Below are 140,008 nucleotides of genomic sequence, written 5' to 3'. Positions count from 1 at the left end.
GAACACATCTGGGAAGAAGAATCGGGTCGCCACTGTTTTGTCTCCTAAACAGGCCCTGGACGGCGGCAGATTTTCACAATGCAGATTCCCGGCCCCAATGAAATTGATCCTTTCGGTGCAGTGAGAGAGAGAGAGAGATCAGTCCATTAGGGGCAGCATTCCCCCCTCCCCCCAACTGCACTGCATTTGTATCCTCCCAAGGCGCAAAGCAGCAGTGAGTGGGGCTCTCTGGCTTTCTGCCAGTGCTTGCCATCTAGACTGGGATTTCTGAAAACATACCTTACCTCAAGTCTTTCTTGGGATAAATTATTTATCCCAGTTCCACGAATACAGAGGAGGGAAGAAATAAGTTTTTGTCTCTAGGATATTTCATCTTGGAACATCCTACTTTTTGTTTCTTTGTTTAATGATGTTATGCCATAAGGGCAGGGATGGGGAACTTTTGGCCCTCTGGGAGTTGCTGGACTACAGCTTCCATCAGCCACTGCCAGGAGGGCCACTGGTCAGGGATTGTGGGAGTTGTAGTTTAACAATGTTCTTGTTCTCCAGCTCCCATAAACCCCCAGCCAACATGGCCAATGATCAGGTATGATGAGGGCTGAAGTGCAGTGACATCTGGAGAGCCACAGATTCCCCTTCCTTGTTCAGTGGAATTTTCTTTTTTCTGCCACCTTCACTAGCATTCATCAGACCTTTTATAAAATGCAGTTGTGCTTGAAATGGCCTCATACGTGGGGCAAAGAATTGCATCCAGGTGATCTCTCCAAACTTGTGATTCCCAGTTGCTGGTATTCAGAGGTGCACTGGTTCCAATACTGGAGGTAGTACATAGCTGACATGCCTGGTAGCCACTGATCCTCCATGGGTTAGTCAAAAGTAAGGACTTAGGGCACTTACCCCCAGTAGTTTATTGTGGAGTCAGTGCTTTTTACAGCATCATTTACTGAGGGGGGGGGGGGGATTATAAGATTTTGCATAGAAAAAGAAACTAGAGATTTAGTAAGAAAGTAATATGGGGCAGCATTTTGATGATAACATCATATGGATGTATTTTGCTTGTGGGGAACAAATCATGGAATGTTAGCACTGGAAAGGAGAAATGTAACCTAGGACTCGGCTAGATTGGTAAAGAAAAAGCAATTTACATGTGTTGTATATGCGATACAACATTGTGCCACCAGATGGTGATGTGGTCTCCCATTTTTCTCTACCTGTTTTCCCTGTTTAAATTTACAACACATTTAACTGAAACACTTCTTTGATGTGTCTAGATGCAGCCCTAGAGTGGTGGAAATGCTACCTTACTCACAGCGTTCCAAGAGACTGTCTTGCTGGATCAGACCAAAGCGTCAGTTAGTCTGGTTCCCCACAGTGACCTACCCCAGCCACTGGTATTTGGAGGCAAACTACCTTTGAACATGGAGACTTGATTTTGTTATCATGGCAAATGGTGATTGAAAAATCTCTCTTCCATAACTTTGTCTGATCCCCATAAGGATTCTGTATAACATCCAACATGAGAGGCAGCCTGCCATTGAAAACTAGTTGCTGGGGAGGGGGCTCCTGCCTTCATGCCCTCCTTCCCATAGACTGGAATAGATGGATCTTTGGTCTGATCCAGCACAGGCTCTTCTTACATTCCTAAAGCCACACAGAATAGTGGTTATCAGCACACATTTCTCCAACAAACCCCCTTAGTTGTTGTCTGAAGAAATAATCTTCTCTGAGGCCTATTAAAAACACTTTAAAACTAGTTTCAATCATAAAAATAAGGTGGGTCCTGAAAATATACACTTCATGTCAAAAGCCAGGGTAAAGAGATGTGTCTTCAGTATTCTCTGGAATATTGAAGGTGCCAGACTCACCTCTGTGTGGAGGGAGTTCCACAATTTAGGGGCTACCACAGAGTATGTTCTTTCCCATTTTTCCACATGGCGCATCATTTCATTAGCCCATTAGTTGTCTTTTTGCTAAACTAAAAAGCCCAAAACATTGTTTGTAACCTTTCCTTCTAGGGTAGTTGCTCCAGCGCACTGATCATTTTGGTTACTCTTTTCTGTCCCTTCTCCGATTCTTCAATGTCATCTTTAAGGACTTTGTGGTGGCCAGAACTGTACATTGCACACATCCTCAGTGTCTTTCAGAACTGGGCCTACCACTAACTCGTATATCCTTTGTTTCTTTTCTGTCTTTAAAGGTTGCAAAATCAAAGCTCTGAGGGCAAAGACTAACACCTACATCAAGACTCCAGTACGTGGGGAAGAGCCTGTCTTTATGGTGACTGGGCGGAGGGAAGACGTCGCCATGGCAAGGAGGGAAATTATTTCTGCAGCCGAGCACTTCTCCATGATCCGCGCTTCTCGTAACAAGGCTGGCACCACCTTCGGCAGTGCTCCAACCTTGCCGGGGCAAGTCACCATCCGAGTCCGGGTCCCATACCGCGTGGTAGGCTTAGTGGTGGGGCCTAAAGGAGCTACCATCAAGCGGATCCAGCAGCAGACCAACACCTACATCATCACACCCAGCCGGGACCGGGACCCTGTCTTCGAAATCACGGGAGCCCCAGGCAATGTGGAGCGGGCCCGAGAGGAGATTGAAACTCATATAGCCGTCCGGACAGGCAAGATCCTAGAATACAACAACGAGAATGACTTCCTGTCTAGCAGTCCTGACTCGGGCATGGAGAACCGATACTCAGAGGCCTGGCGGGTTCACACTCCAGCCCCTGGATGCAAGCCTCTCTCCACCTTCCGTCAGAACAGCCTTGGGTGCATTGGCGACTGCTCTGTGGACCCTGCCTATGAGACACCCCGGCTGAATGACCAAAACGATTTCAATTACAGTTACCTCTTCCCCAACTATGGTGTCAACAAACAAGATCTGTATTACGGCGTGCCAGAGTCTGGTGCTCCTTTGTGGGCTGGGCAGGAGAACACCAACCCTGTCTCGGTCCTCTTCTCCAAGCAGCAGCGATCTAGCAATACAGGCACCATCCATCCCAACTCGCACCGCTCCCCATCCTCATCTATACAAGAGCCTACCCTCTCTGGGCTTCCTAGAAGGTCTCAGGGGGAGCCTTTGCAAGGGTTTTCCAAACTGGGTGCTTCTGCTGCCACCCGGACGTCCATCTCCAGCAGCCGGGAGTGCATGGTGTGCTTTGAGAGTGAGGTGACGGCAGCTCTGGTCCCCTGCGGCCACAACCTCTTCTGCATGGAGTGTGCCGTGCGGATCTGTGAGCGGACTGACCCAGAATGCCCCGTGTGCCATGCAGCAGCCACTCAGGCCATTAGAATATTTTCTTAAGAGAGAGAGAGAGAGAGAGAGAGATTGAGAGAGGGGGGAAAAGACAACATAGGGGGAACTGAAGTGGGTGACAGGACGGGAGGGAGGGGACAGCAGAGAGCGAGAGAAAAATACAGATATGAAATAATTTGAAGAATGAACGAATTAGGGGGAAAAACAAAATGAAATTAATTTAAAGGAGAAGAAAGAAATTATTTTAGGAGCAATGTAGGGTTATTTTTAAAGAAAATAATAAAGATGATGATAAAATTAAAATGGAGAAGCCAGGAATATTTGGGAAGGTAATCACTACACTATAAAGCCTGTAGTGTCATTTTTAAATCGAGAAACTCTTTAACACACACGCAAGTGATTCTCAAGCAACGTGGGAGGTACGATGTGGTGGCATTTTGGGGCAGGGCCTGTGGTTTCTGCCAGCAACAGAGAGAAGTCATTACTGGACAGGTCAGGGGTCGTCTTCTCATCCCGCAAACCCAGCCTTGGCCTTGGTCTGAACGTGGTCTGAAGTTGCTGGGCCCTTCAACCTGCCTGGTGGATGAAAAGCTCAGAAAGAAGTAAATCAGGAAGGGAAACAAGAAAGAATAATGAGAGAAACCATCAGCCTCTGGGAACCTGATCAAACGAGGGCACAACTGTATTACCTCAAAACACTTAAAAAGAAAAAGAAGCAGCTAAAGATCTTTATATTCTTTTTCCTCTATTTTTTTCCTAAGAAAAAAAATTAAAATGAAAAATAATATTAGAGCCAGTGAAATGGGGAAATGGGGGTGTTAGAAGAGCCCCGAGATAAAATCCTCCTGGCCACCGTTTTATTTTTCCATTTTGAATCTTCTGAGCCACCACAAAACTCTTTTGAACTTTGATTTTTCTTTTTCCTATTCGAGCAGGGATTCATCTAATAAGAATCAGGAGTCACTAACAGGGTATTTTCCAAAAACAAACCCCCCACACCACAAATCAACGCTTCCATATTCCCACTCAAGGGGGATTTGGTGAGGGTTGACATCCAGGTTTCTGCATTTCGCTCCCCGCACTTGCCAAGCGATGCAATTTCAAACATTCATGCAAAAAGACAAACCTTGTTTTTTCCTTCCTTTGTTTCTCTTCATTTCAACAACGACAATTTCGCACCAAAACCTAAGAAAGATGATCATGCAATACTGGCAGCGAAGCCCACTTAAAACAAACCCACAACCCAACAGAAAGCAAAAAATATATATATACGAATTAACATGTTTATATATAATTTTGTCGTCTTTTTAAAATGGACCAAAACTTTTGTTACACAAAATCAAATAAAGAGATAAAATAAGAGTATATCCTTATGGACCAAAACCTCTTTTTGCTGTCCTCATCTGGATCTTCCTGAGGTTGCCCTAGTTTTATATATTATATTTTTTTCACAATGAAGCAAACAGACACATGCTCAAAAAAAAAGAAAAGAAAGAAAAATAATATTGAATTGCCTTGTTAAACATCCTTAATCATTTCAAGACATTTGACTCCTGCTTTTGTTACATAGGATACTTTATCAAACTGTTGGGAATTGGAGAGACAAGCGCTCAAACTCGCTTCCCTGCCAATTTCAACGCCCCCAGCAACGTAGTCAGGTTTTTTCAAGTTGCTACATGGATGCCAAATTGCCAAGATTCAGAGGGGTGGATTAAAAATAACAGAGATATATGCATTAAGTGTGTGTATGTGTGTATGTACACACACATACACACACGGTATATGCTCTCCTTCCCATTCCCGTTTTTACATATGCTTACACTTCTTGGACCCTTATTTAGAAGGAAACGTTGGAAACAAGAAACTTTGCAGCTTCTTATAGATGGTTCTAGAAGATGAGAGCTTCTCAATTTTTATCCTTGTATGATACGTTGCAGGAAACATGACTTTCGTCATCACATAACATGCTTCCTGATGGAAGCCATCCCCTCTTTTTCTTCCCCCCAAATACTGTCCTATTGATTTGTCCTACATGGCCCTCAAGTCATCCACTGACAGGGCTGGGTGTGCTCTTGTGCTAAACAGAATCCCTTCAGATTCCACCCCAGATTTTGCAAAAATGATTTGACATAGCTGTTAGCCTTGGGGATCACAGGGCTATCTATGCGCAACACCAAAGCTTCATCCCTTGGCCCGAGGAGGTTGGGCTGTGGCTACCTATACTCCCTCCCATGTCCCATTGGGAAGCCTCCTTGGATCCTGATTTCTCATGATGCCAAATTCCACCCCTTATACTTTATCCCTACTTTCAGAGAGTACACACAGCCCTGCAGCTCTACCATATTTTTATTTCGGCAAAAACCCAAACTGCATTCTGCTGAATGTAACAAGTGACTATGATCCATGTCTGAAGGGAGGGAGCTGGGGGTGAAGGTGTTGCTTTAAATGATGACAAAACGTGTATTGTCCTGGAATTGGAAGAAGAAGGGGTTAAGATGAAGGGCGATCACCTCCTAGGTTCTTAACATTCAAAAGACAATGCTCTGCTAAAGGGGACACTGTCAGTTTTACTTGGGACTTCCCACCTACCTTTGAAGCTGAAGTGGCTTCATTCTGCATTGCAGTTTTGTGCAGGCATCTGGGTGTTTTTCAAAAAACAAAAACCACCCCTAATCAAAATTATTTGCATTTTTTTTTTTTTACATTCAGGTGAGCTTGGCAACATGAATTGCCTGCTCTCCTTTTCCAATACATAACTGCCTCTAAATGGTGCTGGATTGATGGCAGTTCCACAACTTGAACTGGATTGGATCAACCACCGTGGAAAATTAGAACTTAAGCATGCCAAATCTGTTCATGACAAACCCAGGTGAATCTTTCTCTATGAAAGCATATGTGGATGGTTGCAAGTGGACGAAATGGAGCTGATTCAGGTGGCCTTCAGCCTCTCAGTTTCCAAATCTGGCAAAAGTGTCCTTGTCAGCCTTGGCCAACCCAGTACCTCCAGATGGCAAAGGCTGGCCTTGCCATCAAGATTCATCTGGAGTTGCCTTCAAAGCAGCTTGATCTCCACACCACGTGGGAAGTGAAGTGTGCGGCTTGCCCTCTTCCGTCCTTGGCACATCCCTTGGCATGCCAGCAAAACAACTTTCTATGCATTCCTTTTGAAAGCCTGCAAAGGCTTTTGAAATACTTGGTAACTGGCCTCACCAGCTTTCCAGCCCCCTTCTTAAAAACAAGTCCCTTCATGGACACCACAAATTCTGACAGTTTCCCCTTTTCTTTAAAAAATAATAATGAAAAGTTCTGGTGCCTGTTTTGTCAAATAGGACTGTATGACTCCTGGTATGAGAAATGGGGAAAGGAAATGGGGGCTGGGGGGGAGGAGGGTGGGGAGAGAAAAATACATTTTTCTTTTTTTGGAGAAAGAAAGAAAGAAAGAAAGAATGCAAAAGGAAACGAACGGATACTGACGTGATTCCATTTGTTCCTGGTGTGGGAGGGGGCTGCCTGGCCTTCTCCCACTCATGTAGATAAAAGGGGATAGGGGGAGGAGGAGGAGGAGGATGAGCAAGAGGGTGTCCCAGACTTTGTGGCAAAGGAATAAAGGGTGGGGTCAGAAAGATGCCCCCCCCCCCGTCTGATGGTGCTCCCTCTGACAACGTTGCGCCCCATTTGGGGCTGGATATATTCTTTGGATTTAGTTGTTCTTGGCGGAGTGAAGTCTGTTTCGTAGTTAATGTGAGAAAGTTTTCGGTCAATGTTTTTTTTTATTCTTTTAATGCCAGGCAATGGAGAAAGGATAACTGAGGAAGAGGAGAGGTCTCCCTACGTGGGGAAATACTTATTGGGAGGTTGGGGCAGATTTTAGCTCTGGCCCTATGGGGTGAGTAGTAAAAGGGTGGAAGAATGGCGACCGGGAGCAGGGGAGGTGCATGTGGATCTGTTCCTACCCTCTTTCCCCCCCATTGTCTTTCTTATTAAAACAAACATTTGAAACACTCTTCCCCACCCCCACCAACACACATGCACGCATGGTGAAAATCAATGGATATTCCCCCTTAAAAAAATAAGATGAAAATAAGAGTATAAAACCCAAACCAACATCCACACTTGCTAATTAGAAATGGAAGGGGTATGCATCCTGTCTTAGAACAAATGTTCTTCATGAACCAGGCAGGTCTTGCCTCTTTTCAGTTAATTTTTTTAAAAGAGAAAAAAAAGACCCTTTTTCTTAGTTCCAATAACCTTTTATCTATCTATCTAATCTATATATACATATACATATATATTAAAAGAAAGCCTGATGTAGCAACTCTAGTTTAATAGCAGTATTTTAACTCCCATCTTTTAAAAAAATATATATAAATATAAATATATATATATATATTTCCGCCCACTTGCCCTCCCTGTTATTTTTTAATGTAGCCAGAAAAAGAGAGAGAGAGAGAGCGTGCGAAGAGAACCCCAAATTGCAGAACCTCAGTTGCAAACCCAATGGCTACCTCTGGTCTGAGAGGGGGGCTGCATACTGTTGTTGGGGGAGGGGAGGACCCTGTATGGGGCCTCACACATTGAAATTCCCAGGACCCCTTACAGGAATTGGGTGGGAATACATTTGTGTGATTCCTTTTTCTTTTTTTAAATATATGTATATATATAAATCAAAAAAGAAAAATGCCCATGACCTTAATTTTTTCCTCTGACATGAATCTTCCTTGATAGGTATGTAGGGATGGCTTGTTGGTCTGATTCACCAGCAATAGACAAAAACTTACAATAGCTTTTAAAAAAAATTATTTTTTTTAAAGTCAACTCTTCCAGTATGATCAGATGAGCTCTTGGATCATTTGGGAGCTTTTAAATTCCAGTCTGTGCCAATCCCCAAATCTGCACTGATATTGTCAAGAAAACACCCCCCCCCCCAAAAGTAAAGATGTCTGCAGGGGCCAGAACTAAGTGCTGAAGGGTGTGCTTTCTACACAGAAGGTCCCCAATTCAATCCCTGGAATCTTTGCCTGAGCCCCTGGAGTGTTGCTGCCAATCAGTACAGTACTAGGCTAGATGGACCAATGGTCAGTAGAAGGCATCCCAGTATACGATGGGGCTGCACTGAGGAAGAATTAAGCTCCACCACTCATAATGACCACTACCTTGTAGCATGGGGGGGGGGGGCACCTGTGTCTTGAAAATTCACACCAGCCACAGGTTAGGCTGCTCATTAGATGGGGATCTCTGCCTTCCCACTTTTTTTCTTGCCAAATGCATAAATGCAACAGAGTCAGCTCTGTTTTCACCTTTCTTTCTTTTTTAGCTTAGAGAACAAAAACTGGGCATTTGGGAATTAAGACATTTGTGCCTGCAGTGTACCAGAACTGGAGTCAGGCCTGGATAGCAGCACCCCAGTTTCTACGATTCTGGGAGGGTGCGGCTGTGATATAAAGCCAGTATAAGAGAATGGTATTGACATACCTTGAGAGTAAAGAGGTGGATCAAGAGATGGATAGTGCGGGCATACCATTTAAAAATGCCCTTTGTTGGAAAAGGCACCCACAGCACCTATCCCAGCCCAAATTTGATTTTGCTCAGCTTAGCTAGCTACAATCCCAAACTAGTGACATGCCATTTGGACCCCATCAGGGTGGTAATTGGGTGATGTGATTTATCTGCAAAGGCACCTCTCCTACTTGTCTTTGTAAAAGTTTTCAGATGAGAATAGAAGATTGTCACCATTTTAATATTCAGGGTCCCAATGGAAGATTCTGAGATTTTGAGAAGAAACTTCCTTGATTTCTTGGCAAAATTAAAATTTCCAAGCATTTCCATGTCATGCCATTAGTCAGGTAGGTGGCGGTGGGGGGGAGGTATTTGAGCTTCTGGAACCAATCGTAATCTTGAGAAAATTCAAAAAGTGGATTTTGGAACATCAGATTTTTCAGAACTTCTTTGAAATGCACCGGTTTACTGGCAACAAAAGGCAGCATTTTGAAGGTATCCGCTTTGCTCCAAAATCTTAAGTTGCAAAGATATTACAACTAAAACAAATAAAAAAGCACAGTCACCGGATTAAGGAAATTTTGGTTGATTAATCATATGTGTTTCAATCTGCATAGATTTGAAACTTTAAAAAAACTACTTTTAGAGAACAAAAAATGGTTTCTGTGTTTTTACTTATACGCACATACATGTCATGGCAGTAGAAGAGGCAGTCCCTGTTCTCTTTCACACAAGAGGGAATAGCTCTTAGGAACATAGGCAGTGGCCTTATAATGAGCTAGATCTTATACTAGCTAACTATCTTCACAGCTTGACAACAGCTCTCTTGGGGTTTCAAAGAGGGAGTCTTTCCAGCCCATTTCAGCATTGCTGGGGATTGAACCTGGGACCCCTTGCATGCCAAAGCAAGCGCTTCACCACTGTGATATTATCCTTCCCCTCAAAATGAATTAATGTTCTAGCTAGCCCCAATGGTTCTGAATAAAGGGCTGGTTTAAATACAAAGCTGCCTTATACTGTGTCAAACCATTGGTTTATCTAGCTAAGTATTGGCAGCGACACTCCAGGGTTTCAGGTGGGGCGTCTTTTCTAGCTGGACTTGGAGATGCCAGGAATGGAACTCAGGACCCTTCGCATGCAGAGCAGATGCTCTCCCACTGGACCACAACAGCCCTTCCTCTTCTTAGATGGTGCTTGCCAGTTTTCAGAGGTTACTAGTATTAAAGGTAACGCTAAAGTAATTTAACTAGATAATCAGGGCACCTTTTTAGTTGATTTTTTAAACCCAATTAATCAACCTAAAGGATGCTGCCCTAAAATTGCTGACATGTTTGAAACTTTGTCAGCACCAGAATTTGCTGTATTTGACATGGAATTTTGATCTTTTCCTTTTGGATTTCAATCTTTAGCGAAAATATAAAAATAAATAAATTCCGGGAAGTTCAAATTTGAATGCCATCTCTCAGCAGTGTGAGACATAGTAGCAGATTGTTCCTTTCAGCTCTCCCCAAATGGGGTTAATCGCCAACATCTGTGGTCAGATTCGAAGCCATTGTTTGAGGTATCTGTGTGTTTGTATAAAAGGGTGGTAGGAAATGTAATTGGGGTTGGGGTGGGGATTTCCAAGTATCATACTCTGATAACAGCTTCATGGATATAAATTATACAGAGAATAGTATTACTATAATGCATTTAAAATGATGAAATGAATTTGGATTTATATTTAAATGAGGAGACATTATCGAAGTGGCTCTCCTAGCCAGACTAGTTGCAGAAGTATTTTTAGCTGGTGGGAAGTTGATTTCTCCCCGCCCCCTTCCCCACTCCCTCACTCACACACACATGCCCTCTCTCACACACTCACTCACTCTCTCACACACTTTTTAAAAATCTCCAACAATGCAAAGGCTATGACTGTTAAATCTCAAAACCCTCCTGAATCAAGTCAACAGCAACGAACATTTCAATCTTTTAATCCTTTCATTTGTTTTTGCCTTGATGATAATGATGCATTTACATGCCTGGTTGTTTGAGGTTTTTGGTTGTTGTTGTTTTTTTTTAATGGAGAGGGGGGAAGACAAAAAAAAATTAGAACATTTCTTTATAATTTAATATTTCTATTTTAATAAATGCATTTATTACATGTAAATGTAGTAAGGAACTGGGCTAAATAAAATACTTTTTATTAGGTAATTTATTATAAGGAACAAAGGATATTTTATTTTATGATAAAGTGATCCTTAAAAAGATTAGAATGTTTAGAATATATGTAGGTTGAAAATACATTTGTATCCAGAGTATTGCTTAAAAAGTGTTTTTAATATATGTTTCTTTCTTTCCCCCTTCCTCTTTTTCGTGCGTGCGTGTGTGTATGTATCAGTGGGTAGTTACAGTAAGAATAGCCCTTCCCAGAAAAAAATAGTTATCACAAAGTTGTATTTAAAAATGATTAAAAGTGATGAACATTACAAATCGGACAAAAGAAATGCCACTTTTAAAACTGTAAATGTTTGCCTTTGGTTTAAAATCATCCTCAGCTCACCAACAATTATGCAATTTTCATTATTATTGGATGTTTAAAAAATAAGCACACACTTAAGAATTTAACTGCATAGAACAAATTTGGGTGAAGCTGGGTTGGCATACTTAGTGGATCTGCTTAGTTGAGCCTATGCCATCCTAGTGTCCTTCAAATGTTCCTGGACTACAAATTCCATAGGAATTACAGTCCCTGGAGGACTCCAGGTTGGCAAGGGCTGGTGTGGACTCATAGAGTCCATGTTTGCAGAGTTAGAATCAAGGGCTTTGTGGGCAAATTGTCAGACCAACACTAAGCAGGTCCTTGTCTCTGAGCTCTCTTCAGGCCCATTTGGGTACCAGAAATCCTCCCTCAAGACATCCTCTTTGATGAGCAGGCAGGTGTGGGATTCGAGATGGTCTAGCTTGCATGAATACTCAGGACATCCTTTTGGGTCCGGTCCTGGCTTAGCAGAGCAGGACCATATGTTTTTAAGCTAGTTTAGGATCCTGTCACCACTCTCCTCAGCTGCTGCCTCTTCCTATGCAGTCTTTATCAGGACAGTTTTGGACCAGGGACCGCAACCCTTTCCCTTTAAACATGGAGATAGATGCAGGGTGAGTACGACCACAGAAGCTGGGAAGTGGTAAACAGAATATGACTCTGGGCAAATAGACATAAAAATGGCAGCCAGCCACTGTCTCTGTTGCTGGTCACCTGGCGATCTGTTGTGCCATGTCAAGCAGCAAGGAGAATTTCCCCATAATTTCCTATTAGAAATCCAAGGGATCCGGGAAATGAAACAATTCTACCAGTCCCTTAGCTGTCTAATAACACCCACACTATGGTAAATTACTACTTTGTAAATGGTTGTCTATATCTATCCTCCATCTTTACTGGTGGGCTAACGTATTTTGGGTCATCCAAAGAGGACCTTCTCTGCCCCTGTGGAGAGTGTTAGAAAGACAATAAGCAATTTGCTTCTCTAGAGTTATTCATTTCCTATCACAAAATTCTTAAGCTTGTGCATTGATTTTTTATTTTTAAATATACATTTTTACAATCTTAAAAGCATAGGGGTAATGATCCAGGTAACAGTTTATTCCCACATGTTGCTGGACAGTTGCCTTGTTTTGCTAGAGATTCAAAGTACTTTGTTGGTGATTGAGCACCCAGCACTGTGCAGGATAGAACCCTCCAAGTGTATCTCTACACAACAGACTTAAGTGGAATTAGCCTTCATTCACTCTTCCCGGGAGACTGTACATTATTTGTGTCAGGGAGCTAGGAGTTGTATTTACAGGATTGTAAGAAACCCTCACCACGCTGCAATCCCCATAATTCTCTGGGGCAGGAGCCATGACAGACTAACTAGTATGAAACTGACATTTGTTTTAGATGCATGCCTCCTGGTGGCAGCCAACATAATGCCCTCCAGATGTTGTTGGACCACAACTCCCATCATCCTGACCATTGGCCATGCTGAATAGGCCTAATGGGAGCTGGAGTCCAACAACTGAATGGCACCATCTTGGCAACCCCTTAGAGCTCGCAAACTTTTCTTTGTTTTTATAAAAAGCCATGAGTATCCAGAATCTACTTTTCTTAGAGGACAGGGACATTTATGAGTCTTCTGCCTTTCAACAAAATATCCTTAAGGTAAGAAAGCTACACACACCCCAGCTCTGTTGGCCTTTGCTCACAGAATCATTTTGTAATTTTTAACCAAAAAGAGAGAGAGGGAGAAAGGGAGGGAAGAGGAATCATTAAGTATATTAAAAAAAAAATCTTTCTAAAAGTATAAAACTTTCTAATGTATTTCTTATAATCCTATAGAAAATAATAAAAATAAATAGTAGATGATATCAATATAAAATATAAGAAAACTGACGATCCCAGACTGAGCAGAATGTAAAATAAACTCTTAACCAAGGTCAGATTTGTTTTCGTTTTATTAATTTTCCTGCTAATGCTATGTCCCCCCACCCACCCAGTACTACATTCCTTAGCTGAAATTTGAACCACAGTTTAGTAACTTTGTGTCAATCTAAGCTGCAATGTTATTTTTTTATAGGGGGGAAATTGTGGGATCTAATAATATGTATTTTTTAAAAAAAGAATTAAGTTTTGGTGGTTTTTTATGTTGATCTTTTAAAGAATATCCATCCAATACATTAGAAAGGAAACAAAGATTAGACTTATCCTTTTTAATTCTGACTTCCAGCACTGTGCTAGGAAGGGTTTGAGTTTTGAACAGAAATTGGAACATTGAGGTTTTGTTTTTCTTTAAAGGAAAAGCTGGTGTTTTCCTTCAGAGAAAAAAAAAAATTCTCAAAAATATCAAAAGAGTTTTGGAAGGCCTTTGCAACACCCTGGTTGAAATAGCTATTATATTCTACATCTAAATTAGGTGATGAACATGGTTGATATCAGAGCACTGGGGCTCAGTGATCAATGTGGATGAAATCTTTAGCTGATATTCCTTACCTGTTTGGCCCTGTCCATTTCCACTCTTGATGAATATATAGCAGCAGCAGCAGCATCAACAACAAATTCCTTCCCTGGAATTTTAAGGGCAACCCTGGATTAAAATGGGCTTGCCCACTGTTTATCTGCGTAGAAGGTAGAACCATGTGGGAAAACAGCTTTGTTAAGTAAACTTCAGGAGGCGGGACTCCAGTGCCTCTTTCCAGAAGCTGTGGGGTTTAATTTGGGTAATTGGCTCAATTAAGGGCATATCCACACTTACCGTTCCTCCATGCTTCGGCCCATGCTTTAAAACTATGTCCAAGTGCCCTTTTGTTTTGCTCCAGAGCTTTCACTGTGAAAACCCACTCTTTAAAGCTCAGTCAGAGCAAGTGCCAATCCATGGAAAACCCGAATTGTCATTTGCTCCGATTCAGCTTTAAAGAGTGGATTTTTGCGGGGAGAGCTCCAGAGCAAACGGGGGAGGGGGGAGTATGCTCAAACATGGAGCTTTAATACACAGGCCTATGCCTGGAAATAGTGGGGCAAAAGGTTAGTGTGGATAAGCCCTAAAACACCTACATCTTCCAATCAGCTAAGGTTTATTTGAACAGATGACAGTCCTGTTAAGCTGACAGCCATTCTGCCCCTGCCTCTCCTTCCCCAGTTGCCTCTCTGTATAGCATTTGTATAAAAGAAAATCTGGGGTGTTCGTGTATAAGAGTTTGACCTCCCCACTCCCAAGCCCTGATCCCTCCAGTTTTGTGCTCCCCAACAAAACCCAGTGCTTTTGACAAGCCACACCCATAGTTGTAGGAAAAATTATGCCCAGCAGACAGAGAATGGGCAAATGTGGAATTTGGATATTTTTAGGAGTGAGATGAGTATACCACTTAAAACAGACTGAGCAATACTCAGTGAAGGTCCCAAATGTGTACATTGAATTCTTCGTGTCTGTGAAGATATCAAAGGGCTTAAGAGCCCCCAGTTCACCTATGCCCCTGCCAAGTGGTCAGCGGCCAGCCTCTTCCTTCCCTTCTAGACATTCTGAGCCTTCTTACCTGAAGAACATATTGCGCCGAGTATCGTCTCCCGGGGTAGCTGGGATCAGCAGCTTTGGCTGCTCCAAAATATTTCAATATTATATGACATTATTATAATAAATAATAACATAGTTTTAAAGTATATAGGTACTATTATTAGAGTGGTTTTGAACTAAGTCTCTGAGAAGTTTAGGAGTGGCTTCTTTTAGGTCGAGTCATTTTCTTGCTCTGCAATAAGGGAAGTCAGATATTGAGGGATGCACCTGCAGAGTCTCAAGGTGGGTGGTGCCTTTGGTTTGGCAAGCCTCAAGAGCTGCTGTGCTCCATGATGTTGATACTTCTGGAGCAAGACTGGACTCATTTTTCACAGAGCATACAAGTGTTGTGTCGCTATTTGGGCCAGGGATTAACCAACACAGGTTGGGCAGCTCTGGAGTGTCTTGCCCATTCTCAAATCTTTCCTCCTTGTGCAGGTTCAGACCTCATTCTTATCAGATTGCCTTCTTTTGCTTTCCCCCCTTAGAAACCCAAGATCTGTGCACCAGGTCCCAGGTACAAAAGATGCATAGATACCCTTTGCCCACCCCTGGTCTCAATTAGCATGTTTGTTACGCCGTCTTCTCTCATTTCCAAGTAGGCCAGTATGAACCTTGAGCAATTCCTCCATATCAAATTGACTTATAAACTGGTACAGATAATGGCATCATGTTCTACAAACCTCTTTCTGAATAGGCTAGTCCTGCTTAAGTTGGTTGGGGTTCTTGCAGTGCTTTCTCTTACCTGAGGGTACGCCTGATCTCTTTTAACAATTACTTGCGAGGTAACAGTTTGACAAACCCCTGCTGTATCCCCTGGAACCTTTAATTTGTGAATCCAATCTTCGAAACCATTTCCTGTTATCAGAATCCAGTTTGGAACAGGATTAGGTTACTGAATCTCCTTTGATTTGTTTGGGCAGCTGGCATTTGTACTAGCAGACCAAGAAAAGAGACAGGCCAGCTCCTTGTTTTTATTTCATTCTTTTGTTTACTTGCTCTTTTATTTTACCTCAATTTGTTCTTTTGGTTTGATACTTGAATGGTGATACAGATAATGCCCTGGACTGAAACTCAGATGCACTTTATAGATCACACCACTCTTCGCCAACCTGGTGCCCTCCAGAGGTTTTGGACTGCAACTCCTCAGTTGCCATCACAAACCTCTGGAGGGCACTAAGTTGGCAAGGACTGCATTACATCTATACAGCAAATTTAAACCGGTTGCAAACCAGCTTAATTGCTGGAAATTTTCAAAGAACCTCAAGAATTGCAATTTTTGCAAAGGTGCTGAGAACTCTCTTAAAGGCCTTTCCCCCAGGATTTCATGTGGGACAAAGCCATGATGATAATCCGGTTTAAATTTGTAGAGTAGATAGTTTCTAATATTTGTATACTAGTCAGCAGATGCCATCCTTGCTTCAGTCAAACAAACGGCCAACGTATTTCTTTGTTGGTTTCCGTGACTTGGAGGAGTTGATCTAGTGGATGCTAACATTTCACAGTTCTTGGGAACAATTTGTGCTCTGATTTTTACTATTCCTTTTTCTTTATTCTTTTTAGTCATAACTAAAAGCCAGGGTCCACTTTTGTTAGTACTTGTATACACTGTTAAGACATCTCATTAGCATTGGTGAAACTTATGGCGTGTAAGATCCGATTTTTTTCCAGTTTTTTCCAGCATTTGGAACTAGAATTTCACCTTGTGAGTCACGTGAGAGAATTCAGATTTGTTGTCTGTTCAGTGTAAACTGAATCTGATTTAGGGTATAATATAGGTGCCACTGACATCAGGGGAGCGGGGGAATCAGTTATTGATGAACTGGATATGGCAGCCATTATTTCACTCGTGTCATTAAGGAATTGGTCCAGAGTAATTTCAATTTAGGAGGAACTGCTTTTGCCTTTTAAATTAGTGTGGAATTCATGTACTGGGTTTGATGAAACCTATAATATTTCCCCTTGTTACCAAGTGAGAGAATTCCAATGGAAAAACAGTAGAGAAAACTGGAGTTCCACCATAATCACCAAGGAGTTGTATTCTACTAAGCTCTACTCAAGAGTAACCCTTTGAAATTAAAGGACCTAAGTTAATCATATCTATTAATTTCAGTGGGTTTATTCTGAGTCGGGCTAGCATTGGATACAATCCAAGAGTCCAATCTAGTAATGTTGACACAAATGGGAAAATATCCATTGGGGCATATTCTGGAACTGTTGCAATGGGAACAGATTTATCCTTGCAAGTAAAAAAATCAATCTTTCTAAAGTTCTTCCACAATCTTCCACATTTCTAAACAATTCCAGAACACAACCAACTAAGAAGGATTTGCTGAGAGCCTCACTGGGTGAGAAGGTATTCTCTTCAGGAGGGCATCCGAGTTTAGATTGGGGGAGTTAATCTTTTGGCCCCATACCAAGTCTGTGATGCAAACAACCCCCTTCCCAAAGCTGCATTGAGTTGTGCATTTCATCAGTGGCTAATAGCAGCTTTGGGAGGGAGGGTTCGAATTTGTCTCAAGGAATCTTCGCAGGGAGCAAAGGGTTAAATCCCCCCTGCACCACAGGCCTGGTCCAAATCGGAGCTGCTTTTACCTCCAGCCATGGGATTTTTGCATCCCAAACTGTTTTGGCCTTTCATTTGACAAGTCTGCAGCTGTCTGGGCTTAAAGAGAAATGTGAGGTTGTTTGCTTTCTGTCAAAATGGATCTGCACTTCTTTGGGGGGAAACATTCATTTTAACTGTTTCGGTGCTTATATAATGACCTTTTCTGCATGGAGTTGCAAATGAATTTTTCCTTCCCCATCTGAACTCTGCTATTCCTTTCCACCCCATCCTGAACCTTGGTTCCATTTCAGCACCACTTCAAGGGTCAAACAGCTCTCTGCTGCTGAGCAGCTTTTGCCAACCTGGTGCCCTCCCACTGTTTTGGACTATGACTCCCAGAACAGCAGGAGGGCAAAAGGTTGGCAAAGATGGCTACAGACTTTAAAATAACCATTTTTAATGCAGTTCCCAGATTCCCTAGGGAGAAGGTGCTTGTCGTGCCCTTTTCCTAGGGAATAATGGGGCTATTCTACAAGTAGGAACTCTCTCAGCACCTTCACAATACTGCAGAATAAAACTGGGGGTGGGAGAACGGTTATGGCAGTTAAATTGGCATAAGTTTGCAGTGAAGGTGCCTCCTCCAGATGTGCAATGGAGAATGCAAACTCTTTAGCATTAGCTGAATCCAGCAATTTATTCCATCATATATTCGGGCACGTATTGGAGGGCTGTTGTGGACTTCGATTTTCTTTTTCAACATGGTGCAGGATATATATTCTCCACCTGTAAACAGTTCTGTCTTACCTTGGACCATTCTTGTCTCAGTTTCTGGTGTTGCTTTTTTTGTCATAGGAAATCAGTCCTTGGAAGCAGGTCATGCATTCCATCCAGGGTTTGGGTTTTATTTTATCAGTTGTTACCTGGTTTCCCCCAACCCCTTTCTTTCTTCCTCTCTCTCTCGCTCTGTAAAAACCCGAGAGAGGAAGAGAGAGAAGCTAAGAAATGTTAACCCATCCATAAAGAGAAGAAGATGATTACTAGTTAGACTCAGTGTCTTGAGTTCGGAGGCATATAGTAAAGAGAAGATTTTTTAAAAGTTAAAAAAAGAAAAGAAAAGAATGATGTTGCACAACTTGTAGGAAAACAAAGAAGGGAAAGGGTTATTGTATTAAATGTGCTAAATTACATTAAGAACTTAATTTTATTAAAGTATTATTACTTAAGAAATGCAGGGTCTTGGTCTTCATTGCTTCAGTTTTTCCATTCTCTTTTTGCTCCCCCTGCCCCGCTTTGCAATGCAGTGATGGTGTAACAGCTGTTACCCCTGCACAGATATCGCTGGGCTACAACTCCCATCAGCCAACATGGCTTGTGTGACACAGAGGCTGTTGGGTGCTGTAGTCAAAGCACCAGGTTGGCAGAGGTTGTCCTAACCAGTTATTTTGATACTCAGGTGAAGTCCCCAGTGCTAAGCACACATTGTAAACTTGCACTTGGTGGCTTGGGAATTGTGTGCAGACATTTGGGAAATGGAGGATGCTGTCTTATACTGAGTTAGGTCACTGGTCCATCTAAGCCAGGCATAAGCAAACTTGGCCCTCCAGGTGTTTTGTGACTACAACTCCCATCATCCCTGACCACTGGTCCTGTCAGCTAGGGATGATGGGAGTTGTAGTTACAAAACATCTGGAGGGCCGAGTTTGCCTATGCCTGATCTAAGCCAATGTTCTTCAACTTTGGGTAGGTGGGGGCATCACCACCTGATGATGATGGAGGACAACTGCCATCAGCCCCAGTCAGTTTAGCCAATGTTCAGGGGTGGTGGACATTGTATGGGGGACCCAAGCAGTGGTGGCTGATGCCCACAAGAGCAGATGGAGCCAGAGCCAATGACATGCAAAGCCAAGCAACCAATTATAGCTTTGTCCTCCGAGTTCCACAAAGAGAACACTTGAGACTAAGACCACATCCACGCCATACATTTAAAGCACTATGATACCACTTTAAACAGTATGGCTTCCCCCAGAGGATCCTGGGAAGTGTAGTTTGTTAAGGGTGCTGAGAGTTGCTAGGAGACCCCTATTCCCCTTCCAGCAGTTTCCAGAGTTCCCTGTGCAGAAGGATCAATTGTAAAACCACTCTGAAAATTGTAGCTCTGGGAGGGGAGTGAGTGTGTGTGTGTCCTCAAAACTCTCAGGACCCTCCCAGAATTCTTTGGGAAAGGTCATGACTATTAAAAGTGGTATCCTAGTGCTTTAAATGCCTGGTGTAAATGTGGCCTAAGGAGGAGGAAGCCAACAGCCTGGGCCGCCCACTGCTGTTCTGTCAAAGGGCAGAGGTTCTCCTAGGATCTGGAATAATAAACACACAAATGGGGTGAAGACTGGGTATTTTATTAAATAGCCCAAAGAAAGCTACATGGTATTGTCATAACCTTATGTCTCCGTTCTCTGCTTGCTGGGATCTCCTGTTAGCAGTGGATATGGTTCCTGCAGCGGTGACCAGCCCACAGCACTTTCCAAACCTAGCCTGCATCAAGTTCTGAAGCTCTGAAGATCTGACCAAGAGAGATGGCCTTGGACTTCTACACTGGTTGGGATTATTACACAAGCCACACCTGGTGTTTGGGTTGTACATCAGGCTCCCACCAAAATGAAAGAACATTGCCTAGGCCAGCCTTTCTCAGCCTTAGGTATCCAGATGTTGTCGGACTACAGCTCCCATCATTCCTAGCTAGCAGGACCAGTGGTCAGGGGTGATGGGAGTTGTAGTCCAACAACATCTGGGGACTCCAGGCTGGTTTAGGCTAACAGATACTCCTTTCTATCTTAACATCTAAAATTCTTACATTTTGCCAACCAGGTGCCAGCGGTGAGAGGCCTCACAACATATAACTGACTGTGAGAAACTATTTTTGAAATAAACAAGATCAACAACCACTTAAAGGCCCGGGTCCACAGGATTTCTGGGCATGTAAGGAGCACTGTTCCATGCCACCAAATAGCAATGGTCTTCCACAATATGGAAATAAACCTGCACTTGTTGTAAATAGGAAAGTGGAGGCTGGCTGAGGGCAGATTGCAGCTGGTGAGCCAGTGCCCCATTTACCCCAATGGACCAGCCTCTGCTGGACCAAAGATTAAAGAACAAGGTTTCAGAAAAGCTGCTTCCTCCAGCCCTGCCACAAGATGCCAGTAATTGACCCTTCTGCTCACAATGCATGTGTTCTACCACTGTGCAACATCCTTTGCCCATCCCTTCCCAACAGCTCCGATTGTTGAGATCCCGAGCTCTCACTCTTGAGGTAGACTGCTCCTGCTTAAGAAGCTCTTTCCTCACTTTCCAATCTCAAGTGTTTTTGAGCTTCTTCCACAGCTGCCAATGGAACCCTTGGGGAGCAGGCACCACTTTGTCCTTCACCTCAGGCCACAAAATGTCTTGAGCTAGCCTGGCTGGAGGGGGCCAGGCAAAGCTAGAGGGCGAAGGCCAGGCAACCAGACCTGCTCTGCTCTTTTGGGAAAACAACTTCCAGTTACTCCAAGCAGGAACTTCTACATTGCCCAAGGTTAAAGGTGGGGGAAAGGGGCTGGGCCCAGCCCAGCTGCCCCTTCTTCTCCACAGGAATAGGTGATGACATATTTTGAAGATTTTTAGAATATGAGTTCATCCCTCCCTGTCCTCCCCCATCCTTCCTGTGGAGAGTTTGTTGGGTGTGTTGAAATCACCGCTTGGCTCGAGGCACAGCTAGGGCAGATGGTGGGCATGGCACGGGTGCCTGGCTGCTTCCGGACAGCATCATGCCAGGGGGACCAGGGCTGTCCGATTGAAGCTGCTTGGCAGAAGGACCCTAGGGCTGCTTCTCTTCACAGTGGGGGCCTGGCTTGTGTGGCTACGGTGGGGAGAAGCACTTTCCGTTCTGCTGAGGCTCGGACCCTGGTGGGGCCTGGAGTGTTACTGTCAGGGCTGCCTCAAGTCTCAGCTCACAAAAGACCAACGCCAATCTCTTCTTATATACAAAAGTGTTTATTGCAGTTCATTGTTTGCTTCACATCCGAGGCGCGCAGCCCTACGTCTGTTACGCTTAGACCGCTGAAGTCCCCTCTGAGTCAGTCCCTCCCCTGCACCAATTTAAGAAGCTTGCGCTGCTCCACCTCTTCCTCTCTTTCCTTTTCCGCAGGGTCTTCCTGCCCCCTGGGGTTTCGCCCCTCCTGGATTCCCCCTGACGCGGAATCCCCAGACTGCTCTTCCCCCCTCCTGCGGGCTTTGGGACCTGGCTCTTCTTCCGGGCTCCCTGTACTTCCGCGCGCCTCTACATTTGAACTTGGCGCGCGCGCCCAACCTCTAACCTTCCTTTTGACAGTTACACTACTCCCTTCACTACTCCCCTCCCCTTCCGGGAGGGTGGCTTGCTTCGACCTCCCTCCTTTCTCTGCTGCCGGAGCTGCTTCCCCTGATACACTGGAACCTCCACCCCCTTCGCTGCACTCTGGCGGGGAGGCTGGTCCTGACGCCCAGCTGCCACTTTGGGATCCCCTGCTGGCCCCCTGTTCCTGACACGTCCCCCCTGGGGCTCCCCTGGCCCTGACCACCGGCGCCCCCTTCTGGGAATCCTCTGATTCGCTGGAAAGACTCATGGAATCTCTTGAGTCATTGTCATCCTCTTCCTCGCTGTCCTGGGATTCATCCCCATCGCTCTCCATCTCCTGCCTACCCTGTGCCTCTGTCCCTGAACCCCTGACATCCATCCCCCCCTCGAAGCCCCCCCTTCCCCCCTCCCGCTGCTCGGGCGCAGGTTCCGGGAGCTCCGTTGTAGCGGGGGTAGATACTGGATACAGTCTGTCGACGTCGATCTCCTCTGCTTCCAGTTCAGTGTATGAGTGCTCGAAACCAGGGTCCTCCCCCAACATATCCAAGTCCTCCCCTCCCCCTGTTACTTCAGGCGATGCTGCTTGCCAAGGCTCCCGTCGCCACCCCACTTCTGGTTGATCGGCCCACCAATAAGAGCGGTCCGTGTCCACCCCCGAGCACGATCCCCTTGGAGGGCTCGATTCTGGCGTGGTCTCCTCTGCGGAGGAGAACCCCCGGAAGGTGCTGTCTGAAAGCGTGGGTGTAAAAAGCCAGTCGTCAAAATACTCCGCTGGCATGGGCCTGTGTGGGAAGAGTGCATGGAACTCGTCTTTAAGAAGAGGTTCCTCCAGAGCATAATCTGGCACCCAACTGTTGGCGCTGGCCGGGGTACCTTCCCTGGCGAGGAGGTATTCTACTCCCTCCTCCCCCCATCTCGAGTCCAGAATTTCCGTGACCTCGTTGAGTGGCGGGGTCCTCGGTGACTTCCCCCCCCCTTGTGACTTTCTACGTGGGTCTGGTGCCGTCCCTGGCTCCTGAAATCTGTGTGGGGCCTTGTAGGGTGTAAGCACCGACCTATGAAAGACCGGGTGCATTCTGGAACCTTCTGGGAGGGTCAACCGAAAAGCTACGGGATTGATCCTGCCCTCAACTTGGTATGGCCCTAGCTGTTTGTGTCCTAGCTTCTTCTTAGCTAACGACTTGGCCGGCACCGCCTGGGCTGCTAACCATACCCAGTCCCCCACCTGGATGTCTTCTCCTGCCCTCCTGTGCCTGTCTGCCTGCACTTTGTAGGCGTGTTTAGCTAGTTCCAAGTGCCGTCGTAGCTCCTCGTGGACCTCCTGCAATTCTGCTGCTAAATGCTCAGCTCCCTGCGACTCCCCCTGCGTCGTTGTCTCCAACGCCGGGAAGGTTCTGGGATGTCGCCCATTGTTGGCGAAGAACGGTGTCACCCCCGTTGACGCGTGCTTCGTGTTGTTGTAGGCAAACTCGGCCATCGGTAAGTAGTCCACCCAAGTTGCAGGCTTTTGATTGGCGTAACATCGCAGGTACTGCTGCATGATGGCGTTGACCCTCTCCGCTTGGCCGTTGGTTTGCGGGTGTCTCGCCGACGCTAAATTGATCTTGACATTCAGGATGCCCAGGAGCTTCTGCCAGAAACTGGAAATGAATTGGCGACCCCGGTCGGACAGGATGGACCGTGGTAAGCCGTGCACCCGGAACACGTGGTCTATGAACAGCTTGGCGGTCTGTTCCGCTGTTGCCACCTTCACGCAAGGAATGAAGTGCGCCATCTTGGTGAACAAGTCTACAACCACAAGCACCGCCGTCTTGCCTCGCGAACTGGGCAGATCAGTAACAAAGTCCAGCGCCACCCTTTCCCACGGCTGTAATGGCGTCTCCAGCGGTTCCAGCAATCCCGCTGGCTTCTTGTGCACTGGCTTGGACCTCTGACAAGTGTCACACCTGGCGACGTAATCCGCGACCTCTCCTCGCATCTGGGGCCACCAAAAGTCCCTGGCTACTAAGTCCGCCGTCTTTTCTTTGCCGAAGTGACCCGCGCTGGGTGCGTCGTGTAACTGCTGTAAAACCTTCGCGCGGAGATCGTCTCCCAGCACGTAGAGAGCACCCTTGCGGGTTAGCAGGCCGTCGCGTATCTGGAATTCGTCGTCCTTTGCTGTCCCTCTGCGCACCTCCTCCATCTTGGATTGTGCGAACGGATCCGTCTGTAGCGCGCAGCGTACCGCGTCCAGGTCCACGGCGGCGGAAGCGCATGCCCACGCCTGCGGTGCGAAAATGTGCCTGGCTGCCACTGGTGCCGCTTCCTCGAGATACTGCGGTTTCCTGGAGAGGGCATCCGCTATGACGTTGTTGTCTCCCGGGATATACTCTATCCTGAAGTCGAAATCCGCAAAGAACTCCGCCCATCTCATGTGCCTCTGGCTCTGGAGCTTCGCCGTGCGCCAATACTCTAGGTTCTTGTGGTCCGTGCGGACTTGCACGGTGTGCTTGGCTCCGATGAGGAAGTGCCGCCACGCCTTGAAAGCCGCGTGGATGGCCAACAACTCCCTGTCCCAGATGGTGTAGTTCTGTTCCGACTTGCTGAGCTTCCGGGAATAGAAAGTGCAGGGCCTCCAGTTCCCTTTGCGGATCTTCCTGCAAGAGGACGGCCCCCACTGCTCTGTCAGATGCGTCAGTTTCAACCCGCATGGGCCTGCCGGGATTCACGTGTAGCAGCTGTTCTTCGGACGCGAAAAGGCTCTTAAGTCTCCTGAAGGACTGCTCCGCCTGGTCCGTCCATGTGAACTTTTTCTTCTTGGAACTGAGGGTGTCCGTGATAGCTGCCGTCTCTTTCGCGAAACCCCTGATGAACTTGCGGTAAAAGTTGGCGAAGCCGACGAACCTCTGGACTTCCTTCCGATTGCGCGGGCTATTCCAGTCCAACACCGCGCGGACCTTGGCGCTGTCCATGGCTAGTCCCTTGTCGGACAGCCGGTAGCCCAGGAAATCCACCTCCGTCACGTCGAACTGGCACTTCTCCAGTTTGGCGTAGAGTCTGTGCTCCCGCAGCCTCTGCAGGACCTCCTTTACGTCTCTCTCGTGAGTCTCCCGCGATTCTGAGAAGATCAGAATGTCGTCGAGGAAGCATACGCACTTCTTGTAGAGGAGTCCCGCTAGCATGTGGTGCATGAAGGCTTGGAAACAGTGGGAGCCATTTTGGAGACCAAACGGCATAACTCTGTATTCATAGGTGCCCAGCGGTGTGAACATGGCCGTCTTCCACTCGTCACCTTCCCTCATGCGTATTAGATTGTATGCTCCGCGTAAATCCAACTTGGTGAAGATCCTCCCCTTCCGTACCGTCGCGAGCAGGTCGTCAATTTTGGGCATGGGGAAGGCCTTGGGCTTTGTCATCGAGTTTATGGCCCTATAGTCCACAATGAGCCTCTTTTGGGGCGTGTCCTTCTTCTTCACGAAAAACACAGGACTGCCCCCCACTGCCTTGGATTCTCGGATGAATCCCCGCTTCAAATTGTGATCTATGAACTCCCTGAGTTCCTGCATCTCATCTTCAGACATGGAATACAGCTTCGCAGTCGGTAGCGTCGCCCCTGGTAAGAGGTCAATTGCACAGTCGTAGGGCCGGTGGGGTGGTAATTGGTCAGCTTCTTTTTCGCAGAAGACCTCCAAAAACCCCTTGTACTTGTGGGGCACTGCCTGCACCATGCCTAGATGCAACTGTTGCCCTTCCTCCTGGCCCTCCTCCTCCTGGCCGGTCTGGATGCAATGTTGTGCGCAGTAGGACGAGCCAAAGGTGAGCTGCCGCTGGTACCACGCTAATGATGGGCTGTGTCTATCCAGCCAACTCATGCCTAACACTATAGGCGTGTCTGACAGTCGAGTGACATTGAAACTGATGACCTCGCGATGATTCCCAATTTTCAGCAGCATGGGTGGCGTCTGTTGTACCACTTGCCCACCCAGCAACTTCCTGCCATCTACCGTGACGACGTTCAGAGGCAGCGTGGCTGGTAGTAGCGCTATGCGATGCTGCTTGATGAACTGCATCCCCACGAAGTCTGCGTTGCTCCCTGAGTCAATCGTAATGGGGACTTCCAGGGTGAGTCCATTAGGTAGCTGGAGAGTAGCAGTGAGCTGCACCACTGGCTTGGGTGGTAAGGGGTCTGTAGGCTGCAAAAGCGCTGGGGACTGCTTCACTGACTTGCCTGGCTGAGCCCCAGCATGTCTGCTTCCAGCCAGGCATTGTCGTTTCCCTGAAACTGTTCTCCTTGGAGCGCTTCCCCTGTTACTGTTGCTAAGGCTGCAGTGTGCTTCTGGAGCCTCTGGGGACACTCTTTGGCCATGTGCTGCGCACTGTCACAGACGTAACACTTCCTGGTCCCTCTAGGAGGCTTCGCCTTGACTGCTCCGGACGCTGAGGCTCCGGCAGCTGTCTGAGCCTTTGCACCACCCAGTTCCATTGGTTCCTCCCCCTCCCTCAGCCTAGGCGATGGATGCGTACGTCCCAGGTCGCTGGGAAGAAAAGGAGGCGCTCTAGCTGGTGCGCGGACTTGGCGCCCCTCCTCACTGTGCCAAGGGCGTTCTTCGTGGCGCACTCCTATCGTGAGTGCCCTCTGCACGACGTCTGCTAGGGTTTGAGGTCTGTCCCCCCTGGCCAACTCATCTTTTACGGAGCCATGAAGCCCCTCCCAGAACAAGTCTCTCACTGCCAATGAGTCCTTTTCCCAGCCCAGCACATTCAGCAAAGCAAAAAAGCGAGAATGGTACTGACGCACTGTAGCCTTGCCCTGCCGCAATCCATGCATCTCCCGGCGCGCCACATCAACATCAACTGTAGATTGGAAGCAAGCGTCCATGGCTTTGATAAATTCATCAGAGTTCCTGCGGGCAGGACCATCTTCGCGCCACAAATTGCGTAACCAGGCTCTAGCTTCCCCATGCAAGTGGGACACAATAAAGCCTACCTTCTCCTCCTCATCTTTGAAGTCTTTCCGAAGCAAATGCAGCGCGTATACGACGTCTGCTCTGAAACTGGGATAATGCTTCAGGTTTCCATCGAAGTGGGCTACTAAATTGCCCCCCCTCCGCCCGAGTCCGATTCCCTCTGATCTGGACCCCGGGAACCCCTCTTTGCACGCATGATCCCACCTGGCTTGCAGATCCTGGCATCGCGCTTCTGCTTCGGCAACTGTCTTCTGAGAGACCCGTACTGCAGCGGAGAGTTCAGCGACTGCGTTTTGCAGGGTCGTTATCTGCTCCTCAGTAGTCATGTCTGCCAAACTTCGTGAGCTTTGCAAAAAAATTTTTGCGGTTTCTTTGTGAGGGGACTTACTGTCAGGGCTGCCTCAAGTCTCAGCTCACAAAAGACCAACGCCAATCTCTTCTTATATACAAAAGTGTTTATTGCAGTTCATTGTTTGCTTCACATCCGAGGCGCGCAGCCCTACGTCTGTTACGCTTAGACCGCTGAAGTCCCCTCTGAGTCAGTCCCTCCCCTGTACCAGTTTAAGAAGCTTGCGCTGCTCCACCTCTTCCTCTCTTTCCTTTTCCGCAGGGTCTTCCTGCCCCCTGGGGTTTCGCCCCTCCTGGATTCCCCCTGACGCGGAATCCCCAGACTGCTCTTCCCCCCTCCTGCGGGCTTTGGGACCTGGCTCTTCTTCCGGGCTCCCTGTACTTCCGCGCGCCTCTACATTTGAACTTGGCGCACGCGCCCAACCTCTAACCTTCCTTTTGACAGTTACACTACTCCCTTCACTACTCCCCTCCCCTTCCGGGAGGGTGGCTTGCTTCGACCTCCCTCCTTTCTCTGCTGCCGGAGCTGCTTCCCCTGATACACTGGAACCTCCACCCCCTTCGCTGCACTCTGGCGGGGAGGCTGGTCCTGACGCCCAGCTGCCACTTTGGGATCCCCTGCTGGCCCCCTGTTCCTGACACGTCCCCCCTGGGGCTCCCCTGGCCCTGACCACCGGCGCCCCCTTCTGGGAATCCTCTGATTCGCTGGAAAGACTCATGGAATCTCTTGAGTCATTGTCATCCTCTTCCTCGCTGTCCTGGGATTCATCCCCATCACTCTCCATCTCCTGCCTACCCTGTGCCTCTGTCCCTGAACCCCTGACAGTTACTATCGTCACCATCGTTATTAATTCATTACCTCCCTTCACCCTAAAATACCAGGGTGGTTTACAACAATTAAAACACAATACTGGTATTAAAACCTGTCCAAAACAACTGCCTTGTGGGCAGAGTGGCGAGCTGCTGCTAGTGGCTTGACAGTCACTGTTATTACTACTTATCCACCCCAAGGTCTCAGGGCAGCTAACAACATTAAGACTCAACATTAAAAACAATTTAAAACAACTTGCAATCACAGAAATAAGATGGGTCCTAAAATGTTGTGTCTCAGACCAGGGTGAAGCAGTGCACCTCTGCTGAATTTGCTGAAACCTGTCTAGTGAAGAAGGCAGACACACCTCTGTGGGGAGTTTTACAACTTAGGGGTTGTCACAGAGGATGCCCTCTCCCAAGCTGCCAACCCCCTGAGCTTCTGTGGGTCATGGAACGACCAAGAGGGCCCCCTCTGAGGACCTAAGCACCCAAGTGGGTCTATAGTGAAGGAGGTGGTCTTTTGGGTATTTGGAGCCTGAGTCATGTAGGGCTTTGAATTGGGTAGGATGAGCACTGAGTACACCTCAAAGCTATTTAAACTACATTGGGTTTGTACAGTTTACGCAAGCCTCAAGAATCTCCAGACATTGCTAGATGCAAGGCATACATATAGTGGACTTCTAGGGGAAGCATCAGGGACGCGGGTGGCGCTGTGGGTTAAACCACAGAGCCTAGGACTTGCCGATCGGAAGGTCGCGGTTTGAATCCCCGCGACGGGGTGAGCTCCTGTTGCTCGGTCCCTGCTCCTGCCAACCTAGCAGTTTGAGAGCACGTCAAAGTGCAAGTAGATAAATAGGTACCACTCCGGCGGGAAGGTAAATGGTGTTTCCGTGCGCTGCTCTGGTTCACCAGAAGCGGCTTAGTCATGCTGGCCACATGATCCGGAAGCTGTACGCCGGCTCCCTCGGCCAGTAAAGCAAGATGAGCGCCGCAACCCCAGAGTCGGCCACAACTGGACCTAATGGTCAGGGGTCCCTTTACCTTTACCTTTAGGGGAAGCATCACAAGGTCAAAGCTTCATAGCCAACCTCCCATCTATCAAGTCTTCATCACCTCCCCACTTCCACACGGCCACAACTTATGGAAATGCCAAATTCACTCTCAGACACACACACCTAATCTCTCTCTCTCTCTCTCTCTCTCTCTCTCTCTCTCTCTCTCTCTCCCTGGTCCTTCTCTGACCTCACCTTGTAAATATAAATGGGTGATGATAGTAACAGAACCCAGTCGGGCTGACGAAACACTGACTCAAAGCAGGGAGAGTTCCAGGAATGTGAAAAGGGTAAGGGCTTGCTAAACAAAAACTCAAAGTCATCATCTGAGCCGGAGGGGATGGCTTACCCAGAAAGGCAGCATAATAATAATAAAAACAAATACAGTAAATAAAGGGAGGAAGAACAAAGGACAGTGAGCATGGTGCAAAAAGAGAGAGGTAAATTGATCTCTTTTACGAGGCCAGCAACAATAGCTAGTGTTAGAAGGGCTTAATTTACAGAAACCCATAAATGCATTGCTTGGAAGTCCTGGCCACAACCCTTCACACGTGGGACTTTCTGAGTCCTCTTGGTGCAAAGGAGCAAGATGAAGCTTTGGTAGCTGCTTCTCCTAATTTGATGCTTACTTCTCAGTTCTTGGGCAGCCTAAGGATGTGGGCTGCTCAAGAACTGGCAGGTGTAGGGCCATTCTCAGGGAAGCAAGACCACCAATTTGTTTGCTTGACCCTTGCCCATCCTGACTGATGAAGGCAGCCTGGGCGGGTGTTGAATAGCCTTCCCCAACCTCTTGCTCCCATATGTTTTGGACTACAACTCCCATCAGCCCCAGTCAGCACACCCATACTCCCACCAGCCATGGCATCAGATGGCTTGCTGGCTGGCTGGAGCTGATGGGATTGTAGTCCAAAAACTGGCGCTTCCCCACCTTGTCAAATGCTGTCTCTCAGCTGAGGAGGCAACCAATGTAAAAGCTGACAATCGAAAGAGCCCCATAGGGCACTGCTGAAGCAAGTTCTCATTGACCAATTGTGCAATTAACCCGCCGAACTCATTGCCCCAAGAGGTCATGGCCAAGAGGTTAGATCGCTTTACATGGGGTTTAGATACTTTCCTGGAGGAGGAAGATGTCACAGTGGCTATATGAAGCCTCCAGGCTCTAAGGCGATCTACTTCTGGACACCTGTTGCTGGGTTCATAGCTTGCTTTTCTCCAAGGCACCAGGCTGGCCAATGCTGGGTTTCTTGGCAAATCCAGCAGGGGCTCTTATCTTAGGGCTTCTTGCCCAGGGGCTCACAAAGCTAGCACAATGCCTCCCTTTCAAATCATAATTGGGGCTCAGGAAGGGAGACATACACCACGGTCCAATGTTTGCAGCAGTTCATGTTGTTGGCCCAGTGCTGTACCGTGGGATACCCTGCCACTAGAGATTCAGCAGGCACCTTCTGTTTCAACTGCGGGAAACTTTTCTGTTTTGCCAGGCTTATGCAGGCAGTTAAGAATACATATTTCCATAATAGCTGCTGGCTGATTTCAGATTTTAACGATTCTATATGGGTTTTATTGTATGGTATTGTGTACAATTGTTGCAATCTGCTCTGATATATATATATATATATATATATATATATATATATATAATGAATAGTGGTATATAAATATTTTTTATCAATCAATTTGTCCCAGACAAGGGTTAGTACATGGGTATGCAACCTAAGGCCCGGGGGCCAGATCCAGCCCAATCGCCTTCTAAATCCGGCCCGCGGACGGTCCGGGAATCAGAGTGTTTTTACATGAGTAGAATGTGTGCTTTTATTTAAAATGCATCTCTGGGTTATTTGTGGGGCATAGAAATTCATTCACCCCCCCCCCGCCCAAAATATAGTCCAGCCCCCCACAAGGCCTGAGGGACCGTGGACCGGCCCCCTGATGAAAAAGTTTTCTGACCCCTGGGTTAGTAGTTCAGTAACATATGGAAGGTGACATTAGCCACGGGTGCCCCAAGGTCTCCTTCCCTTTGTCTCTTTTTAAAAAGCTACAAAATGGCTCCACCTAATGGACACAGCGTTATATCACAACCTGGTTTTCCAGGCTGGATCCGTTCAGACCAGACAACAAATGATCCAGTCCCCGCCCCCGCATGTGCATCTCTGACATATTAGCTTTCTACGGATAATTGTTGCTATTTGTCCACTTGCTGCTTGCAGCAGTGCACACACACACTGAGAGAGAACGTCAGGCTGTGTATTAACACCATTGCTTTTAAAGCACACCCCACCCCTCAAAGAATCCTGGGAATTGTAGCCCGTTTAGGGTGCTGGGAGTTTTAGCGGAGTGAGGATTAAACTACAGTTCCCAGGATTCTTTGCGGGGGGGGGGAATCTGCTTTACTTAATTGCATTTATATCTCAACTTTTTTCCTCTCAAGGTAGTGTTCATTTAATCCCCCAAACAATCCTAGGTGGTAGATTAGTCTGAGAGCCAATGAATGGCCAAAAGTCACCCATTGAGCTTCATAGTCATGGGGGGATTTGAACCCTGGTCTCCCAGATCCTAGTCTGACATTCCAACCATTACATTATGCTATTATGCTTTGAATGCACTTTAAGGGTATGGTGTGCAAACATCCTTCATCTATCCTGGTGGTTGGTTGGGGTTTTGTGTGCTGCCGCCTTAGTCACTCCTTCTCCACCTTCCCCAACCCTTTTCCGATTTCTGCCATGTGCACAGCTTTTTCTGCGCCTGGGTGCACACACCTTTTAAAGTAAATAAGTAAATGATCCCAGGAAGTGCACAATAGCAAACACAACCAGTGTTTTCTAGCCAGTTATCATGTTTTACAATAGACAAAATCATTGCTTGTACTTGGGGGCTGGGGAGTATCCTTCAATTTGACATTTATTGTTTATTATTATTATTATTATTATTATTATTATTATTATTATTATTTTGTGCAAGTTCTCTGTGTTTCTGTGTTTAAAATAGACAAGCCAAAGTACGTCCTGCAATTCAGGTCTATGCTATGTGGCGATATTGAGAGAACAGCTCCTCCAAATCGTGTTTCTGAAATCCAAATGCACCTCCAATGTGTGACAATTACTGGGAAAAGGCACACTTGTATCATCTGGGCAACTGGGAACAAAAAGGCTAAGCTATGCCCAGGTAAGGAGCAGACAGAAGCAGCGGATGTGGCACTAGAGAACAGCCACCGAAACACCACCACACATGTAACAAAACACCCACCAAAAAGGATCTACACTAATGAGCTTCTACACTAACAGTGACTGCAGATGTGTAACAGGCTGTTTTGAGTTATCTGATTTTCCAAGGTAAGGTGTAGTGCAAATCAAATGATTTCTCCTGTCATATATTGTCTTAAGGGTGTTATCACACTGCAGTTTGCTTGCGCACAGACAGGTGGCGCTGTGAACTACAGCATGGCAAATAGCTCTCCCCACCAAGAAAAGGATCCGCAATGGCAAAGCGTGAGGAAGCATAATTCCATATGAGCTATGGAGGAACACTCGGGACAGAGCAGCTTCTCAGCAACTGCTCTCCATTCTTGCTTTGCTACCACTCTCAGCTGCTGTGGATTGTGGGGCAAGTTGTACAGTAGCAGCCGATGAGGTAGCAGGGGTGGATCTCCATTGGTCTCTTGCAGTTGCTTACTGAGAAGGGGTGGTTGGTTGACAAGATGTAACCTGGGGAGGCAGGGCAGGATGTTTGCGAGGTCTAAGGGATGTAGTGATAAGCAAGGTTGGCAAGCAATGTGAGCAGGGGTGCAGCCCCAATTTTTCAAAAGTGTCATTTGTTTAAATGATGCTTATGCCTATTGTACACCACCCTGGTTTAGAAGTGCTTTAGGTCCATCCAGTTTTCCATGCCTCACTGTGTGTGTGCTATAATAACGCCAGGAAACTGTTTTGAGCGCAAGTGCTGCAGGTTCAAATACCACTCATACTGCCAAAATGTATTATTAGAGCCACTATAATGTCACACTTCAGAGTGCAATACTAGGGCCTGGGAGTTCAATACCCAAATCGGCCAGGAATCTCAGCATATCTGAGCCTAGCCCACCTCACAGGGTTGTTGTGAGGGTAAAATGGATGGGTAGAGAGAGAGAACCTCAATCACCTTGGAGAGAAAAAGGTAGGATAAAAGTGTACTAAATAATCACAATACAATAAAACAAATAGCTTTTATTTAAACACGTAGCACACACAGATGTCAAGACCCCACAAAACAACAACACAAGTTTCAAAGCAAATGAAAGGAAGGCAATTTCACACATTAAAATACCCCCCTCCCAATAGCCTACTATTTACACAAAAGTTGCAGTTGGGAGCAAAACCAAGAGAAAGCCACGAGAATCTAACCATCAGCATACTCTCATCTTTACCGGTTGATCACTCCAGAAAAGGTAGCAAAGTCAAAATAGGGAGGGGAGGGGAAAAACAACTCTGACCAACTTCTTCCTTCTCCATCCTGAGGGTCAGCCATTTTCTCCAAGGCTGAGAAAGGATGCAAACTCCAGCTCCATTCATGGTCCCCAAAAGGCTACTTGTTGCTGCTTTGGGCTTCCCATTTCCCAAACTTGCTTTGCGAGGCCTTGTGAGACATGAAGCTAATGGGAACCTGGGTCTTTAAAACAACACAAGGGGCAGCAGGGAAATATACCAATTTGCTGGATTAAAATCTGCAGGAAGCTGTCACCCAATGCGATGAGCCAACATAGGGTGTGATCAAACCAGGCCGGGAGGCTTTTCTGCTGCTATGGTGAAGGTGGAGGTGACAGACGCCCTCACAAATGCAACCTGACTGGCGAGTTGTGCTTTAAAGCCATCTGGCATGCCCAGAACAGTCACCACTCAGAAGCAACTCCTATTTGCTTGTTGATACAAAGCCATTTTGCTGCCAAGCCACAGGACGGCTAAAGTTCACTGTCTTCTAAGCGAGGCAGGCCTCGGGCCTTGCCTCAATTCCTGGGCTTCTTTACACAGGCTGAGGCTTACTCAACAGCCCAACTTTTGTACCTCAACGGAGCCCCTCAAATTTTTTGGGTGGGGAGGGCATGTCTGTATGACAGAACCAACTTGGGGGGGGGGAACCAGGCTTAATTCACCATGGCTTCCCTCAAAGAGTTGTAATCAGGAGGGAGCAAAGGAGTTGTTGTTGTTTTTATTTAACATTCAGCAACTTAAAAATCCCCTGAAAACCATGGTCCATGAAGCCATGATAGTGAGTCCACTCTACCTTTGGTTTAGAAGTGGGCTGCCCAACCAGCTCAATCCCTTTTCATTCCAGACATATAGTGTTGAATGCCATGACCCCCTATGTTAGCAAAAGGCTCTACTTAAACCATGTAATATATGCTAGTCAGGAAAATAGTTTCAAAGGGCCATTGGTGTGGGAAGCGCCATCCCTGCGACCCACCAACTTCCTCATGCCAGAAGCCACCTCTCAGGGAAGAAAGCTGTGGAATTGGGATGGGGTGTCTCTCAGGTGGTCCGAAAAGCACCCATTGACACCAACGTTTCCCCACATCTAAAGACGAACACGATCCGTTATGTGTTTCTGACCTACATGAAGCAGAGTAGCATGGTGGACGTTGGGTACCAGAAGAAGAAAAAGAGGAGTTTGCCTGGAGCATCACTTTCCCCCTTGGAGGTTACCAGAGACTATTTGGCCTTCCTTGTTCCCCTTTCACTTCCTTGTTGCAGTCTTTGCAGGCTAGATGTTCTGGCAGCAAGGGGCTTGCCGGCCCTCCTGGTGGGTAGGCAGGACCTTGATCGGCTCGATGGTGCTGCTGGCGCTGAACTCCGTCTCCGGCTGCCCACCAGCAATCTGCCTCTGGGACACGATCCGGTAGATTTCTGGAGAGCAAAAAGCGGAGAAGATGAAGTCATGCAGACAGATGATGCTAGTGCAGTGATGGGGGATGGTGTGTTTTGGAGAGCAGAAGAACAGCTTATTTCTTAGGTAAGAAGCAATAGGTCGCTGTTGTAGGTCCATTTAAAAAAAACCAAAAACCTGCAAATATTCCCAGTTGGTGTAATACCTTTGCTGGGACCAGCCCATATGTCACAGAAGTATTTGAAGTTTTCAAGTGCTCCAGAATTCTCCACCAGGCAAGCAGTTGCACAAGCCAGTTTATCTGCGAGTTCACCCTACCCCACATAACGGCTTACCTGTTAGGATGTTGTGAAAGGCAGTCTCAACGTTGGTGGAATCCAGAGCTGACGTCTCTATGAATGACAAGCCATTCTTTTCTGTGGGAACATAAGAACATGAGAAAGGCGTGCTGGATTGTTGGGGTTGGCCAACTAGGATGGAAATGCATTCTGCACATCCCAACAATAGACATTTTGAGGCTTCACATTAGCAAGCAGATTCAGGGCTCAGCTCCCCAGAATATCCAGATGTATGAAGACAGAGGGATTGTAACTATAGCAGCTGCCTCTTGAGGAAATCAAGACTGTTGCTCTGTTGACAACGCGTAACCGCAACAACCCATATCTACCCTTCATTTCTTTATAATGAGGGCTACTTGGGTTCCACAATGCCACACGGGCACAGCAAAAGTTTGAAATTTAGAATCTGGTTCAGAAGTGGCATCCCAAGAAAGCCAGCCTTATTTTGTTTTTCTTAAGAAAAATTAAATTCAAGGTTCTAGTCCCTGCAGCTGTAACACAGTGAGCGGGGAACATGTAGCTCTCCAAATATTTTTTGGAAACAATTCTGGGGCTGGTGGGAGCTTGAGTCCAACGAACCCTGGAGGGCACCAGGTTGGTGAAAGCCATTATGTACAAAACAGAAACGAATAAAAACACAGATATACACAGTGCCTTGTGCAGAGTCTAGGGAGGTGGCCCTGGAGACCCTCCATCACCAGGGCAAGTAAAAGGAGGAGGCGGAAGGAATGGGGCAGAGGGGTACCTGCAAAGCTCTTGGCCTCATCGGTGGGCACTGCCCGCAGATGCCGCAAGTCGCTCTTGTTGCCCACCAGCATGATGACGATGTTGGCGTCAGCGTGGTCCTGCAGCTCCTTGAGCCAGCGCTCTGCGTTCTCATAGGTCAGGTACTTGGCGATGTCGTAAACAAGAAGTGCCCCAACTGCCCCCCGGTAGTAACTGCAGTGGGATCAGAAGGTGGAAGGGGAAGGGGGAGGTAAAAACTAAGCTTGCTGCACAACACTGAATGCCACCCCCCCACCCGTCGTAAAAAATAACCATCCATTACCAATTTCACTTTCCAAAAAACTGCATAGCCCATTAAATTCATTTTATTTATTTCTTTCGTAACATTAATATATTGCTTGACTGTAGGAAAGAAAACCTCCAAGCGGTTTACAAAAAGAACAGGACAGCAAAAATATCAATACGAACAGTTAAAATCAACTATTCAAAGAACAATTAAAACCAGTGACATACTGAAAACAGATTAAAACGCACGTGGATAGGCCGGCCTAAACAAAAATGTTTTTAGCAGGCACAGAAAAGAGAACAGCAAAGGTGGTTGCAGTGAGTTTCAAAGTGAGATTTCTTACAAATGTGGAATGAGTTTTATGTTTTGGACTACAACTCACATCAGCTCCAGCCAGCCAAGTCATGATGGGAGTTGTTCTCAAACATCCAGAGAAAACCACATAGGCAAAGGCTGTTCTTGAACCTTTTCACCAAGCCCAAGACTTTCAGTGCTTGATTTCATGTCCACTAGCAGCTGGCACCAGAAACTGTGCAGCTGACAGTTGTTTTAAGCTTGGAAGCTTTTGCCTACTTGTAATAAAACACCTTCCTTAAGTAAATGAGGATTGCCTTTTTGTCCCTGCAAAACCTCTGCCCTTCTCACAGTCACAGAAGCCAAAGAGAAATCTTTTCAGAGCAAGGAAGGCGATTTTGAAAAACCCATTCCAAACTTAGAATTGTCTTGGCAAGTGACAATCTCGTGATGGTGGGGAAACACTCTGCTCTGCTCCTGGGATATCATGGGTTGGCAATGAATAAAGTTCATCCATGCTGTCTAATACCCACATGAAACCACTGGGAGGAGTCACAGGACTGAGAATACACTAAGAAAATCTAGCTCTGACTTTCCTTTCTATCAGACCCTGATGGTGGCTTTGGATTCCTTGGAACAGGCGTCTGAAGTTTAAAAAGGGCTAATAAATTGAAGCTTTGTCCAGACAAAATTAAGGAGCATTTGCCAAATTGTTGATCAATTGCGGGGTGGGGAGTCTTGCATCCAACCTTTACTGCATGTGGTTGGAATCTTTTTTAACCTACTTTTTATCTACCTTAAGAACTAAGTTCACAGCACCTTCAGGGACCTCACACAGTGTGCACAAGGATCCCACACCCCTCTGTGGAAGTTCATCCTTGATCACATGCCATGTCCACAACACAAGACCCCATTTCCCACTCCCATTCCAATTGGACAACAGTATGGTCTGCACACAGCCCCCACCCCACAATTCCTTTCTGATTGGATGCCAGCTGACTGCCCTTGAAAACAACCAAGAAATTGCAAGTAGTTCCAAACCTGGTGGTGACCAGATTGCCAACTAGAACTGGCCTCCTCAGACATGGGGCACCTAAGTAAATTTAGCCCCTACATGGATAGATATAGATATAGATATAGATATAGATGATGTAGATGCTATAGATATAGATATAGATGATGTAGATGATATAGATATAGATATAGATGATATAGATATAGATGATATAGATATAGATGATATAGATATAGATATAGATGATACAAATACAGATACAGATACAGATACAGATACAGATACAGATACAGATACAGATACAGATATAGATATAGATATAGATATAGATATAATCTGGGTGGCCCTTTGGGAATGTTTTCTGGACAGAGACAACTTAGCCACTGTACTCCATGCTCTGGTAACTTTCAGGTTAGATTGTTACAAAGAGGTCTATGTGGGACTGCCCTTGAAGACAGATTGTGGTCCAAAATGCAGCAGCCAGATTAGCGGCTGGGGTTCCATTTAGATCACAGCTGCTTTAAAACAGCTGCGCTGGTTGCCAGTTCATTTCCAGGCCCAATACAAGATGTTCAGGCCCCAAATAACTGAGATAGTCTCCATCCCTCCAGACCCTCCAGGGTGTTAAGACCAGTAGACGAGGTCTTATTGTAGTTCCACTGTAGTTCTACCAAAGAAGCTTGGGATGGTGGAGGCTCAGGACAGGGTCTTCTCTGTGGCAGCTCTTAAACTGTGGAACTCCCTCCACACAGGAGAATGGGCCTGGCACCTTCAGCATTTGCCGGAAGCTATGCGGTGAAGATGCAACTCTTCACCCTGGGCTTTGGCACCTGAGATGTGCATTTTAAGGACCGTTCCTATTTCTGTGATTCTAAGTTGTTAAATTTAGACTGTTTCCAATGTTGTAATTGTCATAACCTGCCCTGGGACCTGAGGGTTAAGGGCGGGTAAACAACAATAGCAGCAGCAACAACAACCTCCTTAGCTGTCTCGCTGCTAGTATATTAAGAGCCACACTAACCTACATCTAAGGGCCAGTTTGAGGTCTTTGCCTGGCTGCAGAGGTAACAAAAGGACCCATTTCTCCCACATGAACCTGCCTGCTTATTAGGGGATGCTCTGGGTGCCACCCACAGTTTATCAGGGGTCTACTGTCGGGTGGGGGGGAGAGTATTTTTTGGAGAGGGAGCTGCACTCCGTGAACTCCTTCCTGCTCACCAGGCATGCTCACTGCTGTCTTTTAGGCTCCTGGTGAAATCCACCTTGTTCTTTAATGGCACAATTCATTGCTTTTATGACTTCTGATTTCCCTTGCCGAATTAGTTATTTAATCTTCCAAGCCATTTTTAGTTGGGGGGGGGGGTTTAAAAGAGAAATTGGGTTTTTCCATTTAGCCATCTTGAGGTGCCAGCATTAAAGCAGGACAGAAATTTAGACATCAATAAAGTAAGTATAATTTAGCTTTTCCTGGCCTACTTTCCGCTGCCCATTATCAGAATTCCCCTAGTCCACAACTGTATTTACAAAGCAAAGAACAGCAGCATTGGAAGCTCTTTAACAGTGGTCTGAATAGGACCCCAAAGTTGTAATGTCTGCATTGGTCCAAACTGCATTTTTATTGAATAGCCTGAAAAGCGTGGCTATGGGATTTCGCCAAGAAGACTGCACTTTGGGGTTTCCCACTGCAACATGAGAAGGCAAGGCAGTACTTACGCAGAAGTAATGGCACGGTAACGCTCCTGCCCGGCGGTATCCCAGATCTGGGCCTTCACTGTCTTGTTATCCACTTGGATGCTTCGTGTGGCAAATTCCACCCCAATGGTGCTTTTGCTCTCCAGGTTGAACTCATTTCGGGTGAACCGAGAAAGGAGGTTGCTTTTCCCTACTCCCGAGTCTCCGATGAGGACAACTGCAAAGAAGCAACAAGGTAACAAATAGGGAGAAGACAATTAAGCATCAGAATGCGAATGGCAGAGGGAAGGGAAATGGCAAAATGTTGTTCCAAAGGTTCAAGGCTAGAAACAGAAGGATAAGGCAAAAGGTTTGACACTCGGTTCTGCAGAATGTGTAGAAGTCTTTCCTGGACTGTACTATTTTGGGTTACTGGGGAGGGGGTGTGTTACACGTTTGGATGCTCCCACATCTAACATACTGCTTTGAACATTTGTGGGGTGGGGGAAGCAACCAGCATATTTTGCAGAACTCTTTCTCTCAAACATGCAGAACTGTTATTATCAATTTACGATGGGGTGGAAGGTTCACAGGCTATGAAGGACTTGCTCATAATTTATTGACAGCTGCACAAATTATGATAGCTAGGAAGTGGAAGGGGCAAGCAGAATATAAAATGGACGCATGGTATAAAGAGGTGTGAGATATAGCTATTAATGATAAACTAACATGTGCCATTAAAGTAAGACGGGGAATATGCAGGAGTAATGATTTTGATGAGATATGGAGGGTGTTCGTAGAATTTGTGCTGTTAAAACAGAAAGGGGTCAAACCATCGCAAGAGGTGTTAAAATTTTGGGAGGTTGGATAGCTAGAACAGTGGGTAGGGTGCACATTTTTATTCTTATTTATTTATGATTATTACTTTGTCAACAAACAAACAAACAAACATGCAAAACAGAATCACAAAGTGTAACTTAAAGCCTCTTTAAAGTCCAACCCACAGGAACCCCAGGATTGTCAGTCAACAGGAAATGGTAGCACACAACCCCAAATCTCCTAACCACAGACTTCTTCCTAATCACCAACATAATTAGGCAGTGATGCACTGGAAAGAGTTTCTGATTAAGGCTTCCTGTCCTCAAAGTTGGCAGCACCTAGGCTTGCTATACGTCAGGAAAATTCCTGACATGCCCTATTTTTAAAAAATGGTGTAAAAATTGTGTCGGGGATTTTGCCAAATCGGCAAAATGTCAGGAAAAACCTGAATGTATGGCAACGCAATGGAAAAAGCAGTGGAAACAGCTCCAAAAGCTTAAAATCACTATCAACAACTTTGTGGGTGTCAGGATTTTTACCTTTTGAAATATGGCAACCCTAGCAGCACTACAACACCAGGAAGAAGATGGACTCAAGAGGGTCCTAGTCCTCAGTGAGGTTGCAAACCCAACGGTGGCCACATCCACACCATACATTTGAAGCACTGTGATACCACTTTAAACACTCACGGCTTTCCCCCAAAGAATTATGGAAGCTGTAGTTTGTTAGGCTGCTGAGGGTTGTTAGGAAACCCCTATCCCTCTCACGGAGCTACAGTTTCCAGAATGATTGTAACAATAATTCCCTCTTCCCACGGAACGTCCACACATCCCCCAGTTTATTTGTTGTTCTGTGATGCTTCCTGAATGATACCGCATTATTGTTGTCTGGAGAGGCACTTTGGTGCTGTAGTGCACAACAGAAGTAGGACCAAAAAACCCCCAACACATTTGTGCTTAGAAAAGTTATGACTCCCTTCTGAAGAAAAGCTGCAAAATTTGGGACTTCTTGGTTTAGGGAAAAGGTGAGTTAAGAGGTGGCCTAACAGAATTGTAAACAATTCCTCATTGAATGGAGAAAGTGGATGAAGTTTTCCTCCTTCTCTCATATACAGTGGTACCTCGGGTTAAGAACTTAATTTGTTCCGGAGGTCCTGAAACTGTTCTTAATCTGAAGCACCTTAACTTAACCTGAAACTGTTCTTAATCTGAAGCACCACTTTAGCTAATGGGGCCTCCTGCTGCCACCGCGCCGCCAAAGCACGATTTCTGTTCTCATCCTGAAGCAAAGTTCTTAACCTGAGGTATTATTTCTGGGTTAGCGGAGTCTGTAACCTGAAGCGTATGTAACCTGAAGCGTATGTAACCTGAAGCGTATGTAACCGTACCACTGTACATGAAGCTGTATGTTGGAAGATTCAGGGCGGATAAAAGAAAGCTCTTTATGCACTGGTGGAGGAAGGCGGGTGCGGGGGGTGTGGTGCACACTGGGTGTCAGCCATGAGGGCAGGTGACATTGCCGCGCCACCTCCCCCTTGCTGTGCGGGCGGTGCCCCGGACACTAGCTGCACGGGCGGCGGACCGCTAGGGATGATGTTGCCACGGGCGGCTAGTGGCGCCTCTCAACACTTGTTGCGTGGCTAGCAGCGCCCCTCCCAACGCTTGCTGTGTGGGCGGAAAGCGGCCCCCCCACTTGCAGTGCGGGCGGCTAGCCCCGCCCCCGCACCACTCCAGGTGCCGGGGCAGGTAGCTCCGCGCCTGTTTTTATGTAGCATGTTGTTAAACTATGGAATTCCCTCCCACTGGAGGGAGTGGTGGCCACCAACCTGAGATGGCTTTAAAAGAGGATTGAGCAAATTCATGGAAGAGAGAGCTCTTGGCAGCCACTAGCCATGATGGCTGTGCTGAGTGTCTCCACAGCTGGAGGCAATGATGCTTCTGAATACCAGTTGCTGGGAAGGACAGGAGGGGAGAGGGCTCTTGTGCTTGGGTCTTGCTTGCTGGATTCCCACAGGCATCTAGTTGGCCACTGTGAGAACAGGGTGTGGGACTAGATGGGCCATTGGCCTGATCCAGCAGGCTCGTCTTATGATTTCAGCAGGACATGTAGCGACTGGAAATAAAACAGTTCGTGTCTGCCTCAAAACGTTTGCAAGTGCAAACCGTGTTAGTAGTGGGATGGCCTATATAACAACCCTAATGAGCACAAGCAGGATAAAATGGACATCATTCTGGACGGGTTCTTTAGGCCCAGAGAACCAAGGCCTACCTTGGCGGAGAATGAAGCACACCTGCTTTCCCCTGAGCTGAAATGCTGCTTCACAAGCCCATCCAGGTAAAAATGCTACGAAACAGGAATGACTGGATTCCTGTCCCCCCCACCCCACCCGCCCTCCACGCAAAGTGAGCCAACCCAGGGAGAAACCAGGCAGTCAATGCCTCCCCTTCACATGCCTGATTTGGAAGCCCTTCCTGTCCCACTGCCAACCACCAGCTACCTATCCCTGTTCCTCAGAATACAAAAGGACTGTTTGTGAACCCTTCTCTGGGTGTGGAACATGAGCAAGTGAAGGTGAAAGGGTTTTTTAAATTATTATTAAAAAAAGAGGTGTGTAGCAACACAAGCCGTCATTCCGGCTTTTTCAAAGAAAAGGAAGCAGAGTCATCAGAAGCGAAATCCAGTGACTTCAGTCCATGAGCAATCGTTGACTCATTTGGATGAAATTCCTCTTCCCACAAGAGCTTCAAGGCTAGCAGCAAGATGTAAGCAGGGAGTGCCTCAGCTGCTCAGCCTATAAGTGGTCTTGGGTCTGGCTTCACCCACAGAGACCCTCCAGAACTGGGATACCCTGCTCCCCCTGGGTTTTTACATTCTGCAACATGTCACTGATGCAATAATAGAGTGCTGGTGGTCTATTTATCCTGGATCATCCACACATCATTGTGAACTATTCTGGAAATTGTAGCTCTGGGAGGGGGCAGTGTTAGATATATTAGCTAATTACCAAATGGCACCTTAAACCTATGTTACGGTCACCACCCCCCATGTTTCATTTTTTTTTTTCCATTTCATTTTATTTCTATATTGCTTTATATTTCAGAGAAAAAAATCTCAAAGCGGTTTACAACACATTAAAACATCAAATAAAACAATCCAGAATAAAATAGTGACAAGATCAGCCGGCTGGTGCACAGCAGCGTCTTTTGATGCTGGGGCGCGCAGGGGTGCGTGCAACAGCAGAAAACATTGCTGCAGAGCAGCCAGATGCTGGAGATGTCAGTCACCAAACCTGGTGGCATTGCATCTTCACTTGGTCGCAGTGGAACCCGCGCAGGCTGCAAAACGCGCTAGGCACCTGGGGAATTTCAATCATTGGGAGGAGAATCAGGGGTCCCCTAACAACTCTCAGCACCCTTAACAAATTATACCTCCTAGAATTATAGTGCTTTAAATGTATTGTACAGATGGGGCCTTAGTCTGCTCCAAAACAGTATTAGAAGCAAGGACTGCATATGAATGCACAATAAAATGGGTATCTGGATGGATATCTGGATGGGCTATCAGTATTTGGATCTAAAAGCATCCTAACAGAATAACATTGGCTAAGATAGCCTTACTCATCAACCCCCAACTAACACCATTTTGAATACATCATCCACCAGCCCCAGGTCTAATGTGAGTCTTGTAGTCCAAAACATTTGGCTGGCAAAGGCTGGTTTTAGAGCACTGCATTTGAGGTGAACATAATCAAGCGACGCAGGAATTTCTCCTGTAAACTTGATGGCTCAGAGTGATATACTGATGTTTTCAAAGAACAAACCGATTTACACACGCAAGTCAGAGTGCCAGCCTGTCTGTGGCTAGCCTGCAAAGCTCACTGGCTGACCTTGGGTCAGTCATGCCTTTCAGCTTAACCAACCTCAAAGGGTTGTTGTGAGGATGACAAAGAGAGGTGAACAGCAATATCCTGCTTGAGAGAAAGGCAGGATATTAAAAGTGGGAAACTAAGTAAAACCAATGGCAGCCGCTTTAGACTGCAACCATTTGAACCAACTTTAATTAAAAAAAACAAAAAAGTAGGGCTGGTTAAGGGTCCAGGCAACCTCCTTCCCCCATATTCCTTGTGCAGCTCCATTCAGGGCTGGCCCTACCATTAGACAGGGTGGGGAAATTGCCTCAGGTGGTGGATCCAGGAGAGGCAGTGATAGCAAAAACAAAACCCATGCCATTTTTCCTGAACCTCTTGCTGTTCCCCTTTGTTGGAGATCAAAGCCGTGGTGCTACAGCCACTAAAATAGCTCGCTGCCTCCAGGTGAGCTAGATCAGTCATTGCCAATTAGCTAAGTGCTGCAGACCTCCTGTTTTTCAAAAGCCAAGCCATGGACTTTTGAAAAAAAATGATATCTCTATGGTAGTTTTGGTTATGTGAATGGTGCCATGGACCCCCAAATTGGGAACCACTGCTCTAGAAGACTTCAGTGTTGAAGTAAGAACCAAATGAGGGGACACCATATTGTCCTCTGCCTCAGGTAACAAGTCTTAAGTCAGCCCAAACTCCAGCAACATCCATCACTCTCTGTCCCTCCTTCTTCAGATAACCTCATTTCCAACGCCCAAGAGTTACTAAGGAACCTGCCTCTGGAAGAATGGCTCTCATAATACAAAGCAAAGAGACATGTATTGTTATTCAGACATCTGGAAAGTGGCATTTCTGAGCTTCTGGCTTTAATATTCCCAAGGTAGCTCATGATGATGCTTGGGCTTGTGCAGCAGAGGGGGCTGGAAGTGTTTCATCATTGGTCCCTCCCTAATCTTCACAACAGCCCTATAAAGTAGGCCAGTACAGTTATTCCAAGTTTGCAGATGGAGGCGGTGGCAGTGGCGGCAGGGTTGGCCCAGTCTTAAACTGCTTTGAGTGTGCTTTTTCTCACAGTCCACAATATATAAAAATATTTTTATGAAATATTTTTCGGCCTGTAGAAAACTATAGGATGCCCACACCTCCCTGACACACACACACACACACACACACACACACACACACACACGATGTACAGAATCTGACTGGACTGAGGTTCAATCTTATTTCAGCAATGGTCCTGTGCTATACCTCAGGGCAGCAGGGGCCACAGAGCTTGTTAACTTAGGAGACTCAGGAGGAATGGGAGCAGGGGATGAGGGGCTTCTTCCAGGGCCCTCCCTGCTCTCTGCATCTCTTGCCTGAGACACCTTGCCTGATTTTGCCTAATGGTAGAGCTGGCCCCTGGGAGGAGGAGGGAGAGTTGAAGGTCAAGACAATGTAAAATTAAACAAACCAGCTTTCAAAGGCGGCTTGCCAGGCAGGGCTATCTAGCAGCAAGGCCAGAGAAACTTTCCAAACTTGTTTCGAAAAATAAGACTTAGACAAACCAATAAAGTACAGTTCTATGGGCCAATTTGGTTTTTCAGTTTCATTAGACACCCCTGCAACCCTCAGTTCAAATTCCTGGGTTTTTAAAACCCAGGGAAGAGAGATCTCAGGTGTTTTGTTGAGATTCATAGACACAGCACAAGCCTTGCCAAACCTGAATTTCACCACGTCCTACCATTTCCCCAGACGTGTGTCAGGTCCCTTTTGCATCATTAAAAAAAAGAACACTTAAGCTACAGTTTTAGCATCAATTTTAAAGGGCAGGGAGCAGAATGCAACTCAGGCCCTTAGTTCCCCCCAGTGTCACATTTCCCCAATATTTGGCTAAGCTGCCACCCTGGGCTCCTTTAGGAGGAAGGGCAGAATAGGAAGATGAAAAACAAAAAGCAAAGTTCTCCCTAATTTCTTCAAACAAAATGTACCACAAATGATTACTCAAAACGTCTGGAGGGCCTAAATTATCAGCAGAGAACACCTGGCCCCAAAACAGAGTCCCATTAACACCTTGGGACATTATTCCTAAAGTAAGTTAAATAATAAAATTTAGAACAGGGAGCAGCAGAGAGACCCACAGTTGGGGCAAAGAATTGTCAGCTGTTGTATGAATCCTGGTTGCAGGGAGGGGAGGAAAGAAACTGGGCTGAAATATGGAACAGCCACCTTTGTTTCTTCCCCACAGCCCTGCAGGGTAGACCCACAAAAGCCCAATCTTTCCCCATTTTTACTGAGGTCCATTTAAACTTGATGTCTCTCTTAGACACCCAAGTTTAAATGTGTGTAAATAGAAAAATGAGGAAACATTGGATGTTTGTGGGGCCGCAGCACAGGGCTTATGGGGGGGGGATCAGAGGTGGCTGGAGTTACCCAACAACTTTTCATGAATGGGGCAGAGTTTTACATAGGTTCTACATTACTGTATGTGAGACATTTCATAGGCAAGTTGTGGGGTCTGCTCTCTCTTAGGGTAGAAGCAAATACATAAAATCTGCCTTTTGAGTACAAAATACACTTTTTGAAAGAAGAGTGGAGCAATATAAGAGTTTTAAAACAGCACACATCAGCAGCTAAGTAATGATGGTGTTTGGACAGAAGCTTTTCTCCTGTTAACACCCCCCACGCCCTAAAAAACAAAAGAATAAGAGTTTGCAACTCTTAGGAAGGCCAGGAAATTGAAAAAAAGAGGAAAAAACTTACTTTTGAAGAGGTAATCATATTCATCATCCTTGGCCCGCATAGTGACTTCAAGCTCCTGAGGAGTTCAGGTACCCCACAAGAAAGCAGGTGAGGACACACCTGTGCCTCTTTCCTCTGGGTCCAAAAGAAGCAGGTGATCTCACTACTCTGCGATTTCCTGGGTTTAACCAGCTTCAGGTACAGCAGTCAGGTAGCACAGCCTTAGGAAGCCATTCCCACTCTGCCATTGGTTGCTCTGCTGCTCTCTCCCTTCGTTCTGATTGGCCCAGTTTGGGGTTTGGATATGTACTCACTATGGACTGGCTGTCAAGGAGTACACCTGGCCCAGGTAGGTGGGTGGGGCATATATCTTTAACCAGAAAAAATTTTAAAGGGCTAGAACACATTTCCAATTTAGAAAAGCCAAAAACCACGGGTGGAGCTTAAAACGTTAATTTCTGCCAATTTGTAACCTGAATGCTCTGCTTCCTGGCTGACCCCACCTAGGCAAGGTGAGCAAGGGAGTGTGAGTTGGTGGTTTTCAACAAACAGGATGATTCATCTTAATTTGAATATATTGCACAGGCATCAGGAGGAAAAGTTTTTTTTTGTTTTAACCCAAACTATGCTGCCTCAAAACCCAGATTCTATCAACTGGCTGAATCATGCAAATGAAAAGCCCTTATTTGCAAACCTACTTCTGTTAAATGGGAGTTGTGAAAGGTGAAGGGAAGGACTTATTTGAAACGCTAAAGCCATAAATCAGCTTCTCTCCCTGCTTTCCCCTCCACGCCCTTCCATAAGAGCAGAAAGAGCTGGCTGGATCACACCACTGGCCACCATGTTCTCCCTGCATGTGCTGAAATTTGCAAGCAGTGAGAGTTGTGTTCAGATTCTGCTTATGGGCTTCCCAGTAAAGGCATTGGGTTGGCCCACTTTGAAGACAGAGTGCTGAACTAGATAGGCCAGTGGTTTTCAACTAGTGTGCTGTGGGACCTCGGGTGCCTTAAATGATAGCCAGGGGTGCTGCGGGCAATACTGGCCTCTGTCCCTCTTTCCTCCCCTCCCTCCTCTGATCCCCTCTTGCGTCTTCCTCCCAAAAGCTTTCACAGCTGTTTGTTGCAGCAGCCCTGGCCACAAGCTCTGCAGGCGAATGGTGCCTTTGGGGCTGGCCAGGGGATGCTTCCCAGGCCCCTGTGGGGCAATGTAAGGATGCACGTCTCTATGGGGTGGATGGGGCAGTTCAGAGACCAGGGGCTGCGGCTGCCTGAGGATTTGCAAGGAGAGGGGAAGCAGCTGAGGTCAAAAACCTCTGAGATACACTATTGGTTTGATCCTGTAGGGCTTTCCTTACATTCTCCCCCCCCCAATACATTTTTATTAGTTTTCAAGCCATTTAACCAATTCAACTCAATTTTAATACAATATTCCCTTAAATTTTTGACTTTCCATCCTTCCTTCCACGATGCTTCTATTCAAATCATTCATCTACTGCCATTAATGTAATATTTCATTAAAACACACATTGCTTTATCATTCCCATTCCTTTCAAGTCCTGCCTGCTATTTCATTTGACTTTAATATTTTCTCAGATAATCCGAAAAGGATCTCCATTCTTCTACAAGCGTTTCTTCATTTTGGTCTCTTATTTTGCTGTCATTTTTGCCGTAGTCCAATATTTTTGGATTCTTTGCCATAGTCCAATAATTTCAAAGTCCACTCCTCTTCTGTTGGAACTTCTTTTTCCTTCCATTTCTGTGTGAACATAATTCTGTCTGCAGTGGTAGCGAACATAAACAGTTTTAACCAACTCTTTGGAGGGACCCCTGTCCCTTTTATTTCCAAAAGAAACGCTTCAGGCTTTTGGGAGAAGACTATTCTAAACATCCTTTCTTACCCATTTCTTACAGAGGACAACCAAATGCCTTTGGGAAGCCCTAAAACTAAGGTTACCAGACGTCCCAGTTTCCTGGGGACAATCCCTGGATTTACAGATCAGTCCCCATACAAAATCCATTGAAGTTGAAAAGTGTCCCCGGATTCATTGAAAAAAATCTGGCAACTTTACCTAAAACAGAACCTGAGTGTGACAATGCTCTCACTACCTGCGCATCCCAGCAGGTGATATCTAGAAGCATTACTGCCTACAGCTGTAGGTCAGCAGCCATTGATAGCCTTATCTCCGCAGCCATAGAAACTTTAAAATTGGTATTGCTGGATTAGACCAAAGATCCAGCTAACCTTGAACTCTCTCCCCAACCAGCCAGATGTTTTTGGCAAGCCCAGTTGACAAGGCTTGGAGGGAGTAGCCATTCTTTGTTGTTTGTCTCCAGCATCTGCTAACCAGGGGGTAGACTGCTCCTGAACAGTTAGGCTCTACACGCAGCTCTCATGGCTCATCACAATTGGGAGACCAGTCCTCACAAGATTTGCTTATTCCCCACCAAAGACATAAAATTTAGTGACCCTATTATCACCAGTGCCAGTGTGGTGTAGTGGTTAAGAGCGGTAGTCTCGTAATCTGGGGAACCGGGTTCGAGTCTCCACTCCTCCACATGCAGCTGCTGGGTGACCTTGGGCCAGTCACACTTCTTTGAAGTCTCCCAGCCCCACTCACCTCACAGAGTGTTTGTTGTGGGGGAGGAAGGGAAAGGAGAATGTTAGCCGCTTTGAGACTCCTTAAAGGGAGTGAAAGGCGGGATATCAAATCCAAACTCTTCTTCTTCTTCTTCTTCTCTCTTGTTTTTATCAAAGGCAGGCCAACATGCTGGATTCCTTCCCCAAGGCCAACTCCACACTTGTGCATTGCAATCTGTGATGCACAAAAATGCACACACACAACCTATTTATTTGCACAGTGGGGAAAGGGGACTGGAGAATGCCTGTCTTGGGAAGAACTTTGTATGCAGTCTTTTCCAACCTGGTGCCCTCCGGATGTTTTGGACTGTAACTGGCATCATCTCCAGCTAGCGTGGCCGTTTGAGACTGCAGGTTTCATCAGCCCAGGCATCATACATGTGGGATATGTATCAGTCACTTTAATACAGTGGTACCTTGGTTTACGAACTTAATTCTGGAAGTCCATTCTTAAACCAAAGCGTTCTTAAACCAAGGCATGCTTTCCCATAGCAATTTACCCTCAAAAGGAAGCGAAACATGTTCTGCTTCCAAGGCAAAGTTCACGAACCAAAACATCTACTTCCAGGTTTGCAGCGTTCTTAATCCAAGTTGTTCATAAACTAAGCTGTTCTTAAACCAAGGTACCACTGTACAGTCTTGCTGGCTGTGACTGGTGGGAGTTGTAATCCCAACACGCCTGAAGGACACCAGGTTGGGGAGGGATACTTGTATGGTTTGCTATTTTTGTTGTGAGAGGGGAGTTGAATGTATTGTATTTCGCAGTTCTTATTTATAAGAACACTTACAGGGAAAGGCAGAAGACATATTTTAAATAAAGTTTAACATACACGCTTTTGGAAGCTCTTGCAGAGAAGATCTGCTTTCAAGATCTCTCTGGCCTGTCCCAAGTCTCTTATCAGGTGGGATCAATGTAACAACACCCTGACCTAGCATACGGTATATCTTCTGTCCACTAATTTAAGATGTCCAGGACTAGCTGGACCTGTTTGCTCCGTGATCAGCCAAACATTCCTCTTGCCCTGGATTCCAGGTAGTCTCTAGATTCCACTGAGGGAGCTTGAGAAACCTGCACTCTATATCTACAGCCCTCTATGTTATTGATCCACATCTCCCATTATCCCCAACCTTGCTGTTTTCAGCTGGTGGGACTTGAGAGTCCAGCAACATCTTGGGGGGGGGGGGTGATGGATTAAACCCTGTGGAGGCCCCTTGGCAGTCAAAATCTGGGCGGTGGCAGGCTTTGTGCGTACGCTGGAATAATATTGAACTAAGAAAGCTTGATTGTCGTTTTCTTTCAAGATCAGATCAATATTATTTTGATCCATTGTTGTGGGACCCCTAAAAAGTGTGGGGCCCATAGGCCAGTGCCTACTTTGCCTATTTGGTAATCCAGCCCGGCCCCTTTGGCTGCAGGAGAGAGAAGAAACGGAAGTTGAGGGACGCCTCCTGATGCGCTGCAGCTGTTCCCTACAATGAAATGGAAGGCTCAACATTTGTCAGGAACTTTTGGATGCTCAGCAGCCCTGTGTGGTTACAACAACCCTGTAAAGTAGGCCAGTGCTATTCACTCCCCAAATTGCAGCTGAATCCCTCACAGACTGGCATCCAACCTCTGCTTCAAAGCCTCCGAGGAAAGAGAGTCCACCACCGCCCAGAGAGTCTTACTATCAGAAAGTTCTTCCTAACGTTTAGTCCGAATCTCCTCTCCTGCCCTCCTCTCTGGAGCAGCAGAAAACAAGCTTGCTCCCTCTTGCAGCCCACAGATATTGAAAGATGGCTCTCCTCTCAGTCTCCTCTTCTCCAGGCTAAACATACCCAGCTGCCTCAACTGTTCCTCATCAGGCTTGGTTTTCAGCTCCTCCACACTCTTTCTCTGCCTTCCCCTTTTCTCTCCCCTCTCATCATTTACATTTACTAGGACATTCATAGCCCACTTTCCTCCCAGGAGCTCAAGGTGGCCTTCATAGATCTCCCTGCCACCAATTGTTATCTTCACAGCAGGCCTGCAAAGTGGGCTAGGCTGGCCCAAGGTCCACCAGGGAGCTTCATGGCTGAGTGGGGATTCAAACCCTGCTCTCCCAGGTCCTCCTAGTCCAGCCCTCCAACAGCTACACCTCTGCCTGGCTCCATTTTGCATCTCTCCAACTGCCCTACGACATCAGCCTTCTCCCCCTTCCTGGGGGTCTCTCTGGCTCCATGGAAGATTCCAACACCTTCCTCATGTTCTGCTCCTCTTCTGGGACAACTTGATGCTTGGAGGATCCTCCTATGGGTCTCCTCCCTCTCCAGGAAGGGCAGGGCTGTCCTAAGACGAGGCAGAGCAGCCCTTTTAACAGTTGGCAATGCTTGTCTTTCCATTGGGCTGGAGCTCTTGAACCCATAGCACTTGCGGCCTCCTTTGTCTCTCTGCCAGCCATTCATGCTCTGGGCTGCCTCTTTCCAGCTCTGGCGATGCCCTTTCAGGTCACTGAACTGCAGAGAGATGGAAAGAATTGGGCCAGACGCCCCTCCTCACACACAAACGCCCCCCAAGAATTGGGGCTGCCAGCTTCTGAGTCACTCTCTCTGCTCCTTTCTTCTAAGTTAAGGTGTTCAAGATGCCTGATCAGCCACAGCAACAGGCCTGCAAGGCCCAGAGCAGCGCATGGTGTCAGGTGAGCAAGTGGTCCTCCTTTTTGGGACAGAGGAGGGCAGGAATGGGCTAGGGGGGCAGCTAGTCAAAAGATGCACAGAGCCAGACGGCTGGATCCAACCCAAGGTCCATCTGAGCCAGTGTGTGGAAACCCAACCCTGCCAGCGACCACCCCGTTTTGTGGGGTCCAATGGAGGAAGCAGGGGGCTGGGCTGCGGGGCAAGGCGGGGGGGACAGTTGTCAGCGGGAGGGGCACCTTCCCTGGGGAGCCATGTTCTGGGGGCAGGAGGCCAGGATTGGCTCCCAAGGCCTGGGGTGTCCCTCCCCTGTAATAGGACTTGGAATCCAGGAGAAAACTCTTGGAATAGCCTTGTCAGGGGCTCAGGGACGAACTCACCTGTCCCCATGTCCTTCTCTTTGCAGATGTGCTGGGGTTCCACATCCCTTCCCTAGCGGTGAGTATTGGATAAAACGAGAGCAGGGAGTGGATCCCTCAGACTTGCCCCCCCGCTCAGTGCTGGATTTATGTATAGGCTAAGTAGTCTGAAGCTTAGGGCCTCTAAATCTAGGGGGCCTCATCAGGCCTTCTTCGTCCTGGCCAGGCCTTCAGCATCCAGACCAAGCCTTCTTCGTCCTGACCAGGCCTTCTTCGTCCTGCCCAGGCCATCTTCGTCCTGCCCAGGCCTTCTACGTCCTGCCCAGGCCTTCTTCGTCCTGCCCAGGCCTTCTACGTCCTGGCCAGGCCTTCTTCATCTTGGCCAGGCCTTCTTCGTCCTGCCCAGGCCTTCTTCGTCCTGCCCAGGCCTTCTTCGTCCTGCCCAGGCCTTCTTCGTCCTGCCCAGGCCTTCTATGTCCTGCCCAGGCCTTCTTCGTCCTGCCCAGGCCTTCTTCGTCCTGCCCAGGCCTTCTATGTCCTGCCCAGGCCTTCTTCGTCCTGCCCAGGCCTTCTTCATCTTGGCCAGGCCTTCTTCATCCTGCCCAGGCCTTTTTCATCCTGCCCAGGCCTTCTTCGTCCTGACCAGGCCTTCTACGTCCTGCCCAGGCCTTCTTCGTCCTGCCCAGGCCTTCTTCGTCCTGCCCAGGCCTTCTTCGTCCTGACCAGGCCTACTACGTCCTGGCCAGGCCTTCTTTGTCCTGGCCAGGCCTTCAGCATCCAGACCAGGCCTTCTTCGTCCTGGCCAGGACTTCTTTGTCCTGACCAGGCTTTCGGTGTCCAGACCAGGCCTTCTACGTCCAGACCAGGCCTTCTACGTCCAGACCAGGCCTTCTTCGTCCTGACCAGGCCTTCTACGTCCTGGCCAGGCCTTCTTTGTCCTGGCCAGGCCTTCAGCATCCAGACCAGGCCTTCTTCGTCCTGGCCAGGACTTCTTCGTCCTGACCAGGCTTTCGGTGTCCAGACCAGGCCTTCTTCATCCTGGCCAGGCCTTCTTCGTCCTGCCCAGGCCTTCTTCGTCCTGGCCAGGCCTTCTTCGTCCTGCCCAGGCCTTCTTCGTCCTGGCCAGGCCTTCTACGTCCTGACCAGGCCTTCTTCGTCCTGACCAGGCCTTCAGCATCCAGACCAGGCCTTCTTCGTCCTGCCCAGGCCTTCTTCGTCCTGACCAGGCCTTCTTCGTCCTGACCAGGCCTTCAGCATCCAGACCAGGCCTTCTTCGTCCTGACCAGGCCTTCAGCATCCAGACCAGGCCTTCTTCGTCCTGACCAGGCCTTCTTCGTCCTGACCAGGCCTTCAGCATCCAGACCAGGCCTTCTTCGTCCTGGCCAGGCCTTCTTCGTCCTGACCAGGCCTTCAGCATCCAGACCAGGCCTTCTTCGTCCTGGCCAGGACTTCTTTGTCCTGACCAGGCTTTCGGTGTCCAGACCAGGCCTTCTTTATCCTGGCCAGGCCTGCATCCTTCTCTTATCAACTGCTAGTCCTAAGGGTGGGGGAGTTGGCACTGGGCTATGCTCATCTTGTCTGGCAGTTAACTCTCTTGCTTCCTGGCTACTTCCTTCACTGGGAGCTGCCTGCAAACCTTCCCTGGCGGCTGGCTCATTCATGACACAGGGCAAGTTGATGAACTTGGGTAACCTCACGACTCCCCTCCTTCCTGGTGACATGATGATGATGTATCAGTGATGTCTCAATGATGGTTCTGGACATGTATTCTGGTAGGGAGGGAAGGTTTTCAAAGAGCTTGTAACCCATGTTCGGGGTTCTTACTCTGTGTGGGGACCTGTTGCACAACAATAAAGATTGTGGTCTATTGACCCCTGTTTTGCTCCTGTATTTGGCTGGAACTTCCTTCTTCTGCTAACCGCAGAGACCCGCAGGGACTTGCACCCCGACGAGCTGGGCTGTTGAGTGTCCTCGCCTCCCAGAATTTTCCATCTCAGAATCCAGAGCCCGTAGGCCCAGAGTCAACAACCTTCCCCAGCTCAAGGGTCAGGTCAGTAGTGGTACGTGCTGCACTTTAATCAGTGGGAGAGTACGAGTGGGGGGCCAGCTGAGGCAGATAGACCAGGCAAGCAAGCTCTATCTTTCACACTTCACAGAGCCCTGTTGGTACCTGCAGCATGCACTGCAGATTGCCCACAGGCAGAGAGAGGCCTTGGGGATCAGGGAAGCCAGCAGTGGGAAGGGATCCTCAGAGGGATCCAGAACTACCTGTAGAAGGCAGGAGGCTAGGCTGCAGGTTGGTAACTGGACCTCATCCTGAGGGAAAATAAGTATAGGGTTGGAGGAACTGCGTTTTGTCCTATTTTATTTGTGCCCAGTGGTGTTTTCCTTTTCTATGTTTAATTTAAAGGGCCTTTTGTGTTTAAAATCCTGCTACTTGCAGATAGTCAAGAAAATATTTGTTCTTTGTTTAAAAGCCCAGTCTAGTGCTATGACCACAGAGTCTCCCCGCTCTGCCTGCTACCAGTGCCTTAAGAAGGGTCCTGGGAGGGAAAAAGCCCCAAAATGTGCAGGTGCCAACCCTCCAGGAGAAACCCAAAGTTAGGGGTTTTCATCTCCAAACCCCAGGAGTCAGCCAGAGGGGTCTCTCTGCCCCTCAAGAAAGACATAGGGAAGTCAGCAAGTGATGGCAGCTACTGAAGAGTGACAGAAGCCGAAGTTTATCCAGTTGAAGAGTAATTTTTATTTTTGTTTTTAGATTCTAATCTAAGCATGAGTAAAAGATTTGAAAGTGGTGCTAGCAAGCACAAGAGACGGAGTCTCAAAAATGCTATGATAATGAAGTTAAGACCAGTCACTGCTTTCATGCATCAACCACTCACTGAAGCAACAAGAGCCAGCAGGTCACTATAAACCTGATGGGTCGTTCAGCTGTGGATTGCTGCCTTGATGCAGTGAACTGTTTTGGCATTATCAATGAAATTTATTCCTTCTTTTCATCTTCCACAAAGAGATGGGCAGTTCTAAAGTCATTTTTGCCCCCCTCAGTCTAAAGTGCCTAAATATTTGTCAGACACTAGGTGGGACGCACAGCACATGCAAAAGTCACAGAAGCTATTTTGGAAAGTTATAGTGCTGTCACTGATACCCTCAGTCATTTGTACTCTGATGTTAATGGGAAGGGGAAACCAGGCTCCAAGCTAACAATCTTTTGCAGAAAATGGAAGAACTGGAATTTGTGTTTATGCTGCATTTTTGGACCCGTGCACAAGGTCATTTTCACAAGGTCAACAAAGCCCTTCAGAAATCAGACCTTTATTGAGTTCTTGTGCAATTCTGTACAGTTCACTTTGAATTTTTTCTTCTAGTGAGGGTGGGGGATAGGCCGGGTCTCACAAGTGGAGTAGCCTAGAGCCTCTGTTCGTCTAAATCCGGCCCTGCCCACGCTGCCTGGGCTCTTTGCCCCCCACTCTGCATTCTCAGATGCAGAGGAGCCCTGCAAGGAACTGACAGCGTGACTTTTGCATTTCAGCTGCTGGAGGAAGATCAGCTATACCACCTGGAGGTCTTCCAGAACTGCCAGGTAGCTTGGCTCAGGGGGCTCCAAACCCTGAAGTGCTCCAAGCAGGAGACGACCAAAGCCATTATGGTGAGTGAGGGGTGGCGTGAGGTACCCCCATGGGGGGGAGGGGCAGAGAGGGGCTTTGGGGAGGGGCTTGTGCATTTGCCGGAGAGGAGGACCTTTTTGGCTTAGGGCATGGGGCTGCCAATCCCCTGGAAAGACAAGCCTGGCATTTGGGGTCGGAGCCGTCCTCCAGTGACCCCCTGGAAGGAGCCGATTTTCCTCCTCCGCTCTCTTCCAGCACATCTTTGGCCACTTGGAGCGCTTCAGGGATCACCTCCAGCTGGGGTGGGTGGGGTTGTGGGGTGGGGGGCAGAACTCCAGGAGGAGCGCCAGGTGGGCAAGAGCAGGCAGAAGGGGGCAAGGGAGGAGGCAGCGTCTAACCCCTCTCCTTCCTCTCTCCACCTTCATGAGACCCCATTTCAGCTGTGATATGGTCAGTGCTATCCTGCATAGGACAATGGAGGCTGTTCCTGGGGGCGCAGAAAAGGAGGAGGATAAAGAGGTATGTCCTCTGCTTTGACTTCCCTTTGCACATCTCTGTCTTCTCATACCCTTGCAAGATTTAACCCAGCACTCAACCTCTCTTCTCTCTTTTCCTGCAGGAACGGAAGAGGCACTTCCTGAGCCTACTGGGGGGTCTCCTTCTGGAGGCCCCCAATGCTGGCACCCTCCTCCAGCTGCTCACTGTAAGTGTCCTGATGGCATCAGGAGTGGGTTTAGGGTTGCCCCCTGTCCCTTGCCCAACAGACTGTCCCATTTCTGGGGCACAGAGTCCCCTGTCCCGTTTGGCCCCCAATTTGGCCCAAGACCAAAAGTGGCAACCCTCATGGTTCAGGAGTGCCAGGGACTCCGTGATGGGGGCAGCGGAGGGCCGCTTTGACCCAGACTGGCCCCTGACTCTGAGACGCTCTTTCCTCCCGCAGGACCTCCGATTTTACGCCCTTTGGGGAAGTGAGGCGGAAAGGAAACTAGCGGCCAGCAGCATTTCTCTGCTGCTGGCCATTTCACGAAGATTCCCCCACCTCAGAGTAAGTATCTTGCCTTCCTGTATTCATTTCTTTGGTTGCTTCCATCCCCCCAAGAGACATCCCCCAGCAACCTTTAATGCAGAAGATGTGGTGTGTGTCCCTGGGTGCCAGGATGAGGCCAGAGGGTATTTCTGCCCCCTTTCCTGGTGCTGCCCTTCCACCTCTGCCTAGGAGGCTGCGGGGTCCAAGGAGGTCCTCTGGGGCAAGGGATTGGGCCCAAGCCATAGGGAGACCCATCCTTCCTGGTGTGGGGCTGCTTCTGTGCTCTTTTGCACCCATCCAGGGTGGGGTTCGTAGTGTCATCTGACCCAGATTTTTCTTTCCTCTGCAGAACACAGTAATTTGCCCAGAGCTGGCTTGTTTCTGGAAAAATCTGAAAGAAAGTAAGCCCCACACCTTGAGGACAGCGAATTCCCTTGTCCCTTGTTTGCCCAAGACACACCTCCCAGGTCTTCCTGCTGGGAGTCCTGCAGGACCTGCTCCCTGCCTGGCAGGCCTTTCCTATCTTGTCATAGCCTGTGTCAGCTCATCAAAAGTGCATGCCTCTATGTCCCTGGGTGCCACCAGACCTTCCAGTAGAGTGATGGCGGAACTTCCCAGCACCGTCAGTAGCACATCCACCTTGTCTGCCTCCCTAGTGAAGTCTTGTGGTCGGACATAGCTCCTTATTTGGCGGAGCCACTGCGGCTATTCTGCAGGATGGCTCATATCCAAGTCCGGTGGTGGCCGACTATGACTGGTGGCCATCCTTGGACCTGGAGCAGTTGCTTGTGCGATTGTGGGTGGTTGCGAAGATGTGGCAGGCGCAGTCTCATTACCTGGACTATTTGCTAAGTCTAGCGTGGCGGTGAGGTCGCGCTTACTGCGAGGCGGCAGGCAGCGGTAGTTCATCAACCCCACCCTTGTCACCAGTGTTCAGAAAAAGTCAGAAGCCCTACGTTTATTCAACATTTGTTAGTGACAACAGCTCACTCATAGGAAAACAAGAACCAAACTGACTGGACAACACAATAATAATGCTGAGCATGAACTGACCGTTGACAGTTGAAAGTCCATGCGCTTACTTGCCATTAGAACGTTCGTCTACCAGCACTTACGTGATTGGTTAGAACGCACCTTGTGTTAAACCCAATACATAACATCTACCATCCAGATGATGACATCATTGAAGAGTTATGATTTTCCTCCCTGAAGGAATTGCTGGCTCTATTTGGACATCCCAATTGGCCAAAGACTGGCAGAAGAAGAGGCGCTGAGAATCAGGAGGGGGATAGATGATTTAACCAGCCATGAAATATGGACTGAGATTGGGCAGAACAAGGAAGGAAGGAAGGATCCATGACAGATGGTCATCTAATATCAGCTTTAAAACCTGCAAGGAAGGAGAGTCCATCACCTTCCAGGGGAGTCCATTCCTCTGTTGAACAATGTTTAGTCAGAATCTCCTTTGTTGTTTCTGAAGCCATTGGTTCGAGTCGTACCATCCAGAGCAGGAGAAAAAAAGCTTGCTGCATCTTCCATGTGACAGCCATTGAGTTACAGTGGTACCTCTGGTTATGGATTTAATTTGTTTCGGGGTGCTGTGTGCACCCTGAAAAATCCATAACTAGAGGCGCCACTTCTGCGCACATGCATGTGGTGAAACCTGGAAGTATACACTTCTGGGTTTGCTGCAACCGTAACCTGAAGATTCCGTAACCTGAAGGTTACACAACACAAGGTACCACTGTATTTGAAAATGGCTCTCTCTGGTGTCACTGGCTCAAGCTGGTCGATTTTCTTGTATTACTTAAACTAAATAGTTTTTAATGGATTTTGAATAAATGTGCAATAAACTGTTACTGTTTTGAATTTCATTGTGTTATTGTCTTCCATTGATCTGGACACTTTTCTGTTGTTGAAGCCCAAAATAGCATTAGCATTTTTTGCTGCTGCATCACTCTCAGGTTGACTCATGTTAAGCTTGTGGTCCACTAAGACCCCTAGATCCTTTTCCCATGTACTAGTAGCAAACCAGGTATCCCTCATGTTATATTGGTGCAGCTGGTTCTTTCTGCTGAACTGCAAAACCTAAGATTAGTCCCTATTGAATTTATTTTTGTTTTTGGTCATTTATGATTGTTATTAGAAAAAAATGGAATTAGGAGTCATATTCATAAAAGGGATTAAGGCAATTTATACAGATCAAACTGCAAACCTGATTGTAAATAATGCCATTGCAGGAAAAATGTAAGATATAGAAGGGGACGAGGCAAGGATGCCCCCTATGTCATGGCTGAAGCTGCATTTGAAGGAGAAACTTCCTTAACACTTTTATTTTAAATCACTTGGCTATACCAGATCGGAAAACAACAGATCTCTGCCTGCAAGGTGCTTGCTAAATAAGTGTGACAAGATTAAGAGATGTGGGGGAGGAATTAGGAAAGCCGTTGTTCAAATCTCTGCTCTACCATGAACAGCCCAAGTTGCATGAAGCAAGGAGCTCAAGTGACATATGTAGCTCTCCTCCTCCCCATTTTATCCTCACAACAACCCTGTGCAGTAGGTTATGCATTCCTGTGCATGCTTGGATACAACATACTCATTTTATGTTATTTATTTATTGTATGCATTGTAGCTTTATTGTGTATTTATTTCATATTCACATGTATTAATGTGGCTCACACTTTGGGGGGGCTTTGGGTGGTGTATAAATAAAAAACCATGCCATATCATGGTAGAGCACAGATGTTGCTGTGTGCATAGGATATGTTGCTGTATGCTGCTGTGCATGTTAGCACGGGGTGCTCCTCGGGAGGTTGTGGACTCTTTCTTTGGATGTTTTTAAGCAAAGCTTGGATGGCTGTCAGTCAGTGACTCTAGTTGAGATTCCTGCATTGCAGGGGGTTGAGACTAATGGCCCTTGGGATCCCTTCCAACTCTACAGTTCTGATTCTAAATGATTTAGACCCACTCGAGAGACCATCTCTCCTCTCCCGTACTCCATTCCAATCACAGAGATCTGTTGGAGACTCACCAAAGCCCAACCCTGAGCACATTTCTAACAGGAAGAGATCTGCAGTTAAGAGATTTGAGGTTGCGAGCAACTGCTTCCTGTTGACTGAGAATCCAGACCGCTGACCCATCTAATCCAGTACTGTTGACGGTGACTGGCAGTGGCTACCCAGGGTTCGAGACACGGCGTCTTAGTCCAGCCCTAACTAGAGATGCCGGCAGGGATTGAACCTGTGACCTTCTGCATGCAAAGGTGGTGCTCCCCTCCCTTGAGCTACAGCCCTTCCCCTATGAAAAAGAATTATGCTCGGTGTCAAATCCCTCCTCTTTTTGGCAAATCCCCCAAAGCAACCAAAGTTTTAGTAGGGCTGCATTCACAACATTAATCCGCTATGATACCACTTTAAACCATCATGGCTTCCCCCAAAGAATTCTGGGAACTGTAGTTTGTTCACGATGCACAACAGGAATCTTAGGTGTCTCTGAAATAAGCACTTTGTTTCTTTTATTTATGTCATGTTTCCCAGTGTACACACCCCTACTTGTTTTGCTACATTAAGCACAGTAATAAATTAAAAAATGCCCAGTCCATAGCGATTTATTTACAAAATATATTCTTTGTGTCTCTTGCTATATATACACACAATACATATATGTATAAATGTACACACACAATATACTGACGAATTTCCATTTCCACAAAGGCCTGGCTGTGTCTTTTGGATGGGGTAAATTTCGAAGGATCGCAACTTGGTGATCCAGACATTCAAGTTTCGGTATGGAGGCTGAACACAAAAGGAGTCACAGCCACAGAAGTCTAAGCAGGGAGTCCAAGTGCATTGTGAACGTGTAACAAAAGAAATAACAAGTATAGGGGGGTGGGATCTGAATTCCCTACTAGGGCAGTGCCCTTATTAGGCCAACCAAAATGTCACAAAATAATGTGCAAGTTTTTAAGTTTCACAGAACTCTTCATCGAGCCAGATGAAGAGATAAGGAGAACTCAAAAAGCTTGCAAACTATTCCATGATATTTTGGTTTGCCTAATAAAGACATTGAGCTGACAGGGACTTTGGAATATAACAAAAGAATTTTAAAAGACCCCCATCAGGGACCCTTGCAGACTCCTTGACACACTAGCCAAGCTGGAAGCCCCCCCCCCCCCAAATCAGATCTTCCTCCTGCTTCTTCCCCCCAGCAACCTGTATTGACAGGTGGGTTGCCTCTGCCTATGGAGGCTCAAATTAGCCACTGATAATAGCCACTGATGGAGTTCTCCTCCATGAAGTTGTATAATCCCCTTTTCAAGCCATCACCCATCACCTCCTCCTTTTGGCTTCCAGTTCTGTCAGTTAATCATTTTGTTGGGGGATTTCCGGTATTAGGAGACTAGGAAGTGTCAGGGGAGTCTTCATAATACCCGAATTTCCTTCCCTGCAAAATGCCCTTCTTCCTACCTACCTAGTCATTCAGCCACATTGGCACCATGCCCAGGGCACTGTGTGGAAATTCTGGCGAAGATTTATTGGCCCTACAAGAGCAGCAGCAAGCCTTGTCAATCGCGCACCCTCTGGCTGTTTTGGGCTACCATTCCCATCAGCCCCAGCCAGTGTATGAGGAAGGCTGAGCTCTATAGCAGCCTCTCTCAACCTGGCGCCCTCTGGGAGTTTTAGACTACAACTCCCAATTATGGCCATAGCCCAAAACATCTGGAGGGCACCATGTTGGCAGTGGCTGGGACAGAGAGTTGGACTTTGATGAGGGAGACTCAAGTGCATCCACAAATGTGCATTGACCTCATCTCCTTAGACTGAGGGAGATTGTGGGGACAGAAGTGTAATTTTTTAAAAGTCTGAAGCAGCAGATATCACATGCAGCGAAGCCCTGTTACCATGAAGTAAAAGCCACTGAATTCAACAGGGATTACTCCTGCGTACACATGGTAAGCCTCACAGAAAGCCAACAGGATTTAAGTTAGCACATGTTAACACCATACATTTAAAGTGCAATGGCACCACTTTAAATGGTGGTGACTTTCCCTCCCCAAAGAATTCTGGCAGCTGTAGTTTGTTAAAGGTGCTGAGATTTGTTGGGATGCACCTCTTTCCCTCCCAGAGCTACAATTCCGAAAATTCCTTGTGAAAGGAATTGGGGCCTCCTAGCAACTGTCAGCAAGCTTAATAAACTACAGCTCCCAGAATCCTTTTGGGGAAGCTGTGACTGTTTAAAGTGCTATCAAATGTACGGTGTGATGGTGGCCTTAGTCACAATAACCTGCAATGGAACTTGCACTGCGATCCTAGGCCTGTTTGGATAAAGAAGCCCTACCAGAGATCAAAGCACTTCACTCCCAGCTAAGAGGGTACAGGACGGCTAGTTGTGATTAACTTTGGCAGGATTGTGACTACTGTTGCATTCACTATAGATTCGTATCTGTATTGGAAGACAAGGCTGAGACATTGCAGGGTTGTGGGTAGTTCTTTTGTACAAGTACTTACCCACAAACACGGAATTCTTGTGTCAAGATGCTTTGTCACCCCCAAACACACTATTGTGCTCCCTAGATTTAGGTAGGCGAGCCTGATCCAAAAAGTTTCCATAACTACCCCCCAGACCGCAGAGGCTACAGTGAGACGGACATCTCGGCCATAAATCATCACCCGGAGTGTGGAATCCTCTCCCACCCACCAAATGTTGGCTTCTTCAACACGGCTGATGTTCCTCATGTGCGACCCTCGCTTCAGAGGTTCAAGCAACAAGCTCGCTTCCCTTCCACAGCTTGAGAGGTGGAGGCTGCATCAGTGTGTTCAGCAGAGAGCGAAACGGTGTTGTCCAGGGGGCTTTTCTGCTTCTGTTTCTGCACTTTGTTGAAAATGTCTAGGAGATGGGAAGGAATAAATAAAGATGGTTACGCACTACCCCAATCTCTGAGCAGCGATAGATTCCAGGAGTGCCCCAGGGGCTCACTTTCCTTGGAATGAATGTGTCTTTAGGACAGATGGTTTTATTTGTACAGGTAACTCACAATGTGCGCACATTTAGCTTGTGCAAATCCGGCTTTACACATTTGGCAATTACATTTTTAAAAAATTAAAAAGGGGGCAAAAATGGGGAGCATGTCCAGGAAAAAACCTTTGCCAATCCCACCCACCATTGCACCATAGTGCTAACTTGTGTGCATTATCAGCACCAATAAGCTACCATCGGGGAAAACCCTGAATTTTATGTTTTTCCAGACTGCATGATTTACCTTTTATCTCCATGCCTAAAAAGACTAAAGGTTTCTGGGTACACACACACACACACACAAGAAAATGGGGAGTGGGGGCTTAAAACAAACCCTTCTCCATAGGCTGCAGCCCCTTATTGGAGTAAAGAACAAGTGACAGCAAGGAAGATCACCCTCCTTCTCAGCCCTGGCTAGGCCACTGCAAGTTTGGGTACCACCTGCTGGCGGAGGAAGCGGACCGCTTCCGGCACCATTATTCCGGTAGGGTGCCATCGAGGTCGGCCCCCCTGGACACGCGCCACGTGCCGGGTGCCATGCCTCCACAGGCGGCACGTCACACCCCCAGAATGTGTGCCATGCCCCCATGGGCGGCTTGCCACGCCCCCAGATGCGCATCATGCCCCCAGTAGTGCAGCATGCAGCTTCGCCACTGGTACCACCAACTGATGACTTACCTCTCAAGATAGTTTCAAAAGCCAATTCAACATTTGTGGAGTCCAGTGCAGAGGTTTCCATAAAGAGCAGACCGTTGTTTTCTGCAAGAAGAGAGAAGCAGTGAGACCCTATCAGACCTCCATTAATAGATAAGATCAGATCACCAATTTAAAACTGGGATTGGTAGTCATTCTGTCTTTTTTTATTTCATAATTTATAAAATGCATTCAGAGAATACCGAAACAGTGGACAGAAAGAGAATATAACACAGTGGTACCTTGGTTCCTGAACGGCTTAGCTGATGAACAAATTGGCTCCCTAACGCCTCAAACCTGGAAGTAAGTGTGCTAGTTTGTGAACGTTTTTCGGAAGCTGAAAGTCCGTTTTGGCTGTCGGCATTGTTTCTGGGGCCAATCAGCCAACCAGAAACCACACCTTGGTTTACAAACGTTTTGGAAGCTGAACAAACTTCCGGAACGGATTGAGTTCGAGAACCAAGGTACCACTGTACAGACAATAACACAGTTTGTAGCCGATTTAATCCAGTGGATTAATCAATTGTTAAAAGTGTCTGTGATTGATCAAGCTGCAGGTTTCATTTTTATATAGCGGCATTGCTTGTTTAGTAATAAAACACATTATAAAAGTGTGCCAGTACAGATGGCAGGGACTATTTTAAAAGAGGCACTCCGTCTTAAAGCTTCTAACTCTTCACACAAGTGCCGAGAAGGTACATGGGATGCTGCCTTATACTGAGTCAGACCTTATACTGAGTCTGCACAGATTTGCAGAAGCTCTCCAGGGTTTAAGGCAGGAGACACTCCCAGCCCCAGCTGGAGAAACTGTGGGGTTGAACCTGGGACATTATGCATGCAAGGCAGATGCTCTACCACTGAGCCACAGTCCTTCCCTGCGGTGGAGCACAGATACTTCTCGGAGCCCAATGTACGAAGCCACAGAGCTGTCCCCTACCTGCATACATCTTGGCCTCCTCCGTTGGGACCTCCCGGGCTTGGGTCAGATCTGTTTTGTTGCCCACCAGCATCACAATGATGGTGGCCTCTGCGTGGTCATACAGCTCCTTCAGCCAGCGCTCCACCACGTCGTACGTCTGGTGCTTGGTGATGTCAAAAACCAAGAGGGCTCCCACTGCGCCTCTGTAATAACTGAGAGATCAGGACAGGGTTAAGAGAAGGGCGTATGAAGAACTAGTAACAACAACAACAAGGAAGCATGGGTGTCCCACGATTCCTTCTCTTTTCTTTGGAAGTCTCAACATTATTTCTTAAATGAGGCCCTTATTTATGGCTGCATTCACAACATACATTTAAAGTGGTACAGTGTCACTTTAAACAGCCGTGGCGTCTTCTGCCCCAAAGAATCCTGGGAGCTGCAGTTTGCTAAGGGTACTGAGTTGTTGTGACTACAACTCCCAGAGTTCCTTGGGAAGAGGGACTGACTACTGAACCACTTTGAGAATTGTAGGTTTGTGAATAGGGGCCTCCTACCAACGCACAGCGCCCTGTACAAACTACAGCTCCCAGAATTGTTTGGGGGAAGCCATTACTGTTTAAAGGGGTATCACAGTGCCTTAAATGGTGTGCAGGTGGCCTATGTTGGTTCTTCTTTCCGAATCTTCCACCTTAGATCTCACTTTTCAAATCACAGTATTAATTAATTTGCACCCAACGTAAAGTGACCAGTTATGCATTGCCAAAAAAAGGAAAAGAAATAAGATGAAAGAAGTCAACAATTTGCATAAAAACTGTACGTGGGGATTTATCTCTATGGATGAAAGCTTACAAATAATTGCTATACTTTAAATAGAGATACAGAACACCTCCCTATAGTGGGGAGGACGGAGGGTGAGTGGTGGGTTTGCCTAGTCTGCTAACACTGAAAAGTAACTTCAAAGCTCCTGCATCCTTTTTTATGGTCCCTTATTATTTAAGCCAGCCTTGGACTGGACATCCAGGCAAGAACATGAGGAAGGTGTTGAGCAGGGCTGGTGAGAGTCCCAAGGGCTGAACAGAGGTGCCTGGAGGGCCACATAGAATCACAGAATTTGAAGGGACCCCGAGGCCCATAGAATCACAGAGCTTGAAGGGACTACAAGGATCATCTAGTCCAACCCCCTGCAATGCAGGAATCATCAGAAAGGCCTTGTTCACAAGTCCTATTGAAATGTCTTTACTTCAGAGTTGCATTGACATGCACAGCCAGTGTGGTGTAGTGGTTAAGAGCGGTAGTCTCGTAATCTGGGGAACCGGGTTCGCGTCTCTGCTCCTCCACATGCAGCTGCTGGGTGACCTTGGGCCAGTCACACTTCTCTGAAGTCTCTCAGCCCCACTCACCTCACAGATTGTTTGTTGTGGGGGAGGAAGGGAAAGGAGAATGTTAGCCGCTTTGAGACTCCTTAAAGGGAGTGAAAGGCGGGATATCAAATCCAAACTCTTCTTCTTCTTCTTCTTCCTCCACAGAGGTAAGAACAGACTCTCATATAGGCAGGAAGGCTCCTGTTCACTGCTGGCTGCACTCAGATTTTGTTTGCTACCTAGAAGTAGTTTGGACGTCCTCCAAGCATTATTCTCAGTTTACCGCAGCAACAGATTGCTGTTGACAAAGAGAGGCGGACATCCATAGCAGAACAGGAGGAGGCCATAGGGTCTAGAAACTTGAGCAGCCTCACTCAACGCTGCAAAGTCATGAGCTTAGCTTTCTAACCTGATTAGAGAATCTCTGCAGTCTACTAATTAAAAAGAAAAAAACAAAACATGCAAAGAGTTCAAATAAGTAATAATGCTTAGCAATTATAACTTCCAAGGGTGTAGCCACGTTCATTGTCTTCATTACAACACACTAATCCTGTATTACCTTGGCATCTTAAGAGGCTGATCACTTTTAAGAGTTGCTCTTCCAGAGCACACTTTCCTCAGCTGCATCTGATGACACAGGGCTGGGTCCGTGACCGCTTGGCTCACATTGATCTTATTATCTTTAGGGTGGCACAAGTCCTTTGTGTCGTTTTTAGCATTTTAATACAGCGGGGTTGGACTGCATTCATATTCATTTATTTAAAAAGCTTCTGTGCTTGCCCTTCATCAAAACAGGTTGCAGGGCGGGGTGCAACAATATAGATAATGTTTTGGGTATGTCAGGAGCTGCCCTGTCCTTCTGGTCTGGACACAGTCACCAGCCCCGATCTGGGGAGTGGGTGGAGAGAAGAGCGCTTCCAGTGATGGTAAAAAACACAGAAAATGCCACTGATGTCACATGTAACTTAAGCTTGCTTTTTCCTCCTCCCTCCCAGTCCCTTTTCCTCTTTTTAGGTGTGTGTGTGTGTGTGTGTGTGTGTGTGAGAGAGAGAGAGAGAGAGAGAGAGGTGGCAAAACTCACTACAGCCATGTGGCCCCTGGAGGGTTGGCTCAGAGGACGTGGTGGAGCCTACAATAGCCCAGTGAGACATGTCTGAGAAGCATTTTGAGGATAAAAACACTTGCATCCACCAGGACCTCAACTCTGCTATTATAGCAGACAAATCTCAAGAGGTTTCCTCTTGGGTGTTTTAATACGGTGCTGTGCTTGTGTGTTTAGGAACTGTTGCTCCTATGGTACCTGTGTTATGTTCACAAGTATTTTTTTACAAATTATATGTATCTCAAGAGGAACATCATTTGGGGATACTTTTATATATTTTTAGATGAGCACTAGGTCTTCTTTCATTGCCGTTTTAATGCTTCTTGTTTCTTAACCTGTTTTTAGCCTGTTGTCATTTTAACTTTTTGAAGGTTTTAAAAGGTTTTTCTTTTTTCTTATTGATAATATTATCGATTAAACTTCTCTGAAGTTTTGTTTTTGATTTTACAATTACGCGGTGTATCCATTTAATAAAATTAATAGAATAAATTTATATATTTATTCTGTAAAATATTGGAGATGCTTTGGTGTAAAAAGCAACTAACAACATCAGCCCCTGCTTTAGCGTAAACATGCACAGGATTGGGGGCTGAATGAGCATGCAAAGCACTTCCCTTTACAATGGTCCTGCAAGATGACCCGATGTTATTATCCCAATACTACAGAGGGGAGAGCTGAGGCTTGTTCAAAGCTGCGGATCAGGTCAGTGTGGATGTGGCGAGATGCTAAGGGAGAAGGGGGTGCTTCCCAGTCCACAGCTGAATCCCTCCCAATAACTTCTGCCCCACCAGCCCCACCTGTACTTACGCCGAAGTAATGGCCCGGTAGCGCTCCAGGCCAGCCGTGTCCCAGATCTGTGCTTTCACCAAGGCATCTCCCACCAGGATGGTACGAGTGGAGAACTCCACCCCAATTGTGGTGCGGCTGTCGTGGTTGAACTCATTGCGGGTGAACCGGGAGAGCAGGTTGGTCTTCCCGACTCCTGATTCTCCAATCAGGACCACTAAGAGAGATGGAAGGAAGGAGTGAATACATTGCATTCATTAAAAAGTCTAGGTGCAAATGCATTTATTTACTTTATGAATCGCTTCCTATTAAAAACAACACGATCAAATCGATGTAGCAATAGACATCACCAACAAAAATACATATATGAAGCCAGTGCTTTTCTTCTGGTGGTGCTCAAGAGTACGCAGTACCGGCACCTTTTTTTCTAGAAGAAAAGCTATTTCATATATAATAAATTCAAAGCCAGTATGGAGACAGAACGGGATTAAAATCTTGACGTAAACAGCTGGCCCAAGGCAGATTGGCACCAGAGGTAAAGCACAAAATGGCACACCGCTCCCCCCCACCAGGGAAGGAAAAGTGAGTGAAGATCTACCCCAAACAAGCGGGGAGTAAAGATTTACAGTGCAATCTGCTGCCCCTGCGGATCCTGCTGTCTGAGGCGACCGCCTCACCTTGCCTCATGTGTGGGCTGGTCCATGATCTAGCCCAGCATCCTGTTCTCACAGTGGCTAACCAGATGCCTGAGGGAAAATGGCAAGCAGGATTCAAGCACAAGAGGACTCTCCGCTCCTGTGGTTTCCAGAAACCACAGGTATATATCCTCACCATACATTCAAAGCACTATGGTATACCACTTTAAACAGCCATAGCTTCTTCCCCCAAAGAATCCTGGGAGCTGTAGTTTGTTAAGGGTTCTGAGAGTTGTTTGGAGACCCCCTGTTCCCCTCACAGAGCTACAATGCCTCTTCACAGGGAACTCTGGGAATTTTAGTTCTGTGAGGTGAATGGAGGAGAGTCTTCAAACAACTCAGCACCCTAAGTGAACTACAGCTCCCATGATTCTTTGGGGGAAGCCATGACTGTTTAAGATGGTACCACAGTGCTTAGATGTATGGTGTGAATGTGGCCATAGAGCCGAGCCTTTCGCAATGCATCATGGGATGGAGTGGTTCTGGCAGCCCTCCTTGGGACAAGAACTGGGGCTCTGCAAAGATGCCCTTCTTTGCCTGAGAGGGTCCCATGCCTTGCCCTTCAGTAGTGATGTGATGCTCTCCTGGCCACTGGCCACTCACCCAATTCTCTTGCATTATTTTGAAGGCTGTTGCCAGGAACACCAGTGTGTCTGTTCCTTCCTCCCCCTGCCAAGTGCTCCTGAATCCCTTTATTTATAGCTGTGATTTCACGCCCCGAAGACTTTGCAACAATTAACACGGCACATTTTCGATCGCTACAGGAAGGGCAAATACAACAGGCCATAATTCAAGCAAGGTACAGGGTCCTGCAGCTCCACCAGGAAACCCAAACCTGGTAGGTGTCGCTGGCTTTGACGGCTGGGGAAAGCTAGCTTTGACAATTGTAGAATAACTATGTTTGGCTTCTCAGAATGTGATCTGTGGGCTGCTGGTGGCCTGAAATCTCCATTCAGAGGGGTGTGGAAAGGTTGCCGGACTACCTGCACTTGTCCCTGTGCTGTTCATTTGTTTGTTAGGATGATGACGCGGATTGAAATCCTCCCGATCAGGGCCCAGATTATTTATTTATTCATTACATTTATATTCCGCCTTTCTTCCAAGGAGCTCAAGGTGGTGTACCTAGTTCCTCCTCCTCCCCATTTTATTTTATCCTTTCAACAACCCTATGAGGTTGGTTTGGCTAAGAGCCCAAGGTCACCCAAGGCTGAATGGGGATTTGAACCCTGGTCTCCCAGGTCCTAATCCAACCCTCTAACCGCTACACCGCACTGCCTCTAAATTTATCAGGCTTATCAGACAGGCTAACATGTACTGTGGCAGCCATAATATGTGCTAGAAAAGCCAGCCAGTATCTTTACTATGGAATTATTTTTCCGTGTTGCTAAACAGCTGGGCCTCAGTGACTCTTCTGCCAGTTGCATGGGATGGATCAGAGCGTCCAGCTGTTAACCAGAAGGTTGGTGGCTTGAGCCCTCCGAGGAGCAGCTGTGGGCAGGATTCCTGCATAGCAGGGGCTTGGACTAGATGACCCTCAGGCTCCCTCCAACTATACAGTTCTATGATTCCCATTTAACACTTTGTGTCTGTGTCAGCTCTTCGGAAACCTCAAATCACAACTCCTACGAGCAAGAATCCCAAATCAACTCTCCCCAACCAAGGCAATACTACAGAGGTCCCTTTTCTACTTTTGCATTTACCATACTTTTCCATCTATAAGACGCCCCCGTGTATAAGACGCCCCCTATTTTGGGGGGCTCAAAATTAAGAAAATGCACTATGCACTGTCTGTGTACAAGATGACCCCTTATTTTAAACTTCAAAAATTTAGGAAAAAATATAGTCTTATACACGGAAAAATACGGTAGTTTTTCACGTGGATTCCTCTGCACCTCAGAGCCTATCACGGGCAGGGGACAGGAACTCAGGCCTGAATGTGGCCCCCTAACTCTCTCTGTCTGGCCCTCTGAACTCTCCTCCACACCACACGCCTCACTGGTCTTGCTTCACACCCTCCTAGACTGTTTTCTTCTGGCTGGAATGTGTCCTTGAACTGTGATAATGACTCATTTGCCTGGGTGGAGGACGGAGAAGGGTGGGTGAGTGTGAGGAAACTTGCCAGTGCTATTTTTCTAGAAAAAGAGGTGCCAGAAGTCACCATGAATGCCTCTCTGTATAATGGCAACGGCGCCCACCTGAGAGGTGTGCGAATTGAGTTCTGCTGAATTCTTGCTGAAAAAAAGCCCTGGGTTTTCAGAGTTTCCTGGGAAGAGGGACAGTCTGTTAAACAGGATTCTTTGGAGGGGAAGCCATGACTGTTTAAAGTGGTATGATAACGCTTAAAATGCATGGTGTGAATTGAGCCTTCTGCAGACAGAGATGGGGTCTGAGGCTGGAGAAAAGGGGGCGAGTTATTTATCTGCCAAGTACCACTGAATCTGTGTCCTCCAAGCTGGAATTTGAACGCCACCGTCTCAGGGATCATGTTTGCTCCTTTACCGAGAGGTGCAGGTTTATGAAGGCCAAATATTTGTTTTGGTTTCTGAGAAAACCGCCATCCCATATGCTGTTGTCTGTATGTTTTTACTGCCTAGATGGGAGTTGTTAGAGAGCTAGAAACTTGACAGTTGGCTTCACTCTGCTTGTTTTTCCTAATGCACGCAGCTCTGGTGCTTCAGAGTCCAGATTAGCACAAACAGTGATCAGATCAGGGCTGGTTTCTGGCTTCTGGATACCCAGAACACCAAATCGGTGTGATGTTGTCCCTCAAAAACGCTCCAGGCACTAGGGGAAAACATCTGGCACGAGAAAGCTAGGTAGTTAGTGGGAACTGTTATAACAGGGACAAGGAATACTTTTCAGCCTTGAAGGCGACATTCTCTTCTTGTCAACCTTATGATGACCACATGCCAATGGTGGACAGGGCCAGAGGCAAAAGTGGGTGTGGCAAGAAATGCAAATTCTACCTTTGCAAAGTAGGCTAGTTTCAGGGCTTCTTTTCCCAGCAGGAACTCAGTTCCAGGACATTCACACATTCATGCACGTTCTTGCTAACTTCCAGCACCTAATTTTCTAGAAAAATAGCACTGCATACAACCTGCAGGTGAACTCTTGCAAAGCTCAGCTTGCAAAGCGGCTGAACTCTTGCAAGATGCTCCTGCCTCACTGAGCAGGCGAGATATGACAAGGCTTCTATTGAAAGGGGTAGAGGTGCATGGCTTTGCAACTTAACTCAGCTCTCCTCCTATGGTTGATGGGGAAAGCAAAGAGTCACATGCTTTGAAGTACCAGGAAACAAGGAAAGAGAAAAGCAAATAATCAAGCTGCAGGGAGGAAACTGATCCTATCACTACCAACAATAGTCACTAGGAACGCAAAGTTTGGTCAGCTGATGAGTTGCATTAAAATGAATACAAACCTCAAGTTGGTGGCCCAACCTCCTAGCAATTTTACATGCTTAAATTATTTAGGGTTAGGGGGTGCAGCGACTGCCATCTTAGAAGAAGCATTCCTGCTACTCTTATGCAATGAGGTAGTTGCATACATGCTATACCTTCAAAGCACATTCTTTCCCTCAAAGAATTCTGGGCACTGTAGTTTATCCCTCGTGGAGTTACAATTCCCAGCAATGTTTAACAAACTACAGTGCCCAGAATTCTTTGAGGCACTGTATGGTGTGCTTTAGAGCTATATACTGTAATGTGCACCATCCTTCGGAACTGCTTTCAAATACAAATATTTTGCAAACCTGTTCAGGATAATCTGTCTGATATGTTAGGCTATCATATACCCTTAGAAGTTAGAACCTTAAATATTTCCACTTGGTTATCTAAATCATCAAGAGGTAGTGTTCCATCTTATAACTGCTGCTACGATTGTGACTGCTAAAAAATGGGGGGGGGGGTACACGCAAATATATTGAAAAAAAATCATAGTAACAGAAGATTAAGTTAACTTATTATAAAAGAATACATACAAATCAGCCTAACAGATTTCTGGAAAAAATCGTAATTTTTGTAAAGTTTTGGAACATTTACTCTAATGATAATGTTCAACTTTACGCTGCCTTCAACCTGTTGTAACATTATGAGTATCACTTTACAGATGCTGAATCTAAATTTTAAAAAGCATAAAAGGTACAGTGTGTACACAACTGCGCCTTTTGTCTTTCACTTTATTAAGCTTTAAATGTGTGCAAATTTAACCAACTAACACGGACAGACTTAATCAGCCTTGATTCTTTAAGACAGGCACTCTTCATGTGCCATATGGATGCTTGACAAAGGATACTCAGATGCAGCCCAAAGGTGTGAGCCTATTTGTCCACTATTGTCTGCACTGACTGGGGAGGAGCTGTGGCTCAGCAGGAGAGGCAGGCACCTGTCTGCATGCAAAAAGTCCCAAGTTCAATCCCTGCTGGGATCCCCAGGTAGGACTGAAAATATCCCATCTGAAACCCTGGAGAGCTGCTGCCAGCCAGTGTCGGCAGTACTGTGCTGGACCAGTGGTTTCTCACCATCACCCCTGATCCTTTCCTAGCTGCAGGTGGCAAGGCTGGAACAAGAGAGCAAAGAAAGGGCTTGACCGCAGAGCTACAGCCCCTTCAAGTCATTGCCCCACCTTAGGAATTTAGAGTGGACTTCAAATACCTGAAGGGGTGTCACATGGAAGATGGAGCAAGCATGTTTTGCTGCTGCTCCAGAGGGTAGGACCCGAATCATAGAATTGTAGAGTTTGAAAGGACCACGTGGGTCATCTAGTCCAACCCCCCTGCAATGGAGGAATCTTTTGCTCAGTGTGGGGCTCGAACCCACAACCGTGAGATTAAGAGCCTTGTGCTCTGCCAGCTGAGCTATCCTTGTGTATTACCAATAGATTCTATTTAAAAGAAAGCACATTCTGACTCATAATCAGGAAGAACTCTCCGACGGTGAGAGCTGTTGGACGGTGGGACGCACTTCAGTGGGATCCCTGCAATGCAGGGGGGGTTGGACTAGATGACCGTTGGGGGTCCCTTCCAGCGTTACACTTGTACAATTCTATAAATCCTCCCATGGCTTTTTAAAAAAGGGGCATCTTGGGTCAACACACAGCTTTCAGGGCAGTCCTGAAAACCCAGCCAACAGTTTTGAAGAAAAGGAATTGGGAGGTGGGGAGAGAGAATGAGGCAAAAACAAGACACTCACCTTTAAAGACGAAGTTATAATCTTCCTCTGAGGTCCCCATGGCTTGCTGCCCTCCTGGGCCCACTTCAGCTGGAGAAAAGGAGTCCCTTCTCTGCCCTTCTCCAACAAACCAGGAAGGAGGGAAAGGCTAGGCTGCTGGGTTTTTTCTTTTGCAGAGAAACCCCAAGTTTAAAGCAGAAAGAGCGTAGGGGGAAGGAGGGAAGGAGGGGCGGAAAGGAGCGAGGTTCACCTGTGCAAAGAGAGGCTCTTGTTTGGAATGAGGGCGGATGGGTGGGGGACCCTTTGAACAACGGGGTGGCAGGGCGGGAGGAGGGAGAAACCGTGCCACCCAGTCAGGGCAGGTTAAAGGTGCAGCTTCGCCTGACTCAGTGGGGCGTGGACTCTCTGCCGCCGCGCAGGTTGAACAGGTAAAGGCTGAGCCCAGCCCCTCCGCGGCACCTCACCTGGGCGGGTGTCACCTGAGCGGAGGGACTCCTCGCCCGCTTCACCTGGGCTCGCGGTAAGGTCAGGGGGAGGGAGAAAGGAAGGGGTTAGGAGGGGCCACTGCCTGTTTCCCCAGACAGGCGCTTGGGCCTTTAGCCGAGGCATCCATCCATAGACCCTATTTTCTCTTCCAGTTGAGGGAAACGATGGCAAGGCAGCTTCCAAACTGAGACTTATTTACTGGTTTCTGTAATCAAGCGCAGTGATCAACCTGGGTTTGATGCCTGCCAAAAGAAAAAAGGGGGGGGGGGGAGCTTTGCTTAGGCAAATGACCCAGATATGTATTTTTTTTTAATCTGCATGTTTGTTTATCAAACAGTTGGGACTTACTATCACTTGGCAACCCATGCCCGAGAGAGTCGAACAGACCAGGAAATTAACTGCTTTTCTATCGGCCCGGCATAGTTTTATTACATGCGCAATGTGGTTACAGGGCTCTGAGAAAACATGACAACTTGTGGAATGAAATGACTCATTAAATAGGCATTTGGTGCTGGGGGGCAGTGACTGTAAAAAAAGTAGTTGTTTATGAATCACTGTTTTTTATTATTAATATTTTATTAGAAGAATTTCATTTATAAAAAGATACGACTGAGAAAAAAAGGGAATAAGTGAGTGAGAATGAAAAAAAGGAAAAATACTGTTACATTACCATACATTAATATTCAGGTGTGTGTATTCTTATTATCCTAATACACATATACTTGTCAATAACCTAATGCATTCTGTGTAAACTCATTCCAAATATTGTTGTATAGTCTGTGTCTATAAGCTGTTCTTAAGTTGCCAATATTGTCAAGCCATTGATTAAGAGGAATTCTTCCAGTTCATCAGTATCAGTCTCTTGGTCACCATTAGAGCACGTAGAATCCATTTTTGCTGTCCTGTTGTCAATTTCCATACAGTGGGTATATTCAAGAGCAAATTCACCTCTGAAAATCTTAAATTTTTTCCTCATAGTGTCTTGTTTATATAGTCCAGCACTTTCTCCCAAAGCTTAGTGAGTGTGGGACACAGTAAAAGCATACGTTTTAAAGAAGCATTTATGAATCACTGTTTATGACTGCCATATATTGCAAATAAAGGGAGGGGCTCTCATCTGCAGTCAACAGACCATTTAAACATTTTATAACAATTGACAGTAACATTAATGAAAAACACACACCCATACAACTTGAAAACCACAGAATTATAATGCTTAACAGTGTATGTATGTCTCTGGCCTACATTATTTAATACAGATTGCCATATTCAAAAACTCTGCGACTCTAATGGACTTGCCGCAAGACTTCAGTGGCTTACTTCAAGTATGATTAACACTGTACATCACGCTAACACTTAAGAGTTTCATTGAGGGTTAAAATTAACAAAAACTGCTGATGTGCCTTCAGGCATTTCCTCACAATCTTGAGAGCTAGCAACTTGGTTCCTCATTCCAATAAAAGGGAAGTAGCAACTGCTGGGGCTGAGAAGCCTGCATGTTGTTGTCAGATTCAGGTAGGTAGCTAGGTTGGTCTGATGCAGTCGAAATAAAAATTAAAAAATTGTCCAGTAGCACCTTATAGACCAACTAAGTTTGTTCCGGTATAAGCTTTTGTGTGCATGCACACTTCTTCAGATACACCAGTGTATATGTTGTTGTCAGCCATGCAGCTGTAGTCGGGCTTCATTCCTAGCCTCCCTGTCATAAACCTGAAAAACTAATCCTGTTAGACCAGACCAGAAGGGTGGAATGTTGAAGAGGGAGAAGCCTAAGATATATAAGGAGTTGGAATTATAACCTGAGGGGAGGTGAGGAGTGGTAAAACTGAGAAGGTCCAGAAGGCTCAATACTTCAGGTTTACAAGCTTCTGGGGCGGGGGGGAGAGAAGCCTCCACTTCAGAGAATCTACGATTTCAAAAAGTTTCCAGATAACGTTATTTGCAACTGAAAAATAAACCACATCCAAACCGGAAAAAGAGAATGGTCACAGGAGGAGCAGTTGGCTTTCTTGGTGATGGTGAATGTTAAAAGGTCCTGGCAGCAACTTTTCCAGAACCAGAATTCAGAGCAAGTTGACCATTCCAGACTGAACCACATGCAAACAAGAGTCAGACCATGAAGCCCAAGCCTGGTCTACAGCGATGAACAGGAACTTCATTAACTCTGAACTCCAAAGTTTGGGATTCTCTCCAAACCTGTGTCAAATTCTTGCAGCATTTTGCAGCGATAACCCTGCGTTTTGCAGCGCCCCTCCCCCAATCTGAGTAATTGACACATCAAACACAACACTGAACACTGCAAAACTTTGACACAGGTTTGGAGGAGACCCCAAACTTCAGGGTTTGTAGTTACTGAAGCTATGGGCAGGAGCTCTCTAGGCAGGTGTTTCTCCATCCTACCTCCATCTCACACTGCTTTCTAATGCCCCTGCAGAAACCGGTTTTTTCAGAGCCTCAGCTGACCTTGGAGCAGCATGAAAAAGGTTGGGGGGAAGGAACTCCTTTGCAAAAGCCCACTTTGCCAAATAGTTTTGGGGAAAGCATGAGGGCCAAACCAGGTTCAAACCATGCTTCAGATGTGGCCCCTCTGAATTGTGGATTCAAGAGCCTAAGGATGTCAGTGACATTTAAGTTAAGAACACAAGATCTGGCCAATGGCACATCAAGTCTAGCATCCTGTTCTCATAGGGACCAACCAGATGCCTGTGGGAAGCTGGCAAGTAGGACCTGTTCACAAGAGCACTCTTCTTATTGTATTTTAGTGTTTTGTTGGAAGCCGCCCAGAGTGGCTGGGGAAACCCAGCCAGATGGGCGGGGTATAAATAATAAATCATTACTATTCTTCTTCTTCTTCCCTGTGTTTTCCAGCAACTGGGATTCAGAAGCATTAATTGCCTCTGACCGTGGAGGAAGAGCATAGCCATCATGGCTAGTAGCCTTTGATAGCCTTCTCCTCCATGAATATGCCCAATCCTCTTTTAAAGCCATCCAGGTTGGTGGCCATCACTGTCTCCTGTGGCAGAGAGTTCCATAGTTCAACTATGCACTGCATGAAGAAGAGCTTTCATTTTTTCTGTCCTGAAAGTTTTATAAAAAATTTTTTTGTCACCTCTTATTTAAACTAAAAACTCCCAACCGGTGTGAACTTTCTTGTTTTAATAGATATATATTTTAATCCCCTAGTCCAGAATCAGGATTTTGAGTGACAAGTTACCAGAAAGGCCAAAAAATGTGACAAAGCAGCATTTTGAAATCACTGAAGGTTCCAGCTTTGCACATCAAAAATGCATTGCTTTGGTTATTTGTATCACATCAAGCTTAGATCTCCATTGGCTGGGTCCCTGAACTCTCATCTAGCCACGTAATAGCCACCTCCAGAACTGCTTTAGGTTCAGGCAACAAGCAGCAGCATGAATGGGGGGAAAGCAGATTATTCCGCATTGTGAAATGAAACAGTGTCGTAAAGCTTAAGTTGATAACCACACGGACAGGAAGGAATCAATTGTTCCAGAAATTCTCCTGGCATTTGGGAAGGTAGACACCCAAATCCCTCTTTCCACGTGGTTAAAAAGATTCATTTTGGACAGGATGAGAAGATGCAAAATGAAACAACTAGGAGATTAGCACAAAACCACACACGCAGGTTGCTGCAATCTGCGGGGGAAACACCCAGCAGGGCTGAAAATTGCTCTTGTTCAAAAGTTAACTAAGCTTTGGGACAAGACACTTGGAGCATACATCTGCCAGGAACAAGGGCACCCTCTTCCCCTTTGACGGGAGACTGACCAGACCAGTTCATCTCTGATAGTTCCATCTGTAGAAGGAATTCCATAAAGCAGTCTTCACCAACCTGGCCACTTGGGTCAGCCCCACAGATTCAAGGGGGCTCCTTCCCAAGTATGCAGCTTTGCAATCCTGACGTACAAGGTGACAAAACGCAAGAGGGTGCAGAAGCAAGCACGCCAGCCAGCTGTGTTAGGCTGGAAGCATCTTTGGCACACTAAGCATCCGAAAGACAAATCGGCTTCTCCTGGTGCACACGTAAGAGACAGAGTTGACAAAGGACAGGCTCATTTGGGACCCTGCCCAGACAGGCAGGCAGGATGCAGGTTCCCAGGAGATCTGCACAGACAAGTATCACTTTAGTGTGCAATTATGACCAAAATGTTGATGTGAAAGGGTGGAGAGGAGGAGGCAGAAAATGTACTTTTGGGGAGTGTGTGTGCGGTTACTTACACACACACACACACACACACACACACACACAGCGCTGTATCCAACTAATATGTCCCATCAGTGCAAGAATTTACGCTTGTGCAATGGACCTTCTTCCCTGGTGCGCCCCTGCATCCACTCTGGAGGGTTGGGGGAAACCCCAGGACAGACTTAGGGGTGTACAGGGTGGGATGGAAAGAGTGAGGAATTTATTTATTTTTTGCAAAGTCATTAGTGCTGCATTGGTTACAACCCCTACTGAATGATTTCCCCCATCTGTCAACTTAGCCCTAAGCAAGAAATGAGTCCACCTTTCTGTTTTAAGAGGAGAACTGACACTTCTCGGAAGAGTTAAATGAAGGCACCCACCCCACCCAGCTACCAAGTCTTTCAACACCACCTGTCTCCTCTCAAGAGCATTAGCACAGCAAAGGCAGGCTTAGGAAGGTGTCACTGGCCTTGAAACTAACCCAGCACCAGCTGCAGAAAGGAATTACTGGAATTGGCCAATTAAAAGCAAAATATGAAAGGAATGGAAATGTCTTTTGCTCCTCTGCTGCCACCAGGTGGTTCCCCTTCAGTACTGAATCCCCTTGCTTAACAGCAGGAAAATGCTTCCAGAAAGCCTGGGTCCAGATCAGTTCTTCTCCAAACTTTTCAGGTTCAGAGTCTGGAACACTTGAGCAGCTGTGTGGGTTAATTTGTAAGCGAGCCCCACTGCGTTCTATGGGATTTATTTCCAGGTCAAATATGTACAGGATGGTAGGCGGATGTTTCTGCCAATGCAGAGGAGCAACTTCCCCCTCTTGAAAATTCCAACTTTCCTCAAAAGAGAGACTGGACTCAAATGGCTAAGAACACGCTTTTTTATTTCCCCCTCCCACTGCCATTTTCCTTTTACTGAAACACACTCAAGTGTCTGCGCCCAGCGCTCATCAAGGCTGCAGAGAAGTAAGAGTCCACAGGGTCACCTCGGTGCAAGAGCTTGTTCTGAAACTCGCTCCCGACAGGAAACGGGTGCAGCAGGTCGGCCTCACCTTTGGCCTCCATCACCTGCTCAGGAGGCAGCCACCTGGGTGAGCGGGTCTTCGAGGTACTGGACCAGAGCTTGAGCCTGGGAAAACACAAGGACAGGCGGGTTAGGAACTTGGGAAGCCGCTTTATATACAGTCAGCCCAATGGTGCACCAAGCTCAGTATTACCTACAGTGATTGACAGAGGCTCGGCAGGGTTCTCTCCCAGCACTATCTGCAGATGCCGGGGATCACTGAGCTACAGCCCTCCCCATAGGGTTGAAAGAATTGGTTGGCTGTGTGCCCACCTCCTCTGCAGAATTCAGGTAAAGCAAACTTGGGCACTGGCTCAGGCATCGCCCTCAACAAGAGTACAGTGGTACCTTGAGTTACAAACGCCTCAGGTTACAAACGCTTCAGGTTACAAACTCCGCTAACCTGGAAGAGTTACCTCGAGTTGAGAACTTTGCCCCAGGATGAGAACGGAAATCGTGTGTCAGCGGCGCAGCAGCAGCAAGAGGCCCCATTAGCAAAAGCACGCCTCTAGTTAAGAACAGTTTCAGGTTAAGAAAGGACCTCCTAAACGAATTAAGTTTGTAACTAGAGGTACCACTGTAGTTGTTGAAAAGCAGAAGCTTCCTAACTCCTTGTGGCCATGTGCTGGCTGGGGAGGAGGCAGAAAGCATCCACAAGCCCAAATCTCACCGCTTCACATACTTGTAACACCAGTTTGGGGTACGTAAAAATGAAGCCGTTGTCTCTCATGACATGAAATGCGGAGCTTTTCAACAGGATGAGCTGAGGTGACTCAGTTGCTAATCGTAGCTCAAGTTGGTAGAGCATGAGACTCAATCTCAGGGCTGTGGGTTCAAGCCCCACGTTGGACAAAAGATTCCTGCATTGCAGGGGGTTGGACTAGATGGCTCTTGTGGTCCCTTACCACTCTACAATTCTATGAACAGTATAGTAAGCGAATGATGTACAGACACATATGGACCATACCTAAGTGTATAGAAATCAAATGTAAAACCGTCAAATGGTGTATGTGTATGAATTAGACCCCAGAGACCTTAATGCCTGCAATAAAATGCTATGAGTGGGATGGAGGAAGAGAAGAGTCCCCAATAAGCTGCCTTGAGGAAGCACCAAAGGTTCTTGGCTGGATGTGTTGCTGCATCTCTTACAAGGAGACACTCTCTGGAAGTAGTTATTTTACTTGTGTCACCTTCCAAGATGGGCTGCCCCACAAGAATAAAAGTAATAAAACCAGGAGCAAGTTGACCCCTTACCTTGGCTTTCAACATGCCAAATCCCACCGTCTCTTTCGCATACATGCACAGGAGCAGATTGGCAACGCGGGTGATGGCAACACGGCCCTCCTTGGGTCGTTTTATGCATTGTGCAGGGTAGGGTAGAGAGGATAGAGAATATGAGTGCACAATATTCACAGACTGCAGGGCATTCAGGTTTCTCACCCTACAGAGGTGTTGCCCTATTCAAATTCAGACAAGCTTTCTGGCACTTTTAATACGGGGACAGCACACCTTTTCCGGGCCAAGGGCCATGTTCATCCTCTGGGGGCTGTGTGGCAAACTGGTCGTGGCCAAAGTGCAGAAAAATGGGAGTGGTGAAAACCACTCCTATCAAGGTTGCTTTCCAGAAGGCTTGCCCACCAGCTCTTCTACACTATTGAAATAGTAATAGTAGTTCATTGGTAATCCTCTGAAATAATAATATTTTTTAAAAGGTGGACCTGGGGCCACAAAGCCATTTGGGAATGCTAGATATAGCCTATGGGCAAGCCCCCCCCCCCTTAAAGAGCTCTGAAGAAAGTGTCCCACAATGAAGGGAGATTCTGGACCCCCTACCTTCGTCTACCAGTGAGGTTATAGTGGACTGGGGCTCTTGCCACCACTCCGCCATGAAGCTCCTGGGTGACCTTGGACCAGTCACTGCCTCTCAGCCTAATCTACCTCCCTGGTCTGTTGTGAGGATAAAATGGGAAGAGGAAGTATTATGTATGCCGCCTTGAGCTCCTTGCAAGAAAGCTGGGATATCAGTGTAATAAATGAATTCCTTAAAGCAGAAGCTTGTGTGTCCCCATCACAGGCCTCCTCTGGTGCCTGCTGGAGCAGCTCCAGGCTGCATGATGCCTACAGGGCTTGCTTCACCACCATGAGATGAATACATCCAACCTATTGTGACTGTTGGCTAATGCACAGCCCAACTACACTTCGCACTCACCAGGTAGCAATTTGGGCAGCTGAGGACCTCAAGTGGCCCCCTCAACAGACATGCGGACTCAATTCCCTGTATTACAGGAGGTTGGACTCCAGGACCATTGGGTCTCTTCCAACTCTACAATTCTATGAATTAAGTCACCATGCAAAACAGTGGCTGGCAAGTTTGCCTCCTTGTTGCCATGACATCCAGAAGGGCAAACCCCACAGGGGCTGATCAGCAACACCTGCAAATCCCTGGGCAAAACCCTGTGCAGAGGGCTTTGCATGCACCATTAAATCAGCAGATTGCCAGGGCTTCAGTGCACAGCATGGGCCAACTTTCCCACCTCCACCCTCCAAGCTTTTCTCTGCAGGTTGGTGGAAAAGCTGCTGGAAACCTCTCCAAGCAAGTGCTCCCTTGTAGTGGAGCCACTCTTAAGCAAGAAAATGTGATTATGAAGCCATGTTCTGACTCCAGCTGTATCTTCTAGCCTCTTGTCGATCTCCAGCCCAACGCTAACAGAGGCCGGACTGTATACAGGGTATCCCACAACCACCCTGTTCCATCCTTCCAATATCGCTCCTCAAAGATTTCCAGATGTGCCATTTCATCATGCATGGAAAAATGTGCTGCCACAAAGGTGTGCCTCCAGCCATACCTGGGGATTTGAGGTTTTGTTCTATCCCTGAAATGAATGTTCCCAGTGACCAAGGTATCCCAGTGAACCAGCAGCAGCAGAGGTTGCCAGGATATTCAACACCTCATGATACGTACCATACAGTCCATTAGGATGAACTTCAAGTTATCCTCATTGAACGCTTGGTGCCCGTTCTTGTCATAAGCCACCCAGATATTGCTGGCGATGGCAGCTGTGACTCTGGCATCTGTGTCTCCGTAACCAGAATATGCAAGGAGAGAGCCCTCATTGTTCAGAAGGCTAAAGAGGAACAGCAAAGAGGATTAAATAGTCCTAGAGAATTGTGTCTATGTCTAAAAGTGATTTTGAAAGAGATTAACAGATACTTTTATTTGTAACCTGATGGGCGCTCATAGGAGGGTAATGTCCATGCAGCAAATTAAAACAGCATGCGCAACTGACATTTTGCACAGTCATGTTTACAGACCTGCACCTAACTATTTGCAACGTACTGCTTTAATTCAGCCTCTGCAGCCTGAAGTGTAGCAGTCCAGTACACACACATAAACACACTGCAAGTATGATTTGCTAACAAAAGGAACCGAAATGCTATATAAAATTATATATGCACAGCTGCACACACAGAAAGAGACAGAAAACACACTCTCTTGACCAATTCAAGCCTGAAGTTCTAGAGTAGTTAAACCATGATTTACAACATTTATGCTACTGAAGAAAAGACTACAAGGCTGAAATGAATACGGCAGCTGGAATTGTACTGGTGTTTGCATGGATCAGTCTCAATCTTCGTTTGGGATAAACGATACCCTCAAATGGCATGTTAAAAGCTTCATGCGTTTTAGAGTACTGTATTCTGCTTTTGTAAGGGACGCGGGTGGCGCTGTGGGTTAAACCACAGAGCCTAGGACTTGCTGATCAGAAGGTCAGCAGGTCAAATCCCCGCAATGGGGTGAGTTCCCGTTGTTCGGTCCCTGCTCCTGCCAACCTAGTAGTTCAAAAGCACGTCAAAGTGCAAGTAGATAAATAGGTACTGCTCTAGTGGGAAGGTAAACGGCGTTTCCATGTGCTGCTCTGGTTCGCCAGAAGCGGCTTAGTCATGCAGCCACATGACCCGGAAGCTGTCTGCGGACAAACACCTGCTCCCTCGGCCTATAGAGCGAGATGAGCATGCAACCCCAGAGTCGGTCACGACTGGACCAAATGGTCAGGGGTCCCTTTACCTTTATTCTGCTTTTGCTAGCCTTTTCAAATGCTTCATTATGTGCAGCAATATAAAGCTCCCCTCCTAGATTCCCTCTAAGTGGTTATTATTATTAAAGCTAGCCAAATACACCTTGAAGCGGTGAGTTCCATAAGTTGCAGTGCAACCCTTGCGACTCGCGAGTAAGCCCCACCAGCTCTGCTTGCCCAAGTACTCACAGGGTGCTCTGGACTCCTCCCGTGTTCGCCTGGCTTAGCACCTGCGTGAGGGCCTTTGGGCGCAGCATCACAACCTTCTAGCCAGACGCTCCCCTCGCAAAGCAGGGCGAAGCCTCGCATCAGCTGACCCAACAAGGAAATAACTCCGGGGCATGTTGGGAATTGTAGTCTTCTCCATCTCAACATCACTTCCGGTCCCCCCCCGTCCCCGGTGGAAAGGCTTCAGCAACTTGTCCCTAGGAGGTACGTTGCGGAGGGCCGCTCTATCCGCCCTCTCTCGTCTCCTCCTGCTGAATTCTCTCTTCGCTCTGAGCGGAGAATAACAGCCAAGGCCAGAGATCCCTTTAAAAACCCAAAAGTGGCCGTCTGTGTGTGACTCTCAACTTTTCCTATCTCTGTTAGGCCACGAACGTGAAGAGCGGTTTCCCTATCGCGCACTTCCGGTGACACTAGGGAGGGCCGCTTCCACCACGAAGATGGCAAATGCGGCGCCGCGTCCGATCGTCCACAAAATCTGTGAGAGAACCGCAGAATGGCGGCGGCGGCCTTTCCCACGGAGGCGCCGAGTTCCTATCCGTATTTTGTACGGCTCTTCAATCCGAATCCTGAGTCGAGTTTGGGGGGAAAATTTGCTTCGCCGGAAGTGCTCTTAAAGTAACCGGAAATGATGGCTTCCGCGTCTCTATGGTAGCAGCAGGCAGCGGCGCCTCTCTGGCCCTACCGCCTCGGTGGCAGGTGGGCGGTCGGCCAAGATGGCGGAGCTGAGCGGCGGCGGGCCCGGCTCGGCCGGTGGCGGCGGAGGCGGCGGCGACAGCGGAGAAGGCGGGGGCGGCGGCCCCGAGTCGGGCCCGGGGGGGCTCCTCATCCGCGTGACGGTGAAGACCCCGAAAGACAAGGAGGAGATCCTCACCGGCGAGCGCGTCTCCGTCAAGGAGGTCAGCCGGGGGCGGGGAAGCTCTCGCCGGGACCCCTCAGCCTCTGCGGGCGGAGGTCAGGGGATCTGCGAGAGGCCGCGGGGAGTGTCGTTATCTGCCCCGCCTCCTTCCCCTTTTCGTTACTGTCCGGCGGCGGCGAGGAACAAAGGGGCGAGGCGGGCTCTGAGGCGCTGGAAGGATTGGGGGGAGGGCACCCCCCCACCTCTCAGCCCGCGCGGCACAGAGTCACGTGGTGGAGCGCCCACCCACCCCTCCCGGAGCTGAAGTGAGGGGTGGGCTGTTTTGGGGGAGGGTCCGCGGTCGCCCTCGCAACAGAAAAGGCGCCGATGGGTGGGATTTGGGGAAGGAGCCGCTTGGGGCTGCCTGCATACAAGGATGCTTCGCGCGCGGAACAGCATCCTCAGCTGCACCATCTACAGGGCAGGAGGGTCGCAGGGAAGCTTAGCGCGAGGAGTGGGTTCGGGAGGCCCCCTGGCCTCGCCGGGCAAAGGAAGCCAGAGACTCCCGTTTCCTCCCCGCTTCCTCCGTCAAGACATGCCGGGCTCAGGACAAGGCGGTGGAATGGGTTCCTGAAGAGAAGCAGGTGGAAGAGGAGCAGAGATAAAACATAAGCACCCAGGTTTTGGGTGGTGGTGAATGGGGTCGATCAGAGTGAAAGGAAATGAGGGTGGGTTGGGCAAGGCAAAGTGTTTGGGCAAGGAAGCAAGCGGACTTTTCTTTCCTGCAACATAGAGGGAGAAATAGTGATGAAGCAGATCAGGCTTGAGGAGTTGTCTGAGAGGGGAGAGAATGGGGAAAGGAAGAATGGGTAAAGCCTGGAGAAGAGAATGTGAACAATCTGGAGTGGTTGAGGTGGGATAATGAGGGGAGAAAGAGAAGAAATGAAGATGAGAGTGCCACCTTGTGGGGAAGATAGACAACAGCTGAGTGGATCCAGGAGTTTGTTGCAGATCTCTCTGGGGTGTATGATGCATTGAAAAAGGGGGAAATTTTGAATGAGTTGAAGCCTTCTCTGGGGCTTGGAGGGGCGGTGGCAGAGAGTAATAAAAACATTCTGGTGCCCTCTGAATGTTTTGTACTGCAGACATCTGCAGGATACCTGGTTGGACAATGCTGATTTATGTAATAACTTCGCTGAATGTTTGAAGCTTTTCACATAATCCTGATGGGAAGGGCAGTATTAGTTTCCCCATATTGCAGGGTGGGAGGGGGGCTAAGAGACCGAGTAACTAGAGGAGCTTATGTGTTCATAGCGGGGGTGAGACTTGACCTGTGGAGCTCCTGCATCACAGGAATCTGCCTGGATGTAGGTGGTCAGGTTAGGATGAAAAGGGAAAGGGCGGAGAAAGCAGACAGAGTGCTGTGTGGATGAAGAAACAGTGTTTGGTAAGGTGAAGCCAGGAGGCGGGAAGACTAAATAGACCAGCAGGGGATAAGGGTTGCTACCGCTTTGCCTTCTTGACCACAGCAAGAATGTCTGTGGAAAGCCTAACCTTCTAAAATGTCTTTTTTCCAGTTTAAAGAAGAGATTTCCCGCCGGTTTAAAGCCAAACAGGATCAGCTGGTTCTGATCTTTGCCGGGAAGATTCTGAAAGATGGGGATACCTTGAATCAGCACGGGATCAAAGATGGACTGACGGTGCATCTGGTGATCAAAACTCCACAGAAGTAAGAGCTTCCCTCTGAAAAGCAGGCCCATTCAGTCAGCTTTAGTTTATATTGCAGATATGCCACTTAGTAAGTGACAGCTTCCCCACACCCCTCAAAAGACTGGTTCAAAACCTTCTGAATAAATAGCTCCTCTTTGCCTCTTTGTTTATATACAAACTGAAATATGCAAAACACAGATAAAAACACCATATTGAATTCATAGTAAAAGAGAACAACGTAGTGTGGCTTTAGTGGATGACAAGCAGGTTTAAATAACAAACATAAATATCCAGGGGAAAACATGGAATGCTATGGTGGTGTCAGCCAGAAGTACTTTCAAAAGTAAATTACATGTTCTCCTATTTCAGGACCTATGTATCCTGCTGTCTCCCTTGTGAAGCTGCCCACTGAATAAGATCTTCATTCCTCTGGATGCCCCTGCATTTGGTGGTTAGCTGGGTGGCTACTGGAGTGTGTGTGTAGTAGTAGTAGTTCATAGTAGTTAAGAGCCCTTTTATTGGCCTTTGTTGTTTTATCTGTGGGTTCTTCTGTTTTTACCTTACTGATGGCTTTTTTTAAGGATGAGAAAGAAGAGTAGCCACCCCCACCTGCCATAGACCTAACTGTGTGTGGCTTGGGCTTCCCCATTGCAAAATTCAGAGTTCTAAGAGTTGCTGAGCACACACACTAAATTACTCTAATGTACTTTGTAGGGAGATAGTAGCTTCCTTTTAAATTCAAGGAGAGCTATATGTTCACATAACAGTTGTGTCGTCACCTGTCACTTTCCTTTATTTGCAGGACTCAAGACCCTTCAGTGGCGCCTGCTGCTTCCCCTCCTCCTGCTACTGCTACTTCTGTTGCTGCTGCTACTCCCTCGGCAGCCCCTGCTTCCCCTGCAGCCCCACCTCAGCCTTCAACATCCAGCAACACGCTCTCTGATGTAGGGAGCAGCAGCCGGAGGAGCAGCGGATTGGGAGCCACGCCAGGCCCGGCAGCAGATGGGACCCCTGGCGGAGCCACCTCCATCTTGTGTGAGCGTTGCTGAGTTTCTTCTGCTCGGGTTAGCCTTTGGCTTTCCTGTCTTCTTGGGCACCAGTGGGACATTTTGGGTCTTTGCTCCCACTCCAGCAGGCGTGAGAGCAGAGTTCCAGGGTCTGAGGATCTCAAGGCAGGCAGTTCTGCTTTATTGATTTGTTAACAAAACAAACAAAAGTGCAAACATGACAGAAAGAAAACTGAAGAATAAAAAAATGGGGTGGCTTGTGTGCTCCAGATGGATTAGTGGGTTTATAAGTGGACTCCTGAGTTTTAAAAGCTTAAGAGAAATACTGAAGGGAAAACCTTCTTAATCACATGATGCATGTGAAAATTGGCCACTTGCAGGAGCCCCAGCTTTGTCTATTCACACTTGTATCCAGGGGTCAGCAAACTTTTTCAGTAGGGGGCTGGTTCACTGTCCCTCAGTCTTTGTGGGGGGCTGGACTATATTTTCCAGGGGGAAATGAATGAATTCCTATGCCCCACAAATAACCCAGAGGTGCATTTTAAATAAAAGGACACATTCTACTCATGTAAAAACACGCTGATTCCCAGACCGTCCACGGCCCAGATTTAGAAGGCGATTGGGCCGGATCCAGCCCCCGGGCCTTAGTTTGCCTACCCATGCTCTTATCCTTATGGGTCTTTTGAGCCTGCCTCTAAGGGTTGTTGAGCTGCTGGGTCTGATGCACAGCAAGATCCCAGAGAGCAAGAGCTGTGGTTGTTATATCTCATCCTGCCTTTTCAGTAAGCTCTGTGCATGAGTGTAGCCAGGATTTTTGTTGGCTTTTATTGGGGGGGGGGGGGAGGGAGAACCTCTGATTTTGATTGATTTGGGGGGGCAGCTGCCCCTCCTGCCCCCCTTGGCTACACCAATGGCTCTGTGTCGGTAGTAGAAGGAGCAAGAGGGAGATGGGCCTTAGGTTTTAGCCATTCAGCCCCAGGCAGACCTTTCTCATTCATGCTTCCTTTCTTTCTGTCTTCTCTCAGCTGGCTTTGGCGGCATTGCTGGACTCGGTCACCTGGGGATGGGCTCTGCAAACTTCATGGAGCTTCAGCAGCAGATGCAGCGGCAGCTGATGTCCAACCCAGAGATGCTCTCCCAGATCATGGAGAACCCCCTGGTCCAGAACATGATGTCCAACCCAGACTTCATGCGGCAGATGATCATGGCCAACCCCCAGATGCAACAGCTGATGGAGCGCAACCCAGAGATTAGCCACATGCTGAACAACCCTGAGCTTATGCGCCAGGTGGGCTGTTGTTTCCCTGCTTGTGGCTTGAGGCAGTCTTTGAACTTTGTTTTAGGCATCGCACCAAACCATGGTTTGCACTAACCATAGTTCAGAGCCCAAACCATTATTGTCTGCTTTTGTCATATTTCTGCTCATGGTTTTCTGTTTGCCCTTCTCTTCTCAGACCATGGAGTTGGCACGTAACCCTGCCATGATGCAAGAGATGATGCGCAACCAGGACCGAGCCCTGAGCAATTTGGAGAGCATCCCTGGAGGGTACAATGCCCTGCGGCGGATGTACACAGATATTCAGGAGCCCATGTTCAGTGCTGCCAGGGAACAGGTAGGCTAGGTCTGACTGTCCTATCTAAGCAGAACAAAACACTCATTTAATTAAGATTTCACAAGATTCACCAAGTTTATTGCAAATTCCTCAGACAAGTTGATAAATGTCTGTGACTGGTTACCTCCCTAGCCTTCATGAGCACAGCAGTACTTTGATGTTCTGCGGTTTTGATATGAATCCTGCCAAATTGTTTAAGAGTTTTATTAGGTAATTCACTCTGGGATTTTTGTACAAAGATCAGTGTAGGAGGTGAATGGCAAAAACTGTTTGTGCTTTTCAAAGATTAGTATGCAAATCAAGTCCTCAAAATTAAGTTAGTCACATCCATAAACTTCAATGAGTCTGCTTTGAGTAGGACTAGGATAAGATACAGCCCTGTGGTTACAAGTGTGCAAGCATCCAAGTTTTAGTGATGGTTGTTTTCATTTTCTCTCTTTGTTTCTGTGGTGACAGGGCAAAAGCTATAGTTTGTCACTTCCAAAGATCACATCAAGCTGTTGCTGGTCTGCAAACCAGAGTTTGTTTAAACCATGTTGTTTGACGGGTTTAACCATGGTCTGTCAGTTCAGATGTCACACCAAATCATAGGTATGCTCCTTAAGTGGGGTTTGTGTGCTGTCTGAATAGAGTCAGAGACTCAGGGCTGCTTACAGTAAATAACGTAGCAGATGGTAAACACCTACAGTGGTGCCCCGCAAGACGAATGCCTCGCAAGGCGGAAAACCCGCTAGACGAAAGGGTTTTCCGTTTTGGAGGTGCTTCGCAAAACGAATTTCCTATGTGCTTGCGAGTTCCTGCGGGGTTTTTTCCTTTCCCCCCCTTTTTCCCAAGCCGCTAAACCGCTTATCAGCTGATGGCTAAGCCGCTTACCAGCTGATCTTTAAGCCGGCTAAGCCGCTAATACTGTAGCGCTAAGCCGCTAAACCTCTAATGGGCTTGCTTCGCAAGACGAAAAAACCCGCAAGACGAAGAGACTCGCGGAACGGATTCTTTTCGTCTTGCGAGGCACCACTGTATTTGGTGAAACCTGCAGTTTAAATCAAAGCTCTGTTTTGTAATCCCAGCACACCTTCATTTCATTTTCTTGCTAATCCCGAGAAGCAGAATTCGTCTGAGAGTTTGCAGAGTCACTCATTGAGCTAAATCTTCTCTGTCTAGTTTGGCAATAATCCCTTCTCTGCCTTGGCCGGGAGTTCCGACACCTCAAACTCACAGCCCCTGCGGACGGAAAACCGAGAACCGCTGCCCAACCCTTGGAGCCCCACGCCTGCCTCTCAAGGCCAGGCGCCAAGCGGCGAAGGGAGCACCGGCTCGGTGACAAGCCAAAGCACACCCACCGTCTCCAACCCTTTGGGGATCAACGCAACCAACCTAGGATCTGGTACGTACATAGCTAGCGTGGAGTCCGAGGGGCAGTAGGTGATCCTGGCAGCTGCGCGTTTGCACTCAGAGCTGGCCTTTCTAGATTACAGAATTGCTCTTCATTTCGAAGTGTGGTAGTTCTGTGGTTGCTTAACCTGAAGATTTTTGACTGTTCCGGAGAGATGAGAATCGGTTGACATTTCCACTCTGCCACGGTGACAGTTTAAGAACCGGGATTATTGCTCAATTGAATGGAAAACCCCTCTTACTTTAGTGTGAGGCTCTCATGGGTGACAAGGAAAAAACATTGTCACCCCCAACCTCAAAATCTGGTTGCTGAGCCAGTGAGAGCCAATTTGGCATAGTGGTTGGAGTGTTGGACTAGGACCTGAGAGATCAGGGTTCAAATCCCCACTTGGCTATGGGGAGTCAGTGCTGCTCAACCTAACCTACCTCACAAGGCTGTTGTGGGGATGAAATGAGGAGGAGAGCCATGTACGCCACATTGAGCGCCTTGGAGACAAAGGTGGGATAAAGAAACAGTAAGTAAATAAGTCTTGTTACTGTTTTCTACCAGCTAATGCAATGGCATACTGGTATTAAGTAATTGACATAGGTTAAGTCAATTCTGTTTAACTCTTTAACATACTTAACCTGTTATTGATGTATTATGAGCTTGTGGTGGTCCTTTTTTCTGGAAGGATCCAATAGGTGGCTCAACAGGGAGGGGAAAATCAGGTTTTGTTAATCACGTTCTGTGTATTTCATGCATGTGCATTAAGTGAAAAAATGTACATTGATTTGGCCCATCATTCCCACAAAACAACTGTTTATCTCTGTCATGACACTTTTTGAATTAGGAAAGGCTTTGTGGGGGTTTTAGTGGTTTGTATCTGTTGGGGAAAGAGCAGGGATCTCATTACGTATATTGTTCATTGCTACAGTAAAAAAAAGATACCTTTTTGAAATTAAAGTTTTTAAAAAGACATCCATGTGACTGCAGTAAAAAACCAAAAGCCAACAGAATTCTGCCAAAGGGTTAAAATCAGAAAGGGGGTTGGCTAGGCTTCCAGTGACCTTTTAATTCAATGAACTTAACCCAATGTTGGGACTTTGTTTTGAGATCCCTGGTTTTGTTTCTGGAGTGTGATCAGGAAGCAGCTTCAGGCATCTTGCCCCATCTAGGTTGGCAGAGCTACATGTTTGTTGGCTGTTAAATTTTCAACTCTCTCCCCTTTGTTACAGGAATGTTCAGCAGCCCTGAGATGCAAGGTCTTCTGCAGCAGATCTCAGAGAATCCCCAGCTCATGCAGAACGTGATCTCTGCCCCTTACATGCGTACAATGTTGCAGACGCTAGGCCAGTACCCTGACATTGCAGCACAAGTGAGTACAGCCCAATCTGCATTTATGGGGCCCAATACGTGAAGGAGGGGGGGTCTGTTAGCCAGGAAGCCTCCTTTTGGTGTGATGTTTAGCAGTGCAGCGCTCTTACCTTAGCAAAAGCGATTTCATATCTGTAACTGACAAATCTGCAGCAGAATCTCATGACTCCTGCACTTTCACGTTTGCTTTTTACAAGTCAAGTTGCAGTGTGTGCTGTTTGCAGAATGGGTCCCTTGATGTGAATTGATTACTAGATGTGGAATTAAAAACTACCAGAAGAAGAGCCCTGCTGCTGGATCAGTCCAGTGGCCCGCATCCTGGCCCTCAAAGTGGCCAACTAGATGCCTGTGGGAAAGCAGCAGGCAGGACCTGAGTACAGGAGCCCTCTCCCCTCCTTCGGTTTCCAGCAACTGGTATCCAGAAGCATTGCTGCCTCCACCTGTGGATCAGTAGCCTCCTATGAATTTGTCTGATCCTCCTTTCAAGCCATGTAAATTGGTGGCAATCGCTGCCTCTTGGGGGAACGAGTTCCATAGATTAACTACGTGCTGCATGAAGAAAGACTTTCTGTCATCTGTCCTGAATCTTCCAAAAAGGGAGCAGGAATAGACTGAAAAGGTCCTATATCTGTGTGCTTTTGGTGGCATCAAATATGCGGCTGTTGCCTAGCTGCATGGGACATGCGCTAGGAATAGCAACTTCCGCCTTCCTGAGCTGCCTTTGCTCTTCCGTTTCTTTGCAGATGATGGTGAATGTTCCCCTCTTCGCCGGCAACCCCCCGCTTCAGGAGCACCTGCGACTCCAGCTACCTGCCTTTCTACAGCAGGTGCGGCATAAACAGTGTTGTCCTTGATTTCGGGATTAATAGTTTACTCAGGGCTGGACTTCAAAGAAGCTTTGTGTAGAGGCTGAGGAACAAAAATCCATAATGGACTGACCAGGCCCTTTTAGTGATCATGTCACAATAATAATTTTCAGGTCTGCAGTCTCCCTGCTGTGGGGATTTGGGGAGTCCTTGTTCAAAGTATTTATTTGCGGCAGCCCTATGAAGCTGCAGAGATATTTGGCCTGCTCTATCAGTATTGTCTAATTTGCCTGGGACTGGCTCACCATTGTTTTGGGCTGAGAAAGGTCTTTCTCATTACCTGCTGATGGATCATAATATTTTTTTTTTCTTCTAGGCACCCCTTTGGCCAGTTGGATGTTGGGGTTTGGATGGAATGCTAAACTCAGTATTACGTTCATCCGCATTGGGCTGGTGTGGTCCCCACTCCGACTCTTGACACAGCCACGCGTGTTAGATATTGGAAGTTTTTGCTTCAGTTTTCAACATGCCATACTTAAGGCTAACCACAGTTCAGTTGGGCTCAAGTATAAAAAGAAACTGTGGTTAGTTGAAAAACAAAGCAAAACTTGTTTGAAGGCAGCCTTTCCATTCCTGACTTTTTGTCTGGTTCCCTTTCTATTATTTAGTTTACATTCTCTGTTAGAGTTTGTTGTTGCTGCCATTTTATTTGTAGATTTATTGATTTGTGGTGGTTGTTTTTTCAATTTTTTTTGATCCTATCTTGAGCCACCTTGGGTGCCTCATATTGATAATGATAATAATCTGTTGTTAATTTGAGATGCCAGAGATTGAATCTGGGACCTTTTGTATTCAAATCGTGTGCTCTACCACTGTGTTTGGGTCTGCAATAACTACAGTTGACAGACACAGGGAGTGGCATGCCTTGGTGGCAGTTGGTGGCAGTTGAACTGATATTAAAATCCAGTGTATCAAGTGACTGGACAAAAAATGAAAAAGGAGGTTGCCCAGTGCCAATGAAAACCCTCCAAAGGTTGAATATCACCAGATGGCAAAAAACGCAATTGAGTATTTGAATAAAATGCAGGATGGAAACCATCGTATTTTAATAAAATAGTCATATTTTAGGTATAGGATTGTTTAGAATAGCTATGAGACGGAATCGCTAAGCTCTCATCTGAAAGCTCATTGAAAACATTGACATTAACATTGAAAAACTGCTTGTTTTGAATTTTACCAAGAGCTACGTTATAAGTGAACAATGGTAATCTATAGGACAGCTGATCTTTTTCAGGCTGAGGGCTGCATTTGACCCATGGTGGAGGGGGCATAAAAACCTTGGCATAATCAAATCACAGCGGTAGCCATTAGTAAAACTGTTAAAGTAATAATAACAAGACAAATTGTGTGGGGAGGTGTGGAAGGAGGCCAGATTTGGGCTGTGGGTTAAGCACCCCTGCTAGAGAAACACGGTGATGGCCGTTCAGTGACAATCTAGCAGTTTCACGGTACTGGCAGTAGTGCCAAACCCTTCCTGCAGCCAATACAGTACCGTCAAATTTTACACGGGTAAACTGCATCTACTCAAACCCTTGGAACGTCCCCCACACAAGCACCCCTCACCTTCAGGAGTCAGTGAGCTGAGTGGGCCTTGAGCTGTAAGCAAAAGCATAGAACTTTTGAGCTCTCTGCTTTGCTTACTGAGCAAGGCCTGCTCAGCACGCCGGCTCTGGGATGCAAGATAGCACAGGCCTATCAGAGATCTCATGCGACCATTTCCAGGCTTTCAGAGCTGGTGTGCCAAGAGGACCTTCTTGCCTGGTGTACAAGGCAGAGAGCTTTTTCACACCGGAAAAAACTGGTGTGCATTTCATTTGTGCAGTTTCAACCAGCTGGCCTTCAACCATGCAAGGTTGGAATTGCACTAGTTAAATGCGTTAAAGATGTGATTGAATTGTATCCCAAATCTTAAGCTTTCTTTATGACTAAAGGACCAGAGTAGAAGACATCCAAGAGAAGCAATCCACAGTTTCCTTGAAACTGGTGGCTCACTTGTGATTTTTGTCGCCCCCACCCCCAGATGCAGAACCCTGATTCTCTCTCGATCTTGACCAACCCTCGTGCCATGCAGGCCCTGCTGCAGATCCAGCAGGGGCTCCAAACGCTGCAAACGGAGGCCCCGGGACTGGTTTCCAGGTAATGTAGGAGCTGACTCAGGCCTTGGGGGCACTACTGCAGGGTTCAGCCTCTGAAGAAGGGCAGCAAAGCAGCAGGAGGTTCTTGCTCCTCCCTCTTTCAACTACTGAGGATCAACATAGAAGTCCTTCCTGTAGGCTTCCTGGGAACAACACGATGCATAATGTTTGTGTCAACAATATATGTGGCAAGCCTGTTCCTAGAAAGTCTGTGTGTGATGTAATACGGCGGGGTAAAGACAATACTGTTTCTGGCTTTTTGTTACGTTACTTATTAAGACTTTCTATACTGCTTTTCATGTTAACATCACAAGGCTGTGTAGAAAAGGGGAAATTGCATTTAAGCCTAGCTTATGGAATGCAAAAGTAACCAGGGTTAAGTCAAAACTGGCATTGTAATAACTCAATTGCTATCAGTGTCCAGCAAAGGCCTGAGAGAATCAATCGATTTTTTCTTTTTAAGCAGAGACTGAAATGCAACCAGTGTTGCAAACTGGAAACAGCAATTCCTGCTTTTGTAGATTTCCAAGGTTTCAGTTCTTTTTTTGAATAGACTCCAGAAATTAATAGGCCCAAATTAGTCACATCAGTTAACATTAATGGGTCAACTCTTGAACACTGGCTACAACCAAGAATCTGTGGCAGACTTAACCATATCTCTCCTGTTCCAGTAGCTGCAGCACTCTCTGTGATTTTTATTGTGGCCAACCTCTGCACAAGGCTTGCTTCAGGTCCCTAAAGTCCGCCTCCTTCCCCCAGGGATTTGCTGCCTTGCGCTAAGTAGCTTCTCCCTGTCTCATCTTGCAGCCTTGGGACTTTTGGAGCCCCTCGCGTCCCTCCACCCTCTGCCGGAGGAAGCACAATCCCCGAGACCCCCATCTCCTCCGCTTCAACACCTGCTAGTGCCTCTCCAGCTGGGGACAGCAACCCCCACCAGCAGCTCATGCAGCACATGATCCAGCTACTGGCCGGTGCAAATTCTCAAGTAGGTAGTGGTGCATTTCTGTCCTGAGTCTTCGTCCTTTCTTCCATTGACCCCTTTTGGTTGGGGTGCAGTGCAGTCTCAGGCAAACATGACTCTGATGTTTCATCGCAGAGCCCAGCACTTTCTATTCCTGTCTGGCACAGCCTCTCTCAACTCTGCTACTGGGTGTATAAAAAACAAAGTGCCATCTCAAGGGCCGTGGTCCCAAGCTGTATAGGGACTTGTATGTTAGTACCAGCACCTTGAACTTAGCCTGGTAGCAAATGGGGCAAATGGGCAGCCAGGGCAAAGCCTACAAGTGAAGTGTTATTTGCTGGTGTTAGTTTGTCCCCACATGCAACCGAGTTGCTGAGTTTACACCAGCTGCAGCCTCTGGATAAACCCCAAGGGTAGCTCCTCCATAGAGCATGTTGCAGTAATCCAACCATGAGGTTACCAATGCATGGACAACTGGTCAAGCTATCGCAATCCAGGAATGGCCATACTGTCTTAGTTGCAGGAGAGAGTATCCCGCAGACTACAGTGATCTTCTGGGTGTGAAAGGGCTGCTGGAAGCCATGGGTGCATGAGGACACGGGTTGCAGTTGAGGGGTTTGAGTAGGCCGCTTGGTCTGTGCCATACTAGCTGCCTTGAGCCGTGCTTGCTGTACAGTTCACCACCTCTCTCCCCCCCCCCAATGGCAGGCGCAGAGTCCAGAGGTCCGGTTCCAGCAGCAGCTTGAGCAGCTCAATGCAATGGGCTTCATCAACCGTGAGGCAAACCTTCAGGCGCTCATTGCCACTGGGGGAGACATCAACGCTGCCATCGAGAGACTCTTGGGCTCCCAGCCTTCCTAACATCGTAGGCCCCTCCAATCTGCGACATGATATCAAAACACAGACCTCTCGAGGATTGTCATTGTCAGGCCCTCCGACAGCTGTCCATGAATTTAAAAACTGGAACAACAACTCCCCCCCCCCTTCAGTTCATTGCATCCCGTTCTATGTTTTCCTCTGAAATGCTTCAAAAACTGCCTTGTGCATGGATGATTCCAGTTCTTGAAAAATGGCCATTTTGAGACATGTTTCTCCCCTGCCTCCCTCTCCACCCACACCCTGTTGCCCCCAAAATGAAGCTCCTACTCTAACTGGTCGAAGTGTAACTTCCAGATAACCCAAATAATTGTGTTGGATTAGCTCACTTTTAAAATCATATAAAAGCTGTATTTCTTTTCTCCCCCGCCCACCTGCCTTCCGACCAAAAGTGAAATATGAAGGGACTATCTGCTCACACCAACTCAAAAGACTTTTTCTCATCAATAGTGATGAGAAAGGCACACGATTTGGAAATGCCAGTAGGCAGGAAAAAAGGAGTGGTCCTTTTGCACAGTGACTCCAGCGCCTCAAACCTGGATGGACTTGAGCATCACGCTGCCTTCCTGCTTTTATCTTTAGTGGTTATGGGATGTCAAGATGTGGAGTTGGAGTGGGCGGCTGAGATTACCTGAGAGCATTTGCCATTGGAAAGAGGTGCTGAGCTGTCCTGCTCATAAGGTGTGGTGGCTCTTGGGTTGGAATAATGTTTTGTTATCAGCCTCCCTCCTTTGGAATGTAAGCTGCCTCCTTGATGCATCCAAAAATATGACCTCCTATTTTTCTCCACCCTCCTCTCCCTGGCCACAACTCCCAATACTTGCCATTGGTCCTCCAGTCAAAGGTGCTTTGATGCAGCAGACTTTGGTGGAGTGGTCTGTGTGTTGCATGCTTTTCGAAAGAACAGGGCAAAGAAGGGAGGTTGGGGAATCCTTCACATCTGTGGGATGCTATTGATAGTTCTCCCCCCCTCCCTTTTTATTCCCTTTCTTCCCACCCCCCACCCCGGTTTTAGTTCAGAGTGTTTAAAAATCTGATTGCTAAAGAGGCTCTTGAGGGCAGTGTAATCTGCAACAGAAATTACAAGTTTTTATCCAGGAATAAAATGCACAAAGCATCTGTCTTTTCTCCCCACCCCCCTTCTCTTTGTGTATGTGTGGGGAGTTCATTTATTCTCTGTAGGCATGCAGCCTGCCATGGCATTCCCCACTTGGTTGAACAGAGCCAGTTCTCCCTTGTGCTTGGCAGGGAGATCAGTGGATGACATGTGGATAATCTCACTCTGCTTCAAGGCAAGACCTACCTATCGCTTTCCTGCCTTTGTGCCAGTCCAGCGTATTGTTTAAAAGATCAGAGTACTGTGCCACAGTGACTTCGTATGGGTTCCCTTTTTTATTTTTAATCCCTTTCCCATTAGCTAATAGCTAATGCTGTTCTAGGCTGCATCAAGAGAATTATAGTGTCCTGGTCAAGGGAAGTAATAGTCCTATCTATACTGCTGTGGTCAGACTGCACCTGAAAAACTCTGTCCAGTTCTGGGCACTGCTATTTAAGAAGGATATTGATAAGATGGAATGTGTGCAGAGGAGGGCAATCACGATGACCAAGGGTCAAGAAGAGGAACGATTGGGGGAGTTGGGTATGTTCAGCAAAGAGGAGACTGGCGGGAGATAATGATAGCCATCCTCAGATACCGAAAGGGATATCACATGGAAGATGGAGCAAGCTTGTTTTCCTCCCGCTCTGGAGGGTAGAGCTCAGTCCAATGGATTCAAGTTACAAGAAAGGAGATTGCAACTGAACATTAGGAAGAACTGTAGAAACTGTTTGACAGTGGAACAGTCTCCCTCGGGAGATTGTGGTCTCCTTCACTGCAGGTTTTTAAGCAGAGCTTGGATGGCCATCTGACATTGATACTTTAGTCCAGAATTTAGGACCCTCGAGGTCCCTTCCAATTCTACACTTCTATGATTCTATCATATATGGCAGATCACATTTGGTGGGGTGTGTGAACAGGATTCTCTTGTGATTTGCACTACAGGCCCCATTTGCTGCATCTACCATAAGCATTTCTATAGGGGTGATACAATAGAACATGTTGAACTGTAGAGCTGGAAGGGACCCTGAGGACCATCTAGTCCAACCCCCTGCAGCGCAGGAATATGCCACTGTCCCATATGGGGATTGAACCTGCAACCGTGGCATTATCAGCACCACACACTAACCAACGAAACTACCAGGTGGCTTTTTAGTTTAGAACAAAAGGTAGCTGAGGACCGATACGGCAAGAGGTTTTATGGGGATAGAAATACTTCTTTCATCATGCTAAAATAGGTTACTCAGTTTAATTGATAGGCAGGGCATTCAGGGCAGGCAAAAGGGATTTGGAGTTTAACAGACCAGATACCATATTTTTCGCTCTATAAGACGCACCAGACCACAAGATGCACCTAGTTTTTGGAGGAGGAAAACAAGAAAAAAAATATTCTGAATCTCAGAAGCCAGAACAGCAAGAGGGATCGCTGCGCAGTGAAAGCAGTGATCCCTCTTGCTGTTCTGGCTTCTGGGATAGCTGCGCAGTCTGCATTCGCTCTGTAAGACGCACACACATTTCCCCTTACTTTTTAGGAGGGAGAAAGTGAGTCTTGTAGAACAAAAAATACAGTAATTAATTTTACAGCATTTGTTGCCAAGCCAAAAGGAGAATTGGCTAAGTGTATGGAGGAGGAGGATGGTGCTGAACTACTGGACTGTAGCCTCCTCACAGATCCTAAGGTCTGTTTTGTTTCGGGGTGAGTGGGAGTTGCAAAATCACTGGAAGTGCTTCTGTGTGAGGAGTTGGAAAGGGGCAGGTCTTTAGGCTGTAGTGAGGAGGTCTAATTGGAAGTGCCAGAGATTGGAACGTCTTTGCATTTTGCATTCCACCTCCACAGGCACGCAACTGTGAACAGCCATTGTGTGCTGTATTCTTTCAATGGCAACTGGGTGCCAGAAACGCCCATGGTGGCTCTGGAAAAAAGATGAAATGCAGCTGTGAATTCGCTGCAATTCCAAGGCATAGCTTAATCTAATCAACAAGAGAGCTACCTGTGTTAATTTCCCCCCAAAAGAAATCCATTGAAAAAACAGGAAGCTTACTTATCAAGCTTACCATGGCAGTAGCATAGTGTGGGATAATTTCTGGAAGACTTCATTTTTTGATCATAATATATGGGTAAAGGAGAAAGTTCTTAGCTTATTTTGCCTTGCCTTAATGAGATGCCTCCTAAGGGGGGGGGGGCAATTGCAGCCGAAGCCTCTACTCTTAAAAGTTCTCAAAGAGATATTGGCTCAGGTTCAACTTCTAAAGCTGATTCAGGAGAACCTAGCAGCGCCTAATGATAAAACGTCCTTCTTAAAGGCAATGTTGTTACTCTCAAAACTGACATCTCTGTTTTAAGTCCCTCTTATTCTCAGACAAAGATTGAAGCATTTTTTTTTTACATGAATGAAAATGGATAGGCCTATTTCTTTCTATTTGGACACCTGCAAAATATTTTTAACTGACTGTTTTTCTTCTTAGTAATACTATTCTTTGTTTTTTATCTTTTTATAAGTGATTCAAATGGGAGGTAATTTTTTTGCTCTTTCTTTTCCCTTTTTAATTATTTTCCCCCCTCTTCATTTTTTAATGCTATTATTTGAAACTCAAACTATGTCCTTGTTCTCCCTGTGTGTGGCAATTTTTCTTTTATATATATATATAATAATTATTATTTTCAGTACATAAACATAAGAAAAAATTGACAATAATAAAGAAAAAGCATAAAATAGAAAAATCCGTAAGTAATTAATATTTAATTCTCGTTTTTTCCCTTGCCAGATAAATTTGGACAGGGCCTTCTGCCATTCTTTAAAACATTTGACATTATCAATAATAGGTAAAGTTTGAAACAAAAACAGCATTTTCGGCAATACATTCATCTTAACCACTGATATTCGACCCATAAGTGAGAATTTTAAATTTGACCAAATCTCTAAGTCTCTTTTTATTTCATTCCATACTTTCTCATAATTATATTTATAGAGATTCAAATTCTTTGCTTTTAAGGTCACACCCAAATATTTAACCGTCTTCGTAAATGCTACGCCTGTTTTTTCTATAAGGGTTTTTCTTTCACCTTCATCTAAATTTTTGTCCAATACTTTGGTTTTGCTGTTGTTTAATTTAAAACCAGCCAGCTGCCCATACTCCTGTATCATCTCCAGTGCTTTCATTGCACTGGTCTCTGGATCCTGAAAAGTTAGAACCAAGTCATCAGCAAAGGCTTTTAATTTATATTGCTTAGAGCCCACTACAATACCCTTGACTTTCTCTTTTCTCAAACTATTCAGCAAGACCTCCAGGACCAAAATAAACAATAGAGGGGAAAGCGGGCACCCTTGCCTGGTTCCTTTCTCAATTTTAATTTCTTTTTTTTTTTTTTTTTAAATGATATTTATTAAGATTTAAAAGGTTACAAAAAGAGAAAATAGAAAACAGCATATTAAGCAAAAACAAAACATCACATCACAATAAGGGGGGGGGGGGAACTAGGAAAATAAAAACAGAGGGGAAAAATAATACAATGAACCTTCCCATAACTTATCTTTCATTTGCTTGTTTCCTTGACCTCCTCACACCTCCCTTTTTTGTATTCTAGTTCAGTTAGCTATTTCAGCAAATCCTTTCCATCTTTTGCAGTTTTTGTCCTATATTTTATCTTAATATAATGTAACTTTACTTTCCCTCCTTTCACCATTTAACAATCTGTTTTTTCTTAATCCTTTATAGCATTTCTGCTAAAACCACATTACTTCATTCCAACATCCTTCTAACATTCCTTAATTTTACAATGTTTCTGTAAATAAACTTTAAATTTCTTCCAATCTTCTTCCAACGACTCTTCTCCCTGGTCTCGGATTCTGCCAGTCATTTCCACCAGTTCCATGTAGTCCATCACCTTCATCTGCCATTCTTCCCGGGTGGGTAGATCTTGTGTCTTCCAGTACTTTGCAATAAGTATTCTTGCTGCTGTTATAGCATACATAAAGAAAGTTCTATCCTTCTTTGGCACCAATTGGCTGACCATGCCCAGGAGAAAGGCCTCTGGTTTCTTCAGGAAGGTATATTTAAATACCTTTTTCATTTCATTATAAATCATCTCCCAGAATGTCTTAATCCTTGGGCACATCCACCAAAGGTGAAAAAATGTACCTTCAGTCTCTTTACATTTCCAACATTTATTATCGGGCAAGTGATATATTTTTGCGAGCTTGACTGGTGTCATGTACCACCTGTAAATCATTTTCATTATATTCTCTCTTAAGGCGTTACATGCCGTAAACTTCATACCTGTGGTCCATAACTGTTCCCAGTCAGCCATCATAATATTATGTCCTACATCTTGTGCCCATTTAATCATACTTGATTTCACCGTTTCATCCTGAGTATTCCATTTCAACAGCAAGTTATACATTCTTGACAAGTTCTTAGTTTTGGGATCTAACAGTTCTGTTTCCAATTTTGATTTTTCCACCTGGAAGCCAATTTTTTTATCCAAATTATATGCCTCCATTATTTGGTAATAATGGAGCCAGTCTCGCACTCTATTTTTTAGTTTTTCAAAACTGCAGTTTTAATCTGTCTCCCTCTTGTTCCAAAATTTCCCAATATTTCGGCCAATTGGCCTCCATATTGAGCTTTTTCTGAGCCTTCGCTTCCATTGGTGACAACCACCTTGGGGTTTTATTTTCAAGCAAGTCCTTATATCTTATCCAGACATTAAACAGTGCTTTTCTGACAATATGGTTTTTAAACGCTTTATGAGCTTTAACCTTATCATACCACAAATATGCATGCCACCCAAATACATTGTTAAAACCTTCTAGGTCCAGCACGTCAGTATTTTCAAGAAGCAGCCATTCTCTCAGCCAGCAAAACGCGGCTGATTCATAATAAAGTTTGAGGTCTGGCAGGGCAAATCCACCTCTTTCTTTGGCATCGGTTAATATCTTAAATTTTATTTGAGGCTTCTTGCCCTGCAAGACAAATCTAGAAATATCACTCTGCCACTTCTTGAAGCAATCCATTTTATCCAAAATTTGCAATGTTTGAAACAAAAACAGCATCCTTGGCAATACATTCATTTTTATCGTAGCAATTCGGCCTAGCTCAATTTTAATTTCTTCCGATACCACATTATTAATAATAATTTTAGCTTTTTGTTCAGAATAGATCGCTTTGATACTGTTTAAAAATTGTTGACCAACCTCAATACTTTCCAAAAATTTTTCCATAAAAAGCCAAGAAATATTATCAAAGGCTTTCTCCGCATCAATAAACATTAATAATGCATTTCTTTATTCTTTCTAAATGTATTTAGTATTTCTTTTAGCCTCTAATCTTTCCAAAATATCCACTATATTTCTATTATTATCTTTCATATGTCTTCCAGGCAGAAAGCCTGCCTGGTCTTTATGTATATATTCTGATAGAACTTTTTTCAATCTATTAGCCAGAATATTTGCAAATATTTTATAATCCACATTAAGTAGTGAGATTGGTCTATAATTCTTTACATCTGATCTCTCTTGCTCAGATTTCGGTATCAGAGTTATAAATGCGTCTCTCCAGGTTTCAGGTGCCCTCTCCACTCTCAGTATATTATTACACACCTCTGCCAAAGGCTGTGATGGCTTTGCCTGTTGCTTCCGCCACCCCAGAACAAGATGGCCGCCCAGGAGGGGACAGGTCAGACTTCTTCTCTGATGGCCCAGTGTTCTGAGGCAGGGACTTCTCATTCACCCACATGGTACACGTGGATGAGTAATGCTCCTTTCTGTGTCAACTGAGTTGAAGGGCCCAAAGTTCTCCTCCCTGCAAACACTGAAATTGAAGAGTGCTAGTAAAACAATCCTCTCTGATTCAAGCAAGGCCTGTCACAAGGGAGCTCTTCTTCTGTGCCCTTTCCCCCACAGCAATGTTGGCTTTCCTTCCTTGACCCCATCACCTCCGCCCTATGGTGTCATGGCATTAGGTGCTGGCCTGCAGCATTATCTTGAGGACAAATCAACACTGACTACCTTCCATTTGGATTACTGCAACGTGTTATACAAGGAGTTGAATTTGGAAATGGTCTGGAAACCTGAGCTAGTGCTGATAACGACTGCAGGGACATTGATTGGCACTTGACAGGGGAGTTTAGGCAAATTCACACCAACGAACATACACCCACACCCTGTGTGAGGAATGTTAGAAGTGGGTGTGAGATCCTCAAATCTGAACAAAATTGGTGAAGCAGCAGAGAGTTTATCGATTACAAAATAACGTACTTGTAAGATCAGGTGTCCAAAAGCAGACACACCCAAAAATAGTAAGACCGAAGCTTATATCCCTTATACCCGAGGCAGGTTCCCTCCTGTTTCCCCATTGGCTGGGTATGTGCAGGGTTCACAGCCTATCATGTCCACCCAATTAAAATACTAAAATCCCCCCCCCCCTTTGTTGACATCTCCCATTACTCTGAATTTGATGACCATTCCTCCTAATTTCTTTCCTCCTCCTTTGGTCTGTGTCCCTATGCTTTTACACATTGACTCAAGCAATAAAGCCACATACTGACAACCCTAAGGCTTAAGCAAGCTCTATATTTGCTGAAGCATGCATCCATTTCAGCTGTCAGCCAACCTGTTTTCAGGCATTATAACCACGAGTCATTCTAAAGATAAGCTGTTAAGCAAGTCTATGGCTAGCCTGCACCATATTACCACATTCCTAAACCATTTGTTTTCTTCTCAGCTGAGAGATTAAGTGGGTTGGCCGAGGATGTTCTCTTGCAGGTGACACAGACTGTTCTTGTATAAAAGCCACCAACATTGGCTAAGGCGAAGTCCTTGTCTCTGTGCCTCTGAGTTGAAGGGAAATGGCATTTGGTGGAACTCCGTGGATGCTGATATTATATATGACCATTTTCATTCATTTCTTGCTGTTAGTGTGGGGAGTTTCTTATACTCTTGCCAGGACCCACGTGCCTCGAGGAATGAGCCCTCCTGCACTATTGATACTTTTAAATCTCTTAATGGGATATGGATTTCTACTGGTAAGTTTATTTTACATATATTACAGGGATGAAGTGACACCTCTATAAAAAGGGCTGCAACATTTGAAATAGTTTAGAGAAAAGGCAAGTAAGAGGCGACGTGATAGAAATGCTTAAGATTATGGAGAAAATAGAGAGAAAGGTTTTCCTCCGTCTTTCACGACACTAGAACTTGTAGACAACCCAATGAAGCTGAATGTTGGAAGATTCAGGACAGATAGAAGAAAGGACTTCTTCACACATAATATATTCAATCCATGGAAGTCACTCTCACAAGAGGCAGTGATGACTGCCAAGTTGAATAGCTTCCAACGAGAAATAGAGAAATTCATGGAGGCAATAGCCGTGGATGCTTATTAACCAGCTCTGGCTCTAGAGATGGAGGCAGCAATGCTTCTGAACACCAGTTGCTGGAAAACACAGGAGGGGAGAGGGCTCCTGTGCTTGGGTCCGGGTTTGTGGGTTTCCCATTGGGGCACCTGGTTGACAACTGCGAGATGCTGGACTAGATGGGCCATTGTCCTAATCCAGCAGGTTCTGCTTTGAGGCGATCCCAAAGTAAAGGAAGGCTTGAACTCTGATTATGAAAATACACACAGAGGCTTGAACCAGCAAGACTGGTTGCTTATAATAATAATTCCTGTCCGCCCTCCGGCCCAGGTTGTTTTATTCACAAAAGAACTTTTGTCACCGTGTTCGTAAGAACCAATCAGATTTCCTCTGAGCATTTCAACAAACCCCACGTGGGGACAAAGTTAACCTACAAAAACTACCGTAATTAAGCATGCACTTCTGGGGTAAACAAAACAGAACTACAAAGGAGTGCATCCAGCAACCCCAGAAGTCACAAACAAGCAATATACATGATAAGAAGGAGGCCAGGCGGACAGGGATCATTATCACCTTCATGTGAGATTTGTTCCCTGGCCCTAAGATTAACATTCTAAGATTAACATATCAGAAAAGCTACATCAAAAAAAGCTGCCCACTATCTTTCACAGCCCAGGATGCATGCCTGGCATAGCTGTCAACTTTCAGATTTGAAAATAAGGGATCAGCAGCCAGAATAAGGGATCACAGGTCCCAAAGTAAAGAGCTCAGCTAATCAGTAGGTGGGCTTTCGCCCTTGCAAACAATCGCGGCACCCTCTTTTCATGTTTCAGTCCTTTTGCTTCGGTCTCTTGTAATGTGCTGCCACCCAGTGCCCTTCCTGGCAAATCGCATCAGGTAATTCAGAGGTGGATCCCAACATAACCTTTCCTTGCTTCTCATTCTGTCCCGCTGACCGTTGCTTGGTAAGTGCTGCAGTTACTTTCCATAAGCAGACCTTTCTCCTTTCCCCAGACCAGCTCCGTCAGGGCTATTGCCCACTTCCAAGCCTCAATATTACCACACCGTCACCTCTTCTCTGGGAAGCGCCGAGCAAAGGCGAGTCCCCAGGCAACGTGGCCGATTTGATCTGCACAAGGGATGCAAGCTCCACCCCCCAGTCATTCTTAGACTCCTTATTGGGTGAGCAACACAGCCAAGCAACACAGTTGGAGCCTCCCTCCTCCCTGGCCGGCAGGGAGGGAGGGAGAGGAGCTGCTTCCTTTGAAACCTGGGAAATTTAAGGGACATCATCAATCCAGGACAGCAGTGGGAAACGGCGCTGGGATAAGGGAGTTTCCCGCCAAATAAGGGACGGTTGACAGCTGTGATGCCTGGCAAAGCAACTGGCAGCTGGGCTGTGTACGCAAGCAGAGAGAAATGGACAGTAGAGGAAATGGCCAGAGATGCAGAGGGTTGTGGGATTTGATCAGAAATTACTGTCAATGAATTAAACCCAATCAACACCATGCTTTCACAGCTGACACAATGGCTTGATGCATATTTTATAATTCCTCATAGTAATCCCATCTGATCCCCACACTCTGGATATTTGCACTCCTACACTGCTTAGGTTCTTATGCACTCCAGTGGATTTATCCTGAGTAGTACTAGCACTGAATACCCCCAATTTGTGTTGCATCTTAAGGTTTGAAATAACAGGAAGCGTACTAGGAAAGGGGAGTGGGCAGGGGCTTCACTTCTGTGCTGCTCAAAGAGAATAATTTTCCATCCCAAGAGGAAGGAAAGGATAAACAGCGCAGTCATCGCCCATGCACGGTTTCTGTTCCATAGGCAATACATATTGTTGGGTGTAGTGAAGGGTTAACCTTCTGTGCCTCAAGCCTGAGAGGAGGCGCTTACAAGGGAAGTAAGCCAGGACATGACGAAAGCAGCTTGGAATGCTGTGAGCTGAGTGAAAAGTGAAAGCAGCTTTGTTACGCAGCTGCACTCTGAGAGAGAAGGACGCAAAATGCAGCTTGAATCAGATGGTGTTTATGGATTGTAAATATGCTACTTTTGAGCAAATAAAGTGCTACTAGGAAAGAAGAAATGTGTGGGACTTCTTTTACTGCCCTTTCAACACGGACGCTGTGCAATTCTGCTAATTGCTTTACGACCTGCAGAGGCTCGCAGGGGGAAGTGTGCTGGACGCCAAGAATAAAGCAATAAATCTACCTAACACATATATGCAATACATATATCTAATGCTGATAAAAAATGCTAAATGTTTTGGTTTAAACAGGGAGGAATTCTGGAAAAACTGGGCATCTTCCATAGATATTCCATACTCAGGATCCTAAACCTATTAATTCCAGAAGTGAAGGACCCAAAAATGATCACAAGGGATCTGGTTTTTGATGGGGTGCCTGTGAGGCTGTACTGGCCCAAGACATCACCTGCTGGGAACAGGAAAGGAATCATCTTTCTTCATGGAGGGGTTGCACTATTTGCAAGCATCCGTAAGTTCTTTGAAATGTTTCACTTTGTTGTTTGTGGAGAATTTGGGGTGATACTTTAATGTAAAGGTCATTAAATGTTTGCTATGGAGGGGTGGGGGTGGTTTGTGCTGCCTCTGGGTTTTTATTTTTATCTTTATGAATACTGCTACAAACGTTGGGTACCATCTCCACTCTCTGCCAAACCAGTAGGATGGGGTGATGAGAATTGTAGTTTAAGAACAGTTGGAGACCCAAGCTTGGGAAACACTGCTCTAAAGACACTTTTTTCCTGAAAACTCATCCCCCCATTGCCATGAGTCTGACAACCTCTTTCTGCTCAGGCCCAAGAATTCCTCGCATATGTGCCACCAGCCCCTTTGTCATGTTAAGGCCTCTATCCAAGTGAGGCACTGACTTGGAAAGTGTTTTTTCCGCTGGCCTCCAATCTTCCCTTCAATACTCCAAATCAGGCATAGGCAAACTCCGGCCCTCCAGATGTTTGGGGCGACAATTCCCATATCCCTAGCTAACAGGACCAGTGATCAGGGAGGATGGGAATTGTAGTCCCAAACATCTGGAGGGCTGGAGTTTGCCTATGCCTGCTCCAAATAATAATCAAAATCCTACCACTTACTAATTTCTAAGGTTTAGGGTGGTCTCCCCCCAAATCTATAACAATACAAAGAATAACAACAAACAATGTCAATAACCTGTGTCTACACACAGTTTAAAAGGCCATCTATTGGTTAATTAGCCAAAGGCACTTGACGATATGAAACGAAGGCGCCAGGTGAGTCTCCCGGGGGAGAGCATTCCACAAACGGGGAGCCACAACAGTTCTGGGCTTGGGCCCAGAAACAAATTGGCAGCCAATGCAGTCACACCAGGATTGGCATTATATGCTCAAACCACGGTGAGCAACCTGGCTGCTGAATTCTGCACCAGCTGAAGTTTCTGAACTGTAGGCAGCTTAACATGGCAGGATGGGATTGTGTGGTAAGAAAACAGGGCTGAGCCTTCCTGTTGCAGAGATGTCTGGTTCTGTATTAATTCCTAATGTCAAGGTCAATGAAAAATGCCAAAGAAGGTACAGTGGTGTTCAGCAAGACGAAATTAATCCGTTCCGCGAGTGTCTTCGTCTAGCGGTTTTTTCGTCTTGCGAAGCAACCCTATTAGCGGCTTAGCGGCTTAGCGGATTAGCGCTATTAGCGGTTTAGCGGCTATTAAAGGCTTAGCGGCTTAGCTGCTAAAAGGCTATTAGCGGATTAGTGGCTTAGAAAAAAGGGGGGGGAGCGGAAAAAAATCTCAAGACTCGCAAGACATTTTCGTCTTGCAAAGCAAGCCCATAGGGAAATTCGTCCTGCGAAGCAACTCAAAAACGGAAAACCCTTTCGTCTAGCGGGTTTTTCGTCTTGCGAGGCATTCGTCTTGCGGGGCACCACTGTATTTGTGCTTCGCACTTCAATGGACTTCTATGAAAGGTCTTCCAGAGATGCTCAGAATTAATTTGAAAGAAGCCCAAAAATGTGGTCTGAGGTTTGTTTGGTCCTGTTCTGACTTATTCACGTATTTATACGTTCATTCTGCATGGAGGGAGTCCATGGTCATCTCAAGCAGGGCTTGTTCCCACAGCTGTGCAGCACTGGAGTCAAAGGCATCTTTCCCAGCCAGCCTTTAGCTAGCCAGTCCAAAATGGATCCCAGTCTTTGTTCTTCCTAGCACACCTTGCTTTAAAAGTATGGATTTTTTGGTTCTGAGTTTTACCCATTGAAACTGTTGATCAGGAGGGAACAAAATGTACATAATGGTTTTCAACTAGTGATGCCCCATTTATAAAGGGTTCAGTTCAACTTAGTTGTTGCCAAAGGAGACTCATTAAAGCTTATGTGCCTTTTTCCAGGAACTTCTGCAAGGATCTGCCATTCGCTTGCCCACGGAACCGACTCAGTGGTTATGTGTGTTGAGTAAGTATCTTCACGCTTCAGTTTCTAACCCTTCCACATGAGCCCAGAAAATGGCTGATTTTGCCAACATCGTGAATTTGCCAACCTTTAGAATGGGTGTTCACCTTTGTATTTTGATTTTTATGCCTTTGGACCCAATCCCTCTGGCTTTAAGCATAAGAAGCTGGATCAGGCCAAAGGGGGCCCAACATCCTGTTCTCACGGTGGCCAACCAAATATCCCAATGAAAAGCCCACAAGCTGGACCCAGACACAGGAGCACTACTCCCAGTTGCAATGTGCATCATCTGGTATTCAGAAGCATTACTGCCTGTGATAGTGGAGATGGCCCATCCGCCTTGTGACTAGTATTCATGGATAACCTTATCCACCATGAGGGGCTGATATGGCTTCTCAATCTATGCCAGTTCTATCTGTTGCGATTATCTCTATCCTGCCTTTCAGGACAAAACTCCTTCCAAGGCATCATATAAGGAACATTAAACTACTTTTACATAAACTTGTTAAACGTTTTTGTCCCTCTCTCTTAACTCTAGAATATGTGGACATTCAATGAAGCTGAATGCTAGACGATTCACCTAAAAGAAAGTACTTCTTTACGCAGTGTGTAGTTAAGCTGTGGAACTCGTTCCCTCAGGAGGCAATGATGGCCTCCAACTTGGGTGGCTTTAAAAGAGGATTAAACAAATGCACACGGTATAAGACTACCAGTGGCTACTAGCCATGATGGCTATAGCCTGCCTTTGCAGTTGGAGACAGTGTCCTTCTGAATGCCAGTTGCTGGAAGCTGTGGGAGGGAAGAGTACCACACTACTCATGTTCTGATTGTGAGTTTCTCCAATGATTGACCACTGGCCACTGAGAACAGGATGTGAACTAGCATTATATTATCATGGAAAACCTCAGGCACTGGGGCTCAATGCTCCACTCCAGGCCTCTTCAGTTCTCCCTGAAGAGCCAGTGTGGTGTAGTGGTTAAGAGCGGTGGACTCGTAATCTGGTGAACCGGGTTCGATTCCCTGCTCATCCACATGCAGCTGCTGGGTGACCTTGGGCTAGTCATACTTCTTTGAAGTCTCTCAGCCCCACTCACCTCACAGAGTGTTTGTTGTGGAGGAGGAAGGGAAAGGAGAATGGTAGCCGCTTTGAGACTCCTTAGGGTAGTGATAAAGCAGGATATCAAATCCAAACTCTTCTTCTTCTTCCCTCTGAAATCACCGCAGACCCCCACCTCTGCACCATTGCCCCTCTTTTGCATCCTCCTTGAGTGGCATCTGCCTGACTGGAATTTGTCTTGCTTGCGTGAAGGAAGGGGTGCCAACCTGAGTAAATATTGCCCCCCCCCGGTAAGTCCCATATTGCATAAATGATCACATGACGTGGAGCACATAACCATTTGAATGGAAATGCCAGTATGCTTAGGGGGACCAGTCTCCTTGGGGGTGCTGAAGGTACCTCAGCCCCAAGTATGATGTCAATGTTGATGATATCTTGTTTTTTCTTTAGATTTCGTTTAGCTCCTGAGCATCCGTATCCAGTCCCTGTACAGGACTGTTTAACTGCTGTAATACATTTTATGAAGAATGCAAAGGAATACGGAGTGGACCCCAACTGCATTGCCATTGTTGGGGAGAGTAGTGGAGGCACTTTTGCTGCAGCCATTTGCCAAGAACTGGTGACCAGAGAGGACCTCCCAAGAGTGCGAGCTCAGGTCCTGATCTACCCATTTCTACAAGCAGTGGACTTTGATTTGCCATCCTATCAGCAAAACCAATCAGTTCCTCCCTTGTTCAGGAAACGAGGGGTTAAATTGGGTATGACATATCTCACTGGGAAGACAATGAATGTAGATGGAGTTCTGAAAGGCGCCCATGTCCCTCCTGATTTGAGGGAGAAATATCAAAAATGGATAAGTGCTGATAACATTCCGGAAGAATTTAAAGCTAGGGGCTATGTTCCTGTAGAACCTGCTGCATTTTCAGAAGAACTTTATGAACAAGTTAAAAGAGGTGGTGAGACAATGTTTGCCCCCCTTCTAGCAGAGGATGACATAATCCGCCAGCTCCCGGAGGCTTTCATTCTAACCTGTGAATATGATTTTCTTCGGGACGATGGGCTGTTGTACAAGAAGCGGTTAGAGGACCACGGTGTGCCAGTGACATGGTATCATGTTCAAGATGGATTTCATGCAATAATGGCCATGGCTGGTTTGAAGGCAATTGAATATCCGAGCACACAGAAATGTTTGCAGAATGTAATACAGTTCTTAAAAGGTTTATAGAAATGAATGACATTCTTTGTCTTCCTATGGCAGTCTTCCCCTTCTGTGGAGGGAAATATTGTTCCTCATTGTGTCAATCCTGAAGTAAAAAGAAAAAATCTGATCAAAAATTCCACTCTGTTTAATTTATTAAAATCACCATGGGCTCTATAAATACATAAGCAAAGCCCTACTGGATCAAGCCATTGGCTCACTTCACGCAGCATCTTGTTCTTTTTATGTTACATATTTTTTAAATTAATTTTCATACAATTTAACAAATTCAATTCAGTTTCAATACAATATTCCCTCAACATTTTGACTCCTCATCCTTACTTCCATGATATTTCTGTTCAAATCCTTTGTCTACTAAATGTAATACTCATTTCTATAACAAATATCCAACATTAGATTCCTTTATCATTCTCCTTCCTTTGCTTATATTTCCAGTCCAGCCTGTGTTTTCATTTGACTATAATATTTTCTCAGATATTCTGAAAAGGATCTCCACTCCTCCGCAAGCATTTCGTCTTTTGGGTTTCTTATTTTCACCTTCTCCATATAGTCCAATAGTTTTAAAGTCCACTGCTCTTTTGTTGAAACTTCTTCATCACATTTTTTTATTGATTTTCCAGATTTTAACCCAATTATTAAAATTATAACAAATTAATACAATTCTGTGTAAGTGACTTCCTGCGTGCCGTCCTTGATCCGTCCTTATCTTCCCATGTTACTGACTGCGTTTACATACTCTTATTGAAGTAAATAGTATAACAGACCCTAAGGATTGCCACACCCCTTGCTACTGGTTTGGGAGTCTTCTCTTTCTAGAAGATTTCTCCCCTCCTGACTAGAATGAGACCCATGTAGGCTGTATCCACACAGCTTCTACTTCTCCTGGCTCAAAGTCAGCCCTCCAGCTAGCCCCTGGCGTAAAACTCTCCCAAGACACTCAAACCAAGCCCAGTCTAAAAACTCCCTCAGAAACTGCTCCTTTTATTTTCCTCCTCCCACTCTGCTTAGTACTCATTCAGAGAGGCTCCAGCCCTCTGGTGGAATTCTGAGGGACTGCATCACCAAACTCTGGTCTGGCTTTGCTGTCCACCACAGAGGTACTTAGCAGGGGTCAGCAAACTTTTTCCGCAGGGGGCCAGTCCACTGTCCCTCAGACCATGTGGTGGGCCGGACTATATTTTGAGGGGGTGATGAACAAATTCCTATGCCCCACAAATAACCCAGAAATGCAATTTAAATAAAAGGACACATTCTACTCATGTAAAAACATGCTGGTTCCCAGACCGTCTGCGGGCCGGATTTAGAAAACCTCATTGGGGGAGAGGGGAGGGTGGGAAAAAAGCTTTGCAGAGGGATCAAGAGGCGAGAAACTGGAGTCTGGTCCTTCTACAGGTTGGGAAAAGCAGGGTAGGGGGTGGGTAAAAGGTAAAGGTAAAGGGACCCCTGACCATTAGGTCCAGTCGTGACTGACTCTGGGGTTGCGGCACTCATCTCGCTTTACTGGTCGAGGGAGCCGGTGTACAGCTTCCGGGTCATGTGACCAGCATGACTAAGCCGCTTCTGGCGAACCAGAGCAGCGCACAGAAACACCTTTTACCTTCCCGCTGGAGTGGTACCTATTTATCTACTTGCACTTTGGCGTGCTTTCGAACTGCTAGGTTGGCAGGAGCAGGGACCGAGCAACGGGAGCTCACCCCGTCGCGGGGATTCGAACCACCCACCTTCTGATTGGCAAGTCCTAGGCTCTGTGGTTTAACCCACAGCGCCACCCGCGTCCCTTATAGAGGGTGGGAGGCTGGCCCAAATCTGAAAACGCGATGCTACTGACCCTTAGAGCAGCTTGTTATTGGTCCTGGGGAAGGCTGAGAGGAGGCTGGGAGGGTAAACGGGGAACTTTCCTTGGGCAAAGCCAGTTTGAAGAAGAGTCCGCCTGCGCCCGGCAGGCAAGGAAAGGGGGTGGGAGTGGAAGCACCCAAACACAGACACAAGGCTTAATTTTTATTATTAGGAGGCATCCGGGGCGTAGGAAGGGGGGTGCGGTGGCGGCAGCCTGCCCTGGGTGTCATCCCTGAGGTGGGGTGACAAAAAGGCACACGGCAGGGGGCTCGCCCTGCTGCCCCATGTGCAGCGGCTCGAGTTGCCGCCACTGCCCACAGCAGATCACCGCGCGCTCCCCAGCTCGCCCCGCCCGCCCCCCAGGTGCACAGCATGGCTGCTGCTCCGGGCGTCTGTGCAGCTAACTCCACCACTGACTGAAGTTTTTGCCCGGAAGCGACGGGCGAGTTTCCAGGTCAGTGTAAAAATGCTCTGAAATGCTGCTGTTTGATTTATTATCCTCTCTTTGAGAGGCCTCTTTCCCTCTCCCCCCACTCTCTATCTCCAAATCCCCGGGCAGGTTGAAATAGTTATGCCAGGCATAGGCAAACTTGGCCTTCCAGCTGTTTTGGGAGTACAACTCCCATCATCCCTAGCTAACAGGACCAGTGGTCAGGGATGATGGGAACTCTAGTCTCAAAACATCTGGAGGGCCCAGTTTGCCTATGCCCGAGTTGTGCTTTACCAGCCTTTTGCTACACTACTCCTTGTCGTCCATACAGGGTAATCAAAACAAAAATAACAAGGTAAATTGGCTATAATCCCAGCAATTAATCCGTGTTTTTGTTTTAATTGTGGAGTTATATACAGTGGCAAGGGCAATTTTATTCTGGTAAATATACGTTGCTAGAAAGCTAATTACTTTGTACCAGGTTTCCTTTCAACATCCCATTAATTTGATTTTCTGCCTTATTGCCTATGCATCTCTAGGAGCCATACAGCTCCGCTGCTCCTGGGACTTGTTAAGTTGTGGGCGAACATATCAGACGACACAGCAATTCTTCCAAAGCAGCTCTTTATTTGTAACCTGGAACAGAACTGAGCTGAGGAGCTCAAGTCAGCCTGCTTATATAGAGCTCCACTAGAATGCAACAGTAACCATTTTCTGTAACTAGCCAATCACTGAACGTCATTTTCGATCCTTCATTTGCATACAAACTATCCAATCACTGAACGTCACTTTCGATCCTTCATTTGCATAACTATCTACAGTATCCCCCTGCTGGCCCAGGGTGAGAACTTCAGTACATAACAGGACTCCCCTCTCCCTTTGGGCGTACTTGTCTGCAGCAGCGGAGGAAGCCACTTGGGCACCTGGGGTGGCGTGTTCAGGAGCCTGTTTCCTCCCACTCAACCGCCCTACATCTGGGGGAGAGGCAGCAGGCGGACCGTTTGGGCAGCGCAAAGCCTGCGAGACGCATGACTTGGGAGCACTGCAGTTGCCATGATGAGTGCCACCCGGTATTTTGTCACCCCCTCAGTGGTGACACCCGGGGCGGCTCCTCGCCTTCCTTGTCAGCTCCAGGCATCCTGCTGCCACTGGATAGAAAGACGGAGGGGGACAGAAAGAAGCAGCCTGCTGCAGATGGAGGGAAGTGCTGAGGAAGCAGGGGGAAAGGAGAGCAAATGGAGAAAGAGGAACGGGATGGGGTTGGGGGGAGGACGAATAAATGCTGGCCTGCAGCTTTATCTTGATCTCAGAATTAACACTGGCAACCTTCCATTTGGATTTCTGCAATGTGTTATGCAAGGAGTTGAATTCTGAAACTTCAGTTAGTACCAATAGTGACTCTTGGGACATAGATTGGCACTTGGCAACAGATCCATATCTCATTTGGGCCTGGGTAGATCCCAGTCTGTTTTCAGGTGTGCATGTCTGATCTGAATAGGCCCACGTGCGGAACTCCTTCAGGTATCATGGCCCTAATTTGTGAAGGGTATAGATACCCTTGGGACACGGGTGGCGCTGTGGGTTAAACCACAGAGCCGATCAGAAGGTCGGCGGTTCGAATCCCTGCAACAGGGTGAGCTCCTGTTGCTCAGTCCCTGCTCCTGCCAACCTAGCAGTTCGAAAGCACATCAAAGTGCAAGTAGATAAATAGGGACCGCTCTGGCGGGAAGGTAAAAGGCGTTTCCGTGCGCTGCTCTGGTTCGCCAGAAGCGACTTAGTCATGCTGGTCACATGACCCGGAAGCTGTATGCCGGCTCCCTCGACCAGTAAAGCGAGATGAGCGCCGCAACCCCAGAGTCGGCCACGACTAGACCTAATGGTCAGGGGTCCCTTTACCTTTTTTATAGACACCCTTGCCCTTCCCAGCTGGACCGTAGGATGGTGGGTCCTTCTCTGGGAGCCCCCTGCAGATAAGATGCAGCAGAGGGCTGCCCTGACCACCCACTTCTTAACACCTGCTCTTGATATACTGCTTGCACCTGTTTGTTCACTGACTTATTGGCCTGAATGACATTTCAAGGTTCTCCTTGGCAGCTCAAAGTTTGAATTCAAGTGATCAGAGGATGGTGAGATCCAACGGTATCTTCTTGCTTGTAGGCCTGATATGGAGAGAGCAGCATAATGTCTTTTGTGTGTCCGGGTATCTGGGTTTGACTATAATTCTGTCTAATGTGGGTATAATGAAATGGACCCATTGCACTCCAAAGGACTTGGCTTAGCTTTTTGCACAGATGTTTCTCGTTGCTAAATCTTCAAACTCAAGCAGATATTATGTAGCAACATCTGCCTGGAGTTATGATGTGACAATTTTGGGACTTCACATTGAGAAAGAGAGAGAGAGAGAGAGGGAGGGAGGGATATTTATTTTTAATATCTTCTGCATATTCAAATTAACTTAATTTATTCTTCTACTTTAAATATATACTCTTTTGAAACTGCAGGTTGTAACAATAATCCTGCCAATGTTCTTATCTGTTTACAATGTATCTGTAAATATTCAATAAACCATTTTCATTCTTTTATAAAAAGTTTGTTATCTGGGTTTTTTATTTTTCTGGTAAGTTTTGCCATTTCTGCATATTCCTTAAGTTTTCTGTATCCATTCTTCCTTTGCTGGGACTTCTACTTCTTTCCATTTTGGGGCAAGTAGCATTATTGCTGCTGTAGTAGCATACACGAACAAGTTTCTATACAGTTTAGGTAGTTCTGTCCCTATAATTCCCAAAAGAAAAGCTTCTGGGCTTTTTACAAACATCATTTTAAACATCCTTTTCTATTCCTGATATATCATTTCCCAGTAAGCTTTAACCTTACTACAAGACCACCACATGATAAAAAGAACCTTATTTCTCTTTACATTTCCAACACTTATTTGATTTAGATTTATACATTTTTGCCATTTTTGCCAGTGGTTAGATACCATTGATAGATCGTTTTCTCTTAAACCATAACATGCTATAAATTTTATATCCATATTTCACAATCGTCCCCATGCTTCCATGTCTATATTATGACCAATTTCTATTGCACAATGTATCATTGGGGATTTTACTTCCTCATCCTTTGTCTCCCATTCCAATAATATTTTATAAATTATAGACAGCACTTTTACATTCCATTCCAACAGGTCTCTCTCCAGTTGTGATATTTGTTCCCCAGACCCTTGTAGCCTATCTTTCTTGAATACTCCATTCAAATGATGATATTGTATCCATGTTGTTAGTTTTCCTGATAATTCCTTATTTTTTATAAATTTATACTTTCCTCCCACTTGTTTTAACAAATTTTTGTAAGTTGTCCACCATTCTATCATATTGTAATCCTTTTATGTGAACCGCCCTGAGACCTCTGGGTATAGGGTGGTATATAAATTCAATTATTATTAATAATAATAATATTCTTTTTCTTTACCTCTATAATTTCCAACATTGAGAGCCAAAGAGGTTCCCCTCTAATAAATGCTTCTATTTATCCCATATTCTATACAATTCCCCCCTTATAAATCCTTTATGTACTTTCACCTTTTCATACCATAATGAAGCGTGCCAACCAAAAATATTATCATGGCCTTCTAAGTCTAGAATATGTGAATTCTCTAATGTTATCCATTCCTTCAACCAAGAAAGTCAGGATGCTTCCATTTTGTATCATTGCAAATGACCAATGGGTCCAATAGCAGAGGAAGCTTTTATAAATAAATGAATGAACTAAATCCCATTGTATTTCAACTCCCCTCTTTGTATCAGTTCAGCAAGAGGCCATCAATGGGTCCAACAGTAGAGGAAGCAGAGGAAGCTTTTATAAATAAATAAATAAATGGACTTTATAAATGAAAAGTGGAGCTATATGAGCAATAGACTGGGTGGGATTGGCTCCCATTGGTCAGCCTGCACAGCGCCAAACCTATTTCCTCACCACACTGTTCTGGAAAGTTGCAGTGACCCTTCTGTTGGGAGGATGCCATTGCAGTGCAAGCCAGCTCCACCTGCATTGATGTGCAGTCCCTTTTAATTACCCCTGATAAACTCCTCAGGGAGGGAAGAGGCACAATGATTTTGTGTGGGAGGGCAGGCAAACTCCTATGCACGACTTCCCTTGGGAGGAGAAGATAGGCAAATTCACACCCACCAATGCGTATCCACACCCTGTGCGAGGAACAACAGTGTCTTTCAGGAATCCAGGATAGCTGCAATGTTTTACTCAATTACTAAACTATTTCTTTTCTTCTCAACTGAGAATTATATGGGTTGGCCTAGGCTCTTCTTTTCCACATGGCATAGATTGTTCTCCTATAAAAGCCACCAGCATTGGCCAAGGCGAAGTCCTTGTCTCTGTGCCTCTGAGTTTAAGGGAAATGGCGTTTGGTGAAACTCTGTGGATGCTGATATTATATACAACTATTTTCATTCATTTCTTGCTGTTAGTGTGGGGAGTTTCTTATCGTCTTACCAGGACCCACCTGCCTCGAGGACTGTCCTATCGCCCAATAATGCTGCTTCACGATTTCTTAGTGGGATATGGATTGGCACTAGTAAGTATATTTTACATATATCATGGGGATGAAGACACCTCTATGAAAGGGGCTGCAACCCTTTAGAGTCAATAAAATAATTTAGAATAATTCTTTTTAAAAATGCTCATTAATTTGAAAATATTGAAACCAATCTGATACCCATTCTTGAATTTCTTCTAACTTTTTCATTTTACATGCATTACCAGAAAAACACAGTATGTCTCTATAAGTACCCCAATTATCTTGAATGTTTAATTTCCTTAGTGCACTGGCTTCAATAGGAGATAATCATAAAAGTGATTTCCGTTCAAGTAAATTTTGATATCTGGTCAAAAAATTTTTATCTCCCGCCCTCTGCTGCCCACTACTTTCTTTCTCTTATAAAAGAAAATCACCAAGCTGCTTTATTGCTTCCAGTACCTTAACCACGTTTTTCATCAGGTTTTCCATGAACAAGACCACATCATCCGCAAATGCCCTCAGTTCGTAAGTTTGAAGACTCACTTGGGGGCTTCGTATATCATTTTCTCTAATAACCCCACACAACAGTTCTAAAACCAAAATAAACAATAATGGTGAAAGTAGACAATCTTCTCTTGTTTCCTTGCCAATAATGCATTTTTCTTATAAAATTCTGTTTACTGTTTGCAAATCGCTCTGTATATAATGTATTTATTCCTCTCACAAATTTCTTCCTGAACCCCATTTTATCTAGTAATTCCCACCCCCAACTCCAAGAAGCATTACACTGGGTAACAATTTTTTACTTTTTGAATGTTGTCTAGATTTCTACAACTGATTTAGGGTATTTTTGCACTGCTGAATCAGGAAATGGCATCCGTTTCTCTCCATCAGGTCAGGTTTACTGTAAACTGAATGGTGGGCATTGATAAAGGTAAGTACACGTAAATTGCATGTTGCTTCGCCATTTTTCAAACTTCAGGGCTTGAACTTCCGTTTCTTGGAACTCCTGGAATGCTCAGTCCTTCTTCGTGTAATGCTGAGCACGGTCCCTACTTTCCCACATGCACAGAAAACATGGGTACTTGGTGAAGCCAGACTGTTGTCCCAACAAAAAGTTCACCATCTTCAGGTCAACACAAATAAACCACTTATGCTGATCATAACCAATTTTCTCCAGCACATACTTCACCGCTTCATAGTTCTCCTTCAGTGTACTTGAGTGAGCCAGGGGTATAGAGGCAAACTGGTTGCCGTTGTGTAGCAGAACACATTTCAGTGATCGCTTGCTGCTGTCAATGAACAGTCTCCAATCTTTGGGTTCGTACTGTGGCACTCCAAGCTTGAGCAGAAGCTGCGCAATATCTGCACAGTACACCACGTCTTTCTCTTCCGAGAAAAAACGGAGGTACTCTTGATGCCTGTTGCGGAAGAAGCTGATGCAAGCACTGTCAGAGAGGTTTTTTTCCTTCAATCTGGATGCCAACAGTTCGGCAGAGTCCTTTACAAGCTGAGGTTGCGAACTAGATCATTCAATTCCTTTTGCGAAAATGGATGTGGGAGCATCATCTTCAAGAACCACTTCTTCTTCTTCATGTCCTTCAACACTGGAGGCATCTTCGTCACTAATGTCAGGAAGATCTCCGAAGATAGGCACTGGAATTTCATCACAATGAGCTACAGGTCGATGTGCTGATTGAAGATCAGGATACTTGAGGCTGCTCCAGTTCTTTCTGTTGATCCCAGTGGCACCAATTTATGGAAGATTTCGAGGTTTTATGACTTCAAACTGATCCCCTTTCGACATAATCACCCAGAACTATTGGACCTGAATACTTCTTGTCATTAAAATAATCATTTCCAATCAAAACAATTATTCGACATGGCATTTTACCCCCACCAACTTCTTCTAAAATGCTCCACACAAGCGTACATGTGAACAAAAACATAAAAAAATGACATGTGGCCATAGCTCAAAAACTTGACCTGATTGAGCAAAACCAATGTGATTTTTGGATTCAGCGCATCAGATTCATCCTAAATCAACTAAAAAAACGCAGACAACAAATTTGTTGTTGACCAGTGAATTATCAAACACTTTCTCTGCATCTAGAAAAACCATGGGTAATTGCTAATCATTTCTTTTTTCAAAATATTCAGTAGCATTTAATGCAATTGCAACATTATCTTTTAACTGCCTCATCGGCAGAAATGCTTTCTGGTCTTCATGTATTAAGTTTCCTAACACTTGTTTGAGTCTTCTTGCTAATATTGCCGCAAACCATTTATAATTACAATTAAGCAAAGTAATAGGTCTATAATTATTGACTTGGGCTGGGTCATGATCTTGTTTTGCTATCAATGTGATATTGGCATACTCATAATAATTTTATTATTTATATCTCGCCCATCTGGTTGGGTTTACCTAGCCACTCTGGGCGGCTTACAGCATATATAAGCATAATAAAACATCAAACATTAACAAACAGAATATCTTATACAGACTAAAATAAACCTATAAATCAATATAAAATAATAATAATAATAATAATAATAATACCCAAATTAAAATAGCTGCCAATCCCAACAAAACATTTAACCAACCCCAACCCAACAAAAACAAAACAGGGGAACTAAAATTAAAGATTTTAAATTTTTTTAGCCAGTTGCCATATCCGAAGAGTTGTTCCAGCAATGCCCCTCTGGCCTCCCAGCATCCCCTTTTAGCTGTTCAAGGTGAGTCTGGTCCCTGCCCCCTAGGCCAAGGGGAAATGGGCCTTTCAGCAGGAAATGGTCTTCCAAGTGTCAGGTATCTCACCTTGTGTCAAAGTACTGGACATGATCATTTCTAAAGGCTAGATTAGACGGTCCCAAAATACTTTTTTAAGTATTAAAAAATTGCAAGTGGAAAAATATCTAATGCTAATTATGCATGCTAAATGTTTTGTTTTAAACAGGCAGGAATTCTGGAAAAAATGGGCATCTGCCATAGATATTCCATAATCAGGGCCATGTGCCTATTCATTCCGATAATGAAGGACTCCAAACTGATCATAAAGGACCTGGTTTTTGATGGGGTGCCTGTGAGGGTGTACTGGCCCAAGACATCACCTGCTGGGAACAGGAAAGGAATCATCTTTCTTCATGGAGGTGCTGCGGTGGCTGGAAGCATTCGTAAGTTCTGTGAAATGTGTTTGAAATGGTAGAACCTCTATTTACAACTGCCACCACTTGCAGACATTCTGAGTTGCGACCACAGCAAACCCGGAAGTAACTGGCGGGTTTGCTGCCGTTCACACATGCACAGAAGTGGGCAATTGTCGTCCATGCCTGCGCACAATGGTGTCTCTCCCAGCGACCCGTTTCGCCATAAGGACGGTGTGGCGATCACACAGGGCCCCCGGACGTTTCACAGTCTATTGACCCTGTGCCACCACTGCGGTTGCTTTCTTCACTGCCACCACCCCGCTTCTCACGGGGACACACGGAGTCCAGACAGTTGTTAACATAAACAAATAATCAAGTTTATTTTTAAGAGCAGGAACAAGCATATGGTTGCAGTTTATTTTCCTCTGGTCAGTTTCCTAATCTTAGTTCCTACAACTTCAAACTGAATTATTCCCAACTATCTATCTAACTCCCTAACAATTCCTCTCACTCTCTCACAATACAACTCAACCCCCACTGCGTATTCCACTTTCTTCCTTCTCCCACACCCAAGCCTCAACTCCCAACTGACAAACCTCAACTCCCAACTCCCAAACCTCAACCGTCAACCCCCAGACCTCAACTGTCAACTCCCAGAGCTCAACTGACTTTTCAAAACCTCCCACTCTATCTTTTACTCCCCCCTCGCATTCTCACTGGCCAATCACCTCACACCCATTTTAACCCTTTCCTTGACACATCCTAGGGGGCAAACGCCACATTCCTCCCCCCTTAAGAAGATTGACTCAGTAGGGATAACCTAACCTAGTTATTCTCCTGATCAATCAGCAGTACATTTTTATGGCAAATAAACATTTCCTAACCTGTCATTTCACCCTTCACATCACATCTAACATTTGCACATCAAATACTGTGTTCTGGTAAAATATACATATATACAAAAACCTGTTACATGTTAGGTATTCAGTTAACTTTCAACTGCAGGTCTTCTGGACAAAGCATCTGTGACGGTATTCAGGGTCCCTTTCACATTTTTAATTGTAAAATTAAAGTCTTGCAGTGATAGGGCCCACCTCAACAACTTACTGTTGGTCTTCATTGTCCTCAACCACAACAAGGGTGAATGGTCAGTACATAAAGTAAAAGTTCGGCCCCAGATGTACGGCTTCAGCTTCTGTAATGCCCATACAATGGCAAGGCATTCCTTCTCGATGGTCGAATAATGTCTTTCCCTTGGTAGTAGTTTCTTGCTTATGAAGGTGATGGGATGCAGGTCGTCCTTCTCTCCCTGTTGGCACAGCACGGCCCTGATCCCGGCATTAGATGCATCGGTGAAGACGGTGAACTCACTATCATAATCAGGAGCAACAAGGACTGGATTTGATGTCAAGGCCCTTTTTAAGGCATCAAACGCCTGCTGACATGCTGCTGTCCAGTATCTTAATCTATTCAGGATTTTGTCCACCAATCGCTGAAAAGTTGCTGGTGCATTCTTTAAGCCAAAGGGCATTATTTTAAATTCAAACAACCCTAAAGGACTTCTGAACGTAGTTTTCTCCTGGTCCTTAGGGTCCATTTCTACTTCATAGTACCCCTTTGTTAAGTCTAGGCAGGTGATGTAATGACACTGGCCTATAGCTTCGTTCAGGTCATCTAAACGCGGCATTGGATATGCATCCGCTTTAGTGACATGGTTCAGCTTCCTATAATCTAGGCAAAATCTAATAGCTCCATCAGATTTGTCTAATAACACTATGGGTGCTGCCCAGGGACTTTCCGAAGTGGTTATAATCCCTGCCTTCAGCATTGCCCTTATCTCATTGCTAACTTTCCCCACATACTCTCCAGTTATTCTATGTGGGTTGACAGCAATTGGCTTAGCATCTCCAGTGTCAATATGATGTACAACTCCCATGTGTGCACCAACAATGCTATTATGGGCTTGTTGCAAAATCTTTTCTCTATAGGTATGAGGGATTACTAACTGTCTTTTCACTTCTTCATGGTGGGTCAAGGACTTCTCGATATAAAAGGCCCTTGCTCAAACAAAACCGTTCTGGGCACTCAGGAGTTAACGACCTCTCCGACTCGGCTGCCTCAAAGTACTTTTGTAACTCAGTATCTTCTTTTTGCTTTTTGGCAAAACTTGAGGTTTGACTTTTAGTCAAAGGAAATAAAAAGGTGTCTTTTCTTTCTTCACACTGATCATTCCCTTGCTGTCCTTCAGCATTGTCTGCCTCTGCTACTGTATCCACCCCCTCAGGATTAGGTGACTGTGGGCTCCCTTTTGCTCTGGTAACTATGAAAGTACTCTGCACATGTTCTAAAATGTCCCAACCAATGAGCACATGGGCGGGAATTTTTTCCGACAGGGCTACCTGCCACTTCCCTGCCCAGTTTTTGAATCTGACATCTACTTCCGCCACCTTTAGGATTTCTGCTTGTTTCGAAATTCCTTTTAATTTCATTACTTTTCCTGGAATTATGGCATCATCCCTAATTATATCCGGGTGGACTATGGTGACTTGCGATCCTGTGTCCTTTAACCCGAGATATCTTTTTCCGTCTATCCAGATATACTCTCCAGCGTTCTTTAACAAGAGCTTATCTTGTTGAATCACATAACAGTGCAGGACTTTGGCCTCTACTACCTCAGCAGACTCAGGCCTAGTTGGCATGTCTGTTTCCTTGACAACCTGGCTAGTTGGGCTCTGCTCCACAGACTGGATACAATGTCTGTTTCTGTGTGGTACGATAACTAGATGTTTCTTTTCCTGTTTTACAATCAAAACGTTTACTACCTAATTTCCCACATCTCCAGCATGAAATGTCTTTGGGTCCTGCATAACTTGTTTTATTTACTTTTCCCTCAGTAAACTCTGTATGGGTGTGTGCCTTCTCATGTGGGCTTCCCTATGAGGGGCTGCCTCTCTTATCGGTTTCTGAGGTAAACTTTCCTTTGGTTTGCTGAAAGTTATTCTTGTTTGTTTCCCAATATCTCCCACCAAATTTTGGCCCATCAAATCCATGGTCTCTGATTTCATTTATTTTATCAGCTAAACCCGCTGCTTCCTCTGTTGTCTTGGGGTTTCTTTCTTTTATCAGGTACTTCAATTGGCCATTTATTGTGTCGTAAAATTGCTCCAACGCCATCACTTCTCTAATTTTAGGTACTGTGTCTGCATTCTCTTGCTCTAACCATATTGTGAGGTAAGTTTTTATCTTTGCACCCATCTGCACATAGGTTTCCTCCCTCACCTTTGTCACACTTCTAAATTTTTTCCTCAACTGCTCTGAGGTAATCCCAAAGCGTGTATATGCTAACTGCTTGTACACCTCAAAATTTCGGGATTGTTCCTCAGTCATTTGAGCCTATAATTCGGCCAGAGGACCGCTTATTCTAGCTCTCAAGATCATCATTTTATCTTCCTCTCTTACTTGAAAATCGTGACAGGCTCTCTCGAAGGCTACTAGAAATGCTTCTGGGCTATCCCTATCTCTAAATTCAGGAAAGCGTTTTAAATCTATCTTCATTTGATTCTGCCCATCGGTGTTATTACTATTATTACTATTTTCTAATACCATTAGTTCCAACCGTCTCATCTCTAACTGAAACCGCTGCTGTTCCCTTTCCTGCTCTGCCCTCAATTTTTCTTTTTCCAATTCTTTCTCAAGCCTATTTTTATCAAGCTCTAATTTCAAGTTATATTCTTGTACTAATTTCCACTTTTCAAAATCCTCTGAAAACTGTGGAACTTCTGCTTCAGGTGGGGTTTTAGTCATCTCTTCTATTCTGGTTTCTTCCCCCGGGGATTCCCATTCTCTTCTCCAGAGCTTTCATGTTGGTTTTCTCTCACTGGGTGCTTAGTCTTCTTGGGTGGCATTATGGTTGAGTCAATATTTTGCACTAATTAAATAAGAGACTTTTACTCTCAGCACTGTTCCTCCCAGCTTGGCTTTCCAAGACCCCGGTCCCCAAAGTATAGCTTTAGGTTTTTTCCTCTAACCTTTCAAGCTTACTTCCTCTGACCCTGAGCCTAAGCCCCCGCCAAAACAGTCTTTTGAGATCTCTTGCTCTTATTGTTATCTCGGCCAAATGGCAATCTGGGGTTTATCCTCAATCACACCCTCAGGCCAGGTAATCACTTCATGTATAATAATAATATATTTATACCCTGCCCATCTAGCTGAGTTTCCTTAGCTACTCTGGGGGGCTTCCAATAAAATATTAAAATACAATAGTCCTTCAGATATTAAAAGCTTCCCTAAACAGGGCTGCCTTCAGATGTCTTCTAAAAATCTGGTAGGTGTCTTTTCCTTTGACATCTGGTGGGAGGGCATTCCAAAGGGTGGGCACTACTACAGAGAAGGCCCTCTGCCTGGTTCCCTGTAACTTCGCTTCTTGCAGTGAGGGAACTGCAAGAAGGCCCTCGGTGCTGGACCTCAGTGTCCAGGCAGAACTATAGGGGTGGAGATGCTCCTTCAGGTATACTGGATGGAGGCCGGTTAGGGCTTTAAAGGTCAACACCAACACTTTGAATTGTGCTTGGAATCGTACTGGGAACCAATTTTGGTCTTTCAAGACTGGTGTTATGTGGTCTCGGCGGCTGCTCCCAGTCACCAGTCTAGTGGCTGCATTCTGGATTAGTTGTAGTTTCCGGGTCACCTTGAAAGGTAGCCCCACATAGAGCGCATTGCCGTAGTCCAAGCAGGAGATAACTAGAGCATGCACCACTCTGGCGAGACAGTCTGCGGGCAGGTAGGGTATCAGCCTGCATTCCAGATGGAGCTGGTCAACAGTTGCCCTGGACGCAGAATTGACCTGTGCCTCCATGGACATTAAAAACAGACATTTATGACACAGCAATATTAGTCATATCCAGTCCTTTTTTTCCTAGAAAAAGAGGTGCCAGTACTCACCACGAAGTTGTTAAGGTAAGTGCCACACTTTTAAACAACAACAACAAAGAGGTGCCAGTACTGCATACCCTTGTGTACCCCCTGGGGGGGAAAGCATTGGTCATATCTGTTAATTTCAACAGGTTTACTTTCAGTAGGACTAACTCACAGTGGATTCAACTCACAGTGATTTCAATGTGAACGACCAAGGAAATGTGTAATGGAGCGTAACAAATAATTGCTCACAGCAGGTTATGTGTGATGTGTTTCCCCCCCCCCCCAGGAACCTCTGAAATGATCTGCCGTTCCATTGCCCACCAAACTGACTCAGTGGTTATGTGTGCTGAGTAAGTATCTTCATGCTTGTTGTAGCAGAAAAAAGAGTATTTCCCCTCAGTTTCTAACCCTTCCACATGAGCCCAGAAAAAAGCTGATTTTGCCAACATGGTGAATTTGCCAACCTTTAGAATGGGTGTTCACCTTTGTATTTTGATTTTTATGCCTTTGGACCCAATCCCTCTGGCTTTAATGATAAGAAGAGCTCTGCTGGATCAGGCCATTAAACTACTTTTACAGAAAAGCACCACATCAACCCATAAAAAGCCATTAGGATTCTTCTCCTAAGGCAAAATGGCCCTGCGGTTGAGAGGGAAAGTGCAGCTGGAGTTAAGGTGAACTTCTCTCCGGCAAATAAGCTCAAGCTGTTCCCAACTGTCCCGTCAGCCACACTTACCATCCAATGAGAGCAGTGGTACATTGGGCAATGGGAGAAGTGTCATTTGCCAGGGCTTCAGAGCCCTTTACAAGGCAAGCCTTCCCGACAGTAATGGACATCATCTCTCCCAATGGCTGCCCTCACTGCCTTAATGCACCTTTGGTGCATGATCTGAAGCCTCCTGGCCAAGGTGGGTGAACTGGAGTTCTTGGCTTTAAGGCCATATGGTTTAAAGTGGGCAGAAAGAGTGGGAAGCACTGATCTCAGGAAGGCATGGTGGGACATACTGGAGGTGATTCAGAACTGGGGTTGTTTTCCTGAGATGGAAAAGGAAATCAAGGAAACATTCAAAATATAGAAGTTGGTTATATTAGGCATGTCATGTGGAAAGTGGCCTGGGGAAATGTGTTTGTCGCTCTCTCTGAACTCTAGAACATGTGGACATTCAATGAAGCTGAATGCTAGAAGATTCAGATAAAAGAAAGTACTTATCCATACAGTGCAAAGTTAAACTATGGAACTAATTCCCACAGAAAGCAGAGATAGCTTCCAATGTGGATGGCTTTGAAAAGGGATTAAATAATTGGGCAGAGTATAAGGCTACCAGTGGCTCCTAGCTATGCTGGCTATAGTCTGCCTCTATGGTCGGAATCAGATTTGACCAGCGGCCACTGAGAATGGGATGCTGAACTAGCATTATATTTGGGTGCAGAGCATCAGCCACAGGGGCTGAATGTTGCACTCTGGGCCACTTCATTTCCCCTCTGACCCCAGACCCCACCCCTGCACCATTGCCCCTCTATTGCACCATCCTTGAGTGGCATCTGACTGGTGTGAATGTGTCTTGCTTGCTTGGTTGGAGGGTAGAGAAAGGTGTGTGGCTGTGTGTAGGAACCAACCTACTTGTCCAGTGGGAAAGTTCGCATTTGCTTTCCATTTTGCTCTCTGGTCCGCCCACAGCTGACATGTGGCCCCCAGGAAGGTTGCATAGAAAGGAATGTGGCCCTAGGGGTGCCACCCTTGCAATATGCCATTGCAGGAAAATGCTGCAAAGTGTATGATGTGTTATGTACTGAAGTTCTCACCCTGGGCCAGCAGGGGGATACTGTAGATAGTTATGCAGATGAAGGATCGAAAGTGACGTTCAGTGATTGGATAGTTTGTATGCAAATGAAGGATTGAAAGTGACATTCAGTGATTGGCTAGTTACAGAAAATGGTTACTGTTGCATTCTATTGGAGCTCTATATAAGCAGGCTGACCGAGCTCCTCAGTTCAGTTCTGTTCCAGCTTACAAATAAAGAGCTGCTTTGGAAGAATCGCTGTGTCGTCTGATATGTCCGCCCATGACTTAACATGATGAATGCTGATGACATCTTGCCTTCTCTTTAGGTATCGCTTAGCTCCTGAGCATCCATATCCAGTCCCTGTACTGGACTGTTTAACTGCTGTAATATACTTTATGAAAAATGCAAAGGAATATGGAGTGGACGCCAGCTGCATTGCCATTGCTGGGGAGAGTAGTGGAGGCACTTTTACTGCAGCCATTTGCCAAGAACTGGTGACCAGAGAGGACCTCCCAAGAGTGCGAGCTCAGGTCCTCATTTACCCATTCCTCCAAGGAATGGACTTCAATCTGCCATCCTATCAGCAAAACCATTCAGTTCCTCCTATGTTCCGGAAAAGAACTGTCAAAGTTGGTTTGACATATCTCACTGGGAAGACAATGAATGTAGATGGAGTTCTGAAAGGCGCCCATGTCCCTCCTGATTTGAGAGAGAAATACCAAAAATGGATAAGTGCTGATAACATTCCAGAAGAATTTAAAGCTAGGGGCTATGTTCCTGTAGAACCTGCTCCATTTTCAGAAGAACTTTATGAACAAGTTAAAAGAGGTACTGAGACAATGTTTGCCCCCCTTCTAGCAGAGGATGACATAATCCGCCAGCTCCCGGGGACTTTCATTCTAACCTGTGAATATGATGGATTCCGGGACGATGGGCTGTTGTACAAGAAGCGGTTAGAGGACAATGGTGTGCCAGTGACATGGTATCATGTTCAAGATGGATACCACGGAATAATGGCCTTGGCTGGTTGGGGGCCACTTGCATTCCTGAACACACAGAAATGTTTGCAGAGTGTAATACAGTTCTTAAAAGGTTTATAGACATGAATGACCTTGTAGGAGTGCAAATATCCAGAGTGTGGGGTCAGGTGGGACTACTATGAGGTATTATAAAATATGCATCAAGTCATTGTATCCACGATGAATGCATTGTGTTGACTGGGTTTAATTCATTGACAATAATTTCTGATCAAATCCCACAACCCTCTGCATCTCTGGCCATTTCCTCTACTGCCCATCTCTCTTGCTTGACAAGTCACTTACACAGCCCAGTTGCTTCGCCGGGCAGGCATCCTGGGTCATCAAAGACAGTGGGCAGTTTCTTTGATGTAGCTTTTCTGATGTTAATCTTAGGATGTTAATCTTATGGCCAGGAAACAGATCTCACCTGAAGGTTATAATGATCGCTGTCTTCCTGGCCATCCTCCTTATCATGTATATTGCTTGTTTATGACCTCAGGGGTTGCCAAATGTACTCCTTTGTAGTTCTGTTTTGTTTACCCCAGAAATATGTGTACTTAATTAGTTTTGGTAGTTTAACTTTGTCCCCATATGGGGTTTGTTGAAATGCTCAGAGGAAATCTGGTTGGTTCTTATGAACACTCTGTAAAAGTTCTTTTGTGAATAAAACGACCTGGGCCAAGGGAGATTATTATACTCACCCTTCCCAGAGTCTTGCTGGTTCAAGCCTCTGTGTATTCTTATTAATCAGAGTTCAATCCTTCCTTTACTTTGAGAACACCTCAAGTGGTGCTCCAGGTGAGGCAAACCTAAAAGGGAACCGTGTGAGGTTTTTTTGGGGGGGAAACCTCAGCGTGTGAGGCAAAGCTAAAAAGAAAACCTCAGCATTTGAGGCACAGCAAAAGGAAACCTCAGCGAAAGGAAACCCCCAGGATTGGACTCTCCTCGGAGCTAGCAACCTGCTATCCCTCGGTCGCGGTGGATCATCTCCTGCAAAACGATTCCCGGACTTAGGATCTCATTTGCTCGGAACGAGCCCCAAAGACGCGCGTCTATTACCCTTCAGGTGAGATCATGAGAAGCAAGCTTTCACATGTGCAGGAAAAGCATAGGAATAATTCTTCCGATAAATTTATTGCTTTATTGTTTAGCGCCCAGCCACGCTTCCCCTGCGGGCCTCTGCAGCTTCTGTTTACGCAGTGTGGCTTTGGAGTGGTCGTAAAGCAATTAGCAGAATTACACAGCATCTGTGTGTCGAAAGGGCAGTAAATATGTCCAAACATTTCTTCTATCCTAATTTCTCTTCATTGGGAACAAAATAGCGTATTTACAATCCACAACAGCCATCAGAGTGGAGCTGCATTTTCTCTGCGTCCTTCTCTCTCAGTGCAGCGACGCAACAACCTGTTTTCGATTTTCACTCAGCTCACAGCATTCCAAGCTGCTTTCATCACGTCCTGGCGTACTTCCCTTGTACGCACCTCCTCTCAGGCTCGAGACACAGAAGGTTAACCCTTCACTACACCCAACACCCCCTCTTGCCTTGCGCCTGAGGGGAGAATCGACCCTTGGTCGTCCCAAACCCAGACCTTCGCAAAACTCCCCATGTCTTTGGAAGGAGAGTGGCTTCGTGAACCCATCAGCTAGGTTCTTGGCAGAGGGACAATACTTCAGCGCAACTAATCCCTCCTGAACACTCTGGCACACATTCCAAAAGCGAATGTCTAGGTGTTTAGTTCTAGCCTTGCACTGACCTGACTCTGCCAAACACAGGCATGGTTGATTGTCTTCGAAAACATGTATCGGTTGACAATCCACTTTGCAGAGTTCCTGCACTAAGCAAGCATAGAACTCTACTTCTCTGCACACCTCTGAAACAGCACTGAACTCAGCCTCAGTGGATGAGAGTGCTATAAGACTTTGCTTCTTGGACCTCCATCCAACTACTGAGTTCCCAAACTTCACCACTAGGCCAGACACAGACTTGCGATCCTCAAGATTAGCCCAATCCGAGTCCACAAAGCAAGTCAGTTTGACTTCTCCTTGTGCTGGTAACCTAAGACAAAAGTCTTTGGTTTCCTGCAAATACCTCAGAACTCTCTTGATGCCATTCCAGGCTTGCACACTAGGGTTTGAAGCTTCCCTGCTGAGCAGATTGACAGCAAATGCTATATCAGGTCTGCTCCACTGGGATAAGTACAACAAACTCCCTAGGGCTGGCTGAAACACTTCAGTATTTTCGAACGCAGCGCGTTCTACTTGCTGGCTGTCCTTCACAAAACTAGTCTCCATAGGACTCTTCACTCCTGCACAATCACTCATCCGGAATTTCTGAAGCAATTGCTCAATTTTGCCTTTCTGGCTGAGCAAGAAGCTTCCATCCTGTGCACGCTCAACACTGACACCTAGATAGGTTTTGACAGCACCAAGCTGTTTATGCTTGAACCGTTTACCTAGCTCTTTGGCAAACTTCTCTGCCTGTTCATCTGTCTCTGGGAAGAATAACAAGTCATCAACCCAAATCTGCAAATACTCTTGTGTTGCACCTGAACCTCTCAAATAAAAGCAATTATCAGCCACACTTCTTCTGAAACCTAGCTCTTCTAAGGCTTCATTCAGGCACATGTTCCAGTTTCTAGCAGATTGATGTAATCCATAGATGGATTTGTGCAATCTCCACACAACATCCTGCCTCAAGTTCTCAAACCCCGGAGGAGGAATCATGTATAGCTCCTCCTGGAGATCTGAGTTTAGGTAGGCAACATCCACATCAAAGTGGTTTACCTTCCAGCCTCTCTGTGCTGCACAAGCTAAAAGCATTCTCAGAGTCTCCGCTCGTGACGTTGGCGAATACACCTCTGTAAAGTGTATTCCCTTTCTCTGAGTGAATCCTCGAGCAACTAACCTAGCTTTATACTGTGGCTCTCCAGTGTTAGTGGGTTTCAAGCGGTAAACCCACCTGCAACTCACAGCCTGTTTTCCCGGTGGCAACTCTGTGAGTGAGAACACACCTAGATCTTTCATGGACTTCATCTCTTTGTCCATTGCCCTGTGCCACTTACCTGCTTCTTCCTCAGGTAAACTCTGAATATCCTCGAAGGATTCAGGTTCACATCTTGCAGAACCTACCCAGACGCTTGAAGCATCGTACCGATCAGGAGGCCTCCTAGTCCTCGCTGATCTCCTCAGTGTGAATCTTGGTGACCCTGCTGCTTCACTGGGTCCAGCTAAATCATCCTCAACTTCAGTGTCTTCCCCCTCTGACCTGCTGCGCCTCTTGGGCCTTACAGCTGGTCCAGCAGGTGAAGAAGGCTCACTCTTTGGCTCAAACTTGACACTTGCCTGAGGAGGTGTTCTAGGTCCCCCCCCCCGAGGGATCCTGACCTGTCCCTGCCTTGGACTCTGTCCCTGTGGTGGATCCTGTTGCTCTGGACCGTGGTCCCCAGCAACAAGTTCCTCTTCCTCCTCAACGTCTGAGTCATAGAACTGCTGTGAAATCGGTATAGGGAAGCGCGGCCCTACAGATGTTTTGGGACTACAGCTCCCATCATCCCTAGCTCACAGGACCAGTGGTCAGGGATGATGGGAGTTGTGGTCCCAGAACATCTGGGGAGCCGAGTTTGCCTATGCCTGCCCTAACCGCTGACTGTTCCTTCATATAAGGTCAAGTCAGTTTCTTATCTGATAAAGACAGGTGCTTAACCAACAGGTATATAGATATGCTCATGTTCACAGCCGCTAGCTACATTCTGCGTACCTTGCAATGTGTACCTTGCAAAGTTATTGTGGTTAATTTTATCACCCTAAGCGATCAGCTTCGCTTCTATGCCCAGTAGCCTAGCAGGCATATGTCTGTCTGCCTGTCTGTCTGTTTGTTTGTTTATGAGAGGCAAATAAAGAATAAAAAGGGAATCAATAATTGCTAATGTTAAGGTAAACAATTGCTTAGAAGCATCTTGTGCAAACATGGCCAAGCTATGGATTAATGAAATGTGTGTGCTCAAATAAATGTATGAATAAAACATAAACAACAACAGCAACAAAAAAGAACTGCTGTGAAATCATGTCTGGATTAGCGTGCAGGCGCTTCCAACCAGTTTGTTCACAGAACTCAGCGCTATTGCTGATAACCAACCTAGACTAGTTTCCACTTGGGTACGCAAACCGCCAGGCCTTTGAGCCAGGCTCATACCCTACAAAGATCATTCTTTTAGATCTTGGCTCACCTTTCTTGTGTAGAGCCTTTGGAATAAGCACCCAAGCCTCACAACCAAACACACGAAGGTAGTGTACCTTAGGCTTCTTTCCATGCAGCAAGAAATATGGCGTATTTCCTACACTAGAGTTGTACACTCTATTCTGCGTATGGACCACACATCTCCAAGCTTCAGACCAATATTTCCGGGGTAGGCCTGCGTCCCACAGGATCGCAGACACAGCTTCCTCCACCGTCCTGTTCTTTCTCTCTGCAATCCCATTCTGTTGCGGAGAGTAAGGAGCGGTCAGTCTGTGGCTAATCCCCTTCTCCCTAAAGAAATCCTGTAAAGCAGAACCAGTGAATTCAGAACCTCTGTCACTTTGAAAGCCATGCACTCTGGTGGAAAAGGTTACCTCAACTGCGGTGATCCAATCCCTGATCATTTTAGCCGCCTCCCCTTTTGTTTTCAGGGCAAAGGTCCAAGCAGACCTCGAGAAATCATCAACCAGAAGCAGAGAATACTTTGATCCTCCCAGTGACTCAACTGACATGGGTCCACACAAATCTGCATGAATTAACTCAAAGGGTTGTGTGGTCTGCCTCTCTGACTTTGGATATGAGCATGTCACAATTTTCGCTTGTTTACATGCATTGCAATCTAAAAATTTGTTGCAAACATTAAATTTGCACCCTTGTGTCAGCTCTGGTGCTTTCTGAAGATATCTCCAATTCAAATGGGCGAAGCGTTGGTGCCAAATATGCGAACAACCATGGTGGGGCGCCATATTCACACATTGCCCCTTTGCATCTTCGGTGTCATCCTCTCCTGTAGAAAAAGGCACATTTACAGCAAACAAATTGTCTTTAGACTGCACTGTGTACACGTGTTTCCCATCCTTGGAAAACTCACACTTGGTACCTGCAAAAGACACATGAAAACCATCAGCAAGTAGATCATGCACACTTAATAAACAGTTAGTTAAACCAGGCACCGCAAAAGCTTTGACTTCATGCTTAAGAAAGGGACAGAAGAAAAAGCCTGTCTCTGTTAGTCTTTTTCTGCTTCCATCCGCGATCGTCACAAATCTTTCAGTTTTTTACTGTCCTGCAATTTCTTAAAAGACCACTAGATGGCACCAGCGTGTTTGTGGCACCAGAGTCGATTATTACAGTGAGAAAGTCTTGTTGTTGACATTCCTGGGTCGCCATGGCAACAATCTCCTCGCTACCCCCCCTCCTTGGGGCTTCTGCAGATGTTCTCTCTGGTTATCACGGCAACAGACTCGCCCCGGCAGGGAGACTTGCCCACGACCTTCACAGCTTCCGTAGATGCAACTCTCTCAGTTGCCTTGGAGACCGGACTTGTCTCAGCGTTCCCACACAACTCCGAAGCTCTTATCTGTCTTTGCTGCAGGTGGCCGGCCTTGGCGCCTCCAGCACGGCTAGGCTTCAGCTCTTGGCGTAAACAACTCTTGGCAGCTTTTGGAGAAAGAGGCGTCTCTGAGCTTTCACTGCTCACTGCCCCCCCCCCCACTACTCACGGGGCCTCCAGGACATTTTCATGCACCCCCTCTGATGGGTTAAGGGCTCCCAACTCTTGGCCTCTCTCCTGGCTCCTCACACAGACACGTTGCAGCATCCATACAGCTCCCAGGCTCAGCAAAAGCACCAGCAGCATTGCCAGCAACAGCAACAGTCCCTTCGCCCTCCCGTGGGGGCTCCCAGCTCCTCCCAGCTGTGTATCGGCTCTCAAGAATGTGGCCGGCGCCATCTTGCCTCTCTTTCCTTGGGGCAGCCACGTCTCAGCCCTTGCTTCCCACCCCAGCTCCACAAGCCTCTCGGAGTGATTGCCAAGCGGCCTCTGGCCTTCTTGCACCCAGGACTACTGGCACTAGATGAGCATCTACATTTTCTGCCAAAAAAGCAAGCACACGCTTTTCCACTTCACTTTGCTCTGCAGCCCTCTTAGCCTCTGCTTTCCCAGCTGCGTTCTGTGGGGGCTGGACTACGTCCCATAGCTGCTCCCCCACCAGCAACAGCTCCACTTGAAAGCTCCACTGCAGCCAATTTTGACTAGTCAGTTTCTGACACGGCAGTTTAAACTCAAAGCCATGTGCATGGGGCTGAGCCATTACCTCCCTTCCCTTCTGTTGGCCTTTTGCAAGAGCAGCCGATAATACTCACTCTGCAGCTAAACCGGGCACTCCGGACGACGTGGCTCTCAGCTCCCTCTCCGTCAGCCTCCTCCGATCTGCCCTCTGCTCTATTTGAAGCCTTGGCAGTCGATCAAGCTGACGTTCAGTCTTTTAAAGTCTTCAAAGCCCTTTCTTACACTCTTGGCGTTGACCCATAACCTCTTCCGATAGATTTATTGCTTTATTGTTTGGCGCCCAGCCACGCTTCCCCTGTGGGCCTCTGCAGCTTCTGTTTACGCAGTGTGGCTTTGGAGTGGTCGTAAAGCAATTAGCAGAATTACACAGCATCTGTGTGTCGAAAGGGCACTAAATAAGTCCAAACGTTTCTTCTATCCTAATTTCTCTTTATTGGGAACAAAATAGCTTATTTACAATCCATAACAGCCATCAGAGTGGAGCTGCATTTTCTCTGCGTCCTTCTCTCTCAGTGCAGCGACGCAACAACCTGTTTTCGATTTTCACTCAGCTCACAGCATTCCAAGCTGCTTTCGTCACGTTCTGGCGTACTTCCCTTGTACACGCCTCCTCTCAGGCTCGAGTCACAGAAGGTTAACCCTTCACTACACCCAACAATAATTTATTATTTTTGCTAGCTCAGGAAGGGCATGATAAGCATTTAGCACCCCAGTAGAAAAATTGTTGTTAGAGATTGCTAGACTGTGCCCCTGGTTTCCAGAGGGGGGTACTTATGACATTAAGAAATGGAATGAGCTGGGAGATGCACTCCATAGACATCCTGAGGCATCTGTACAAGTCTTGCACACCTGGCATTTGTGTAGAGCCGCAGTTGGAAAGCTCTCTAACCCTTTGCTCCAGCCACCAGCTGTCTCTGTGAATGCTCCCACATTGTTGCAACCCCTAGCTGCTTTTAAAAATACCATAATATTGTTCCCTCCATCTCAGCCTCTAGATTTCCAGCCTCTCTCCTCTGAGGTCATGCCAAAGGTAATTCCATTGGCACCTTCCTTTGCCAAAGATTTGCCTGGGTCGAATGTAAATTCCATGCCACCTTCTTTGGTGGACCAATGCCTGCAAGGGGCTCAGACCACAGTGCAAAAATTGACTATTCCAAATATGGCAGAAGGAAGCAGTGAAGAAAAAACAGCTGACACCTTACCATTATTAGCAGTCTCTCCTGTTGTTCAGAATGCACAGGAACAGAGAGCCCATGAATCATTGCCCTTTGCAATTTTTAAAAAATTGAAGCGAAGTGTGACAGAAAATGGCTTGCATGGTATTCTTGATGGGCTAAGAGCAGCCAGTACTTTAATTCCAAACCTTGACGCCTCTGAAGTTTCAATGAAATAATTGGCTTATGAAAATGAAAATGCTGATTGCAAGACTGCTCTTAAAGCGATGTACCAGAAGCCAGAAACAGATTTTGCTCAAATGAGTAAGCCTTGCCAGAATATTGACACCGAGACTCACTAATCTGCCCTCCTAGCAGCAGCTTTGTCTCCTTCAGTGCATCCTGCTAAAGACAGGCAATGCCACAATGGATGGCCTTCCAGCCTGAGTTTAAATGGGAAAGCAAAGACTGTTGTGCCAGCTGATTGTCAGTCTTTTACTGAAGCTAAATTAGCAGAGCCAGCTATTGCTTCTAACACAGTTGCTTTGAACACACAGTCTCCTGTGACAAATCTGCGCCATGCCGCTAAGGGCAGTGCTGGTTTGAATCTAATGACAGCAGAACTTGCTACTTTTCAGTTCCAGTTCCCTATGGTGGTGTATACAATTAAGACATAGCACACAGGTCTGATTCCACCTCAGACAGTGAGACTCATTCTTAATCGCTTTTTGCAGACTGTTTTTTCTCCTTTCCTCCCTGACTTAAAATTCCTAATGAATTTACTTTACAGCAGTTGCAGAGTTTTGGGGTCACTTCATACGCGTGATTCTTTTAATACAATGCTTTCACCTACAGAACTACTTTTTCCCCAGACACTGCTGACAGAATAGTGATTTTAGAGTGGCTACACTCTGAATTGCCTAACACTGGATTTGATATTGCTGCTTGTTATTTGCTTTTTTCTAAACAGGATCACGAGTCCCTAATGAGTTATTTTCTTTCCTATCTGTTTGCATTTACTGATTAACTTGGGATAGTTTATTTTAACCCTCCTAAAGATTCACGCCTAGTTTAATTCAACAGGTACCCTGAAAATTGGTTTCTGTCCAAAAACAGATTCCTATTCAACACCTCTAGAGTGTTTTAACGTATAAGGATTGCGTGGCGATTCCCGCCCCCTCCCACAGACGGAATAAATAAAGACACAGGACACCAAAATTTAGGTTAATGGGCAAAAAATGGCCACAACTTTATTGATTACAGGTAAGAGCGGTATTGGCTTTATGCATTGGCCCTATCAGACTAACTGGCATAAAACCGGGAAGGGTTAAGCACCAACAGGGGGAGCCCCCAAGATGCACATCCCTAGGCGCTCCCCGAGGGGTTACCGCTCGGGAGCGCGCTTTAGGCCCTAGCCTCAATAGGTTTCAGACGAGGCGACGCCCCCCGGAGTCCTTTAATGAACTACCCTTCAACATTTGGGGGAGGTGATGGCGTTCCTCCCCCCCCCCGCCAATGCCTAACCGCCAAAACCAAAGGTGTTGTGACGTTTTGCTACGAGGTAGGCGAAAAAACCAAGTGGCTTCCAAAATAATGCCAATTAGCCAAGTGGAAAAACTCCTACCAGGCCCCTTGCGGCGACCAGCCAAAGCCCATAGCAAAGTCCAAATGACAACCTAGAGGGTGGGTGGGTGGGAAACCGCAGCTGGCTGTAAGAAAAGAAAGGGGCGAGCACGGGCTGCCCCGACCTTAAATGCCCCCTACTAAGCCTGCACCCCGCTGCCAGCCGATTGGCTGGCGCAGTGAATGATGACTACTAAGGAATCCCGGGATTCCCCAAGTCCCGCGGGGATGCAGCCAGCCCTGCGAGGATGTAGATGGGGCGTGAGCCCGCAACCCCCCCTCCTTATGTCGGGAGTGGCTTTCTGAAAATAACTAGCATATTTTTTTTGCAGCTAATCAGAAAACTGACAGAGACCAGCCTACACTTCCACTGCATTTTGTGATTTTTGTGTGAAGTGGGATATCTTTTTATCACATTTGGCTAATTCCTATCTTTCTCCTATGCTAGATTTTAATCTACTCTTTGATCTCGACACTGAAATATCTCTTAATGCATAGAACTATGCCTTTCTATGCTGCTCACATTTTGCTCCCATACAGAATTCAAGGATATAATTTCAGAAGGAAATCAACATGCTGATTCTGCTCTGAAATCCTTCTGTCCATTATTTTCTAATCCAATTGACAGCCATGCATTTTTACACCAGGGAGCTAAACAGCTGATTTTAAACTATTTTTTCATTCCTCAGACACAAGCTAAGGATATTGTTGATGGATGTCCTTCCTGCGCTTTAACTTCTGTTAACTTTACCTTAAATTAACTGTTTCCTTTCCTAATAAGTTTTCTCCTATGGATCGCCATTGTAGGGAAGAGGTACCTCTGGAATGACCTCTGGAATGCCCTCTAGTGATGTACCAGCAGCTCCCCAACCCAAAGTGAGAGGAACCTGTTCCTTTGCTTACCTAGGGGCAGGGATGCCCTACTGTTCTTACTTTCTCAGGTCCTGTGTGGATTCCAGGTCACTGTATCCATCCCTATTGGCCAAGACATGAGCTGGCACCAAGGCCTGCAGAATCCCCTTCCAGACTTTGCAAGGACCATGACCCTGACTCCGCATCTACAGGCTCAGCAGCCCCGTGCGAAAGTCCATTGCACCCATCCTCATCCTTGAAAGGCTGAGGGATGCCCGGAGGTGACATGGGGAATGCTGAAGACCTTGACCTCTGATGCCAAGACACAATTTCAGCATTATGATGTTCCAACGGAATCAGAGATCTTTTTAGTAGCTCTAATTACTCAACTACGTATGAACCCTATGCATTATATCTTATGCATTATATCTTATGCATTATATCTTGCACTGTCCGTTATATAATGATGCAAGAAAAAGATTTTTGGTTACTATAATGACAGGGTCCCCTGGCCAGAACCCCCTTGATATGATGTTATATCTCCTTGCAGACACAGATAAGTATGTGACCTGGCGGGTAGCACTTTTTGCAACTGCTGCTAGGAAAATTAGAGCAAATTATATAGCCAAGGTAGCCATTAACTGTAAAGGAGATGAATTTATTTGATCCTATCTATCTACCTCAGGCTATGCTCTATCTTTGTCACCAAACTCTGAGTATAAATTGCACACTGTATTAATTGATATTGTTTTTAACATTAGTGACCATGTGATGATTTTAGCTTATGAATTTTATTGTTTAATGTTTTTATTTGTACATTGGGGTAGTTTTTTTTTTAATACATTTTTATTAATTTTCATTGATTATACATATATACAGTCTAGATTACATAAGTTGCATATAACATAGCTGTTACAAAATCATATATATAGTACACAA

At 46.2% G+C, this 140,008-nt stretch overlaps 8 protein-coding genes across 32 annotated transcripts in view; 5 read left to right on the top strand and 3 right to left on the bottom strand.

Moving 5' to 3' along the window:
- The window catches only part of MEX3A (mex-3 RNA binding family member A), an 18,949-nt gene extending 13,973 nt beyond the window's left edge, over positions 1-4,976 (top strand). Inside the window, exon 4 of the mRNA XM_080984395.1 lies at positions 2,198-4,976. Coding sequence (XP_080840521.1) covers positions 2,198-3,303 — 1,106 coding nt within the window. The 3' untranslated portion in view covers positions 3,304-4,976. The remainder of the gene's footprint in view (positions 1-2,197) is intronic.
- A 28,094-nt stretch (positions 4,977-33,070) lies between these two features.
- On the bottom strand, positions 33,071-52,252 carry LOC308464750 (ras-related protein Rab-11A-like). 2 transcript variants are annotated; one of them, XM_080984330.1, is made up of 6 exons: positions 52,141-52,241; positions 46,493-46,841; positions 39,112-39,307; positions 35,823-36,016; positions 35,075-35,155; positions 33,071-34,759 (listed from the first exon to the last, which is right to left on the bottom strand). In XM_080984330.1, exons 2-6 carry the CDS (start codon positions 46,530-46,532, stop codon positions 34,617-34,619), a joined length of 654 nt encoding a protein of 217 aa, XP_080840456.1. In that variant the 5' UTR covers positions 46,533-46,841; positions 52,141-52,241; the 3' UTR covers positions 33,071-34,616. The 2 variants fall into 2 exon arrangements, with proteins under 2 accessions (XP_080840456.1, XP_080840457.1); XM_080984331.1 differs by lacking the exon at positions 46,493-46,841 and having other exon boundaries at positions 52,141-52,252.
- On the top strand, positions 49,208-78,989 carry LOC308464753 (uncharacterized protein). Of its 21 annotated transcripts, XR_013980142.1 has the most exons (8): positions 51,780-51,869; positions 52,167-52,198; positions 54,044-54,169; positions 55,652-55,768; positions 56,156-56,246; positions 56,347-56,430; positions 56,668-56,772; positions 57,104-58,399. XR_013980142.1 is itself a non-coding variant. In XM_080984344.1 (7 exons), the coding sequence occupies exons 4-7, from the start codon at positions 56,175-56,177 to the stop codon at positions 57,431-57,433; spliced, it is 591 nt and encodes a 196-aa protein (XP_080840470.1). In that variant the 5' UTR covers positions 51,697-51,765; positions 52,167-52,198; positions 54,044-55,768; positions 56,156-56,174; the 3' UTR covers positions 57,434-58,399. The 21 variants fall into 21 exon arrangements, 19 of the variants coding, with proteins under 19 accessions (XP_080840478.1, XP_080840472.1, XP_080840470.1 ...); XR_013980141.1 differs by lacking the exons at positions 51,780-51,869; positions 54,044-54,169 and adding an exon at positions 49,208-51,765; XM_080984344.1 differs by lacking the exon at positions 51,780-51,869 and adding an exon at positions 51,697-51,765 and having other exon boundaries at positions 54,044-55,768.
- On the bottom strand, positions 60,339-73,784 carry RAB25 (RAB25, member RAS oncogene family). The gene is made up of 5 exons (XM_080984332.1): positions 73,515-73,784; positions 67,655-67,850; positions 64,403-64,596; positions 63,451-63,531; positions 60,339-62,643 (listed from the first exon to the last, which is right to left on the bottom strand). The coding sequence occupies exons 1-5, from the start codon at positions 73,552-73,554 to the stop codon at positions 62,507-62,509; spliced, it is 648 nt and encodes a 215-aa protein (XP_080840458.1). The 5' UTR covers positions 73,555-73,784; the 3' UTR covers positions 60,339-62,506.
- Positions 78,990-79,046: 57 nt separating the features above from the next.
- Positions 79,047-83,667, bottom strand: LAMTOR2 (late endosomal/lysosomal adaptor, MAPK and MTOR activator 2). The gene is made up of 4 exons (XM_080984356.1): positions 83,508-83,667; positions 82,205-82,367; positions 80,497-80,586; positions 79,047-79,308 (listed from the first exon to the last, which is right to left on the bottom strand). The coding sequence occupies exons 1-4, from the start codon at positions 83,573-83,575 to the stop codon at positions 79,252-79,254; spliced, it is 378 nt and encodes a 125-aa protein (XP_080840482.1). The 5' UTR covers positions 83,576-83,667; the 3' UTR covers positions 79,047-79,251.
- Positions 83,668-83,800: 133 nt separating this feature from the next.
- Positions 83,801-97,432, top strand: UBQLN4 (ubiquilin 4). Of its 2 annotated transcripts, XM_080984251.1 has the most exons (11): positions 83,801-84,442; positions 85,959-86,110; positions 86,894-87,126; positions 88,124-88,386; positions 88,553-88,711; positions 89,873-90,095; positions 91,322-91,461; positions 92,204-92,287; positions 94,347-94,462; positions 95,269-95,446; positions 96,131-97,432. In XM_080984251.1, the coding sequence occupies exons 1-11, from the start codon at positions 84,260-84,262 to the stop codon at positions 96,281-96,283; spliced, it is 1,884 nt and encodes a 627-aa protein (XP_080840377.1). In that variant the 5' UTR covers positions 83,801-84,259; the 3' UTR covers positions 96,284-97,432. The 2 variants fall into 2 exon arrangements, 1 of the variants encoding a protein (XP_080840377.1); XR_013980136.1 differs by lacking the exons at positions 95,269-95,446; positions 96,131-97,432 and adding an exon at positions 92,643-92,850.
- A 6,708-nt stretch (positions 97,433-104,140) lies between these two features.
- LOC308464728 (arylacetamide deacetylase-like 4) lies at positions 104,141-111,581 on the top strand. Of its 2 annotated transcripts, none has more exons than XM_080984277.1 (4): positions 104,141-104,418; positions 107,106-107,249; positions 109,129-109,192; positions 110,697-111,581. In XM_080984277.1, exons 2-4 carry the CDS (start codon positions 107,123-107,125, stop codon positions 111,469-111,471), a joined length of 966 nt encoding a protein of 321 aa, XP_080840403.1. In that variant the 5' UTR covers positions 104,141-104,418; positions 107,106-107,122; the 3' UTR covers positions 111,472-111,581. The 2 variants fall into 2 exon arrangements, with proteins under 2 accessions (XP_080840403.1, XP_080840402.1); XM_080984276.1 differs by having other exon boundaries at positions 104,147-104,418; positions 107,033-107,249.
- A 6,455-nt stretch (positions 111,582-118,036) lies between these two features.
- LOC308464730 (arylacetamide deacetylase-like 4) lies at positions 118,037-129,858 on the top strand. Of its 2 annotated transcripts, none has more exons than XM_080984280.1 (4): positions 118,037-118,322; positions 121,223-121,439; positions 126,616-126,679; positions 128,439-129,858. In XM_080984280.1, exons 1-4 carry the CDS (start codon positions 118,146-118,148, stop codon positions 129,211-129,213), a joined length of 1,233 nt encoding a protein of 410 aa, XP_080840406.1. In that variant the 5' UTR covers positions 118,037-118,145; the 3' UTR covers positions 129,214-129,858. The 2 variants fall into 2 exon arrangements, with proteins under 2 accessions (XP_080840406.1, XP_080840405.1); XM_080984279.1 differs by having other exon boundaries at positions 118,038-118,326; positions 121,227-121,439.
- The last annotated feature ends 10,150 nt before the right edge of the window (positions 129,859-140,008 follow it).

Source organism: Podarcis pityusensis, assembly GCF_964106645.2.
Source record: "Podarcis pityusensis genome assembly, chromosome: 16".
NCBI lineage: Eukaryota > Metazoa > Chordata > Lepidosauria > Squamata > Lacertidae > Podarcis > Podarcis pityusensis.
Note: the sequence above shows the minus strand (reverse complement) of the source record. Positions and strands in the feature narration are given on the sequence as shown.

Coding starts and splice junctions, on each gene's coding strand:
- LOC308464730 (XM_080984280.1), top strand. CDS start 118,146: ATGGCGTTTGGTGAAACTCTGTGGATGCTGATATTATATACAACTATT. Junction 118,323..121,222: donor TGGGATATGGATTGGCACTA/GTAAGTATATTT, acceptor TGTTTTAAACAG/GCAGGAATTCTGGAAAAAAT. Junction 126,680..128,438: donor TCAGTGGTTATGTGTGCTGA/GTAAGTATCTTC, acceptor CCTTCTCTTTAG/GTATCGCTTAGCTCCTGAGC.
- RAB25 (XM_080984332.1), bottom strand. CDS start 73,554: ATGGGGACCTCAGAGGAAGATTATAACTTCGTCTTTAAAG. Junction 67,851..73,514: donor TTATAACTTCGTCTTTAAAG/GTGAGTGTCTTG, acceptor CATCTCTCTTAG/TGGTCCTGATTGGAGAATCA. Junction 63,532..64,402: donor GGAGGCCAAGATGTATGCAG/GTAGGGGACAGC, acceptor CTCTTCTTGCAG/AAAACAACGGTCTGCTCTTT.
- LOC308464750 (XM_080984330.1), bottom strand. CDS start 46,532: ATGCGGGCCAAGGATGATGAATATGATTACCTCTTCAAAA. Junction 39,308..46,492: donor ATATGATTACCTCTTCAAAA/GTAAGTTTTTTC, acceptor GCTTCTTTGCAG/TTGTCCTCATCGGAGACTCG. Junction 35,156..35,822: donor TGAGGCCAAGAGCTTTGCAG/GTACCCCTCTGC, acceptor ATGTTCCCACAG/AAAAGAATGGCTTGTCATTC.
- UBQLN4 (XM_080984251.1), top strand. CDS start 84,260: ATGGCGGAGCTGAGCGGCGGCGGGCCCGGCTCGGCCGGTGGCGGCGGA. Junction 92,288..94,346: donor TACCTGCCTTTCTACAGCAG/GTGCGGCATAAA, acceptor CCCCACCCCCAG/ATGCAGAACCCTGATTCTCT. Junction 95,447..96,130: donor TGGCCGGTGCAAATTCTCAA/GTAGGTAGTGGT, acceptor CCCCAATGGCAG/GCGCAGAGTCCAGAGGTCCG.
- LOC308464728 (XM_080984276.1), top strand. CDS start 104,242: ATGGCATTTGGTGGAACTCCGTGGATGCTGATATTATATATGACCATT. Junction 104,419..107,032: donor TGGGATATGGATTTCTACTG/GTAAGTTTATTT, acceptor TGGTTTAAACAG/GGAGGAATTCTGGAAAAACT. Junction 107,250..109,128: donor TGCACTATTTGCAAGCATCC/GTAAGTTCTTTG, acceptor GCCTTTTTCCAG/GAACTTCTGCAAGGATCTGC.
- LAMTOR2 (XM_080984356.1), bottom strand. CDS start 83,575: ATGCTGCGCCCAAAGGCCCTCACGCAGGTGCTAAGCCAGGCGAACACG. Junction 82,368..83,507: donor GGAGGAGTCCAGAGCACCCT/GTGAGTACTTGG, acceptor GTTCCTCTTTAG/CCTTCTGAACAATGAGGGCT. Junction 79,309..80,496: donor TTGGCATGTTGAAAGCCAAG/GTAAGGGGTCAA, acceptor GTGTTTTCCCAG/GCTCAAGCTCTGGTCCAGTA.
- LOC308464753 (XM_080984334.1), top strand. CDS start 56,151: ATGAGACCCCATTTCAGCTGTGATATGGTCAGTGCTATCCTGCATAGG. Junction 56,247..56,346: donor AAAAGGAGGAGGATAAAGAG/GTATGTCCTCTG, acceptor CTTTTCCTGCAG/GAACGGAAGAGGCACTTCCT. Junction 56,431..56,667: donor CCCTCCTCCAGCTGCTCACT/GTAAGTGTCCTG, acceptor TTCCTCCCGCAG/GACCTCCGATTTTACGCCCT.